The 116,159-nt window shown below is 37.0% G+C and overlaps 8 protein-coding genes and 1 long non-coding RNA gene across 14 annotated transcripts; 4 read left to right on the top strand and 5 right to left on the bottom strand.

Annotated features, from left to right (window-relative positions):
• Positions 1 to 31,880: 31,880 nt before the first annotated feature.
• Positions 31,881 to 53,291, bottom strand: rpap1 (RNA polymerase II associated protein 1). 2 transcript variants are annotated; one of them, XM_055171748.2, is made up of 25 exons: positions 53,274 to 53,291; positions 52,866 to 53,076; positions 52,186 to 52,340; positions 52,008 to 52,100; positions 51,716 to 51,899; positions 51,472 to 51,630; positions 51,018 to 51,221; positions 48,786 to 48,901; positions 48,508 to 48,606; positions 48,279 to 48,380; positions 46,407 to 46,574; positions 46,137 to 46,316; positions 45,848 to 45,982; positions 43,891 to 44,061; positions 42,463 to 42,620; positions 42,109 to 42,279; positions 41,665 to 41,860; positions 40,281 to 40,390; positions 39,472 to 39,667; positions 39,228 to 39,374; positions 36,716 to 36,858; positions 33,592 to 34,342; positions 33,299 to 33,475; positions 32,272 to 32,328; positions 31,881 to 32,156 (listed from the first exon to the last, which is right to left on the bottom strand). In XM_055171748.2, exons 2-25 carry the CDS (start codon positions 53,053 to 53,055, stop codon positions 32,013 to 32,015), a joined length of 4,206 nt encoding a protein of 1,401 aa, XP_055027723.2. In that variant the 5' UTR covers positions 53,056 to 53,076; positions 53,274 to 53,291; the 3' UTR covers positions 31,881 to 32,012. The 2 variants fall into 2 exon arrangements, with proteins under 2 accessions (XP_055027723.2, XP_055027722.2); XM_055171747.2 differs by having other exon boundaries at positions 53,269 to 53,285.
• A 763-nt stretch (positions 53,292 to 54,054) lies between these two features.
• LOC141365362 (uncharacterized) lies at positions 54,055 to 54,455 on the bottom strand. The gene is made up of 2 exons (XR_012370585.1): positions 54,324 to 54,455; positions 54,055 to 54,244 (listed from the first exon to the last, which is right to left on the bottom strand). It is a non-coding gene; the product is annotated as an uncharacterized lncRNA (long non-coding RNA).
• Positions 54,150 to 61,776, top strand: LOC129417220 (transmembrane protein 151B). The gene is made up of 2 exons (XM_055171753.2): positions 54,150 to 54,438; positions 58,119 to 61,776. Exons 1-2 carry the CDS (start codon positions 54,334 to 54,336, stop codon positions 59,664 to 59,666), a joined length of 1,653 nt encoding a protein of 550 aa, XP_055027728.1. The 5' UTR covers positions 54,150 to 54,333; the 3' UTR covers positions 59,667 to 61,776.
• Positions 61,777 to 62,088: 312 nt separating this feature from the next.
• Positions 62,089 to 73,642, top strand: heatr4 (HEAT repeat containing 4). Its single transcript, XM_073869169.1, has 13 exons — positions 62,089 to 62,288; positions 63,365 to 63,959; positions 65,309 to 65,493; positions 66,493 to 66,621; positions 66,798 to 66,974; positions 67,813 to 67,986; positions 68,254 to 68,423; positions 68,526 to 68,630; positions 71,199 to 71,492; positions 71,655 to 71,724; positions 72,583 to 72,772; positions 73,328 to 73,406; positions 73,501 to 73,642. The coding sequence occupies exons 2-13, from the start codon at positions 63,394 to 63,396 to the stop codon at positions 73,591 to 73,593; spliced, it is 2,232 nt and encodes a 743-aa protein (XP_073725270.1). The 5' UTR covers positions 62,089 to 62,288; positions 63,365 to 63,393; the 3' UTR covers positions 73,594 to 73,642.
• A 702-nt stretch (positions 73,643 to 74,344) lies between these two features.
• Positions 74,345 to 76,302, bottom strand: haus2 (HAUS augmin like complex subunit 2). 3 transcript variants are annotated; one of them, XM_055171759.2, is made up of 7 exons: positions 76,117 to 76,302; positions 75,760 to 75,877; positions 75,580 to 75,675; positions 75,421 to 75,490; positions 75,203 to 75,335; positions 74,999 to 75,107; positions 74,345 to 74,745 (listed from the first exon to the last, which is right to left on the bottom strand). In XM_055171759.2, the coding sequence occupies exons 2-7, from the start codon at positions 75,844 to 75,846 to the stop codon at positions 74,653 to 74,655; spliced, it is 588 nt and encodes a 195-aa protein (XP_055027734.2). In that variant the 5' UTR covers positions 75,847 to 75,877; positions 76,117 to 76,302; the 3' UTR covers positions 74,345 to 74,652. The 3 variants fall into 3 exon arrangements, with proteins under 3 accessions (XP_055027734.2, XP_073725768.1, XP_073725769.1); XM_073869667.1 differs by having other exon boundaries at positions 75,760 to 75,870; XM_073869668.1 differs by having other exon boundaries at positions 75,760 to 75,870; positions 76,149 to 76,284.
• Positions 76,303 to 76,739: 437 nt separating this feature from the next.
• adprs (ADP-ribosylserine hydrolase) lies at positions 76,740 to 81,085 on the top strand. 2 transcript variants are annotated; one of them, XM_055171756.2, is made up of 7 exons: positions 77,354 to 77,479; positions 77,754 to 77,821; positions 77,932 to 78,028; positions 78,118 to 78,325; positions 80,081 to 80,268; positions 80,381 to 80,481; positions 80,577 to 81,085. In XM_055171756.2, the coding sequence occupies exons 3-7, from the start codon at positions 77,961 to 77,963 to the stop codon at positions 80,945 to 80,947; spliced, it is 936 nt and encodes a 311-aa protein (XP_055027731.1). In that variant the 5' UTR covers positions 77,354 to 77,479; positions 77,754 to 77,821; positions 77,932 to 77,960; the 3' UTR covers positions 80,948 to 81,085. The 2 variants fall into 2 exon arrangements, with proteins under 2 accessions (XP_055027730.1, XP_055027731.1); XM_055171755.2 differs by lacking the exon at positions 77,754 to 77,821 and having other exon boundaries at positions 76,740 to 77,479.
• A 1,190-nt stretch (positions 81,086 to 82,275) lies between these two features.
• Positions 82,276 to 87,298, top strand: cinp (cyclin dependent kinase 2 interacting protein). The gene is made up of 4 exons (XM_055172904.2): positions 82,276 to 82,700; positions 82,797 to 82,932; positions 83,200 to 83,329; positions 86,261 to 87,298. The coding sequence occupies exons 1-4, from the start codon at positions 82,525 to 82,527 to the stop codon at positions 86,461 to 86,463; spliced, it is 645 nt and encodes a 214-aa protein (XP_055028879.2). The 5' UTR covers positions 82,276 to 82,524; the 3' UTR covers positions 86,464 to 87,298.
• Positions 87,299 to 87,388: 90 nt separating this feature from the next.
• Positions 87,389 to 96,744, bottom strand: znf839 (zinc finger protein 839). Its single transcript, XM_055172903.2, has 7 exons — positions 95,721 to 96,744; positions 93,962 to 95,254; positions 93,614 to 93,805; positions 90,629 to 90,721; positions 90,149 to 90,295; positions 89,927 to 90,061; positions 87,389 to 88,208 (listed from the first exon to the last, which is right to left on the bottom strand). The coding sequence occupies exons 1-7, from the start codon at positions 96,528 to 96,530 to the stop codon at positions 87,516 to 87,518; spliced, it is 3,363 nt and encodes a 1,120-aa protein (XP_055028878.2). The 5' UTR covers positions 96,531 to 96,744; the 3' UTR covers positions 87,389 to 87,515.
• A 2,463-nt stretch (positions 96,745 to 99,207) lies between these two features.
• Positions 99,208 to 109,262, bottom strand: vsx2 (visual system homeobox 2). 2 transcript variants are annotated; one of them, XM_055172900.2, is made up of 5 exons: positions 105,258 to 109,262; positions 104,822 to 104,906; positions 104,081 to 104,204; positions 101,184 to 101,364; positions 99,208 to 100,170 (listed from the first exon to the last, which is right to left on the bottom strand). In XM_055172900.2, exons 1-5 carry the CDS (start codon positions 105,793 to 105,795, stop codon positions 99,803 to 99,805), a joined length of 1,296 nt encoding a protein of 431 aa, XP_055028875.2. In that variant the 5' UTR covers positions 105,796 to 109,262; the 3' UTR covers positions 99,208 to 99,802. The 2 variants fall into 2 exon arrangements, with proteins under 2 accessions (XP_055028875.2, XP_055028876.2); XM_055172901.2 differs by having other exon boundaries at positions 99,208 to 100,107; positions 105,258 to 109,261.
• Between the last annotated feature and the right edge of the window lie 6,897 nt (positions 109,263 to 116,159).

Below are 116,159 nucleotides of genomic sequence, written 5' to 3'. Positions count from 1 at the left end.
CCACAGGCAGGATAAAAAAATACAATAAATAAAAAACAAATAAATAAAGTACAGATCAATAATTAAATAAAATTAAATAAACCACATCTTATATTCTATAATTTCACGCATCTAAATCTTCTTCAATATCTCATTTTTTAACAAAATCTAGGAATATCCTCCATATATCAAAAAATTCAGTTTCTTTCTTATAACATATGTAAGCTTTTCAAGAGCCAAACAAGTTATTAAGTTTTTCAGCCATAGTCCAAAATATCTCCATTTTTAACTAAATCTAGGATTGAAATTTCTATAAAAAAAAAAGAAAGAAAAATCAGAATTATCTTGTTTTGGAACCAAACTCTTTATATTTTCAAGACATTTTAAGAAACTAATATTAAGTGATGTTTTATCTTGGGTATAAAGTAGGACACGTAGGACCCATATCTAACTTGTCCACATGGCGAGTGATGTAAATGTTGATATCATTAGATACATTGCTCTGAAGTCACTGGGCTCTCATCAATCTTTCCTTTGCAAAACTGTGCACATTTTTCTCATAATGATAAACGTCACATATGCTATGGGCTACACTCCTGCTTATATTGCGATAACTAGATTTCTTTGTCTTGTGGATACAAGTAATATCTGGAATTATTTGGAATACACAAAACATAATAAAATCTTATTCATAACATGAGTCTTCCCATTTTTAGCACATAAGAAAAATGTATATTTGAATTTCAGTATGTGTCATCAACTCAACATCCAAATATGTACAAATTATATTATTATTGCTTTTGAGATGTTTAATGTTTATTCCAAGTGTTTTGACCAGAACTGGTGGTTGTTTTGCAGTGTCATGTGACACAGCGTGCGTCTGACATGAGTTTCTAATATAGAATTTCGATTCGCTTGTCATGTCTTGGAATAATGATAAGACATCTGCCATTTAACCTTTCAGTAAAAAGTTCACTTCCTGTCTTTGAAGTTATTCACAGAGCTGTCTTTTCATCAAACATCATAAAACATATTTGCTATTTTATTGCTATGGGGTGACAGTATTATTAATAGTATTAATAAGTGAATATGAAATGCACTATCCCAAAAAAAATTCATATTAATTCCTGCCAGGATCATTTGGTTTGACCTGTGCAAGATGAGGGGTCCCCAATGATGCACAGATAATGTGATCTCCACATGACCACATTTGTCTATCGGAGGATGGTCAGAAATTCAATCAACTAATCACATTAATAAACATCACTCTTTAAATCATACTCAAAATTCAATATGTTTTGGGCTTTATGACCCCCTAAACTCTTTTATATATCTTCTTTCTGCATAATACTGGCACATACTGTCACGTGTGAACTTCATAACAAACGTTGTAAGATTTGACATTTTACAAGCGTGCTTAACTTTAAATCGTTTTTTGCTGTTAAGAGGAAAAGTAAAAGTATGGCATAATGCCAAGAAACAAAAGGAACAGTTAAAACATGAAAGAGCCAATAAAAAACATTAGGCAATGCAGAAGATATCCATTTACTGCAAAAGTGTATGTACAGATCTTTTTTCAGCGTTGGGTCAAAAAGGGACGAACCCCTGCAGCCCGTTGGGTTGTAATTCAACCTATACTGGGTTGTTTCAACCCAAAATGCTGGTTGTTTTAACCCATTGTTTGGTCAAAATCAAATATAAACACTTTCGTAGTTAATTTAACCCAAGTGCTGGACTCAGTCTTTTTTTGTGTACTTAAAACTAAAATTAATTCCCAAAATGCAAAGAATGCAGGGTACTTCATACTTTAACTATAATGTATGCATATACATTGTGTCTGTGCACATTTTAGACATTGTTACCATACGTGGGTCAAACAGGGACAGACCCAACCTGTTAGGCTGTAATTTAACCTGTGTTGTTTGAACTATAGGGGGATCTGGTTCACTCATCCCACACACACAATCTAAAAACTTCATTACTCTATCTGTCAAAAAATTGTCAAAAATGGTGCCTTTTACTGTCATTGGAGCAGTACCCTTTTTAAAAGTACACATTCACAGCTAAAGAATTTGTATTAATGAAATGTACCAAATATACATTCCGCCATAACATTACCATCTGCCTAATATTGTGTAGGTCCTCCTTTTGCCACCAAATCAGCCTTTCTATCAGATCCAGCATTCAGCAATTTCAGCTACAGTCGCTCGTCCATTGAATCGGATCACACGGGCCAGCCTTCGTTCCCCACGTGCATCAATGGGTCGCCCATGACCCTGTCACCGGTTCACCGCTTTTCCTTTCTTGGACCACTTTTGATAGGTACTACTGACTACTGCAGACCGGGAACACCCCACAAGTGCTGCGGTTTTGGAGATGCTCGACCCAATCGTCTAGCCGTCACAATTTGGCCCTTGTAAAAGTCGCTCAGATCCTTATGCTTGCCCATTTTTCTAACACATCATCAAGTGTACTTAATGTGTTAGAAGCAGGAAAAATGGGCAAGTGTAAGGATCTGAAACACTTTGACAAGGGCCAAATTATGATGGCTAGACAACTGGGTCAGAGCATCTCCAAAACTACAGCTCTTGTGGGGTGTTCCCAAATCCAATAGACAAGCTACTGTAGCTGAAATTGCTAAAAATGTGAATGCTGGTTCTGATAGAAATTCTGAAGGAGTCCATACCTCAACGGGTCAGGGTTGTTTTGGTGACAAACAGGGGACCTACACAAGATTAGGCAGATGGTCATAATGTTATGGCTGATCTGTGTATCTACCTACATGGTACATTTTAGGACCTTTTTAGAGGGTACTGCCCCAGTGACAGCTTGGGACCATTTTTCCACAGTGTATAATGCAAATAATGAAAGAGAACATACATATTGTTTAACATTGCGAATACACAGGTGTAAAAGCTAAATATCAACCAAAATAAAAAGCCTAAACCCATCATAATCTGACAAATTTATCCTGACACGAAAATTCTGCGAATTTCTGTTTTCCAAACCATATGATTGATAGCGATGTGGTTTTGGCTGAGCCTACATGTGTAATTTGAATACACTCGACTCATATGAGAAGAGCAAAGTCTTTTTAAACTTTCATATTCAGCATTCAGCAGCATGCACAAGACGCTTCTTTCACCACATTAAACACCAGTGGTGTGCTTCAGAGATCTCCTTTATGTGCCGTATATACAGTACCATATGGGTGATTCTCACGAAACCATTGAAACACCATGGCACTAATGATTTTAGCTTTAAAATGTGTAATATAGTAACATTAAAAAGCATCAGAATTAACACAATACTGTGTTCTACCTTGCACAATGTGTGATTTCAACATAAGAATTTAGAATTGTAAATTTTATCTCATTTTCTGCTGAAATTCTCATTACCGCAATGTGTCCGGCTGTGTTTGAACATGCGTTATGTTGTAATTTAATCAAATTAACACAAAAATATTAAGAAAAAAAATAAATGGATGTTTTGCTAAACTACTTTAGATGACAGAAAAAATATTTACTGAATATTCATGTATAATAATAATGAAGAAAAATTAGGGAAATGATGTGTCCATGCCTGATGTTCTCATCCTCCGCAACACTTTTTGAGAACAGTTTAAGCACACATACAGAATTTTAATAAAGTTTGATTTTGAGTGACCAAGCACATGGACCGGTTACTTCAAGATGGCTACCAGGTAAGATCATTTTTTACAGTTAATTTGAAATATTGTCTTGTCAGAATGCTTACACGACATTTTGATTATCATTACCGCAACAGATGCTTATAAAATGTTAATTTAATTATTAGAAGCATAATACTTTGATTTTAAATGCATGTGCAGAATCTCCAAATTATGTTCTTTCAGGTTTGTCATGTCATTTTGAAAATATGTCAGTGTTGATGTTTTCTGACTGTTGCGGTAATGAGATTTTTTAGGACTAATTTTTTAAATTATGTTACAAAAAGTGTTAAATGATAAGTAAAAGTTTTTAAATTAATGTTCCCATTTACTCCAGACTTTGTTTTTCAATGTCTGGTGGCAAAAAAAAGTAAATTTAAGCAATTTTTACATTTTCATGCTTGACATTTTTAAAACCAAGTTTTTGTGAGAATCACCCATATGCTGAAAGCTCTCAATCGCTCGACCTTCTCACGCCATCAAGCAAGCTGTCATTTTCTCTTCAAGGATTTTCCGAAGAAAAACATAGGCATGCTGAATAATATCTTAATTTATAATATTAATTTATAAAAGCCTTGTTGTTATTTAAACTGCACTGTCAGAAAAGATGGTCAAAAAATGGTCCCTATAGCTGTCACTGGGGCAGTGCCCTTTCAAAAAGTACACCTTTGGACCTACAGAGTGCATAATATTAGTAGTACCTTAAATGTACATATTAATACCAAATGTATACATATGGTACATTTAGGGCGGTTTTTAAAGGGTACTGCCCCAGTGACAGTGACCATTTTCCAATTGGCCAATTCAGAGACCACATTTATGAGGTTAGTCAGTATGTTTGAACTAAAATGATGATGATAACTTTATTAATCCCCATTGGGGGAAATTTGGTGTTACAGCAGCTCAAAAGACGTGAAAAAGACAGCAACAATAATAATAATAATAATGATAATTAACATAATAATAATAAAGTGAAAAGTATATGAATAAAGAACACCATACACACTTAAATACATAATACAAAATAATGACCGGTGTAGAAAAAAAAAAGTTCTGTGAAGAGCTAACAGTGTTAAGTTAAGATGTTGCATTAAAAAGTCTAACTGCAGCTGGAATAAAGGACCTGCGGAAGCGCTCCTTCTTACAATAATTGGCTTTGAAGTACAAGTCGAGTTGTTTTTCCAATGAAACATTTATCAGATTACATAACTCTCGATCACAGACTAATCAAAGTTTAGGTCCATCTGTCTTTCAAGTTTTTTGGTAGACCAACGCATGTCCAAATGGCACATTCCACCAAAGGCCAATTATATTTTATATTCTTATTTGAACTCAATGATTTTCCAGTTATTTGATATATGGTTTGTTTTTAATAAGTCTGAGACATTCCTATCAATTCAAGTAATACATTTTATCCACTCTGAATGATTGTAATGCAGTGATGGCCAAATCGCAAAACTTTCCACGAAAAAACGTCATCAAAGAGGTAAGAAATGCAATCATTTTATATTCTATCATGGGCAGATGAAGTGTTTTCACACTTGAGAAAATAACCAAATGGCTAAAGTGTATTTTACATGGAGACGAATTGTGTTGATTGGCGTTTCATTTGACAGCATGTTGATGTTTATGTAACGTCTGCAATATGTCTGCTCTTATCAATCGCAACTTTATACTGAGCGTTTTTTGCTCCAAAGTTCCAAGAACACATTTTATCATCATTTATCTCAGAGTTTTTTTTCTAAAGCAACATAAAAAGTGTACAAATACCATCTGGCCGCAATAATATGTGGAATTTTATTTGACAGTGGTAAATTTGCAAATTGTACCTAACCAATAATGAGTATTAAAGCTATATGAGATGAATCAGGCAGACAGTGCCGTCACATGTTTCAGAAAGTGTCTTTATCAGTTTGGTTCTTTATGTATAATTAAATGTCGGTCTCATGGGGAGCTGTCTGTGCAAATATCCTTGGATGTACCTCTCTTCATCTCCACTTACCTCATACAGATGCTTCACTTACGCATTACAAAGTCAAGCACACACTAAGCATCTTCAAATGCATGACATGAATCTTTTTAGTATTTTTCTTGAGCAAATGCTATAAACGTAAAGTTGTTTTTTGTTCACTTCTCCTGTAAAATATTTGATTTAGCTCACTTGAAAGGTTTTATGACCATGGTGAAGTGCTTTCGTTTCAATCATACAGTTTGGAGAACATGCACAGTATGCTTGAGGATGAAAAACACCATCATAGTAGGGAAGGAATATGAAATTTGCATGAATGCAATTGAAGCACTCATGTACTCATACACTATAATTGCTATTACAGAACATTTTAAAAGCTTTCCAAAAATAAAGAGGAAGTGTATACAGTATTAGTAATCCAAAATATGATTTAAAAAAAGATCCCAATTTTCAGAAAACTTCATTTCTTTGAAATTATGTAAACAATCCTAGAAATGACGATGTGGGTTTTGGGCTACTCATTATTTTTTTAGTTAGTAGAGCATCAAGAGTGCATTAAAATAACTTAAAGCTGATTATTAATACTATAAAATTAAAAATGATTATTACAAAATATGCCATGTTCTTATTTATTTAATAAGTAAATAATAAAATAGACTTTTAATAGATTAAAAAGTAAAATGAAAAAAAGGCTATAGTAGGCTACTGTATGAATAAAATGTATTATAAGGCAAGTATTTGGGTGATTCTCACGAAACCATTGAAACACCACGGCACTAATGATTTTAGCTTTAAAATGTGTAATATAGTAACATTAAAAAGCATCAGAATTAACACAATACTGTGTTCTACCTTCCACAATGTGTGATTTCAACATAAGAATTTATTATTGGAAATTTTATCTCATTTTCTGCTGAAATTCTCATTACCGCAATGTGTCCGGCTGTGTTTGAACATGCATTATGTTGTAATTTAATCAAATTAACACAAAAATATTAAGAAAAAAAAAAAATGGATGTTTTGCTAGACTACTTTAGATGACAGAAAAAATATTTACTGAATATTCATGTATAATAATAATGAAGAAAAATTAGGAAAATGATGTGTCCATGCCTGATGTTCTCATCCTCCGCAACACTTTTTGAGAACAGTTTAAGCACACATACAGAATTTTAATAAAGTTTGATTTTGAGTGACCAAGCACATGGACCAGTTACATCAAGATGGCTACCAGGTAAGATCATTTTTTTACAGTTAATTTGAAATATTGTCTTGTCAGAATTTTTTCACAACATTTTGATTATCATTGCCGCAACAGATGCTTATTAAATGTTAATTTAATTAATAGAAGCATAATACTTTGATTTTAAATGCATGTGCAGAATCTCCAAATTATGTTCTTTCAGGTTTGTCATGTCATTTTGAAAATATGTCAGTGTTGATGTTTTCTGACTGTTGCGGTAATGAGATTTTTTAGGACTATTTTTTTTAATTATGTTACAAAAAGTGTTAAATGATAAGTAAAAGTTTTAAAATTAATGTTCCCATTTACTCCAGACTTTGTTTTTCAATGTCTGGTGGGAAAAAAAGTAAATTTAAGCAATTTTTACATTTTCATGCTTGACATTTTTAAAACCAAGTTTTCTTGAGAATCACCCATTTCTAGAAATTTGAACAACAATACAAAACCAGCATTTTATTCATTGCTTAGGCTAAAGGGGACATTTCACAAGACTTTTTTAAGATGTCAAATAAATCTTTGGTGTCCCCAGAGTACGTATGTAAAGTATGTACAGTTTTAGCTAAAATACCATATGGATAATTTATTATAACATGTTAAAATTGCCACTTTGTAGGTGCGCAAAAATGTGCGGTCCTCGTAAATGCAAATAAGCTGATCTTTGCACTAAATGACAGTGTCGTGGTTGGATAGTGCAGATTAAGGGGCGGTATTATCCCTTTCTGACATCACAAGGGGAGCCAAATTTTAATGACCTAATTTTTAATGTGCTTGAAGAAAATGGTTTACCAAAACTAAGTTACTGGGTTGTTATTTTTCACATTTTCTAGGTTGATAGAAGCACTGGGGACCCAATTACAGCACTTAAAAATGGAAAAAGTTAGATTTTTATGACTCCTTTAAATATTCAAGCACTCCTACTTTTCAAGAGAATGAGCATCAAAATGTATATTGTGCTTGCTTAGGCTCTACATTGCCACTCTTTAGATAATAACTAACTAATAAAGTAAATGTTGAGATAGACTTGTGACAACTTCCCCATGTGACAACTAGCCCCAGTCTTTCCATATTATATATAATATAAGTATTTAATGAATGTATATGTGCAGAAAGCATTCAGTTAATATCATTATATCATGATTACAAACCATAATCAAAAGTATTTGTTTTTGTTTATATTAAAGCTTTAATGTGTTTCCAATCAGCTTTTAATGGAGAAAGAGGTCAGTGGTTGACAGATATTTACCTCCTTTTAACTAAGTTAGACATTTACATCAATAATCACCAATTAGCGGTTAAACATGCCGATCAGTGCAGTGACCCATTAGAAATGAGTTTAATGCAAAGAAAACATCAACTGAATAATGTCCACGCTTCATGAATTCTGTCTGTGAATCATCAGCAGCTGACAGTTCAAGATTAAACATACATATGCAACAATATTAAGTAAATTAGCTTAAAGAAAAAAGAAAAAAAAACCTTCTAAAATTAAGCATTTGCTTTCCACCCTCTTTTGTTTTAGCTCTTTACTAGTATGCAAGTTGGTGCTCATATTGACCATGTGCATCATAAATGCAAATGTAGTAATTATGAAAATTAATGTAGAAAGTCACTTGACTGCCTTGCCTCAGAATCCACCAAGAGAGAAAATCATGTACCAGTACGTTGTGTGTTGAAATGTTTTTTGGCTTTGCAAGGGACCCATCACAAGAGCAGAGCCAAATCACATTCAAGTAATGAGTTTATTAAAGAGCACAGATTTATATACTGTACATGGCTGCATCAAATTCACATGCAGTAATACCGTAGCAATATTATACCCACTTACATCATTCTAAAATAATTGTGCTAAATAGCACTAAAAGGGGTTCACTGCAAAAAGTGTTACCCGTATGTACCTGTAGCACCTAATGTCAAATAGTGTCAACCTGAACATGGATTGCCAAGAGAAAAAAAAAACGTTTTAGGGCCCTATTTTAACGATCTAAGCGCATTGTCTAAAGCGCACAGCGCAACGTCTAAATGGGCGTGTCCGAATCCACTTTTGCTAATTTAACGACGGGAAAAATCGTTTTTGCGCCGAGCGCATGGTCGAAAAGGGTAGGTCCTATTGTAATGGGAGTATTTTGGGCGTAACGTGCAGTAAACCAATGAGAGTCACAGCTCTCATTCCCTTTAAAAGCAAGTTGCGCTGGCGCTATGTCTAATCCCTATTTAGATGACGGACTTTGTAAACTGAAAAACTAAGCGGAGGAAGAAGATCCCCAGTTTAAGATTAATGTTAAAAAATTGTGTTGTTTTTCACTTGTATTGAAATTGTTATTTTTTTATTAAAACCTTTAAAACCCGTTTTCTTTTAGAAGTAAAAAGCACGCTTTTAATTGCTTTAAATGTATGGCTATCCAATATCATCAAAAAATAATTTACAAGTATGTAAGATAAGGTTTGTACTCTAAAAATACTTTATTTGTAACAAACAGGAGATAAAGAAATTACAAACGGCTCTATGCGTGTTTCAGCACTTTGGACAGCGGTTTTTTTAGCAAAGAGTTTTTTTAAGCATTACTTACAAATGTTTCTCATCTCGCCATATCCACAGGTACAGAGTCATCATATACAATAAATCCGTGAGGTAGCATAAAAAAAAAACATTTAAAAACAGATGCATTTGTTTAAAGCAAAGCATTTATTTACTTATCAGGCTGCAGGTAAAGCAGCTCTTTGCGCCTTCTAACGTCTCATAATCAGTCCTCATTTATAAATATGTCCAAGAGACTCAATAATAATCTCTTAAATTCAATCCTTTAATCTTTCATATTTAAAAGCATTTTTGTGCTGCTGCGCATTTATGTACTTTGTGATAAGCAAACCCGCGTTGTCCTCCCGTTTATAGGCGCATATTATTACTAATGCGCTCTTTAAATAACATAAAACATATTGCGCCATTGACTTTAGACTTTAGACCAGGTTTTTGTTGGTCAATGGCGTAGTCTATTTTAGTTGCCTCAAAATAGCAACGCGCCAACAATGCGCCTGAACACACCTCGTTTTTCAGACCAGAACGCCCATGGGCGCAAAGGGGGCGCAAATGCATTTGCTATTTAAACAATGCGGCGCTGAACGTGAAAATTAGGGTGGAAACTAGCGAAAGACACTTGCGTCGCGCATTGCGCTGCATTGCGCCGGGTGTAAGATAGAGCCCTTAGTGTTTTGGCATTTCAGAAAAACTGTAATAACATGGCAAAATGTTTCCTTTTTGAAAAAGTTTTACATACTCTCAGAAATAAAGGTAGAAAAGTTGTCACTGAGATGGTACCTTTAAAAAAATAGTTATGTACTAAAATATGTACCATTTTGTTACAGATGTACTTTTGAAGTACCAGTATGTACCTTAAAAGTGTACCTTGTGTACCTTCTTGTACCTTTCATTTCTTAGATTGTATTTAACGCGTGGTCCTTGATCTCTGAAAGTCAATATTGACATTTGAAATCACCTAAACAAACACGCCCCTACCCCTTCATTTGATCCCACCCCACACATACGCAACCTAGGCAGCGTTGTCAGTTAGTAGACACGCCCCTTACCGCTGATTGGCTACAAGTGTGTTTTGGTAGTCGCCGACTTACTTTTTCAAAGTGTTTTTCAAAAATCACGCACCCCGCCTTATACTCTAGCCAAAATTGCCCCATGATGTACTCACCCTCAAACAATCCAAGATACATGTCCATCATCTTTCAGACGAATACTATCGGAGTTATTTTAGAAAATGTCCTTGCATTTCAACAGCCAAAAAAGCCCAAAGAAGTGCATTCATCCTTCAGAAAAGTAATCCACATGGCTCCACAGGGTTAAACAAAGTACCCCGCGGGCAATTAATGCATTACTGCAAGAAAAATATTCATATTTGAAACATTACAAGCTATAATAACTAGCTTCTGGTACCGACGCCATCTGACTCAACGTACCCATGACAACAAGTGCTCACTATGCTAAACTTTCACGTGAATCGTGTGAGATGGCGCAGTTAAGCTAGTTATTACAGTTTGTAAAGTTTAAAATCTGGATATTTTTCTTACAAAATCACATCGATTACCTGCAGAAGACCTTTATTAACCCATTGGAGCCATGGGGATTGAAGAAGAAATGCACTATTTTGGGGTTTAAAGTCAGAAGTTGTTCCCTGATTCCTGTCTTCTATCATTATAAAGCTTGGAAGAGCAAGCACATACTAAAACAACTCCAAATGTCTGAAAGATGATGGACATGTGTATACCGGATTGCTTAAGGGTGATTTTGATATTTGGCTGGAGTATCCCTTTAAGTAACAAAGGGAGAGTTCACCCAAAAATGAAAATTCTGTGATTACTTACCCTCATGTTGCATTAATAAGCATTAATAGATTATGCTATAAAACCTGAAAACCATTACGCATACCCTGGAATCACTTCAAGAAATAATTGTAGGACTTATGGAAATAATTATTGTTTTTTTAAAGATGTGTCAAACCTGCTTTTGTTTGATTTATTGTTGTTTTTGTAGGATGGCCTGACTTAAAAAATATATACAAAAATGTACAATGAACAATATTGTTGAGATCAGCTTTAGAATTACTTTTTCAGATGATAAAACATACTATATCATATATTTTTTTACCTGGTTGGGAATCACTATATTAGATAAAAGCACAGATCTTAGATACTACTGGTTTACGTAAGCTAAGGTCTACCCAGTCTCATGTAGATGCGTACAAATAGCACGAAGTGTAAAAATCGTGCAATACATAGCCAAATTCCATTTTGGCATGCATATGATACGCAAGTCCTTCCCATTCACTTAAATGGCACATCTTTTTTGTCATTTTATTTATTGGATTCTCAATTTTTTTCTGTTTTTTAAACCATTGTCGCTTGGGTTTAGGGTTAGATTTCAGATTTGCTTAAGGAGGATATTTAATATACAGGTTTCTCCGTGTTTTTGTCTATATTTAAGCCATGGTTGCTTGGAGTTGGGGTTAGAATTGGGGTTTGGGTTAGGATGTCATTTTTCTATAACAAAAAGTTGTTCTAACCCTAAACCCAAACGAAAACTGTAAAAATTGAGAAACCAATAAATAAAACAAAAAATTAGATGCGCCCTTTAAGTGAATGGGAAGGACTGGTGTATCATATGCACGCCAAAGTGGAATTTGGCTTACGTATTGCACGATTTTTACACTTAAATGAAACATCTTTTTTGTCGTTTTATTTATTGGTTTCTCATTTTTTTCTGTTTTTTAAACCATTTTCGCTTGGGTTTAGGGTTAGATTTCAGATTTGGTTAAGGAGGATATTTAATATACAGGTTTCTCCATGCTTTTGTCTATATTTAAGCCATGGTCACTTAGAGTTGGGGTTAGAATTGGGGTTTGGGTTAGGATGTCATTTTTATATAACAAAAGTTGTTCAAACCCCAAACCCAAGTTAAAATGGTAAAAATTGAGAAACCAATAAATAAAACAAAAAAAGATGCGCCATTGAAGTGAATGGGAAGAACTGGCATATCATATGCACGCAAAAGTGGAATTTGGTATACATATAGCACAATTTTTACACCGTTAAATGAAACATCTTTTTTTGTCGTTTTATTGGTTTCTCAATTTTTTTCTGTTTTTTAAACCATTTTCACTTGGGTTTAGGGTTAGATTTCAGATTTTCTTAAGGAGGATATTTAATATACAGGTTTCTTCATGTTTTTGTCTATATTTAAGCCATGGTTGCTTGGAGTTGAGGTTAGAATTGGGGTTTGGGTTAGGATGTCATTTTTATATAACAAAAAGTTATATATACCCTAAAGCCAAGTGAAAATGGTAAAAATTGAGAAACCAATAAATAAAACAAAAAAAGATGCGCCATTGAAGTGAATGGGAAGAACTGGCATATCATATGCACGCAAAAGTGGAATTTGGCATACGTATTGCACGATTTTTACACTTAAATGAAACATCTTTTTTGTCGTTTTATTTATTGGTTTCTCTATTTTTTCTGTTTTTTAAACCATTTTCGCTTGGGTTTAGGGTTAGATTTCAGATTTGCTTAAGGAGGATATTTAATATACAGGTTTCTACATGTTTTTGTCTATATTTAAGCCATGGTCGCTTGGAGTTGGGGTTAGAATTGGGGTTTGGGTTAGGATGTCATTTTTATATAACAAAAAGTTGTTCTAACCCTGTAAAAATTGAGAAACCAATAAATAAAACAAAAAATTAGATGCGCCGTTTAAGTGAATGAGAAGGACTGGCGTATCATATGCACGCCAAAGTGGAATTTGGTATACATATAGCACAATTTTTACACTTAAATGAAACATCTTTTTTGTCGTTTTATTGGTTTCTCAATTTTTTTCTGTTTTTTAAACCATTTTCGCTTGGGTTTAGGGTTAGATGTCAGATTTGCTTAAGGAGGATATTTAATATACAGGTTTCTCCATGTTTTTGTCTATATTTAAGCCATGGTTGCTTGGAGTTGGGGTTAGAATTGGGGTTTGGGTTAGGATGTCATTTTTATATAACAAAAAGTTGTTCTAACCCTGAACCCAAGTGAAAATGGTAAAAATTGAGAAACCAATAAAAAAAAGATGCGCCATTTCAGTGAATGGGAAGGACTGGCGTATCATATGCACGCCAAAGTGGAATTTGGCATACGTATTGCACGATTTTTACACTTAAATGAAACATCTTTTTTGTCGTTTTATTTATTGGTTTCTCAATTTTTTTCTGTTTTTTAAACCATTTTCGCTTGGGTTTAGGGTTAGATGTCAGATTTGGTTAAGGAGGATATTTAATATACAGGTTTCTCCATGCTTTTGTCTATATTTAAGCCATGGTCGCTTGGAGTTGGGGTTAGAATTGGGGTTTGGGTTAGGATGTCATTTTTATATAACAAAAAGTTGTTCTAACCCTAAACCGAAGCGAAAACGGTAAAAATCGAGAAACCAATAAATAAAACAAAAAATTAGATGCGCCCTTTAAGTGAATGGGAAGGACTGGCGTATCATATGCACGCCAAAGTGGAATTTGGCATACGTATTGCACGATTTTTACACTTAAATGAAACATCTTTTTTGTCGTTTTATTTATTGGTTTCTCATTTTTTTCTGTTTTTTAAACCATTTTCGCTTGAGTTTAGAGTTAGATTTCAGATTTGCTTAAGGAGGATATTTAATATACAGGTTTCTACATGTTTTTGTCTATATTTAAGTCATAGTCGCTTGGAGTTGGGGTTAGAATTGGGGTTTGGGTTAGGATGTCATTTTTATATAACAAAAAGTTGTTCTAACCCTAAACCCAAGTGAAAATGGTAAAAATTGAGAAACCAATAAAAAAAGATGCGCCATTTAAGTGAATGGGAAGGACTGGCGTATCATATGCACGCCAAAGTGGAAATTGGCATACATATTGCACGATTTTTACACTTAAATGAAACATATTTTTTTCATTTTATTTATTGGTTTCTCCATTTTTTTCTGTGTTTTAAACCATTTTCGCTTGGGTTTAGGGTTAGATATCAGATTTGCTTAAGGATGATATTTAATATACGGGTGATTCTCACGAAACCATTGAAACACCACAGCACTAATGATTTTAACTTTAAAATGTGTAATATAGTAACATTAAAAAGCATCAGAATTAACACAATACTGTGTTCTACCTTGCACAATGTGTAATTTCAACATAAGAATTTATAATTGGAAATTTTATCTCATTTTCTGCTGAAATTCTCATTACCGCAATGTGTCTGGCTGTGTTTGAACATGCGTTATGTTGTAATTTAATCAAATTAACACAAAAATATTAAGAAAGAAAATAAATGGATGTTTTGCTAGACTACTTTAGATGACAGAAAAAATATTTACTGAATATTCATGTATAATAATAATGAAGAAAAATTAGGAAAATGATGTGTCCATGCCTGATGTTCTCATCCTCCGCAACACTTTTTGAGAACAGTTTAAGCACACATACAGAATTTTAATAAAGTTTGATTTTGAGTGACCAAGCACATGGACCAGTTACTTCAAGATGGCTACCAGGTAAGATTTTTTTTACAGTTAATTTGAAATATTGTCTTGTCAGAATGCTTACACGACATTTTGATTATCATTACCGCAACAGATGCTTATTAAATGTTAATTTAATTAATAGAAGCATAATTCTTTGACTTTAAATGCATGTGCAGAATCTCCAAATTATGTTCTTTCAGGTTTGTCATGTCATTTTGAAAATATGTCATTGTTGATGTTTTCTGACTGTTGCGGTAATGAGATTTTTTAGGACTAATTTTTTAAATTATGTTACAAAAAGTGTTAAATGATAAGTAAAAGTTTTTAAATTAATGTTCCCATTTACTCCAGACTTTGTTTTTCAATGTCTGGTGGGAAAAAAAGTAAATTTAAGCAATTTTTACATTTTCATGCTTGACATTTTTAAAACCAAGTATTCGTGAGAATCCCCCATACAGGTTTCTCCATGTTTTGTCTATATTTAAGCCATGGTCGCTTGGAGTTGGGGTTAGAATTGGGGTTTGGGTTAGAATGTCATTTTTATATAACAAAAAGTTGTTCTAACCCTAAACCCAAGCGAAAACGGTAAAAATTGAGAAACCAATAAATAAAACAAAAAATTAGATGCGCCGTTAAGTAAATGGGAAGGACTGGCGTATCATATGCACGCCAAAGTGGAATTTGGCATACGTATTGCACGATTTTTACACTTCGTCCTATTTATACACAACTCTGTGAGACTGGGTTGGGTACGGTACTGGTACATTCAGTGATAAGGTCTAATTTGTTTATTAATAAGGGAACTATGTATCTATGCCTCATGTCAAACAAAAACTCAAGCCTTTTGCTTTCTTTTGACACTTATCCATAACAGTTCATCTGAGAAGTTGCTAGCCACTGAGCAAGGATACAATCCATCTTTTTTATGTCTTTGTCACAAGCTGAAAATATGTCCCCTAAGAAACCAAAATATAAGAGTCTTCAACAAGCTTGATGCAACATTATTCCAGGTATTGCAAGCAGCAAGGCTATTTTTAACCCATGCGTTGTGTCAATTCGGTTGTAATTTAACATACGCTGGGTTGTTTAACCCAAAATGCTGAGTTGTTTTAACCTATTGTTGAGTCAAATATATAAATTTTCTTGGTTAATTTAACCCTACAGCCCTAACCCTAAATAAATTGATAAATTATGTAATTTTCCTTTTCTTTTACTTGCAACACGTTTACTCACTGTGAAAGATCACATGAATTGTCCTTTGCCTTGATCGCATGACATATCTATTTCACAAAACGTATTGTTCCTCAAGGCTGACGTGATTTACTGCAGTACAAATTTTAAGGAATAATAAAGAAAAAATAATAATAAAAAGTCTGACAACATTGCCTGTGAAGGGTATTATCTGAAGAAATCTGAGAATTTGAGCCTGCCTCCCACATGAGCAAATATGGAGGTCACATTTTCACTCTGTGCATTAACATGTATTTTTGTTGGCTATAGGTTAAAACCGGGCCAGATGCATAAGAACATGGAGTGAATTGTGTTTATTAACATCAAGGACCTCAGGCTAATAACCCTGGCTCATTGAAAGCTTGCCATTATGTGCTTTTTTTACAGGGTGGGACTACAGTACTCATGGCAAGAAAAACAGGTGTGCCTCAAATATTAGGTGACTGCATTGTTTTAAACGTCCTGGAAAAGTATGATGGGTGTTAATGTCACCGAGTGAGTTATTTGTGGGTCTCAGATGCATTTCGTGCATTTAAAAGCTTTCGTCTGGTATGTGTAAGTGACTGAGTGCAATCTCAGCTGTGATCGCATAATATTCGTTTTTGACATGTTTCTTGCACAAAATCCTGGAATCCAAGCTGGGAACCATCACACAACTTTGATGAGGCTTAGCTGTGTTTTACATTATCCCTGTCAACCCATATATTTTTAGAATAAATGTGCAGCAATAAAAATGTGATATGAACAGAAAGTCTCTTTCTGAAATATCTCACACAAATAAAACTTTTGGGAAAACCAGATACAATTTACACACTTCTGTTTTGTAAGGTGAACTTTGCAATAGTCATAATAGGTTACAAAGCTCTGCCAAAAGCCAAAAGGGCATTTGCGATGCCACAGAAGAACCATAATTGGTTCTCCAAAGATCTGGAAGATATCCTTTTGTGCACAAGAAAGGTTCTGTGGATGCTAAAGGTTCATTAATGAACCATACAGCCTGACAAAAACATTGTAGAACCTTCTTTTTTAAGTGTACTGTGATACCGCTAACTTTTTATCCATTCAATTCATCATTTTTCCTTTGGCAGTGTGAAAAATCACACAACAGCAGCTTTTCTGATTGCCCGTGGACAGTTTCATGTACTCACAAAGAACTCAATCAGTCATGATGGAAAGAGAGTCCGGAAAGCACCGTGGGATGCTGCACAGCTGGAATGTCCTCGCAGCTGACATAAATAACAGGAACTAGAGACACCAGACAGAATCTGGGGGCGAGGGAGAGGACAATTGAGAAGACACAGAGAAAGAAAGGTCCTCTGACACTCTATGCCTTATTACTTGGCCCTGTCAAAATACACAATGCGCTGTCAGAACATTCAACTCGCGAGCCTTCGTGGAGTAAGATCAGCCACTACATCCATGATGAGAAAAGACAGGTTGAAAAATGGCTTTTGGACCCTTTAATTTCTTTCTCGGATTTACTGATGCATTGTGAAAGCTATCTTAGCTAAATTCCCTTTGTAAGGAAATGTCAACGTATTTTCATAACTATTTTATGACGTGGCTAAGCAAATCGTACAAAAAGGTATAATTGGTGGCGGACTGGCGTTGATGACTTCTTTTTCGAAGGCGCATGATGCGAAGCGCCCATCATGTGTGTTGCTCGTCTTATCAAAATATATGTTTGGCGCGTCATGTAAACTTACACTCACCTAAAGGATTATTAGGAACACCATACTAATACTGTGCTTGACCCCTTTTGCCTTAATTTACGTGGAATTGATTCAACAAGGTGCTGAAAGCAAGGAAAACATCCCCCACACCATTACACCACCACGACAGGCCTGCACAGTGGTAACAAGGCATGATGGATCCATGTTCTCATTCTGTTTACGCCAAATTCTGACTCTACCATTTGAATGTATCAATAGAAATCGAGACTAATTAGACCAGGCAACATTTTTCCAGTCTTCAACTGCCAATTATGGTGAGCTTGTGCAAATTGTAGCCACTTTTTCCTATTTGTAGTGGTGATGAGTGGTACCCGGTGGGGTCTTCTGCTGTTGTAGCCCATCCGCCTCAAGGTTGTGCGTGTTGTGGCTTCACAAATGCTTTGCTGCATACCTTGGTTGTAACGAGTGGTTATTTCAGTCAAAGTTGCTCTTCTATCAGCTTGAATCAGTCGGCTCATTCTCCTCTGACCTCTAGCATCAACAAGGCATTTTCGACCACAGGACTACTGCATACTGGATGTTTTTTCCTTTTTCACACCATTGTTTGTAAACCCTAGAAATGGTTATCTGTGAAATCCCAGTAACTGAGCAGATTGTGAAATACTCTGAACGGCCCGTCTGGCAACAACAGCCACGCTCAAAATTACTTAAATTACCTTTCTCTCCCATTCTGACATTTAGTTTGGAGTTCAGGAGATTGTCTTGACCAGGACCACACCCATAAATGCATTGAAGCTACTGCCATGTGATTGGTTGATTAGATAATTGCATTAATGAGAAATTGAAGAGGTGTTCCTAATCCTTTAGGTGAGTGTATGTGAAACTACATGTCTGGTATATGATAAAAGAGACGCTCACTTTGCCAGATATTCACTTAATCTCATGTGTAATCAGAGTTTAGTGTTAAGTGATTGTCTTGTGAGTATTTTGTGAAGGTGAGCATCTCTTTTATCATAAACCCGACGCGTGTGCAGCAGGCACGTATTTTGATAAGACGAATGATCCACAAGGTTCACATGACGCAACAAACACATATTTTGACATGACAAGCAACACACAACACATATTTTAAATTGGCGCCCCTTGCAGGAGAAGTCATCGGCCACCACCGGGTATTATTAGGAAAAAAGCAACCACCACCAACCTTGTAAAAGTTACGAATTTCCACGGGATGGTGTTGAATCATTGCACAATTACATATAATATTACAAAGCAAGCAAATATTGAAGATATAACTGCATAAAACAATTTTTGCATTGGAGCTTTAGTTCGTATTTTGTCAAGAAACAGTAAACACCATAAGTCCAGAAAAGCTCGAGATAATGAATGATACATAACAAGTTTCACGTATCATAAAGGCTTTAGACTCCTTGATCTTCATCCAGGGCTACTAACAGCCTCCAATATCTATCTTGTCCGTTTAGAGGCAATTTGCAGATAGAGAGGTCTCTTTTCTCTTAGTCACTTCTGATTAGCCCGGAATGGTAGGGGGTCCGGTGCGAGACAACCCAGGCGGAACCACTAATTGGAAACCTCAGTCCACTAATTCCAAAGGCATGATCTTCCCCTAAGCAAGCCTGATAAAAATAAGCTTGCGTGCAGGATCGATACCGGTTGCCTGGAGATGCATTGGCTGAGCGAGGGCCTTGATCGTTGCATCTACCCATTGCCATTTTTCCTTTTCATTAGCCTGCATTAGCTTCCCGCCTGGAGGCTCGATCTAACACACAAGTGCAGGATAACAAAGGGAAGTGGTGTTAAACAATTATCCAATTAAAAGGGTTTTGTCCTAAATAACGAAGCGTGGTATTGACTTGACTTACGACATTATGTGCATTGTTAGAGACAGTCAGCTTGTAGAAAGTTAGCTGAAGTTGTTGATATAAAGAAAAGTTTGAGTATTTCGCTTTTAGTTTTCATTTTTTTTAAATAGTTGATATTGTTACTGTCTGATTTGACCTAAACAAAAGCTGTTACATTGACTTTTTTTGCTCTAACAGCTGAAACCGTTCCAGCGTAAAAAGAGATAAAATCAGCCCCATCAGAGGTGTTTTTACCGGGCAGCAGAAATGAACCATAAGTGCTCACAATTGGTTTGCTCTAGAGCTATATTCTTTCAACAAAGTCCAAAGCGCTGTATTCTATAATAGGCAGTTTATTGTGCCATGGGATTCATTTTATAATAAAGCTCCGCTCTATCCAGTCATTTCTCTCTTGCTAAGAGCCATTTCATCCATTATCTTAATGTTCAGATCCATGCGCAGGTTTGCACTACGGTACAAAGTAACTGCACACATAAATGTTTGAAAATGGCTGTAAGAAAAAATAGTAAATGGAACAGATACTATATAAAGGTTGTTTTGTATAAACTCTTTGCTAATCGCCTAATGCACATTCTACAAAATACAAAGAAAAACTTCTTGTGATTGCTGACATTACGTGATTATTTTAAGTGCTATACTCAGAGTCGCACCATTAGTAAATTATTTATAATTATTATATATTATTTTCTGACATCACTGCAACTAAATGGCACGTAACACTATAAAAACAAACCGTGACTGCATGTAAGGGGCATTGTGCATGGTTATTCTTAGTTTTTGAAGGATGCTTTGCTTCTAACTGTTTGGAAAATTGTATTTTCTATTCCAGGGTGCAAGTTCATAACGATATGGTTGGATGAGTTTGGTGAGGAAAAGTTTGACTGACCCGCGAAGAACATTGAACTCAACCCCATCAAACACCTTTGGGATGAACTGGAACGGAAATTGTAAGCCAGGCCTTCTCGTCCAAAATCAGTCCCTGACCTCATAAATGCTGTACTGGACGAATTTGCAAAAATTCCAGCGTAACACTCCGAAATCTTGTGGAAAGCCTTTTTAGAAGAGTGGAAGCTGTTATAGCTCCATTGTATTTTGTTTACCCACTGTAAAAAAAGTCAGTTATTGCACAATTTTTTATTTAATCAACTCGAATTTACAATTTATTTTAACTTGAGGATTTGCTATAAATTATAAAGCCACATGTGGCGTAAGTTATTTCAACTTTATTTTTTATAATTTATAGCAACTCCTCACTAGTTTAAAAAGTTACAATTATTTGTAATTCATATTAATTGGTACGCCCATATTTTTACATTTTTGTACGATTTGCCTTGACCCCTGTGACGTTGGGGTTTTGTTTCGGTAGTGATTTTTTTTACAATAATCATGTTTTTGCACAATTAACTTTGTATAAATTAGCCAACTCGTACAATATGTACGAATTCTCATGAGATCAGGCTGGATTTGACAGAACATTACATTTAATTTTATTGAAAAATAATGTAAAATGTATGGTTATTGAAAGCATTAATTACCATACCGTATTTTCCAGACTATCATGTAAGTCGCATGTTTTTCATTTTTCATAGGCTGGTCCTGCGGCTTCTAGTCAGGTGCGACTTATATGTCTAAATTAACATCATATAAACCAAAAGAAACTATTACCGTCTACAGCCACGAGAGTTCGCTCTATGCTGCTGTTTTGTGTATTTATGTAATTCAATGGATTCAGTGATGTGGAATGACTTCGGGACCTTTTTGAACTTGATTTGGCTTGTCGTGTTAATTTACCCTATTCAGCCTCCCAGGTATGTTCTGTATGCTATTGTGTTGGGTGAATAAATAGTAATGTTACGTTAACATGTAAGGAAACCTATTCAGCCTGCTGTTCTGTGTGCCATTGTTTAGTTGAATAACTTCCCTTTCATCTTAAATGTCTGTTCTTGGGCTTATATTTTGTGAAATCATTTTCTAAATAAACGCGACGTATAGTCCAGTGCGACTTATATATGTTTTTTCCTCTTCAAAAGCATTTTTGATTGATGCGGCTTATACTCCGGAGCGACTTATAGTCTGGAAAATACATGGTGAAAATTTGTATAATGTTTAACAAGAGAATACATGTAACTTTACAGTAAAATATAGCTAAAATTATGTTTTTTTCCTTTTAAAACACAATTCACCATAAAATTTACAGTGAAAACAGTAAACAAACGTTCCCATAATTCACATAATATGTGACAATATTAAATTTAAATAACTATGTTTTTTCTTATATCCAGATAGTTTACTCACCACCATGTCATCCAAAATGTTGATGTCTTTCTTTGTTCAGTTGAGTAGAAATTATGTTTTTTGAGGAAAACATTACAGGATTTTTCTCATTTTAATGGACTTTAATGGACCCCAACACGTAACAGTTTTAATGCAGTTTAAAATTGCAGTTTCAAAGGACTCTGAACATTCCCAAACGATGCATAAGAGTCTTATCTAGCAAAACGATTGTCATTTTTGACAAGAATAATAAAAAATGTGCACTTTTAAACCACAACTTCTCGTCTATCCCCGGTTATGTGACGCGCCAGCGCGACCTCACGCAATAAAATGATCCGCAAATGTGCGTTTCATATATGTAACACGTGACCTTTCCACGTCTTTACGTGTTGGAGTCCATTAAAGTCCATTAAAATGAGAAAAATCCTGGAATGTTTTCCTCAAAAAACATAATTTCTTCTCGACTGAACAAAGAAAGGCATCAACATTTTGGATGACATGGTGGTGAGTCAATTATCTGGATATTTTTTTAAGAAAATGGACTAATCCTTTAAAGTACTACTTTTTCAGAGGATGCCGAGTGTTTCTCCAAAGGGTTCTGTATATGTGATGATCTGATTGAAACAGTATAGAAACTTGCTTGTCACAGTCATTTGTGATGTCTGATCGCTGTTTGTTTTGCAGTAGGCTACACTAATTTATAAGGAGATACTGCTTGAATTTGTATATTTGTGTTTTCTTCAGCTTCAGATCAACCACAGCTGAGAGTTTCTGTTTTGTGCTTCACTTACAATGTATTGATTTATGCTCTCTGTCAAAAGAGAATAATGTCTCTGTAAACCATAGTCTCCCTTCTTCCTCTGAGATCTGAGTTTTGCTCACTGCCTCCATAAATCTAACAGCAGGGTGTATTGAGATTTTGGCAATAGTTTATTGGTACTACATTTAGCAAGTTATAGCATGGACTTCAGCAAGCCACATGGATGTATTGCCACAAATGCTGATGCGAGATTGCGATTTCCCATAATTAAAAGGGCCCTTGAAAAGGCCATTTGTTATGTTAGAGTGGATCCATGACATTTGAGAGGGGAACTCTGAAAGCAAACGCCTGCCGAGAGCAGTTCATGAAATGACTGCTCTTAAACATCACTAGAGAGAGAAACCTGCAGATGCAAAGGTCTCCTATTGGCTTGTGCTGATTTGGAGTGACATTATTTTAAAACACTTGTCATGGCTGTGTTTTACTCTGTGTTTTCTTTGTAACCAATAAATCTCCATTTCACAGAGGCCACATTACAAGACTTGTTGAAAGTGCACCTATTTCATTGCCACAAAAAACGTTATTTTGTGTATTTGGTATAATACAATGTGTTTGCGTGGTTTATGGATCAAAAAACACATTATTTTCCGCAAACACTCTTGCAGGCTGTGAGTCCAGGTTGGAGGAATTATGATAATGTTGGTCTTCTCTACATCACCAATCCCAGGTAGTAAACTGTTGTCTACAATCTGTGTGTTTGTTGTAGAAAAAAAAGAGATTTACGTTGGAGATGATAGCTCGCGTCATTGTTCACTTTGGGGTTTGTACCTTTTGCATATCGGTAACATGTACTAATACACACTTACACACCAAAGGAAATTTAAAATCATAGTGGACCATAGGTGCTCTTTAATGCTTATATTTTTTTGAAATAGAATTTTTGTCTCCTAGCCATCTTACCACAATTTTTTGTCCGGGATTCCTTGCCTCGGGTTGGTTCTGCTTTACATGTCTCGTTTTTTTAATGAATCACATTTTAGCAAAATACATTCACAAAGAATGAGTGATGTCATAATGGACAAGTGATGTCATAATGAACGTGTGATGTCATAGTGGACGTGTTATGTCATAATGGACGAGTGATGTCATAATGGACGAGTGATGTCACAATGGACGAGTGATGTCATAATGGACAAACAATGTCATAATGGACGTGCGATGTCATGTGTCATAATGGACGAGAGATGTCATATGTCATAATAGAAGAGTGATGTCATGATGGACATGTGATGTCATGTGTCATAATGGACGAGTGATGTCATAATGGACGAGCGATGTCATAATGGACGTGCGATGTCATGTGTCATAATGAACGAGTGATGTCATAATGGACGTGCAATGTCAAAATGGACGAGTGATGTCATATGTCATAATGGATGAGCAATGTCATAATGGACAAGTGATGTCATATGTCATAATGGATGAGTGATGTCATAATGGACAGGCAATGTCATGTGTCATAAGGGACAAGTGATTTCATGCGTCATAATAGACAAGTGATGTCATAATTGACGAGGGATGTCATAATGGACGAGCAATGTCATTTTTCATAATGTACGAGTGATGTCATAATGGACGAGTGATGTCATAATGGACAGGCAATGTCATGTGTCATAAGGGACGAGTGATTTCATGTGTCATAATAGACAAGTGATGTCATAATTGACGAGCGATGTCATAATGGACGAGCAATGTCATATATCATAATGGACGAGCAACGTCATATTTCATAATGTACGAGTGATGTCATAATGGACAAGCAATGTCATAATGGACGTGCAATGTCATAATGGACGAGTGATGACATATTTCATAATGGACGAGCGATGTCATAATGGACAGGAGATGTCATGTGTCATAATGGGCAAGTGATTTCATGTGCCATAATGTACGAGTGATGTCATAATGGGCGAGTGATGTCACAATGGACGTGTGATGTCACAATGGACGTGTGATGTCATAATGGACGAGCGATGTCATAATGGACGAGCGATGTCATAATGGACGAGCGATGTCATAATGGACGAGCGATGTCATAATGGACGAGCAATGTCATAATGGACGAACAAAGTCATAATGGACGAGCATCAACCTTAGATGCCTCTGAGACCCCTGAAGCATTTTCCTTGAAGCTTATCAAGAAATGTTATATTTTAGTTTACTGTATTAATAAATATACTGAGCATATTATATAAAAATATATATTGTAAAAGCAGATTTGCTACTCGATGCTTTGATTCAGCTAGCTGCTGAAATGTAATAATCACCACAGAATTCTGGGACCCTGATCATATGTTTGCATGTAACTTAATTTTGACTTATTGAGGTTCTTGTACCATGTGACTCACTCTGTTAGTAAAGCTTCTGACCAGAGTGCGGCCTAAAAGTGCATAGCTGTGTGCGTCATTACGGTCTGAAACGATGCCAGTATTATTAACTTTATTGCTCACATCACTGGCAGCCCAGCGTGGAGCCGGACTAATCGATAGATCTTGCATAGTTAAATGAAGACCGCCTTAATCCCTTGATGCTAGTTGACGCACACCAGTGCCGTTTGAACATCACATGCGTATGTTCAATAATGAGCTGTGGAGACTTCGTAAAAGCAACGCTGCTCCCTAGAATCCAAATGTGCTGCAGCCTCCTTCTCCCCCTCTTCTTTTGTAGTTTGTGGTGTTTCTATTATTTATCACATAGATAAGGAGAATGATGAGGAAGCGTTGCCTACAAAGACAGCTCAGGAACTTAGCCCAGAAGATATCAGACTGTAAGATGAGATGCACAAGCGATAGAATAGCCATTCTTAAATTGTAACTCTAGTAAATGGAGCTCATCTTGACCTGGTAAGGTTTACATACAAAGCAGGTTTGACATGACACATCCGCCTCATTCAATTCAGAGCTTCACACTGCTAGAACTAGCTGGATTTTTTGCTGTGATAAAATTTTATTAATACACCATATGGACAGTATTGGGAGGCCAGTAGCGACATTGCATTAAATATGGAGTTGGCTTCTCTTTCAACACACAAAAAAAACTTTGTTTCTACAGTAAAAAAAAACTTCTGTAAAATACAGGAAACATGTAAACACACATTTTAAAACTGTAAAAAAATACAGCCCAGTCATACGAAATTACTTAGCCACGTAAGTTTTTGATTCTTTTTCATGATACTGCCACGAATTTCCGCGTTTTTTCATGATCGTATCACGAATTTCTGTTTGTGTGCCATTGTCACGTATTGGTTACTCAACTGTCATATTTTCTTACCATTGTTGTTCGTTTTTTTTACTCTAACCCTAACGCCAGGCGACAATGGTTTAAAAATCAGAAAATATAAAAAAATTAAATCAGAAAATTTTTTATAAACCAATACTTAAAGTGACATCCTAAGGGCCGATTCACACCGCCTGCATGACACGCACGTCTCAGGCGCGGCTCGAGCCGATACGAAAACGCGGGCATGCTAGGAATAGGACCGACGCCTATTTTTCACGCCACACGCAAGTGTCTTGGAAGCGTTTCCAGGCAAAATATATGTCACTTATAGCAACAGCAGCGCGTCAGGCACGCTTCTGGTATGTACAGACACAGAAAACGCGACGCAGCCGCCACGCAACTGACATGCAACATACGCCACGCACCCGGTGTGAATCGGCCCTAACACCAAATCTATCCCTAAACCGAAGCGACAATGGTTTGAAAATAGGAAAAGCAGTTGAGTAACCAGTACCTGGCAATGACACATTAACAGAAACACAAAAAAAACGCGGAAATTTGTGACAGAATCACAAAAAAGAATAAAAAAAATTACGTGACTAGTACATAAATTCGTGAAACTGGGTAGAAAAATATGGTAATGCACATGAATGAAAATGGTACAGCATAAGTGTTTTTAAAACGACATAAAATGTAACACCAACACATGAAAAGAACATAACTGGTGGTAATAAAAAGGACAAAATTGGAACTCATAAGTTTCATCAAGATCTTTAAAGACTTCCATGGTTCCACCTGTAACCCATGTGATATTTTTTTCTTGAATACAATTGTGTAGAATAGTTATGACACTTCCTAAATGAGTCTTAGAGGTTCTCCAAAAGGTCCTGCAGAACGATTTATACATTGATACAGGCAAACATTTCGGGAGTCTGTAATATATTATAAAAATCATTTTGCAGCCCAAATGCAAAATGTCATGTCATTAGAGAATAAGCGAACCTTGTAAATTTTCAGATCCGTATTAACAAATCAAAACAACTCCAGACTTTGGAAGTTTTCCATGAAACATAACTTTTGGCCGATTTGATGTTTTGGGTGTTTCGTCATTAACCAAAGCTCTCCAAATGATGACCCAAGAAGGAAACTAAGTGAAACATTAGCAGACAACAAGGCAATGACACATTTCTGGATAAATAAAAACGATTTTCAAGGATTTTTCATTTTTATGGTATTGCTTGACACTTCAGTCCACCAAAATCCCACTAAATCTCTGTACGTATGTGTGGTTCAACTCATACTCATTTTTTTGGCAGAAACATGGTGTCTCATTGCTCAATAAAAACATCTCTGCTCAAAAGGAAAAAACATCCCTGCCGAATTTATTTTTCTTTTGAGACTGTATAAAAGGGCCACATCTAAGAAACTTTTTAACATTTCATGAAAAATATGGATGATTGGAGCAACTTTGCCGCCAGCAAACTTTCAAACATCCGGTAAGTTTCTCCAAAGCTTGTTTTTAGCCCGAGGTCGACATGCTTCTAACTCAATGTGGGTATTGTCAGGGGCTTGAAAAATAGCCAGAGCACCATGTCCCCCATCTAATATAATCAGTCTCACTGGATTACTATCCCAGCTAATAACATTATGACCCGGTGACACCAATTTAGTCTTTTTAAGCTCGCCTTTTTCACTCCCTATATCCCTAGGCCTATATTTGCCTGCACTACTGTCAGTATGGACGTGTAAGGTGTCTTTATGTGCCTGCTGGCCAAGTGGTAAGTTGAGAGTAAAGAACATAATAGACGGTATTATGCCAAATGCATTTACGGTGGTTTTGGTTAAGTTTGGATTTGCATAGACATATAAGCCAATATGAAGTGCAAACTGTCAAATAATTTTTTTTAAGAGGAAAGAAAAACAGTAGGCCTGTGTATGCACAAGCAGGGGAAGGCCATTCAGAAGTGTTATGGATGCCTGTGGGCATAAGATGAATAGCATTAATATGGCATGAAGCCATAAGGCACTATTAAAATAAGGCAAAAACCTTTTTTCTTATTTTAGCACATTCAGTGTCAATTAAAGTGACACAAAAGAGGCTGCTGTGTCCGCTTTAATGCATGTCAGAAAAAAGTAATTATATTAATAAAGGAACAGAAATACTGAAAAAATTACAAAAAAAGAGCAAAAACAGAGCAGTGTGCTGAAAGTTTGTTTATATTTTGCTATAAAAAATGACATTTCCATTTATTTTGTCGTGTTATATGTATTAATGCTAAATTATGGTTTAACTTTGTAGTTTCCCAAATAATTGACTTAAGCGCTTATGTACTAATTTGAGTTTTGATAAATGGAAAATACTTAAAGGAACAGTATGTAGGATTGTGGCCGAAACTGATATTGCAATCACAAAACTTGTGGCTAAAACTGGTACTGCAACTGGTGACCAATACACAAAATGACAACATAAACATCAATTGAGGGCTGCAACTCCACTTTTTAAATGACAATATCCTGGCCAGACCACTGTTGTCAGTGATATAAGTATTTGAAATTAAAATGATTTCTTAATGTCTAGTGACATATCAGGGCCATTTTATGATTAATTGATATAAATTTCTTACATACTGTTCCTTTAAATCAATGCGTGGGATTTTTTTCAACTGTCAGCACTTTTGGATGCGAGGACTTTCTGTGGTCAAAGTGAATCGTAAACAAAAAAAAGTTTTTACACTTTCACTTAAAGTGCCCGAGGTCGAAGTGCTACAAACTAAGTGGTCTTCCGCCATACAATATAGTTTTCATTTTTTAAACGCTTAAAAAATCGTCACGTTTTATTTTGTGCCATCATACTTACGCATGTAACAGTCTTTAAATATGGAAAACATGAAAGTGTTTGGTGGCTTCTAAATTCCTTCCTGTTTGGATCCTAAGGAATGAATGGGGCTAGGCTAAATGCTAACACATTCAAGACACGCAGTACAAAGATTAAGTCTACACATTGAAAAAAGATAGGTATGTATTAATTAGTCTAAGCTGAGGTAAGAACATAGTAAAATATTGAAAAACAGTAGTGTTTTCCTTTAAGAAGCTGAAGAGTTAATGCCTAAAGTAGATGAAAAAGATTTTTTTAAATAAAGTGAAGTGAATGGTGCCCCAAGATCTGATTGGTTACAAACGTTTTTCAAAGTATCTTCCTTTGTGTTCAACGAAAAAAAGTAATTTATACAGGTTTGGAACCACTGTAAATTATGTTTACAATAAATCATGACAGAATTTTCATTTTTCGGTGAACTGTCCCTTTAAGCAAACACCTAAACACCTTATCTCTCGGTTTCGCAAGTGCATATATTTAAAAAAAATGCAGTTTGTAGAAGCATCAAGTTTAAAACGACAAATGAGTCTGGACAAAAACAAATTTGGACAAATAAAATTCACAGTGGGTGCAGGAGTAAAGCTGTTTTGTTGTCAACAGGAGCCGCGGTGTAACTCAGTGCCCCCTGCCTGTGATATATAATGCAAACCAGATGTCAGCCGAATCATGTGATCAGCGTTAGCAGAGCTCACAGGAGGCTTCATTGTCTTTCATTGGCAAGCAAAAATTAAGCATTCCTAAAGGAGCAAACAAGAGCAACCGGCGTTCCTTCCACTCTTTCTCATTTAACTTCTCAGTGTTATTGAATTCCTTAATGACATTTACAGACAACAAGGTAGTTTGCAACGGGAAAACACGAGAGCCTTATATACAGACATAGTCTAATTTTTCCTGTGCCCTGCTGACAATGAGTAAACTTGTGTTTAATCACACATTTTTATCTGTTCTATATTTTCCTTAATTTAACACTTTTTAAGTTTTTAATAGTCTAATCAAACATAGGCATGGACAAATATAGATGCGTTATGCAAAAATATGTTTATTATTAGTGAAAGAAGCGGCAAAAAAAAAAAATCAAAGATTTTTTTAAGGTTAAAAAAGACCATACCTTAAAATCAATGGTAAAACTAATAAATTTTACACACATACAGTCAAAAACAATATAAATATATGTAAAACTTTTTTCATTCTTTTATTGTTTTATTGACTTTTTAGATCCAAACAGTATAATATCTACTGTTATGCAAAGATCTAATATAATGTTACACACATTACACACATAAAAGATCGGTGACGCCGCTTCCTTTGATTGTAATGAACTAATGTGAAATGTACGCCGATCGGCGCTGACATGTTACGCAAAGATGTCAGTTTGGAGCCAGAGCATGCGCAAAAGAAATCGTCCGTGGAGCCCGGAGACGGAAAAGCAATATCAAACTTCCGCCCAAACGCTTGCACGCCCAATTCAACCACGCCCCTTGAACGTCTCATTTGACTGGCTTGCTAAAATAAGGTAAGTTAAAGGGGACATTTTACAAGACTTTTTAAAGATGTAAAATAAATCCTTGGTGTCTCCAGAGTGTGTATGTGAATTTTTAGCTTAAAAATATATATAATTTATTACAGCATTTTAAAATTGCCACTTTGTAGGTGTGTGCCGTTTTGGGTGTGTCCTTTTAAATGCAAATGAGCTGATCTCTGTACTAAATGGCAGTGTTGTGGTGGGATAGTGCAGATTAAGGGGTGGTATTATCCCCTTCTGACATCACACAGGGAGCCAAATTTCAATGACCTATTTTTTCACATGCTTGCAGAGAATGGTTTACCAAAACGAAATTACTGGGTTGTTATTTTTCATATATTATTTTCTAGGTTGATAGAAGCACTGGTTGATTATAGCACTTGAACATGGAAAAAGTCAGATTTTCATGATATGTCCCCTTTAAATACAACCCATTTTGTCAGTGTGAAATAACACAGAAATCAAAATTTTATAGTCCGCTCAGAGAAGCTGTCTATCACCAATGTCGATCATAACGACACGCGCGTTTTCTATAGCATCATATTACTAGCTAAAATGAAACTTATCAGAAAAATGAGCAATTGAACATATATCAGCGTGATAACAACTGTAAATACAAATGTAAATACATAAGGTGTTCCTTGTGGTTAAATTGAGCTTGTTTAACATCATCCAAAGTTAACAGTTCACTTGTATAAGCCTAAAGAATAACAGTGGACCAAACGTCGCTTAGTATTATATTTAACAAGTATTGAAAGTGGGTGGGATTGTGTACTGTATGTTAATATTTTCTATTCGACAGTGTTGTTGGACCATTTTTACAGGTGTGATTATTGCTTATGGTATCTTTAAAATAAATGGCGCTCAGTCTTGCATCTTTTATCTACTGCAATGATGCTCATGCATTTTTAAGTGTAGATTGATTAAGAGTTAAAATACTTCTGGGGGCCCCTGCAGGAAAGAAATATTGAGCCGTATGATTGAAAAATGACTGCTGCTTTATGATAGTTTCACAGATCCACATAGGTCAAGTCAAAATAAATGAGAAAGAACAGATATCCTTTTGTTTATATTAGCCTATGGGCTTTTTTCAAATTGGATTTTGGTCAAACCACTTTTGTGGTGCGTTTATTTAAATATACTGACGAGTGTATGGTGGTTGTATCTCAACATTTTTGGGCAGCAGATAGAAGGCTGTTAAACTCATCCTGCTACTAGTTGAAAGAAAAATAAACGACATTTAAACTGTCCTTTGACATTACCATGACAATCCAAGCCGAAAACCAATATTTGTGTTGCCAATGGGGATTGTGCTGCTTAACCACTCCAGTATTGTACATTTGTACATAAATGTACATTTCAGATGAAGTTAAGCCACCTTGGACAGTCTTGCTGGCAAGTAAGGATAAAAATGTGCCAAACTCTTGAGTCAAAAATCTTTTGTTCATGAGAAAAAACATATGGACGCAATCAAACACATACAAAGATTTATTTTATATAAATTTTCAAGTTTTATATTTGCCATAAATCACTGAGAATTGTGAGCCACAACTCAATCAGGAGAGAATTTTTTTATGTCTGCGACCAAAAGTTTTTTCTCCTTCACCTTTTTTCCATTTTCTCCGCTGTTCCCAAAATGCTTTCCAACCTGTGGGCACGAATAGGTGGCAGCTCTTCGTAGGTGCTGAAGCCCAACTCGGTTTCCTGCTCGGGTAGCCGGAAAAAAAGCAGGTGGTTCCTCAAAACCTGACACAAAGAAACCAGAGAAGGTGAGAACATCTAAAAGAGCAAGAGAGACATACAATGCAAAAAAGCAGATTGATTGTAATGGAAAGCTTTTTTAAAAATGCAGGTGTAATACCTCATCTTTCAGGTAGTGTGTTTTTCTTAGCAGGCTCCGACGTGTAGCCTCTACTTCCTGCAAAGATGAGTCAAACGATAAGGGTCATAAATCACAGCGCAATAACACAACATGGAAACTACGATACTATCAATCACATTAGCATCACTCTTACAACATACAACATTATGCAACCGGCCATTTGTCATTATCTATAAGAAATACTGAGAAAGCATATGTATATAAATAAATTACAATTTGCTAAAGATGTCAAGAGATCAATCATGTTGAGGGTTCCCACACCTTAGTCAACTTCAAATTCAAGGACCTTTCAAGGACTTTCCAGGTCCAATACCCTCAAATGCAATAACTAAATGTGGTGACACATTTCAAGTGAGAGCAAGGTTACAACGTGTTACCTTTTAAGATACATTGTAACAATCCCCTTTTGCGGGAACTCACGCTGCATCACTGTGGTGACAATTTGGGGATGCCTCCAGGGGTAAGTGCATCTGAATGTGTATATCAAATTCAACCAATGGTGAGGCTTAACAAAAAAGACAGGGTGACACGGAAGCCAGGAAGTATATCGCTATCTGAAATATTGCTAAAGACAGGGTTACAGGGACGCAGGGAGTATGGCAAGGGAGACGCAGTGTCTTGTTCCTTTCTCAAGGAACAACAGTTAGATATGTAACCCGAAACATTGTCATGTGTCAAACACAACTATGCAAAAAAGCATTTTGGTATGAATCAACATTCGCTTACAGAAGATATAAGAATTTAAAGCAGTTTAGCATGTGCTTAAAAATTCCAGACTTTTTATGATATTATCCTACACTACACAGGGAATAATATGGATTTTTTTCTAGAAAACTTCTTGCATAAAATAGATTAAAGCACTTTCAATGACCTGTATCTATGCATGTATATTTTCAAAAACTTCAAAGGGCCTTAAATTTTTCCCCCAAATTCACAAACTTTCAACCTGTAATGCTTTACTGCTCATAATTCAAATATTATTATTACAAAGTGTTATGCTAGTTACCTCTGCCACTGCATCCTGGGAGAAGATGAATGCATTAAGATGAGCAACAGCCACCACATAAAGCACAGGGCACCAGTTCCTCTTCAAAGCTCCGGTTACTAGCACCCGAAAATACAGCTTTAAAAGAGGCAGCGAGTCCTCCATAGGGGACGTGAACTTCTCCAGTGGAATAGGCAGCTGTGTAGGACAAATAATTGCAATGAGAAATCAAGATGCATGCATTACTTTGGCACTGTAAGTAGTCACCAACTAGTAAACATGTAAAAAATAGCACGTAAGAAAAACCCCTTTACCTGCTGCAGCGAGACCCCTAATGATCGCAACACCCCGACATGTTCGCCAAACACAGCCAGTCTCATAGTGACACTGTACCGCCTCTGCAGTGGAAGAAGCATGAAGCAGCCAAACAGCCGGTCACCAAATGACACGGCCTCATACTGAGCCAGCAAATCTGAGTACAGGTCATGAAAAGACGCCAAGCCCGGCGGAGGCGAGTTCAGATCCATCACCTCAAGGGTCAGTCCACGAAACAGCGCCCACGTCAGCTCCTGCACGGGCTTTTCCAGAAAGAGGTCACTGGAGCACAAAAAGACGCAGGCTAGCCGGGCTAACTTGGCCACTGGTGGCACCACGCTAAGCACTTGCCCTCTCCAGCTTTCAAGAACCAGCAGCCACTGAAGGCAGTGAGTGACTGATTCCACCGATCCCGCCGGGAGAGATTCAACCTGCTGTCCGCCTCCAGCAGACCATCCCATTCGTTCATACAGGCTGATGAGTGGTAAGAAGGGCCAATCAGAGGGCAAGGACGGGCCAGTAAGCTCAGGTAGGAGATAGGAGCTGAGCCAGGGTGTTCGGCCAAGGTACCGGTCACGAGAAGTAAGTACAGCTGGTTCCATATGGGCAAGGTGGGTGAGGTAGCAACCACGGATGGAGGGCAAATGAAGAAGAGCGTCACGCAGCAGTACACCAACGCCTGGTGAAGCTTTCTCCTTGAGTTGCAACTCGGCCAATGCGGCCAATTCTGGTTCACCCCGGCTGCCTTCCCTAACAAAAAAAAAGGTAATACTGTAATTATTTCCACTGGAACACTTTTTAGCCAAAACCTTGACCTAGATGCTGGTTAATACAATGTTTAATCTACGCTAAAACACACAATATAGTAACAGCTATGACACAAACATATGGATTTACGATATATTTATTTTACGGTAACAATACCGCAATTTAGTTCTATATAAAAGTACAAATCATGTCCTCCGAAAATCATTTGTTGATCCTCTTGATCTGTGTGTTTATCTTCATGTCTCAAATGCAGCACCTCATTCGATCTAACCTGCATGTAAGTTAACCATGCTTCCCTATTTACCTAAAGGATTAGTCAATTTTCTTAAAAAATAATCCAGATAATTTACTCACCACCATGTCATCCAAAATGTTGATGTCTGTCTTTGATCATTCGAGAAAAAATTGTTTTTTGAGGAAAACATTCCATGATTTTTCTCATTTTAATGGACTTTAATGGACCCCAATACTTAACCGTTTTAATGCAGTTTAAAATTGCAGTTTCAAAGGACTCTAAACGATCCCAAACGAGGCATAAGGGTCTTATCTAGTGAATCGATTGTCATTTTTGGCAAGAAAAATAAAAAATATGCACTTTTAAACCACAACTTCTCTTCTTACTCTGTCTGTGTGAAACGCCAGCGCGACCTCACGTAATTGCGTAATGACGTTGAAAGGTCACGTGTTACATATATGAAACGCACATTTGTGGACCATTTTAAACAATAAACTGACACAAACATTAATTAGTATCATTCGACATACAAAAACATCGAACAGTCCTCTTTCTCCACACTTTTAAACACTGGGGCATAGTTTCGAGACGTCATCTAAGACCTCAGCGCCAGCGGTGATGGTGTTTTCTTGCCAAAACTGACAATCGTTTTGCTAAATAAGACCCTTATGCCTCGTTTGAGATCGTTTAGAGTCCTTTGAAACTGCAAGTTTAAACTGCATTAAAATTGTTAAGTATTGGGGTCCATTAAAGTCCATTAAAATGAGAAAAATCCTGGAATGTTTTCCTCAAAAAAACATAATTTCTTCTCGACTGAATAAAGAAAGACATCAACATTTTGGATGACATGGTGGTATGAAAATGATCTGGGTTTTTTTTAAGAAAATGGAGTAATCCTTTAATGCGGTATGTAACCGTTTTTACAATGTTCAATGTACTTGAGGCTACGCTACATGGGAAGAAATGTATGGTTGTGCGTCAGTCACGTGACTCTATTCCCTATATAGTGTGATCTCTAGTATGACTATGCATGGTAGAATTTGTTAAGAGATAATAAGCTTAGTTAACTGTCCATGAAATAGACCCTAAATGCATCATTTGGTGCCCTCTTGTGAGCATGATGTGAAACTATGGTTGAACCTTAAACCTGGACTGCGATACATAAATAAGAGCATTCTTGAAAATCATAAAAGGTCCACATCTGAACATAAAGCCAATACCATATATCATTCAACCTCTTAACATGGAGACAGATCCTGAGCCGTTTTAAAAATGGAAAAAGGGCTAAGCTTTCATCTTGGTGTATTAGGTCTGTTTTTAGAGCGTGGCATTAATTGTCAAATTATATTAATTTTAACATCAAAGAAACAGACAAATCACAAAGCACTGGGGTCCATCAAAATCCAACTGTTTCTAATCAAACTGCACCATGTCTGATCTGTAGCCACTTCAAAGATATTTAATATTAACAAGATGCGCCACTGGTACCGATATGAATGGGGGAGATCGCAACGGTCAGAATGGCCGCTCTAGTCCCGCCTCCCAGTAAAAAGAGCCAATTGTCAATCTGAATTTTGCCACTTACACACATGTTACAAACACATACTGTAGCTTTAATAGAAAATTAGGATTGACACAGTGATATCCAAAGGGACTCAAGGTACAGATAGGTCAATATTTTACTCTAATCACACTATAGAAGAAGCAAAAACGATTTAATCATGTAATCTTTAAAGGAACAGTATGTAGGATTGTGGCCAAAACTGGTACTGCAATCACAAAACTTGTGGCTAAAACTGGTACTGCAATCACACAAATGGTGGCCAATACACAAAATGACAACATAAACATCAGTTGAGGGCTGCAACTCCACTTTTTAAATGACAATATCCTGGCCAAACCACTGTTGTCAGTGATATAAGTATTTAAAATGACAATTATTTCTTAATGTCTAGTGACATATAAGGGCCATTTTATGATTAATTGATAAAAATTTCTTACATACTGTTCCTTTAAGAAAACAAAAAGGACATAGGTCATGAAACATCACAAATGAGACTCGACAGGCTGAAACCTTTCCAGCAATCACACTACAGTATATGATTTCACTACAGACTTACGGAAGGAGATTGTGGCTGAAGATCATGATGGACATGAGTTCATGTGCCAGGTGTTCACTGCCAGGAAGCAGCCAGGACAACAGAGCCAAAGACACTTGGTGAAATAAAGATGCATGTTTGGCCACCTCAGGGTCAACTGGGACCTAAATATGTTTCAAGTTTAAAAAATTTATACTGATAGCAAAGCTGTCAAAAGCTGCAAACGCTTGTCAAGTCTAATTATTAGCAATACATTTAAATAAACGACTTTATTTAAAAGGGAAATAATAATGCATGCGAGAGTTCAGATGCAAAACCGTCTAAGGCTGGATTTACACTGCAGATCTTGATGCACAATTCCGATTTGTTATATCTGATTTATTCAACGACCTGTTAACATCATCTTTTAAAAGCGACTCGTATCCGATTATCAGCATTTACCCTAAACACTTCGTGGCGGTTTCGCGGACAGGGATTAGACTAGTCCTAGACTAAAATAAATGTAAGAGCTGTCCAAACTGAAAACAACTTGCACGGAAATTGTTTTGCTTCAAAATGCACACAAATACTGTTTTTAGTAAGGCACGTTTGTTAAAACTAGTTATATTTCCTAATTACACTAAGGTCTAGTCCTGGCTTAAGCTAATCCCTGAAACAATTCAAAGTAGGCATACTGACCCGGAACAGCTTGCGCCAAAAATGCGCTGCTAAGAAGAGTCATGTGATCAACGATGGTGTCCGCCTGAATTGACGTCATGTGCCAGCGTCAAAACTTCTTGACATAGAGACAGAGAGCAGTTATGCAAATTTGAAAACCACGCCAACGGGGGGGAACAATCCAACCGTCTCCATTGACTTTGTATTGCGAGAGGCCGCCTTGTCATTTCTGGCTTATAACAAATAACAGAATAATGCCTTAAAGGTGCTGTGTGACAATATGTACAGCTAACAAGCAAAAAAAAACAGAAATAAGTTTTTATAAGCTGTCGAGCCCAAAAAACGAGCGTTTAAAGACACAAAAGCGGAGACAGGCAACTTTTCAAAAACGTATTTCTGGGTTTTTTTGGCTTGTTAGCTGTACACCTTGTCACACAGCAGCTTTTTAGGCATTATTCTGTTTTTAAGTTTTATCTGTAAATAAGTTTTTATAAGCTGTCGAGCCCAAAAAACGAGCGTTTAAAGACACAAAAGTGGAAACAGACAACTTTTCAAAAACGTATTTCTGGGTTTTTTGGCTTGTTAGCTGTACACCTTGTCACACAGCAGCTTTTAGGCATTATTCTGTTTTTAAGTTTTATCTGTTAATAAGTTTTTATAAGTTGTCGACCCCCAAAAAAGCGAGCGTTTAAAGACGCAAAAGTGGAAACATGCAACTTTTCATAGTACTCCTATTAGTAGAACAGCGCCCACTAGGGGGAAACGTAGTCGGCGATCCACTTTTTTCTCCTTAAAGACTGGGTTTTACGGCTCGAAAGCTTATAAAAACATATTTCTGTTTTTTTTGGCTTGTTACCTGTACATCCTGTCACACAGCAGCTTATAGGCATTATTCTGTTTTTGTTATAAGCCAGAAATGACAAGGAGGCAGCCTCTCGCAATACAAAGTCAATGGAGACGTTTGGATTATTTTCCCCCCGGTGGGCGTGATTTTCAGATTATGACGCGCTGCGCTCTGTCTCTATGGGAATATCAAATCTGTCCGCTTACATTGCGGACGCGAAGGCATGTATCCGATTCATATCAGATTGATTTCCACATATGAATCAGGCCTGAAACTGATCGGAGAATATCGGAATCTATGCGCTTTTTCCTGCTTACATGTCCTTCGGTCATATCCCATCCCATATCATATCTTCCACTTGAGGGGAAAAAATCAGAATTGAGTAACTTCAAACGGGCAGTGTAAATTTAACAAGTTTTCTTGTAAATTAGCATTTTTATCAGGCTCTTATGTTTGGGTACAGTACTTCACTTTATTGGTAACGAAAAGGCTATTAGTCAGTAATTGAAATGCCTTATGTTTCACAAATGTCACTTTAGTTATTAAATTTGTAATAAATTAATTTGACTGTCGCTGTAAAACCCTGTAAGTGCATGCAAAAATCTTCCAAAAAAAATACACTTCTATGGACAAGATATAATTCATAAGCAACTAGAAACATTGCAAATGATAAAAGTTAGATTTTAAAATGTAAAAATAAATAAACTGAACCACACATTAAGGTTTCGCTGTAATGCATGTGGCTGCCACATTAAAGTTCAACTACTCGCAAGTATCCAAATTGATCCCCGGTCATTTCATATTCACCTTCCGTGCACTTTGAGGACACATTTGCGTTACATTTAACGGATTCCAGCAACAAACTGGTATTTCTGAATGCCCATAGGCCAGGATTAAGTGGATTTGGAGCAAAAGTATTTGATGGATTCTCGTTTTTAGATGGAGGTGAAGTTTAGCTGCTTGCATCTGAGCTCTTCATGTACAGTTAAATGCATGCAAAATAATGCTGCTCTGTGTAAAAGGCAATGTTACCAGCTTGTGTGCAAGTCTAAGAAGCAAATACAGCAGGTGGTGCTCATGACGTAAAATCCAGGCACTCATGGGAGAAACAGAGGGCGTGACTCCAATACAAGAACGCAGATAACTCAGAAAAGAGTCTGACAGGAGGAAAGAGCCGAACTGATGAGAGAAAAAGTGTCATATAAAAGTTACAGAGAAACAAGCAGCATCCCACTTTCAAGTCGTTTTTTTAACTTTGTATGGTAAACAAAGATACCTTTTTAGTAAGGCCTTTGTGGATGGAGGTGATGGTGTTCAGCAGGTGGAGGAGAGCTGTAGGAAGAGGCAGAGGAGAGTTGGGTGCTGCCAGATTGCTGGTGGTCTTAAGTTTAGAGCAGCACAGTCCAGGCAGACTGGGAACGACCTCCCAACCCGCAGCGCTTAGACCGGGATTACAAATCATAGAGTTGGATCTGTATCAACAGGAAAAGGTAATGAAATCACTCATTTAAGACAATATTATATCATTCCAACAGCCATATAATTTTATAATGAAAGTAGCATCTTGAAGAATATTTGTGTTATTTTTACATTATGTTATATTATGTCTTGTGATACTACATTATATTATATGCTATTTATTTGTGTTCCTGTGGCTCAGTTAGTAGAGCACTGCATTAGCTGCACTAAAGTTCATGGGTTTAAAGGCGGGGTGCATGATTTTTAAAAAACACTTTGGAAAAGGGAGTCGGGCCGAGTATCAAAACACAGTTGTAGCCAGTCAGCAGTAAGGGGTGTGTCTACTAACCGACAGCGTTGCCTGGGTTACATATGTGTGGGGCGGGTCTATCAAAAGAAGGTCCAGATTCTATTGAGGTAGGGGCGTGTTTGTTTAGGTGATTTCAAATGTCAACATTAGCTTTCAGAGATCATGCACCCTGCCTTTAACCCCACAAATACTGATAAAACATATACAATGTAATGCACTGGAAGTCACTTTGGGAAAAAGTAAAAATGCAAAATGTAAACGTGTGCGATCTATTGTAACAGATTTAGCCCATCTCAGAACACAATACAATACCCTACCTGATGTTGCTGGTCATATTTTGTATGGCATGATGGGTTATCAGTGGCATCAACACATCTGAAGTTAGTGATTCTAGTTCCTGTAGACACTGAACTGGCTGGAAAGAGCTCTGTCAGATAAAACAAAATACTGTTACTAAATACATGCTGCAATTTGCATTAACACCTGTTACCTATTTTACTGTACATATTAATGCAAAGTAAAAAATAAATCAGCAAGAAGTAAACTTTTATGAAAAACACACTTTCAATGAAAACCAATGACAACCAAGAACAAACAGCAATGTAAGAAACATCATGAGCAGTTGTTTTGTGTAGAATGCAATAATTTGTTTTAATGCAGTGTTTCTCAACCACTAGGGGGCAACAATATGACTTAAAATTATTCAAAATAAGACAAAACAAGCATTAAAATAAGCAAAAACAACTAAAAGGAAAATGTCATGGTGTTATTTTGTAACAAATATACATTTGTCTAGTAAAGTTATGCCAAGCTCTAGTATATTTTACATGGTAGAAATTATGAGTGGGGGGGCTTTCAAATTTTGTTGTGGAAAACAGAGGGGGCCTTGAAGTGAAAACGATTGAGAACTCCTGCTTTAAAGGAAAACAGCACCGTTTTTCAATATTTTACTATGTTCTTACCTTAACTTAGACAAATTAATACATACTTATATTTATTCAATGCATACACTTAATCTTTGTACAGCGTGTCGTGAATGTGTTAGCATTTAGCCTAGCCCCATTCATTCCTTAGGATCCAAACAGGGATGAAATTAGAAGCCACTAAACACTTCCATGTTTTTCCTATTTAAAGACTGTTACATGAGTAGTTACACGAGTAAGTATTGGTGGCACAAAAAAAACTTGCCGATTTTTTTAAGTGAATAAAAAATTAGAACTATATTGTATGGTGTAAGAGCACTTAGTTTGCAGCACTTCAACCTTGGCGCGCAGTAACATCATCACTCCTGACTACTTCCCTTCTTGCTCAAACTCGCCACGTTTTATTTTGTGCCACCATACTTACTCCTGTAACTACTCATGTAAAAGTCTTTAAATAGAAAATGGAAGTGTTTGGTGGCTTCTAATTTCATCCTTGTTTGGATCCTAAGGAATGAATGGGGCTAGGCTAAATGCTAACACATTCACGACGCGCTATACAAAGATTAAGTGTACGCATTGAAAAAAAGATAGGTATGTATTGAAAAACGGCGGTGTTTTCCTTTAGGGGACGTGACTTGCTAATATGCTAAGCACATATATTTTTGTATTTTTTGTGATTTAATGTTAAATCATCCTACATAATGTAAAGAACATTCTGTGACAGGGTCACTTTACTGCCTTTAATCATTTTACTTCTTTCTTTCTTATGGATAAGTACCTGCTCACTGAGCTGTGAATAATACGCCTCCATGTACAGCAGGTAGGAGGGAATCAAGATCAGTGCGCTTGACATTTGCCCTGGGATGCTGAGCGCTCTCACACAGCCCTTGAGTAAACCAATGACTGTGGGCTGCAGACCGGTCACATGACTCCACGAAACAGGAGGGGGTGGAGGACAATCTGTACCTTGAGAACTGTCAAGACACAACTGTATGAATACGGCATTTTGATACTAATAAACAAGACAGACATTTTACAGAGGCAAAAAGGGTTCTTTTATATCCTTACATAAATATAATATCACGTATTTTTATGTTCTTTTCCATCGATGTTGTGCTAATGCTTTGATTTTATTTATTTATTTATTTTTGCCCAGAAACCTACAGTATGCACACATAAAGTATGTACCTAGAATTGTTTATGAACAAAGATCCAGTCTCACCTGACCAGACCTCTCTGCAGCTCCTCACAACAGCCTGCCGTCTGAGTAACCCGAGTCAACAGCACTAGCAGAGCTCTGACTCTGTCCAGCTCCACAGGTAGCACAACCTCGGATGATGTACAAGTCCGGTTTGCAGCCTGCAACCTCCTCACCAGAACAGGATAGAGTTCTCTAAAATAAAGATGATGTGTTGTTCATATAGCTCAATTGGTAAAGCATTGCATTAGCAGTGCAAAGACCATGGGTTCAACTTTCAGACAAACTTTATATAATGTAATGCTTCGGGGTTATCCACATATATAAATGTTAATGTTAAGTAACTGGAAAAGGAATTGGATCACAAATAGCTCTCACATGTACAGATTGCAGGCTTGTCCATAGCCAGCAGCCACTGCGAACATCTTCAGTGCTTCTGTACTGCAGCGAAGAGCTTCACCAGGTTCAAGCAACATCTCTGATGGTTCCTCAACAACAAAACGTGACAGAAGCTCTTTCCCTCCTAAAGAGTTCAGCTGAAACACAGACACTAGTTGGGGCCATACCGATACAATGGATTTCATGGCAAAAATGTACAAAGTGTACAACCAAAAGTGTATCATAACTTCCCTTAAAGGAATAGTCTACTCATTTTCAATATTAAAATATGTTATTACCTTAACTAAGAATTGTTGATACATCCCTCTATCATCTGTGTGCGTTCACGTAAGCGCTGGAGCGCGCTGCAACGCTTCGATAGCATTTAGCTTAGCCCCATTCATTCAATGGTACCATTTAGAGATAAAGTTAGAAGTGACCAAACACATCAACGTTTTTCCTATTTAAGACGAGTAGTTATACGAGCAAGTTTGGTGGTACAAAATAAAACGTAGCGCTTTTCTAAGCGGATTTAAAAGAGGAACTATATTTTATGGCGTAATAGCACTTTTGGGAGTACTTCGACTCGCCTGAAAAGTTCGCTCCCCTTCTCCATCTCATAATGGGAGAGGGAGGGTGTTACTGCGCCGAGTCGAAGTACTCCCAAAAGTGCTATTACGCCATAAAACACAGTTCCTCTTTTAAATCCGCCTAGAAAAGCGCTACGTTTTATTTTGTACCACCAAACTTGCTCGTACAACTACTCGTCTTAAATAGGAAAAACGTTGATGTGTTTGGTCACTTCTAACTTCATCCCCAAATGGCACCATTGAATGAATGGGCCAAGCCAAATGCCATCGAAGCGTCGCAGCGCGCTCCAGCGCCCACGCGCACACACACAGACGACAGAGGGATGCACCAACAATTCCCAGTCAAGGCAACAACACAGTTCAATATTGAAAATGAGTAGACTATTCCTTTAAAGAGAGGCACAAAAAATTACCAAACTTTAGCAGCATCATTTGAACCCACAGAAAGACCATATATCGGTCTTATATATATATATATATATATATATATATATATATATATATATTAAGACTTAAAGGCGGGGTCCATGATCTCTGAAAGCCAATGTTGACATTTGAAATGACTTAAACAAACACGCCCCTATCACAATAGAATCTGGACCTTATGTTGATAGAACCGCCCCACAAATACGCAACCCCGGCAACAATGTCGCTTAGTAGACACGCCCCTTACTGCTGATTGGCTACAAGTGTGTTTTGGTAGTCGGCCCAACTCTCTTTTCCAAAGCGTTTTTCATATATCGTGCACTCCGCCTTTAAGCAGGAGTAAGAGACATATCAATCTCGTTTATAATTAATAGGTGCTTGATACCGTATTTTACCCATTAAAAAAACGTACTATTCTGGCACAAGCATGCCGCCCGGCACTTGCTAAAACGCGAAGCAGTTTCATCGCCAAGGCAACAGGCAGTCCATATAAAGAGGAGGGAGCCTGTGAAGTCGGAGGAGTCCATGAGACTGGAAGAAACTCAGAAATCACAGTGTCCATCAGCCGTGGGCAGTCCAAGATCTAAGGGAAAAAGGTTGCCATATAATGAAAATTCAAACGAAGGAAAATTGTAAATGTAAAATGACATTTAGCAGATACTTTTGTCTAAAGACCTTACAGTGCATTAAAGCTATACATTTTAATTTTAGATGTAAAGTTTTAAATAAGAACTGTCATATTTTAACTAAGGATGCATAACGATTAATCGCGATTAATCTATAGCAGAATAAACGTTTTTGTTTACATCATATATGTGTGTGAACTGTGTATAATAATTATGTATATATAAATATGCACACATGCATGTATCATTTTAAGAAAAAAATATATTTATATATTAAGTATTTATTTTTATGTATAAATAATACAAATTATACATAAATATACAAATGTATATACACATGTAAACATTGCTTAAATATATACATGCATGTGTGTGCTTTTATCTAAACAAAGTTATTATACACAGTACATAAACATATATGATGTAAACAAAAACTTTTATTCTGCTATAGATTAATCGCGATTAATTGATATGCATCCCTAATTTTAACACAAATTTGCTAAGGTCCTATTTAAAGGTGCACTGTGTAAATTTTAGCGGCATCTAGTGGTGAGGTTGCGAATTGCAACTAATGGCTCAGTCCACTGCTCTTTCCTCGCTTTTGAAACACAGAGAAGCTACAGTAGCCACCACAAAAAAAAGTCATAGACAGAGACAACTTAGTAAAAAAGTTTGTCTGTTAAGGGTTTCTATAGAAACATGGTGGCACAAAATGGCGACTTCCATGTAAGGGGACCCTTTGTGTATGTAGATAAAAACGTCTCATTCTTAGGTTATAAAAACATAACGATTCATTATAAAAAGGTCTTTATACACCCCTCATAATATAGTTTGTATATTATTTTGCATTTCTGTCAAGACATCCTTTTAAAAATTACACACTGCACCTTTAAAGGGATAGGTCACTGTCATCATTTTTTCCCACCTTCAAGTTTTTCCAAACCTGTATTAATTTATTTGTAATGCTTAACACAAATGAAGATATTTTGAAAAATGTTAATAACCACGTAGATCTGGGGCACCATTAACTTCCATAGTATTATTGTTTTCTTACTATGGAAGTCAATGATGCCCCAGATCTTAATTTACAAGTATGGTACAACTTGAGGGTTAGTAAATGATGACAGAATTTTCATTTCCAGTGAACTCTCTTTAACATTTTTTACAATTTAGAAACAGTCCAAGGATCCTTTATGTTTTCTATGTGTATTTTTATATTATTATAGTAATACATGATGTTAATGTTTAACAAATAATAAACAAATTCACATTCAAATATTTACATGCCTGGTAGGTTTATGTATTGACATGCCATCTTGATATATATTTTTAAAAAGTTGTACATTATAGATACCATTTACATTCCAATATTTGCAATACCATGCATCTCATAATTTTCCTATATTCTATGATTTCTTTTTTTTGTATACGGATGTTCTTAGGTCCAACATGTATTTTGTGTAAAGTTGCTTTTTTGCAGAAAATCAATTTGAATAAAAAGATTTAACTGTGTACTTGTACTTATAATAGTACATGTATTTACTGGGAATCAAACCATTACATTGGTGTTGCTAGCACCTTGCTTTACAAAAGCTACAGAAACATTATTAAGCTACAGTGAAACTTAACCAGGCTACAGTTTTGTTAATAAAAATGAAATAACTGTACAATAGCTTTAAATCTTAAATTCAGGGCTTCACAATCGTAAAATATCACATTACATGTAGATCATATCATGTTTACCTCTGCAGCTGCTGCAGTCGAGTGGCGAGCGATTCGGATCAAAATCTCCAGGATATCAAGGACAACTCGAGGAGGCGGTCGAACAACCTCCAAAATATATCGCAGACGAGGAAGACCCTGCATCTTCAGAAAACCCTGAGAGAAATGCAGTTTCATTAGAAATATCTCACAAGCCCAATTGAAAGGGTTTTTAGTGAGAAATTGTAGCATTTTTATAACTTTATAAACCAGGCAAGGATTGTGTCAGCTACAACTTCCTTTTTAAAGGTCAATGTCAGAGCCCAGTTACCTTGACGACATCCTGCCTGGCAACATCATGATCTGCCTTCATTTCCTCTTTCTCCTTAGCAGAAAGTTTCATGGACTCATCCATGTTTTCATCATCCTCATCTTCATCCTCCTGAGCTGTGGGCAGCAGAGGAAAGGTGGCCATCCCCAGCATCCATGAAAAAGCGTTGTCTAAGCACTCCTAGTGTGAGACAAACAAAAACTAAATGTAAACATTTTTGCGCACGTGATCAACACAGAAATTTAATTAAATAAAATGACTGCCATTTACTTCATCATCAGATGAAACCAGCAGAGCTCGCAAGGCATGCACAGCTGCAGACATCACACCTTCCACGCCGTCGTCCAATGAAAAGCGCAGAAGAAAGAGCAGCCCTGCATCCAGTAAAGAAGACAAGACACTGCCCTTCAGAAAAGCTGTGTATTCACCTGCGCGAGCCTGGATGGAAAACAACCCAGAACAGTCTATAAAGTCAAATCTTAAGCAGAAACATACATTTTAGGATTTATGAGCCACATAAGATGCAGCAAAATTTCTATCCCGCCATGAGCATCATTGTGGAAAAAAAGTATAACGCAGGAATAGTAGATCGTATTTTAGTCCCTCCAGAAAAACGCGATGCATAATCAGCCAAATCAGTCAATGCATAATCAGCCAAAGTCCGCATATTTATGCGGGGACGCATATTTTAAATACCCTGCACTTTCGCTGCATAAATTGCAGATTTCTGCAAATATATATATATTAGCAGAAAGTTGAAAAATTTTGCATTTACTTCACACATGCGCAGCCATGTCCCCTGTTGTCATGGGAATGTTAGGAAGTGATGTAATTACGTGAGGTGAACATCAATGAAAAGCTGCAAAAACTGTTTGCGCAATTTTGCCAAGTTCACACAATTTCATCGCATAAAATTACATAAATATCCCGCATATTCCATCAAATTTTTTAAGAAAACGTGCTGCAAGATCAAATATTTTTGCCCGCAACAATCACAAAAAAAAAATTCTGGAAGGACTGGTATTTATATTTTTTTGCATTTGTGTGATCAAGTTTAACTGGAATGTGCAAAGCTAATCGGATTGCTACCCAATTCATAAAAACGCATTAAAAGGTGCAATGTGGAACCTTTATGGTGCATTCACACCTAACACAAATAAAGCGTTAAGCGCGAGTGATTTACATGTTAAAGCAAAGCAAAGACGCGATAGACATCCTGTGGCATGAATTCAGCGTTTTGGGCATTTGACGCAAGTAGAGTTGAAAAATCTAATCTTTGGTGGATATTCGCGTAACGTTAACCTATCAGGAGCTTGCTCTAATAGTGACGTGATTACAATGTAGCGGGCGAAGGCAAAAATACGGTACAACAATGGAGGACAAAATCACTGCTGCTGTATGTGGACACCCGGAGCTGTACGACACATCTTTTATAGAAACAGGAACAAAAAGGACCTTGCTTGTAAGAAAGTCAGTGATGAGGTCGGACAATCGCTCAAAAAACGCTCTTTACTCAAATTTGAGGTGTATGTATGTGTGTGTGTGTAATATATATATATTTAAATATTTATTTATTTATTTATTTTTTATTAATATATAATTTTTTTTATATATATATATAAATTGAGCATATTCGCTTCTTTCACGTGTGGTGTAGATGCACCATTAGAGGGATCTTTTGACAGAAATGCAATATAATATACATAACTATATTATCAAGACCTTAAAAAAATGAACTGTATTTTCTTTAACTTTTTATTACCTTAGAATGAGTTGTTTTTATCTACATACACCACTGGTCCCTTTACATGGAAGTTGCCATTTCGCGCTGCCATATTTCTACAGTAGCCCTAAATGGAGCATGTTTTGTTACTACGTTATCTCAGATGAAGACAAGTTTGTCTTGTGGAAGCTACCGTAGCTTCATTATATGATTTGAAAAGGAGGGGTGAGCTGTGGTTGCAATTCAGTCTTACCACTAGATGCCGTTAAAAGTCCAACATTGCACCTTTAAGTGACTAAGTATACAGGCACCTATCAGGATCCAACATTCAAAATACTCTACTAATAAAAATACAAAATTGACCAATTTCATACACAATATAATTCAAATGGACTTGTGTTTGCTCATTGTTTGTTTACTTTCGTCAGGATATTAGCGAGAGTGCTGACTGCCAGACTGCGTTGTTGGTTTAGCTGACTGCGAGAGAGAATGAAAAGCTCCTGCAGTGAGTAGCCAGCCAGCTGGAACAAGGAAAAAGAGAAAATTATAGTTAGTATTACACATATACAATCCTCTGCATTTGACTAAATGTGTTTTTCAATTCGTGACATCAGCTCTATTTCACTGCCAGTAGCTGAACTCACTAACCTCTGGCTCCTCTCCATGGTGATGCAGACCCAAATGGGTGGGCAAGTCTTTAGTGGGTGGGATGAGAGTACCGGCGAAGTCAAATCGTGCTTGCATAGCCTAAAAATAAAATGAAGTGTTTAGACAGCAAAGCACAACCTTATTTTACATTACTATTGAATTGTGAGTATATTATTGAATGCTATAGCAAAGCAATAGAAGCTTCTTATCTACAACAAAATGAGAGTTGTGCCACAGTGGTTGCAAAAGTGTGGCTATTCAGATTTCCAGGTTTGTACCTTTTTGGTGCTCTGCTTCTTGGGAGGAGGAAGGTCTCTTGTCCATTCCAGTTTTTCTGGCTCCAACTTGTCCATGTGAAGCCACTCCTTCTGTGGTTTGATTGGAAGCTCATCCTCTGATAAAAGCATCAATAATAATTTAAATTAAAGTATTAATAATAATAATAAAAATTTGACTCATGGGCGTCCGAAACATTATATGTGGGTGGGATAAGACTTTCAATGAGAGTCTGTAAGATTTGTTTGTCTATTTTATTGTCTTCTAAGCAACAATTTGATGACCCACAAAACACCACATGCTGACTGCAGTGTAACTACAAAAGCAGTGCTCTCTGAAAAGTAACCCCAAGTGTTCCCATCCGTAAATGTCAGTGAGTCCTTCTTATCTCCATTACACAAAAACGTATTGGTGCTTGCTCTAGCTAGCTCTGCGCTAATCAGACTAATTGAAATTGATGCATGTGCCTTTGCATGCTGGACAACTCAGCTTAGCTGGACAGATCTGCCAAGTGGACAGTTCTGGATATCTGCGGCTAGCTCCAAGTGCAGGGTGAATAAAAGACTGGAAACTATCCAGATGCACTTGAGCTGACGAGATTGTAAAGACCACATCCGGTACATTAGTTTTACTTTCCAATGCTGCATGCATACAGATCAGTCTAAAAACCCTATAAGCCTATTCATGGGGAAATGCTGCAATACAGTGATTTAAATATGTGTTAAATGAAAATAAAAGTATGTAAGATTTCCTCCTTAAAGCAACACTATGTAGTTTCCATGTAAAAATGACTTACAGCTCCCCATGTGGTTGAAAAGCGCAACAGTGCCTGGTATCAGACACTCTTCTGCAGGCAGGGGGAGGAGCAGGGCTACCCTCCACCTCCACTTTCAGAGTGTGCTTGTAGCAGCTAGGAGGCTGCTCAGGTTGCAGCAACAGTACAATTTGTCCAGTTAAAAGTTGTTCTATCACTGAAATAATTTTAGAGACATTATTTAAAGGTAAAAAAACTACATAGTGTTGCTTTAAATTGCATTGTTACAATATTTAATCCCAATACAAGTCCATATGTTTTGATTTAAACTACGGTTATCTTTTTTTTTTTATTTGAGGTAAAATACGATAGGGCTAAACGGTATTGAAGAAAACCCAAATAACTTGCTAAATAATGCAACATATGATATGTGATACATTAATGTTTAACACTGGTGTGATGATACATCAGTTTAAATTGTATTAATTTTTAAATTATATTACCATCATACTTTGCCTATATATAACTTTTGGAAATATTTAATTTCACTCCGTTAATGCAAACCACTGTCATATGCATATTGCAATATGCACCTCTGCAATATTTCGATCAGTGGCAGCTGGTCAATAGGCCACAGATACAAAATAATACAATTCATTAACCCTTAAACTGCCTGGGTTTCATATTCATAGCTGTGAATGATCAGAAATGTATATTTCTAAGCAAATAGTATTCTGACTACAGACATGGATGACCTGAAAACATTAGCTTTGCTTTTTTACTTTTACCATAAAGGGACAAATAGTGACGTTTGGTTGAGCACGTTTTTGAAAAATTATTAAACATAATAAAGTTTTTTCATGGCACCAAGTAACATAATTTTGTTAGGACTCTTGCAGTGTAATATGTAAAAAAAAGCTTTCCTTGCAAAATTTTACCAAGAACAGTTCACATGGCAGGAGTCATTTCTTTGTCTCTGATATCCGTCTAAGAATAAATGTTGTGACAAGTGCTGTTGATTGACACTGTGACATCTAGTCCATTTTTTGACATAACAAAACTTATTTTTGGTTAATTTTAATGGAAGTGTATGCAACTTTGTTTACCTCTATTGAATTTTCCACAACTCATATCATTTTAAATTAATATTCAAATACAAAATTACTACATTATGGGGTATATATAATTTTAGAACCTGCCTGTCAAACTCAGAGCACCACTCTCAGGCTGCTTTGCATAAGGACACTAAACATCTGGCAAAGATATGTTCAGTTATCTAAATGTAAAACGTATACTTTGTGGCACCCCCCCAAAAAACAATTTAGCACCAGCCGCCAGCCCGCCACTGATTTTCTATATGTCTTGAAGCCCAAATTTGGAATCAGGAAACCCAAAATTGTCACAGTATGCGATTTCAAATGGAAAGATTTTGTCTGGCAAGTTTCAGTTCTGAATCCAAGTCCAAGTATAAATAGCTCACCTATAACTGGAGGTTGAACTACAGGCTGGTTTCCATCCTCCTCCTTATCATCTTCCATGGCAACACCTGGAAAATCCTCATCTTGTGTTGTACAATCGAACAATGGAGCGGTGCTATTAGATGGAGGTTTATTTACGGAGACCTCTTGCGCAGGTGCTGAAGCGGTTGCTTTCCGAGATCTGACAAAGTCCACTAATCTTGAGTCTGAAAATACAAACATGCCAGACCACAGTAGCAGTAAGAATTGATTAAGAAGAATATGTTAAAAGTTACTTTTTGGCAAGCAACTGCTAATTTGCCCAACATCTCCTTATGTTTTTCACAGAAGTTATCAATAAAAAGGGGTTCGGATAGAATTTAATAAAGGCTTATAAAACCATTTTTAAATTGGGTTGAATTATTACTTTAAGTGATTTCATCTTTGGCATCAGAAATATCATGATATCCAGCTCACCAAGTTGGGCCAGCAGCTTCATCTGTTCCTCAAGTATCTCACTCTGGGACATGGCCTGCAGCTTTGCTTGGTTCTCCTGATGGATTTTTATTGTCTCCATGGCACTGTTAGCAATCCCAAGTCCTTGACCTGACACTAGCAAAGGGCCTCCAACAGCATCTAAAGCAGAAACAAAAATGAGAATAAGTTTTGGCTTATCACAAACCAAAACATGATGAATTTTGATAAACAAGCACTGGCGTACCCAGAACATCTGATGTAGATTTCTCAGTGTGCATGCTCTCCGGTGGTAGAGAGACAACATTTGTGTCTTTGCATGACTGATCTCTAGTCTTATAACCACTTGAACACTGTGTAACGTCCTTGTTAGCTTGCTGTGATGCAATCTGACGTGCAAAAATACTTTTTCTGCCTCTAGACTCTTGCCCCTAAGTGCACAGAGAAATGTTTAAGACTTTATCAGGCAAAAAACCAATAAAACAGATTCAGATGGGAATGAGTTTGCAGTTTATATCATATTGTAAACGTCTTCTCACCTCACTCTTTACCACAGATCGATGTAGGACTTTAGGGAAAGCCGTGCTTGTGAAAGATGGTAGGGACACGGGTATAGCACTAGTGTCTCTCTCCTACAGACAGACATAAGCAATAAATCTTGAATCAATTTGAAAAGTGTAACATAGCCTTTAAGAAAAAAATAAGAAGGGTACTCACAATGATCCTGGACAGGACAGCACTGATGTGAGTATCATGCCTGTCCAGTCGCTCTTCTGGGTCCTCATCTTCAAAACGCACTCGATTTTGTTCCTGTTTAAAACGTGACTTCTTTGGAGGTGCAGGCGTCAGGGTGGGAATCTGATCAGGGAGGTCTGAGTATATGTAGATATAAAAAATACAAATCGCAAATTTAGACAGAGATTGTTTACATTTATTACAGGAATTTCTGGAATACTTGATTTTGTTTGGTCCCATTTTGTCACCAAATTGTACCCTTCTTTTCATATTGGGTTTCTGATCACCCTGTCAGGGTATATTCTGCAATTACATATCCTATACAAAGAAGTGGAAATTGGTAAAGATCAAAGAGATTTTACTAAGTGGTGCAAGAATCTGAGGAGTCTAAACTGGGAATATAGGATTTAAAATTATTGTTGTGTTAAATAAACAAAAATTATACTGAGATAAATTAAACTTGGGAATTATTATAACTTATAATAAAATTATGCACCCTTCCTTTCATAAGGTGTTGCACACACATGTCGTATCTTTGTCATCTCGAGTGCATACTGTCAGTAAAGCAAAAACAGGGACATTTATCAAAATGTTTAGACATGCCAAAAAAGATGTTTCAATAACAAAATCAGGCTAAATCACACGACTTATTTGTAACCCACCTTCTATAGTCACGACATCTCTCTGGTTGACCTGCTCCTCGTGTCCAACATCAGCACCGGCTGTGTCTCCTCTGCGTTTATCAGGACGCTTGACTACAGTGACTGTAGGGCGGCCACCCGTTGCCAGAAACTCACGCTGCTGTTGGAGCAGATCCGCCTCACTGTCCGCCGACGTGGGACGTCGCAACATCCCGAAATAACACAGATGCCACTAATGTTTCACAGATATAACGAAAATAATAATTTAACATAAACTGTCACAACATCTTGCACTGGGACTTGCAATCTAAAAAGTTTTCTGACAGACTTGGTAAATAACTGGAGCAGCACCAATCTAACGCGTTAACTAGTGTTAGTCAGTGGTCAGCAAAAACCCAGATATAAGCAAAAACATTTCTTTAACTTTACAGCTTTATTTCTGCAGGTCTTCTGTCCCAATGTAAACCAAACACATGCCGTTTACAGACACGAGTCAACGTCCGGGTCAAGTGTAACACATTACAAAATAAAAGCCCACTGGTTTAAATTTTTATATATAAAATTGATTGCTAATAAAAAATACGCGTTATATTTTTTACATTTGGCTATGTATTTTCTATACAGTATGATGCATTAAAAACGAATACAAATGTTTACAAAATTATGCAAATAAAATTATGTCTATAATAATTCTATTAAAATATATGCATTATGTTATAATGTTTCTGTTATGTTATGTTATGTTATGTTATGTTATGTTATGTTATGTTATGTTATGTTATGTTATGTTATGTTATGTTATGTTATGTTATGTTATGTTATGTTATATTATATATTATATTATATTATATTATATTATATTAGTGATTTTGCTTGGGCAATAATCTTGGTGAAGATGAGCAAACATAATAGTTTGAATCTTGAATCTTTTGGCAATAATCAGAGACATACAGGTGTTGTTTTTAGGCAGCTGATAAATGTGCTGACAAATTGTATTGTATCTTCAAAAATTTTCCTCAGTAAAACGTCAAACTTTTAACCACCACCATAACACCTATATGAATAAAGGAACGAGTAAACGAATAAATAAGTTCAATGTTCAGTTATATATGATTCTAGTTACTAGTTACTCAATGTAGTGAATTTTTGGATGATGCGCACTGTTTGTTTAGATATTTGTGTTTAACATTCCAACATGTGCAGTTTAGTATTTTATTGTTCACAATGATTTTATTATTTATTTATTTAATCTGCTTCTCGCTACTTTGGAGAGCAGTTGTCAGGTTTTTTTCTGTCCTCCGCAGTCTCCCCGCGGTCTCCGCCCCCAGTCTGCCTGAATGGGAACACCCAGAGCGGGATCCCCGGCGCTTCTGGCATCCATCCCAAACACAGCACAGCCCCTAAAAGCAACGTCCTCCAGTGATTTTTATTAGCAAAAGCGGCGTATTGCAGATAATATATTTGAGTGCAATGTCATACCTGTCACAGGATGCTGACTCTAGATCTGGAAACTGATACGACTTCGGAGGACACAGCGCCAAGCTCCCCGGATGGTGGTGCGGAGACACCGGTCAGTCTCGATGTACTGGAAGAGGTATGAGATCAGCCTTATGAATCAGCCATAAAGAGGATTTCTTTGACCTGTTTTCCTGTAGACTTACAGTACAGTGGGTTAGCCTACTCCAGGATTAGTCACTGTAAAGGTATGTCTGAGATAAAAATAGTTTTCTTGTAAATTGACTTATTCAACAGAAACTATACACAAGCAAAAGCTTCTCTGCTTACAATTGATGCATAACCTTAATTTTGCAAAAGCTCTAAGTTATTGAAAGTCATGCATAATGAAATTTGTGTAGTCCTTTGCAGTGGTCAGAGATCACTGACTGTACATAGTAAAGCCTGTGCAATAGTTGGAAAATAAATAAAACTACATATTCCATGAAACACCTGGTTAATTTTGTGGTGCTATTAAAATTAACACCACTGCTGTTGGATGCACCTTTTCATAGTGACATAATTTAAGTGCATTCTGGATGCATGTCATAAAAATGCATTTGGCAACATTAATATTAATATTGGGTATTCACCTGCCTCATATGTGTTGCTCTTAATGTATTTTCATTAATTGCAGTTGCATAGTCTTAGCTTGTGTTTTGTCTGTTGATCAGCATCTCTATAATAGACAGCTGTAATGAATGAACTGCCATTGAGGAAGAAATGATATACCTGTCACAGTCACAGAGATTGAGGGAGTTAGAGCTGTGCTTTTAAACACACTTTATTATCCTTATACATTGTTGTCCCATTTTTCAACTATTTGCTATGTGTGACCCCTCAAAGCTTTTGACTTTCTCTTTTGTATCTAATACATTTGATATTAAAGGTCGACCGATACTGGATTTTACCAATACCGATAACTAAGTTGGTCCCTGCTTGGCGATAACCGATTAATTGACCAATTAGTTTTAAATTGGATACTGGATAAAAAAACAAACATAACACTCAGAGTGAAACAGTGCTGAAATGTATTACAAAAGTAAAAAAAAAAAAAAAGTACTGAACAATTTTTTTTCTTTTTTTACAGTCTATGTACTGAACCATAAAAATGTGCTAAATTAAATAAATGTATAAATAAAGATATATAAGTATTGTATTGAAGTAAATTATTCTGTGAAATACACAATAATGTAAATGTCCTTTCTAAATCTCTTTAATTTAATAAAACCAAATAAAGTCATGGTGAGAGATGATCTCTTGTTATGTGAAGGCTTATCCTATGTAATTGTTTTTGCATTCACGAATGGCATTCATTCATAAAATCATTATCAGGCCAGCTGTAATCTGCTTAAGCATCTTAGATCATGTCAAATGTTTAATTTATCCCAGAGCAGAGAGGATAAGAGCAGTTTTTTTTACAGTATTCTTTTGAATTGCTGACTGTAATGCCGGTCACAGTATTCTCTTTCATGTGGGATTTCCATTATTGATGTTGCATCTCACTCCCCCCTAAAAGCCTTTTAACTCTTATAAATATCAAAAGTGCTGGTATTAGCTGTGGAAATATACAGACCTTCACTGGACAATACTGTACATTCTAATTTCAGATAAAGAGACACCGTATGAGAAACAATGTAAATTTTATATGGTTTACATAAAAATAGCAGGTTTTTTAGTGCTGCCTCACTATTAGCCACGACTAATTGTTTGCAGAATAAAAGTTTTTGTTTACATAATATATGTGGGTGTACTGTGTATAATAATTATGTATATAATTAAGAAACATTTGCATGTGTATATACATGTTTATATTTATATATAATATATATTATATATAAATATTTATTATATAAATATATTTTTTTCTTAAAATTATACATTTATGTGTGTGTATTTATATAAACATAATTATTATACACAGTACACACACACATATTATGTAAGCAAAAACTTATTCTGCAAACGATTAGTCGCGACTAATCGTGAGGCAGCACTAGTTTTTTCCCCTTATTTATAATAAATCATTTTATAATATCAATTTATAATAAAGTGCTCAAACATTTGTTTCCAGAATTTTCAGTGACCAGTTGCCAATCTTATAGTCTTATATTGCATTTTTGTAATATCTTTAGTTGTCAACCATATAGAAAGTTGTTGCACTTGAGTAAATGAGTGCTTGTCACAGAGTTCATTAGACATTAGACAGAGACTTTGTGCCAGCATGTAAGTAATTAAACCTGAACTGAGAGACAGGATTTCTACAAATCCTCAGTCTTGTCAGGCCTCACTTTCTCACATAGATCTATTTTCATCCGGTTTACTGTCAGGGCGTCATCTACACTTTATTTTAATTAGATTCAAATGGAACCATGTCCAATGTGCACTTTATTCACTAGTTATTAGGAGGTTAAAGATATAATCAAATGCTTAAGAGGAGAATAAGGCATACTGGACATGAGGACATATGATCCTTTGACCAATAATGATTCATATCAGTGGCACTGAGATCAGTGGAGTCTAATCTCTCATCTTTTGTTGACTACTATTTATTCTATTTTCTCTTTGTTTCCTATATTCACAACATATAGAAGCCTAAGTGCTTTAAATAGAGTTATATCTTTTTTTTAATGTTTAGTTTTAAGTCATTTTTTTCTTTTCTTTCAGAACTAACTTCCTTTAAAGGTGCAGTGTGTAAATTTTAGTGGCATCTAGTGGTAAGGTTGCGAATTGTAACCAATGGCTCAGTCCACTGCTCACCTCTTGATTTTGAAACACATAGAGAAGCTACGGTAGCCGCCACCGGACAAACATGTCATCGTTAGAGGCAACTTAGTAAAAAAGTTTGTCCGTAAAGGGCTTCTGTAGAAACATGGCTGCACAAAATGGCAGCTTCCATGCAAGGGGACCCTCTGTGTATGTAGATAAAATGTCTCATTCTAAGGCAATAAACACATAACGGTTTATTATGAAAGGTCTTTATACACCCCTGACAATTTAGTTTTGTATATTATTTTGCATTTCTTTCAAGAGATCCTTCTAAAAATTACACACTGCACCTTTAATTCTCTTTCAGTTAATTTTTATGCTAAGCCAGTTTGTTGTTTGTTTCTTTTTCTATAGATTTTTTATAGTATTTTTTATAAAATAGTTTATGCCAGTTTTTTACATCGTTTTACATTTATTTTAGGGCTTCCAAGTTAATGAGGTAAAAATGTTTCAAGTATAATATACTGTGTCAAAAACTAAAATTATTTTACATTTACGCATTTGTCAGATGCTTTAATTCAAAGTGGTTTATGGTGCATTATACAGCCTATACAATTATCTGTGTTCCCTGGGTTTCTAACCCATGACTTTTTGCGCTGCTATCGCATTGTTCTGCCAGTTGAGCTGCAGGACCAAAATTCATTTATCATCATTATTCATTTTAGCTTCAAAGTCATCAAACTGGTTTAAATTCATGTTAAGCCAAGTGCAAACTGTGCAATTTTAGCCCTAATTTAGCTGTCAAAATCCCAGATTCCTGGAGCTAAATAGGTGTATGTAGATAGAAACAGCTCATTCTAAGGTAATAAAAACAATACAGTTCATTATGACTTTATACACCACTGATAATATAGTTATGTATATTATATTGCATTTCTGTCAAGAGATCCTTCTAAAAGTCCCACATTGCACTTTTAATTTAATTTTCGTTAAAGTTTATGATGATATGTGGCTTACAATTTGCTAATTGTTATTTCTCTATTTCTGTCTCTTTCTCGTTGTTCTATATAGCAGCTTCCAGTAAAGCAATCTTTGGGTGCCTCTATGTGCCGTGAGACGCACTGGCGTTGTCTCCTGCTTTCCTTGCTCATGTACAGCTGTCTGGGTGCCGTTGCCTGGTGTCAACTCACTGAAGTCACCAAGCTGAGCTTTGATTCCTCCAGTATGTTCCATGCTGCTTCAATGAACTCTCTTAGGGGTCACTCCATGAAATACAATGCCAGCCCATGCTCTGACGGCTACGTGTACATCCCTTTGGCTTTTCTGCTAATGCTCTACGCTGTTTACCTAATGGAATGTTGGCATTGCCGTGCCCGCAGTGAGCTGCAGTGCAAGGCCAACGTGGAGAGTGTGTACGAGAGGGTTCTTCGTATGCGTCAGGCTCGACCGTGCGTTTGGTGGAAAGCCATCAGTTATCACTTCGTACGCAGGACTCGACAAGTGACGCGTTACAGGAACGGAGACACCTACACTACAACGCAGGTTTACCACGAGCGTGTAAACACACATGTGGCAGAGGGAGAATTCAACTACGGCCGATGTGGCATGAAAGACGTGTCTCGCAACTTACGTGGACTGGAGGGTCACGCAGCGACGCGGTTGCATTTCAGCAAGTGTTTCAGTTTTGCAGGAGCCGGACCTGAGAACGCTTACCTCAACCAGCGGGCCAGATTCTTCTCTGAAATCGAGGGTCTGGATGACTACATGGAAGCCCGTGAAGGCTTGCTCCTGAAGAACGTTGACTTCAAAGAGCACCTGATAGCCTACGTAGATCCTGATCGACTTCCGTGGTACACCTCACGGGTCGCATTCTGGATGGCTGCTCTCCTCATGCTCTCCTGGCCACTTCGGGTGCTAACCGAGTACAGGACGGCTTTCGTGCACTATCAAGTCGAAAAACTCTTCGGGCTGGAGTACGCCAACAACAGCCCATCTCCAGAGGATGGGACTACTCTGAGGAACAGTCACTACGGACTACCGAGAGCAGAAACGGTAGACAGCACAGAACTAGAATGGCACATTCGCTCGAACCGTCAGCTCATACCGAGCTACTCGGAGGCCATGCTGATGAACATGGGTACCTCGGGGTCAGGCCGCAGAGGCAGCATTGCTTCCAACCGCATCCCGTTGGACAGCTACCCAGCGCACAGCTATGGGACGCTGGTGCAGAACTGCGAGCATTGTCGCCAACACGAGAACGGACAGAGACGGCCCACCATTAGCTCCAGCTGTTCCTCCATCTTCTCTCGACACACCTTCCACTCCCACTTGTCTCTGGACACTTCCCATTTCTCCTTGTGTCGCATGTACGGTTCCAGGCGCACTGTGGGACTGTGGAGGAGCCGAAGCAGCTCGCTTACAGAACGCTGCTGTGTGGACGAGCAATGCTGCAGGTCTAACACCAGTCAGCTTGCCTTGAACAACAGCCCACCCAACTACCAGGACGCTCGTTTTTTTCCGGTCCTCATAGTACATCGGCCCGAGGGTTGCGGGGACTCTTCAGAGGTGAGAAGGTATTGTGTTCGCAGAGGTTCCTGTTGTGTGGAGACTTCACTTTGATATGAATTGATTGGTCGAATTCAAGAAATACTTGCACTATGGAGACGTTTGACGCAAGAAGTCTACGACTGACGATTAACTGAAAAATGAAACGTGGTTTCGTCCGTGCACCACTGAACTATTTTTTATATCAAAGGGCTGAATTTATTAGCAGATACGAGCCCTCTATACTTTTAATTTAATAACAGTTGGCAAGAACTGTAATGCATTACAAATCTGCTGGCTTTAATAAACAATAAAGAAAATCCTACCATATTTAACAGCCAAAATCATGCATCGCTTGTTGGAAATGTTTGTGCTATCAATGTCACTGAACAAAAAAGGTTCTGACTGCAGACTTCTTCAGAGGACACAATTAGTTGTGGAAGAATTAATCATTAACTTGCTGCCATTTTGCCTTTGTATCTCAAATATAGGTGAAACCGGGGCTTATTGTCATGCTTTTTATGCCAATTCTTCTCAGGGTTAGTTTTTTTTTAAAGTCAACTTCTGTGAAGGTACATACATTAAAGGTGCCGTGAATCAGGTGTTTTTATTGTTTTATACTGTTGTTTGAGGTCTATGACGTTTGCATGGTTTTTACATTCAAAAACATCAGAAGCAATAAGTGATAGGCTATATTGTACTCTAGTTTTGAGGCTGGCTCAAAGAAATGTCCAAAGAATTTCAATATTTTTCCTATTTAAAACTCTAATAATCAAGGACTTTGCTCCCGTACCCTGGCTTTAGCAGGTGCAATGATATTACGCAGTACCTGAAAATAGTCCCCTGCTATTGATAGTTACCAAGGGGACTATTTTCGGATGCTACGTAATATCATAGCACCTGCTGAAAATATCAAAATTCTTTGGACATTTTTGAGCGCGATGCTAATGGTCTAATAAGATTCAATGGATTATGCTAAGCTAAGCTAAAAGTGGTACCGCCCGACCCGGAGATTGGAAAATGAGCATATTTTCAGAAAAGTGGAGTGTCAATTTAATTCACTGCACCTTTAAATATTTGGCTACAGAACAGATTAGGGAATGTTAAAGGGATGAACCCCTTTTTGGGATGGGTTTGTAATTTAACCTATGCTAAGTTGTTTCAACCCAAAATGCTGGGTTATTTTAACCCATTGTTGAGTCAAATATGAACATTTTTGGGTTAATTTAACCCAACAACTAGGTTTGTCCCTTTTTGACCCAATTTTAGAGAATGTATTATTTAAAGCACGTGTTGGCACTTGTCCAGCCTTAATTGCATAGTTGACTCTTGCCTTAATGTAGTCTACCGTAGTTGTATTGTTTTTACCTGTTTACTGAACAGCGATAGAAAAAAAACATAATGATGATGCTGGTATTTTAGTTTGGACAACTAGCCCTGGTCTTCATTATTCGAATGTCATACGGTTGTTGTACTTGTTTTGATTGTAAAAACTTTGACTAAGACATTTTGTGATTGTACGATTGTTAAGCAATCAATTTCTTATTTATTATTTAACAGAACATGTAATTGATTTTCCAATGAATGTGAGGGGAAAAAACTAAATGAGAGGTATGACAAATATTGCAAATCTTTTTTTGTTAATGCTAATTTATTTCATTACTGTATAGCATCAAAGAAGTGTCTGTAATGTCTGATGTAAAAAGCAAAAAGTTGCATGGCAATTCATTTACACCCAGACAATGTGTAATGTGGATGTTTGTAGCTTTTTGGAAACCAATGAAGAAGTTCCCAAAAACAGCAATACGGTGATTTACACCTTAATATATCATAAAATGTGTGTGTCTGTTATAAGTGATCATAATAACACTGACTCATTAAATGAGCTTAAACAATTCCCCTGTAAACTAAATGTCATAACCTTAACATTATGGTTTATTGGAAACAGACGCAGACAAGAAATGCAGTTCTAATGGCAGTGACTGTTAAAAAATAGTGCAGAATAAAATTGTGCAGATGCTAAAATGCTTCCTAGCTGATTTATTCATTCCAAATTATTCATTCTTTTCATATGTAAATATGCTCATGGTGGCTTTTATTTGCTCTGTTGTATAGTAATCATCAGCTACTTAAACAAATGTTTTCCTTACTTTTACACAGCTGTACAGTACTGTATGTTTAGATATGTTTGCAGAATTATATTTGATAAATAGTCAATACAGAATGCTTGAACTACATCGTAAACCTAATATGCTATACACTTTAAACAAGGTTGTATTTACTTTGTCAAGTTTTTCACAGTTGGTTGTCTGTCCCTAAAAATGCAACCAACGATAACTCGCGACTATTTAACGACCACTTCTGCTGCAGGCTATACATAAAACTAATATGAAACCCTACCGTGCAAAGAAACAATATTTTTAAACTGTACTATGTGAGAGCGCCAAGGTGGGCGGGGCACTTGGCAAGCCAAGCGCGTCTGGTTGCTATGCAACGTCTAGCATGTACGTTCTACGCGCGCTTTGATTTTGCCTTCGTGCAGGTAGTCAGCAAAATGCTTACGTTTTTCTATTAAAAATGTGATTTTGTCCTTCTTGCGAGACTCGGTACTTCGATATATAAACTGTTTATACATTTTAAGCCTATTATAAACGCGATGAAGTGTTGCAAGGACGAGAGAAAGTGATTTGTGGAGCGGTAGCTAGGTGTGTTTTGAGGGGCTTTTCTGTGGAAGCCCATTTCCGCCGCGTTTAACATTTTTAGATTATACAAATCATAGAAATTTGACCTAACTCATAATAATAAGACACTTTCTCGTAATAAAGACATTTTTCTCATTATTATGAGTTACTAAATCCTTATAAGGTTCCTCGTTATTATGAGAAATACTAACCCACTATTATGATAAAGTTTCTTATTATATCGAATGACTAAATTATAATATTGAGCGATGTTTCGTTTTATAGTAACGTAATTTTTTTATTATTTTTTCGTGATATTATCACGAATTCCTGTTTTCGTGTGATTATCACGTATTGGTTACTCAACTACTTTTTCCTATTTTTAAACCATTGTCGCTTAGGTTTAGGGTTAGATTTGGTGCTTGCATTAGAATGTCACTTTATATATTGGTTTATACTATTTTTTCTGATTTATTTTTCGCCTGGCGTTAGGGTTAGAGTTGGGTTTGGGTAGGGATGTCATTTTATGTAAATCAAACCCTAAATCGAAGCGACAATGGTAAGAAAATAGGATAAAACAGTTGAGTAACCAATACGTGATAATCACACGAAAACAGGAATTCGTTATACGATCACGAAAAACGCAGAACTTTGTGATAATATCACGATAAAAGAATCAAAAAATTACGTGACTATATGACGAAATTTCGTGAGACTGGGCTGGATTATTAAGATTAAGTAAATCATACCAATGAGAAACTTTCTTATAATAATGACCTAGTATCTCATAATAAAGAGAAACTTTCTCATAATAATGACTTTCAACTTTAGAAATTTCGACTTATCTCATAACAATATTTTAATTAACAAAATGATTAATAGTTTTAAGTGTCGCAAAGGTTCAAGTCTTGTGCGGTGATATAAAAAGCTGATTATCGGATTGCTATGAATAGCTAATAGGGCTATTTTTGCAGTCAGCATGCTTAAAAATAGATTCTAATTGACATACTGTTACATAAAAAATGGTTTAACAAAGCAATAAGTCAATGATCTTAAAATAGTCTTATAACTCTAAATGTGTTCCCTTTTTAGATCATTCCCCTAAGGCCTCATCAAGCATCATGGATTTACAGCATGCAATATGCAGACCCGAAAACCATAGCAAGTTTAGAGAGAAACGACTTTACAAAAGGTTTTTGAATAATGCAAGCCAGGGCCTTTCCTTTTCTGAAGAGGTCGTGTGTGAGATGGGGCCCATTTCGTACAGAAAACATGCAGACTTTAGTTGGCTTTTCCATCCTATGGGCCCTTTAGCATCAGGCACCACATTAAAGAAAATTAGGAAGAATAGGCACAATGTACATTGGAACATTAATTCTCTTACTCAAGAAGCAGGCAGTGCTTCTGTACAGACTCTTACAATGAACACGAAGGCATCTTTTAAAATGTATAGTGATCAAAGTAAATATTGCAATGCCATTGGAAGGACAGGGCAAATCAATGTGCACACCAGTCTGCAGGAATTATCTACACAGGATTGGGAATCCCAGAGCAGGAACAGCAAGTGGCAGGAGTTTGTACAGAAGAAGCTTGACAAAACTACAGAACAGTGTTTCAACCAACAGATCACCAGAGATAAGTGTGAAAATAAGTCTGGTGCACTGTTACCATTGAGGAAACAACACAGGTGGGTTACTGTTATAAACATTATAAATCAAAGGTTTCTAAAAACAATTCAATTCATACATCCAAGCATGCACTTATATGTTATTTATACATTCAGATAAAGTTTCCTTGCAATTGCATTCTATTTGGTGTTTGTCCTTAAAGGAATAGTCCCTTTCTTCAAATGAACACAAATGAATATTTTTATCAAAAATCATTTATATACTATTAAAATGTATTAAATATATTTTATTAAATATATAATTTCTTATTATTTAAGATTTATTTTGTTTGTGTTCAACTAAAGAAACATAGTCATATACACTCACCTAAAGGATTATTAGGAACACCATACTAATACTGTGTTTGACCCCCTTTCGCCTTCAGAACTCCCTTAATTCTATAGGGCATTGATTCAACAAGGTACTGAAAGCATTCTTTAGAAATGTTGGCACATATTGATAGGATAGCATATTGCAGTTGATGGAGATTTGTGGGATGCACATACAGGGCACGAAGCTCCCGTTCCATCACATCCCAAAGATGCTCTATTGGATCTGGTGAATGTGGGGGCCATTTTAGTACAGTAAACTCATTGTCATGTTCAAGAAGCCAATTTGAAATTACTCGAGCTTTGTGACATGGTGCATTATCCTGCTGGAAGTAGCCATCAGAGGATGGGTACATGGTGGTCATAAAGGGATGGACATGGTCAGAAACAATGCTCAGGTAGGCCGTGGCATTTAAACGATGCCCAATTGGCACTAAGGCGCCTAAAGTGTGCCAAGAAACCATCCCCCACACCATTACACCACCAGCCTGCACAGTGGTAACAAGGCATGATGGATCCATGTTCTCACTCTAACGAGTGGTTATTTCAGTCAAAGTTGCTCTTCTATCAGTTTGAATCAGTCGGCTCATTCTCCTCTGACCTTTTAGCATCAACAAGGCATTTTTGCCCACAGGACTGATGCATACTGGTTGTTTTTCCCTTTTCACACCATTCTTTGTAAACCCTAGGAATGGTTGTGCGTGAAAATCCTCGTAACTGAGCAGATTGTAAAATACTCAGACAGGCCCGTCTGGCACCAACAACCATGCCACGCTCAAAATTGCTTAAATCACCTTTCTTTCCCATTCTTCTGACATCCAGTTTGGAGTTCAGGAGATTGTCTTGACCAGGACCACACCCCTAAATGCATTAAAGCTACTGCCATATGATTGGTTGATTAGATAATTGCATTCATGAGAAATTTAACAGGTGTTCCTAATAATCCTTTAGTTGAATGTACATCTGGGATGTCATGAGGGTGAGTAAATTATTAGAGAAGTTTCATATTGCTGACCTATTCCCTTAATAAACTTGCATAGGGTACTGGATTACGTGTCATCTCCGGGCGTGAATGTGCAGAATTGCTTAAATAAAACAGCAAGTGCAGCGGGTGTCAAGAGCATTGAGATTCCACAGTCCCTACACCTGCAGGACATCCAAGATCTAGACGACGGCAGCCATGTTTATCACACAAACAACATCTTTAAACAGGGAATCTTCACAGGTAGAAATAAATATGCATAAGTTAAAGTACACTATCTTTCAAGCTCCAAATTGGTCTAGTACAGTGGTTTTCAAACTTTTTCAGCGTGCGGCCCCCATTGAATGCGGTGCATCGTTTCGTGGCCCCCAAAGAATATTTATGACATAAAACATTGTAAAGCTTTTTCAGTGTAGTGCTGTTGGTTAGCTCCATTATTTTTCTGAGATTTAAGTACACAGAGTTTATGATAAATTCCGGGGCACCCCTGGCACCATCTCAGGGCCCCCAGTTTGAAAACCACTGGTCTAGTAAACATTATAAACAATTTTTTACCATAAAAGTAAGGGAATTGTATGCATCACAACATATGGCTATTATTCAATGTCTCTAACCAAATAAATATTATATTTGGTGCAAAATGGATTTGAAACAATATGACAGGGAACGCCTTAAAGGGCACCTATTATGCCCATTTACAAGATGTAATAAAGGTCTCAGGTGTGCCCAGAATATGTCTGTTACGTATGAGCTTAAAATACCCCACAGATAATTTATTATAGCATGTCCAAAATACCCCTTTTGGGTGGGAGCAAAAGCATGCTGTTTTTGTGTCTGTGCCTTTAAATGCAAATGAGCTACTGCTCCTTGCTCCCTTACCACAAGAGACATTGAGCACTTTCAGACTTTAAACAGTGATTAGAGTTTGAGACAATAGTATCTCACTATTGAGATATGGTGGACAGTGTACAACTTGCTGAGGGCAGAAACTATGGAAACGCAGAATTGTCAGTCAGTGGCCATGGGTGGAGCTTTATCAGTGTGATGTCACATTAACAAAAGAAACCAAATTGCATGTCTAATGAGACTGCTTTGGTTTAATGGGGATTAAAAAGGAGTGTGAGGACTCCTTTTTATTGTAGGGTGCTTATGTCCAAACACCTTGTAAGTGGATTTTGCATAGGTGCCCTTTAAAGGTTTATATTTGTGGCTAAAACTGCAGGCTATTGTACTGTCTTACAGGAAAAGATAGCACTGTGAAGGAAGTAAATCTGGCAAAGTGTCCTTCACAGGAGTGCACAGGACATCTGCATTGCAAACCTGTGGCAGAGCTCTCCTCTCTTCGCTACGCATTGAACAATTGGAGATTTAGTAAGTACATCCTTCTTTTTAAAAAAGCTGTTCAAGATTTGGTGTGTTGACATTGTGTATTAATTGCACATAATAAAAACATAATTAAAAACACATGTGAACAGATCGAATGTAGATGGTAAAAACAACAAAATAGCGATGCATTTGATGAAAACACAATGTTGTTTTTTATCCAGAGTTGCCCTGGCAGAAGGTTACCCTTGAGGGCCTAAAAAGAGCTCTTATTGATCCTAATTATCTCATCCGCCTAGAAGCCCTCATAACCTGTGCATCAGGAGCAGTTAATGGACTACAGCAGAATCTTGATCCAGGCAAAGGAGCTCAATGTGTGGAATATAATGTAATATGTGTGTGACCCCTGTCTGTGAAATCCAGGCTCAAGTCTCATAATCTAATATTGAGATGAGGAGCATCAACGTTTGATTTCAATCCTTGATTTTAATTTCATTTCAAACTTTAACATTTTCACCTCACATCTTTAAGTTATGTAGGATGTTTTTATGTAGAAAACAGTAAATCACAAACAGTGGCGGCTTGTGACTGCTCTTCCGAGGGGCGCAAATTCAAAATATGTGTTTTGAGTGTCATGGGTGTTTTCAATATACGTGTTTATTGCGCCATGTGAACCATGCGCATCACATGGTTTGTCAAAATAAGTGCCTGCTGCACACGCGTCAAAACCGTTTATGATTTGAGATGCTCACGTTCACAAAATACACGCAAGACACTCACTTAACACTAAACTTTATTTATGTGAGTGTCTGGCAAACGCGAGCGTCTCTTTTATCATGGACCCTTTGGACGCGTCTGCAGCAGGCACTTGTTTTGACAAGACACGTGATGCACATAGGATCACTCAACGTGCCGAACACATATTTTGAAATTACGAACCACACACATGACGGGCTACATCATGCATGTTGTGACGAACTTCGCATATCGCGCCCCCTCGAAAAAAGAAGTCACCGGTCGCAACAAGTAAATGACTTTAACTGGGTCTTCACAACCAAGGTCACGTAATGCAATGTAATTTAATTTATAATGTTATTGGTAATTGATTCTGCCAAATTTATTTATGTGCTACTACAGTTTTGGCATCAAAAATGCTTGTTTAAGTTTTATGTTTAAAACATTAAAGTAAATTAAGTGACAGCTAATAACATTTTGCATAATAACATTAATAACATTCAGCTCAATGTGAGGGACTGAAAGTACAGACAGTACCTCAGGAACTGCAGGATCTCATTGTCTCGGCTCTTAATGACCCGGTCAGGAGAGTTCAGATGGCTGCTGCAGTGTGCCAGTATGTCATGAGGACACCTAACTCACGAGCCAAAGACATACTGAAGTGCACATTAAAACAAGGTGTGTAAAAACAATTCTATGGAAGGTGTCAATCAAGAATAAGGTAAAAACGTTGTCACTGGGGCGCTACCTTTTCAAAAAGTACACTTTTGTATCTAAAAGGTGCATATTGGTATCTCAAAGGTATGCTAAATGGTACATATAGGACCTTTTTACCGCTCCAGTGACAACTTGTGAGAGTGTATATATCATTTATATTATATTTAGATAACACACTGATCTTGATTTACACAACGTTGACAATGACCATAATTTGTTGTGACTCAGACCTTACAGGCACAGGTGCCGACAGCTGGATGGCGGCACAATGCCTGGCAATTGATGGTGATACAAGTCAAAGTGTCATACAGAGACTTTTGTCCCAACACTTCCTCTGCGATTCTCCTTCGGATCAGAAGCAGTCCTTGGTTTTGCTTTCAAGCATTAGCAGGAAAACTGTGAGCGAGTCTGTTTGGTTTTTGTTATTAAGAAAACAATAACTATTGTGTTTACTATCTATGTGAAAAATTTATTTTTTTATTTATAATATCTTTATTTAGACATTAGTGCGTTCTCTTCTGGCTGAAGAATTAAGCAACGCTAATTGGAGAATTCGATTTCAGGCCTGTAATAGCATTGCACTGCTCAGAGGTCCAATCAATAAGGTATTATGACATCATCCTTTAAAGAGATCAACAAAAATTGAAAATTCTGTCATCACCCTCATCTTTGTTTCTTGTAACACATTAGAAGAATTTATGTCCAGACCCAGCAAGCAATAGCCGTCTTTTCACTGATATAGTCCGGCTATGAGTAACCCACTTCTAGCCACAATTTTAAATTTGATTCCAAATTGTCAATAACGACCGGTGCTCCCACAAAGCAAAATATGTGTTTAATGTGTGTGGCTCATCATGTCAAAATATGTGTTCGGTGCGTTATGGGAACTTATGCGCATCGCGTGTCATGTAAAAAAAAAACATGCCTGCTGCATACGCATCAAAAGGGTTAATGATTAAAGAGACACGTCTCGCAAGACACTCAACTTTTTTGAAAATAGGTACATCTTTCAGCTCCCCTAGAGTTAAACATTTGATTTTTACCGTTAACATCTCCGGGTGTGGCGGTACCACTTTTAGACCATATTTTTCCTATTTAAAACTCGACTATTCTGTAGTTACTGTGTACTGTATTGTGTACTAAGACCAACGGAAAATTAAAAGTTGTGATTTTCAAGGCAGATATGGCTAGGAACTATACTCTCATTCTGGCGTAATAATCAAGGACTTTGCTGTCGTACCATGGCTGCAGCAGGTGCAATGATATTACGCAGTGCCTGAAAGTAGTCCCCTTGGTAACTTTCAATAGCAGGGGAATATTTTCGGGCACTGCGCAATATCATTGAGTGTGCGATGCTAATGGTCTAATCAGATTCAATGGATTATGCTAAGCTATGCTAAAAGTGATACCACCAGACCTGGAGATCGAGCGTCTCTTTTATCATAAACCCTTATAAGGTGTCTGTAGCAGGCACCTATTTTGACATGAACGCGATGGACATAGATTCAAATGCTGCACCAAACATATATTTTGACATGACGATCCACACACATGACAATGTTTTGACGATTTTCACATTCGTGCCTCCTCGGAAAAAAGTCACGAGCCACCACTGAAAATAGTTAGTGAGATGTATGCAATTAACAGTGATTACAAGGGGATTGGTTTTGTTTGTTTATTTATTTTATTTCATTTATTTTTGGGCTATGGTTAGATGTCTATTACATTTCAGTAGCTGCATTTCCATTAGCTTTCAAATGGCGCAAATTAAAATTGCAAAATTGAAAATGCGCTCAATGGAAACACGTCAATTTCACAAAAACTTAAATTTATCGCAAAATGTTTTACCTTTTGAGTGAGGTGGTTTTTCAGGTAATTCGGTAAAAATCAAATTTCAATTCAATTCAACTTTATTTATATAGCGCTTTTCACAATGGTTAATTGTTTCAAAGCAGCTTTACATTAATAGAAGCAGTAAAAGCACAGAAAAACGACAGATAGCACAACATAATACACGATAGCATAAGCAGTCAAATTTGCTGAAGCTATGACTCGACATTATAAGCGAGCGTATTACTAATGTAACGTCTAGAAGAGGAAGCTAAGTTAAGCCCAAGAAGGCTGCCTCCCTGGGGTAAAAAAAAACCCTAGGGGAAAAACCCCGGGCTGTTTGGCCGAGGAAATAAAAAAAAGTCCTAGGAGGGAAAAACCCTTGGGAGATATATATGTATATACACACATTTCTGGGTTCTGCCGGTGATCATTGGTCAGGCATCAGCTGGGCATCACGTTGAATGAAGACCAGTAGATCAGAGGTGTGCCGACTTTCACATCTACCGGCAAATGTGAAGAGAAGACAAAAGAGATGTGTTCACCTTCATTTTATTTGTTTATTTATTTTATTTCATTTATTTTTGGGCTATGATTAGACGTCTATTATATTTTCAGTAGCGTTTCCATTACACTTCAAATTTCACAAATTGAAATTGCGTATTGAAATTGCGGCCAATGGAAACGCCAGTTTGGCAGAAACTCCAATTTATTGCAAAAAAGTTTTTGCGCTCGGGTGAGGCAGTTTTCAGGCAATTCGAAAACAGGAATATATCGCAAAACTGCAATGTTTTTTCACATTTACAAGGTCACCTGGTATGCGTAAAAGTCATATGATCATTCTTTATATTGTGCGCTGTGTTCGGTTAAAGGACAAGACAGTAGAGATGTTTTTAACGTTATGCGGCAAGAAACGACAAGCACACCCATTGATATTTTGGAATGACTTATCGTGAGAGAACAAAATTTGTCGCATTTAGTGAGTCGCATAACATCGGTTAATGGAAATGGAAAAATGTTTCTGTCATTTCGCAATATTTTTAATTGACATTTTAAAAAATTGCCCAAATCTTTAATAGAAACCAGGCTAATGGCAGCCCAAATTCTGCCATGTTTTAGCCTAGATGTCTAGGCTGTGTTTGGATGGCTATAAGATGCCTTATAAATGCAAAATTGCTTGCTGGGGAATGTATAAGCTACTCTTTCCATACAGTGAAAGTGAATGGGTACCAGAAACAGCTATAGACAATGTTATATTTATTTATTCCCTAATAATATAGCATTTGTAGCCATTATTCTTTCATCTAGCATGCATAAGTATTATTAGAAATGATTTCATGCAGGACCTTTGCAACAAACTGATTCACATGATGTGGAATGACTGGAGCTGTGATGTTCGTAAGGCTGCAGCTCAGGCTTTGAGTAAACTGGACAGAGATCTGCACATTGAGCTGAGTGTGAAGCTCAAAGGGGGTCCAACTGCTAAGCGATTGGAAGCACTGATGTTCATTGGTCAGCTTAACATAATGACACCCAAGCTACTGCCCACCTTCCTGCAGTGCTTTAATGATGACTTTGTGGCTGTGCGCAAACAGGCCTGCTTGACTGCGGCATCTCTGATAATTAAAGACCAGACGGTGAGGAATTAAAGGAGCTATGCAGAGGACAATTTGTAGGCTTGCAGTTGAAATTGAGATGTATGATAAAATCAAATATTGCAAATAAATGAAATTGCACATTCCCAAGGGGTTCGCTTGAATGAGCACATTCATTTCATGGCTAATAAAATGTTTTCACAGGTCCTGGATCAGTTAATTAACTTGATGCAGAATGACCCATTATGGGAAGTGAAAGTGGAGGCGATTAATGGTAAGGACAATGAAAGTAATATCTGTTAAAGGAAAACCACACCACCGTTTTTCAATATTTTACTATGTTCTTACCTCAACTTAGACAAATTAATACAGATTAACATTCTCCTGACACCCAATGATAGCTTTTTGAGAGTAAAAATAATGTTATTTACTGAAATACTACCAGTTTTGACATCAATGAATGCACATTATTTTAGGGTAAGTGAGATTTGATAGAGACAGCAGAGCAGAGAAATATTCATTTTTGACATGCATTGATTCGGTCTAACAATAAATGTTACTGATGTCATTAAAGGGGCCATGGCATGAAAATCTGACTTTTTCCATGTTTAAGTGCTATAATTGGGTCCCCAGTGCTTTTATCATCCTAGAAAATGTCAAAAAGATCAACCCAGTAACTTTTAATTTAAACCATTCTCTGCAAGCACGTGAAAAATTAGGTCTTTGTAATTTGGCTCTTCTTATGATGTCATAAGATCTTATTATAATAATACCGCCCCTCAATATCCACTACCCAACCCGGGCACTGCCATTTAGCGCAGAAAGAAAGAGAGAGAGAGAGAGAAAATAATTCAAAGCACAATTCAGTTTCAATTGCAACAAACCACCATCATTGTGATCAATGTTTAAATTACATCAGCTAATTTGCATATTAAAGGACACACCCAAAACGGCACATTTTTGCTCACACCGACAAAGTGTCCATTTTAACATGTTATAATAAATTATCTATATGGTATTTTGAGCTAAAACTTCACATACGTACTCTGGGGACACCAGATTTATTTGACATCTTAAAAAATGATTGTGACTTGTCCCCTTTAATGCCTGTGGAATTATTATACACATACAGCTTTAGGAAGAATAGGTTGCATAACCCCAGGTCTACAGGAGTTGCTGATGTGGGCTCTGCATCTTGAGGAGGAGCCCAGTGTACGCATAGCTGCCTGTGAAGCCCTGAGTTCTTTAGAAGCAAAGGGCCCAGAATTACAACGTTTTCTACAAGAGCGATATGCACTGGAATCCAACATTGAGGTTCAAAGGTATGTGCTAAGATCAGATTTTAAAGGTGACATATTGTAAAAAAAAATGTCCATTTATGTGCTATAATTGGGTCCCCAGTGCTTTTATCAACCTAGAAGACGTGAAAAAGAACCCAGTAACTTCATTTTGGTAAACCATTCTCTGCAAGCATGTGAAAAAATATATAATTGAAATTTGGTTCACCTTGTGATGTCAGAAGGGGATCTTATTATAATAATACCGCCCCTTAATCTGCACTATCCAACTACAGCACTGCCATTTAGTGCAAAAAAATAATTGACAGCACAATTGAGTTTCAATTTCAACAAACCACAATTATGGCGATCAATCTTTGAATTTCATCAGCTCATTTGCATTTAAAAGGACACACCCAAAAACGGCACATTTTTGCTCATACCTACAAAGTGGAAATATTAACATGCTATATTAAATTAATGATACGGTATTTTGAGCTAAAACTTTAGATACATGCTCTGGGGACACCACAAAGATTTATACTTTATCTTAAAATCTTGTGAAATGTAGATGCTTTAATCATATTTTTCACCTCCAAGGCACATTGAAGGACTACTAGAAAAATTTGGATACAGTCTGGAAGGAGACGAAAGCACGATTCAAGAGATCAAGCAACAGGTGAGTGTTAGAGTATCATTAGACACAAACTAGTCTTGAATACAATTACACTAACTACTACTAGACTAAGTTCTTTTTACGTGTTGTACTGTAGGTGGAGCTGTTGTGTTCAAAACACACCATTTCAATGAAAGTGCTTGTAGTGGAAGAGATGGAAAAGCAGCGACAGCAGATATCATTGTGCTGAATTTACCATTACAGAAAACGTAAGGCCATTAAAGGAACGTTGAACCGAATGTTTTGAGTTGTCTTACTCAAAAACATCCAGTCACTCATTTTCATTTAGTTTACAGTTGTCAGGCAGGCTAATAATGTTAAAAAAAATAAAACAAGGATCAAACCACTTTGCTTTTTAAGAGTATGGTTTAATTTGGATAGTAATGTCTGTTCTTTTTGTCAAAATGATATAGAAATTGTTGTTAGTTGTTAGGCACTTTTAGGATAGATTATATGATTGGTTAACCGAGATAAACATTATGCCTGCATTTGATTATGAAATTGTTAAATTTGGGGTCTTTACGGAAAACAAAGATGTTGAATTTCTGTTTAATAATGTGTTGATTGTAGCCAAAATTGATCTACATAAAAATGTCGATTTTTCAAAGTTCTCCTTGTTTTGCGCCCTTTGATTTTAACATTTTATTTTAAAACCTTAAGCATTTAAAAAGCAAAAGTGCCTTACTATGTGAATTATTGGCTGGATCTATGGATTAATCCCCTGTAATATGATTTATTTATTTTGTCATTTACCTATATATTATATATTTATTTTATTTTATTTTATTCTTTTTCAATTATTTTGATGCTGCTTGGATTATGATTTTTGACAAGATATAAACAAGATTTTTTTGTTCTTAAGCTGCTGATAGATATAATAGTACAGTAAATTTAGCACATAGGAAGATGCTGTTAACCAACAGCTCTTAAAAACACAAGACTTGTTTTAAACATAGTACATTTACGTTTAATCAACAAATACTTACACAAAGTAAACTAATAAATGTAGAGATAACAGTTTTAAATATTTACATGTTTTTACTGTGCAGAATGCATACATGAATCCACAGTCACTGTAGGATGTCACAGATTCGTAATGGTAATTTCAAAGCAGCCATGAAAGAAACAATATGAATTAAATCCGATAAAAGTTCATAAAAAAAAGCAAAAACAATTATTAAATGTATGCAGTGACTTTTTTGACTACGAGTAAATGGATAAAGTGGGTGGCAGTTTATTTAATACTTCTTTACTGCGGTGGTTGACCCCGTCTCTTAAGAACTTGTTTGTACAGATTCTCGACCTCAGTGACCTGAGATAGGACTTGAGTCATGGCATTGTTCTGATGAAAAGTGATGGAAAGATGGTTAGCATTTACATTTACAAATTAATACGTACAGTAAACGTAACAGTATTGCTTAACATAATTATGTATAACTGTATTAAATATGCGAGCCATTGTATTTTACATTAAATGCATAAGGGACCATATTTTAAAGATAACACCCATCACATGCTCTATGATACCAACATTCATTGACAGAAAGGCAAAGCTTATATAGTATTGCATAAATAAATACAACTATTGCCCTTACCAGATTACTCAGAGAATCCTCAGTGGTTGGAATTGTTTGTACCATTTTTATTTTCACATCCAAGTCCTGAATAAACTCCACCACCATCCCCATGAGCTCTACCACATATCTGTAGACATAACAGTTGTATAAATATATAAATCTCAAACTGTTGCCAAACATAAAAAAGTGCAATAATAAAAAGTCGTTTTAAATGATTCCGACCTGTGAAGATCAGCCTGAATGGGCAGATTCTGCTGACACAGTGGTTTTGTGAGCCTTTCTCGCAGGACGGTTTGTTCTCGCAATACTTCCTGAAGGTGAGATGTGAACTGTTGCAAAGATGCAAACCTTTGACCTCACAAAAAAAGTTAAAATAAAAGTCATCCAGCATACAGAAGACATAAATCTATTTTAATGTCAAGTCCTTTTGCAGTACTTACTAAGATAATGGCTGTGAGTTACATCTGCTCCATCTTTTTGCAACTTCAGCAACTCTAAATCCAAATTAGTCTAAAGCAATAAGAAAAATGACAAAATTCATGTTCAAATTTGGAAAATAATAGAGATAAATGTTATGGCGCATTCAGTTTGCTGTCAACCTGATCAAGATCGTGTTTAATTCTGTTGCGCTGCTCAGCTTCAAGTAAAGAAGAAGAAAAGACTTCAGATTCTTGTGGAGCAGCATCAAGCTCCTCCTATAAAATGCATAACACAATAACATTAGGCATTATTCACAGCCACTAAAAAAAGTAAAATTTAAATCAAAATCAGTTGTTAACCTGTGTCATGGTTCCTGTGGCTACACATCTGGCCAAAATCTTAGCAGCAGGTGTTACTGTGTAAATATTAGGGTCCCAGGGATTCATAACACACGAGACGTGTTTCCAAACCTGATGGCTGGCTGTCATACAAACAACAAAGAAACATACCAAAGAATGCTAAAGTGTATAAAAAAATTGAACATAGGATATAGTTATGTTGCCCAATATAGAAGGTCAAGAGTACAACAAATGTATATTTAATGTCCATTTGAACAAATGCCGTATAAGAAATCAAACAAACATGTACGTTATGCGAAGCATCGTTGAATGATTTTGTTAGCATTGTCAAATAAACAGCTGCCTTGTTGCTCTTACCTGCTAACGTATACTAAGGCGTCCAAAATTACCTATCGTTCCTGTAATCCAGGTCTTCTGTCAAAATCTTGTTCATCAAAATAATTTTCAATCTACCCGCCTCAACAAACTCCCCAAAATAAACTACTACGTAACTACTACGAGATGCGCAGTTAGCGTCCAATATGCATGGCCGCCTTCGTGAAGTTTGCTATATATTCTCATTCGCAGATTCACACATCCCACAAGGAAGAATTATCCGGCACTTTTATAAGTAATATAAACAACTTGTACACAACAACAAACTTACCTCGATATATTTTAAAAATCTGCTCTGTAACGGTCATTTTCTCGTGAAATAAATATTTTCAGATTTTAGATAGTGTCGAATCGTGACCTTCTGTAACCAAGATTACTTAACAGCTTGTCAGGCCAAAGACGCTATTCACAAAACAGTGCGGTACTATTACAATGAATAGGGAAAAGTGCAACGCTCTAGTCCCGCCTTCCGGTAAAAAGACCCAATCGATGATCGTTAGAGAACAATTCTCTATGGGAGGGGCTTTGTTGCCAGGCTTTGCGCGTAAGCAGTAGCTGGAGCACCCTGGATAAAGGTGTTTTAAGACGTTCTGCTAAATTTTAAGCACAACTTATGGCGCAGTTGATTTTAGATTTAATTGCTGATCGGAAATATGTTGCTTTATTTTGATTTTAGCGAGTGATTTTATCTGGTTTCCCCCATTCAAGTAGATGGGCTGGTTTCTCCGCTGCCTGGAGTCCTTGCAAATTTGTCTGCAAAGTGGAGGGACTTGTCTTAAAGAGACTTTTGTATCAGGGCTCTGGGCGATATGCCAGCTATATTTTCATAATCGTTCGGCGACTTTAGCACAACGTTTAAGAGTTACTGCGGAGTTATGCAATGTCTAAAATATTTTAAATCAATCAATCAAAGTGAAAACCAAAATAATGTTCACACAATGTTTAATAAAACACTCAAGAATCGTGTTGCGTGTATATTTGGCACGGTGTGGTAAAGAGCGGGTCATACAATGACAACACTCCAAAAAACAGACGACGAAACGAAACAAAAAATAGAAACAACGCAGATAACTGACACGATTTATTTTAAGTGTGATACATTTACAAGGCAGTCTGGTTTGATTTATAGAGGACAGTTTTAGACTATTGAGTGTTACAGCAAGAGAAATGTCAGCTGCAGCGCGTTTAGCCGCAGGGCCAATGATGCTTTCCCGTTTTCGCGGCGCTATGGTCGGTGCGGTTTTGGGAGATTGTGTAGGCGGTGAGTTTGAAGGTGCTGTGGATGTCCCTATGGATCGAGTTCTTCAGCATCTCAATATGCTGGAAGATGAAACACGGGGTGATGGTGAGCAAACGGTTAACTTACTAGTGACAGCGAATATGATCCACATAATCATCTTATATCTGATATGCGGTATTACAGCAGGCCACATCATATCGGTTATACGCATAATCGAGCAATAAATATTTAACATTTAAAATAAATATATAACGAATATTTTGCATGTCTTAAAGGGGACATGAAATTGATATTTACGCATACAGTACGTCACTGTAATAAAACGTACTACAAGTGTCATAAAAAAGTGTAAAATATGAAATTTATTTATATTTACCAGAAGCACCTTATAAGGAATTTTAAGAACACGCCCCTTAACATGCGTCATCATCGTACGCAATCAATGAGGTGTGTTTTGAATCTGAACAAATTCTATCTCTCCAATCAATGGCCTGTTAGTATAACACTTCAAATGGTTCTTCATCCTGGCCTTCTTTAACAAACATGTTTTTTTCCAGGAATTCTTCAGTACAGTGACGACACAGCCATGATGCGATGCGTTGCAGAATCACTGCTTACCAGGGCAGAGTTTGATGAACAAGACATGGCTCGAAAGCAAGTTTCCTTTAGATATTAAAATAGGTTAAAGCACCCATGTAAGCATATATTTTCTCGACATTGACATTTTCTGGACCTTTTTTTAGATTCGCGAAAGAGTATAACCTTGCCCCAGGACGAGGTTACGGCGCAGGTGTCATAAATGTGTTGCGAAAGCTTGCATCACCCCATCTGAAGGATGTCTTTCAGCCAGCGAGAGCTCAGTTTGGTGGGCGTGGCTCTTTTGGGAATGGGGGTGCAATGAGAGCTGCACCCTTTGCCCTGGCCTTTAGAAATCCAGCCGATGTGTGCGAGGTAAAAAACTGCATGTTGTGACATAAACAAAATAATTAATCCAACAACACAAACCTTTCAGAGCTTCTCTTTGTGGTTTTAAAGGTGCCGTAGAATGTAAAACCGTATTTACCTAGGCATAGATAAAGAGTTCTGTACATGGTATTGACATATCGTGACATACCTTTACTGTGGGTTCACACCAGATGCGTTTGAGGCGTCAAATTCGTGTCTACCGCGCGTAGTTGGACGCTTGAACATTTTGAGTGTACTTGCTTCATTCTCGCATGAAATTCTAGTCATCGAGACATTCACATGGAAATCATGAGAGGGGCTTCTGCTTCCTGTCATCATGTCACTACTAGAGCAAGCTCCTGATTGGTTCCGCAGCGCCAAAGTAAAAAAAATTTAAACTCTCGCGTTTCCCACGGCAACGCTCATTTCGCGGCATTAGTGCGAACTAGACGCGTCTGGAGTTCTCGCATCGCGAATGCGTCAACGCGTCTTTACATTGACCTACCATTGAAATCACTCGTGTTTGACGCCTCTACCGCGGCTGGTCTGAACGCAGCATTAAAGATACAATTTGTAGAATCCGCCGCTAGAGGGTGCACGATCAAAACAATAACAATGATGTAGATTTCTCTTAAAGGTATTGCGGAGGATTTTATTTTTATGGGTGGATCATCAAGACTATTGGTCCTCCTTGTTGTCAATCAGGAGTGTTGCGCAATTGCATTTTTTTAAAACGTGGAGAAGGCAGTTATTTTCTAAAATTCGAGAAAATCCTCCCCTACACCTTTAAGAAGCATGTCATTAGTGGTTTTTGGATATTTTACTGCAGATATCTTACAAATTGTACCTTTAAATGTCAGTGTCAATTCTGTAATTGACACATAACTACTTTGGGCAACAGGAAATCATGATTTTTAGCAGAAAATATTAACAATTTTTTTTTTATTTATTAAAGTGGTCATAATATGACATTTTTATTTAAGATGTAAAATAAGTCTTTGGTGTCCCCAGAGTGCGTATGTTAAGTCAAAATACCCCACAGATAATTTATTATAGCATGTTAAATTTGCCACTTTGTAGGTGTGAGCAAAAATGTGCCATTTTTGGTTGTGTCCTCTAAAATACAAATGAGCTGATGAAATGCAAACACTGATCGCCATAATGGTGGTTTGTTGAAATTGAAACCCAATTGTGCTATCAATTATTATCTCTCTCTCTCTCTCTCTCTCTCTCTCTCTCTCTCTCTCTCTCTCTCTCTCTCTCTCTCTCTCTCTCTCTCTCTCTCTCTCTCTCTCTCTCTCTCTCTCTGCGCTTAATGGTCCAGATTAAGAAGTGGTATTATTGTAATTAGACTCACCACCTACGTCACCAAAAAGGCGAAATCTGAATGTTACTGGGTTTTTTTTATCACGTTTTATTTTTAGGTTGATAGAAGCACTGAACCCCAATTATAGCACTTAAACATGGAAAAGCCAGATTTTCACAATATGACCCCTTTAAAATAATTAAAAATATAACCATTTCAAGAAAGCAGAACAAAATTACTTTGGCCACCAAATGTACCTGCAATTAAATAATCACCCATATACAACATTATAGTATTTAAAAACCTATTGGCTATCTAAAATGACTACACTCCAAAATCTGAAAGACTGTATGTGTATATTAAAAATAAGTATATTAATAAATGCTTAATTTGATTCATTTGGAAAGTCCAAGGCTAACATTCTGGCATATCTTTCTTTCTTTTTTTGGTGGCAGTTTTCACGGGTTGGTGCAATGCTAACACACTCCTGCTCTTTGGGTTACAATGGGGCGATGTTGCAGGCCCTTGCTGTCCATCTCTCTCTTCAGGGGGCTTTGGCTGTGCCAAGTGATTTCATCGACAGACTGATCTCAGAAATGGAACAAGTGGAAAAGGATAAAACAGCACAGCTTGATGCTAAAGCGTAAGCATGCCAACCAATCGAACAGATGATGGATTACACCTAAAAGGAGAACACCTAGAATTTGCAGAGACACAGATATGATAATGACACAGTGCGTTGCTTTACTCCACAGGCTAAAGTTATCAGAGTTTCCGTACTGCACGCGTTTGCAAAAAGTGAAAGAACTTATGAAAAGAAACAGTGTGAGCATTGAAGAGGTCATATCCGAACTAGGTTAGTATAGATAAATTGTTTGTATCTCTTTTATAATCACAATCTAGCCCAATTGAGCATGTGTTACTTGTCTTTTATTTGCTTTGTCTTTTTAGGGAATGGCATTGCTGCTTTACAGTCTGTGCCCACTGCTATCTTCTGCGTTCTGCATTGTTTGGAGCCAAGGGATGGGCTACCGGAGCGATTCGGAGGCCTGGAGAGGACAATAGCCTACAGCTTGGCTCTTGGTGGTGACACGGACACCATCGCTTGCATGGCAGGGGCAATTGCTGGGGCGCATTACGGCATCGAGTCCATTTCTCAGACCTGGCAGAACAGCTGTGAAGGGGTGGATGAAGCCGATGTTTTAGCAAAGCGATTATACAGTCTGTACACAGCTACACAGTTTGATGAGGACAGCGGGAGCACGAGCTACACGAATACTGAATCGTACACACGTGATCGGCACACTACAAAAACTGACTGATCCAGCATACGGCCATACACAACATGCAGTCACACAATCAAAACTGGCACACAGTGTTGTATGCACCTGTTAATGTTTATAATAATGTGAAGAGTCTTCTTGTGCAAAAATGTTTACAATAAAATGAACAAAATGGTACTGGGTTCACTGCCATTCATTTTTTATACATGGTTATCAACAATATATATTGTTGAGTTTTAGTGTAACGTATGGACCCACTTAGGAATGGGAGGAACATATTGCAGATTACTGCTGTAAAATAAAGTAAAATCAGCTGTTTATCATTAAAAACATCTTTATGTAGTTTGTTTAGGGCCTTATTTCAGTAATGCTTTCAACAAGTGGTCTTGTTAAGGGAGACTGAAAGCTACTACTGGTTCTTATCTGCCAGATAACACACAACCAGAAGATATGTGAACAGCATAAAGGTATAAAAAAGCAAAGATATAAATGGGAAATAGAAATACAATAGGAGCCTATAGCAGAGAGCAACAAAGATCATTATAGTTTCCATTTTTATAACCAATAAAAACCAAAAAGATTCTCAGTAGAGTCAATTGTTTATGACCCGTTAAAGGGATAGTTCACCCAAAAAATTCTGTCATCATTTCTCACCCTCATGTTGTTACAAACCTGTATAAATTTATTTGTTCTGATAAACACAAAGGAAGATATTTTGAGAATTGTTTTTAACCACACCATTCTAGACCCCATTTACTTTTATTGTTTTCTTTTTTCCTACTATAAAAAGTGAATGGGGTCCACAAACAGTTTGGTAACAAACATTTCTCAAAATATCATCCTTTGTGTTCATAAACAACGACATTTATACAGGTTTTTAACCACATGAGAGTGAGTAAATGATGACAGAATGTTTAGGTAAACTATCCTTTTAACCTAGGTTTTATAAGTGCTTTACCAAAACAATTAAATCTTAGTGATTTAAAGGTTCTGTATCACTTTATATATAGTGTCCATGTTTGAATTGCACATTGTAAAAAATTATACTCTATAACAACAATGTTAAGTACATTTTCAATTAATTTCTTGAAGTAACGCAATAATTTTGTATAACTGTTCTGGCTTGATGGGATACAGTTACGGCCAAATCTCGCGAGATGTTGGGTGTATGTTTAGATTTGGGGGGGGGTTAAGATGAAAAACAGCAATTTTGGCTAAATATTATACAAGTACGGCCTCAAATTCATAAAGTGTTGGGATTAGGTTTAGGGGATATGAAAACTGCGCTCATCCTGTGAGATTTCACGAGCTGTATCCCTTCTAGTCACAACCGCAGACAGTCAAATGTAATGATATATGTATTCCAATAGGCGGCGATAGCACGCTTTGCAATTGTCTTGCCACACGTAGAGGGAGTCGATCAAACGTGTTGATGTTTTTCAATTGATATGAACTAAAGTATTTTGTTAAATACGTAAAATAAGTTACAGCCGTAGACATAAAGGTAAACATTTTAAGAAAATTATGCGTTTAAAAATTAACACGTTAAAACAGTCGGCGTAAGAACAAAGATACATACGGTTAACATAGGATCGGGCATCTGATATGTCTTTATAATGTCTGAGGCCACCACTAACGTTACTCCAGGAAGAAAGGGCAATTTGACAGGCAGTGCCCGAAAGTTAAAGGACAACGCTGCTGACTTGCACAATCTCATTCAGAAATGGGAGCGTTTAAATGACGAGGGATCCACGACTGCTGTTAAAATTGTGAATTTAGTACTGAACAAAAAGTAAGTGTCTTGTGTCATGTTCGTGGTGTTGTTTTGTTTATGTGCGGTTACAAGTTTTTACTCGGTAGAACAATTATCCATAATCTCTGATCCTAGATCAGTCAGTGAAGCTGACATCGTGATGGAAGGAGACAGCTCAGTTGATGTGGACCGTCCAGAAAACAGTCTGAAACAGAGCCATAAAGAGCTGGAGGAAGAATGTAACAAATTAAAGGAGATTGTAGACAAAATGGCAATTTTTTATATTTGATCAACCTACCCTGTTGAAAAAAACAATAAAACCATTACAGAAATTTCTAATGGTTTCCATTAAAATACCAATAGGAACCATTAGCTTTTACCATTAAAACCACTACACTGTAGTGTGTTTTGGGCCATATTCCATTAGAACCAATAAAATTCCCAATAAAACCAATATAATTTCTAATTTTTTAGCAGGGTATAGTGTTGCTCGATACAATGATATTTTTATATACGTTTTTATATTGTCTTTCCAAAGGCAAATATAGTTTTAAAGATGGAGAAGATGGTCCATGCTGAGCAAGGGATTTGTGAACTGGAAGCATTTCAGTATGGAGAGAAAGGAACACCGGCACCTCTGTTTCACACTTGGTCAACAAAACAGTTTGGTAAGAAAGACAACGATTGTGTGTTTAATTTATAAATAGTTCACATTTAAAATTAAGTTAAATTAATATTCAGGTAATGTTTTAGTTTTGTAAATACATTTCAGTACTAAAATTAGTCAGTTTCTTATTAGAACCATTTAAAGGGATAGTTCACGCAAAAATTAAAATTTTGTCATCATTCACTCACTTTTATGTTGTTCTACACATGTATGAGTAAACCTTTATAACTTTCATAGTAGGAAAAACAAATACTATGTGTGCTTACCATTAGGGCTATCACGATTATGAAATTCGGTTAATTGACTAATAAATCATGACGATAAATTGCCTTTTTAGGGATTTGACAAATATGACGATTAATTGTCTGTTTTATTGTTTTGACATTTATTTCTCCTTTTTTTAATTCATTAAATAATTTTTACACATTATTGTGATTATTTAAATTAAATCTTTTGGCAGTAAATATTAATACACAAAACACACATTTAAAAGAAATTATTTAAAGGGGCCATGGTATGAAAATCTGACTTTTTCCATGTTTAAGTGCTATGATTGGGTCCCCAGTGCTTCTATCAACCTAGAAAATGTGAAAATGATTAACCCAGTAACTTAGTTTTGCTAAACCATTCTCTACAAGCATGAAAAAATAGGTTGTTGAAATTTGGCTCTCCTTATGATGTCATAAGGAGCTCTTATTATAATAATACCACCCCTTAATCTGCACTATCCAATCACAGCACTGCCATTTAGTGCAGAGAAAAGCACATTTGAGTTTTAATTGCAACAAACCAACATCATTGTGATCAGTGTTTGAATTTCATCAGCTCATTTGCATTTTAAAGGACACACCCAAAACGGCACATTTTGTACACACCTACAAAGTGGCAATTTTAACATGTTATTATAAATTATCTATGGGGTATTTTGAGCTACAACTTCACATATGTGTTCTGGGGACACCAAAGATTTATTTGACATCTTAAAAAAGTCTTGTGCCATAGCCCCTTTAATGAATATATCTTTGAAAAACTGAAAACTCGCGTTACACTGTCAGTTAAGGAGCACCATCTGATACAATCTCATTTATACACGTGCTGCAGCTCCCCCTTGTGTTTTTTGAAGAGATGTGCAATCATTGCGGTGATCTGAAATCATTGCGCAGGTTTATAAAAACATGAGAGTAAGTAAATCACTTTAAAAGTTTAAAATGAGACTCGCAACAAACCCTAATTTCACTTCAGTTTCACAAAATGACAAATTTTGTGGGGAAAAAAAACATATTCCGACATCCCACCTTACAAAAACTCATTTCAGAGACTTCCCAAAAAACCCAACTATAATAATTCATACATTAATATAATTTATTTTTATATTATGTTGTATTGGGACTTTAATAGGGTAGCTATTTTAACAGCAAATGACACCTAAAAACTAATATGTTAAAAGCAGTGGTACACTTTAATGTACTTATTATGTAATTAATGTAGTATATTTCCTGTTTTTTTGGACAATGTCATTTACACTGTGTAAAATGAACTACTGAACTGAAGAGGGAGAAAGAAAGAGATTGATTGTAACCCCAAAAACTGATTATCAGAGAGGATATCCTATCCGGATATGCTCTTTGGCACTATCTCGCTTCATCTCGTCGTTTGCCATGTTGGTGTCTTCAGACAGAGACCTTGTAAAAAAATAATTTGACCTTTCTAAGCCACACTCAAATAATAGATTTCGGGTATATTTCAAATCATTTGTGGGCATCAGGGAGCCACCATTAATATGCGGGAAGCTCTTATGGGATGTCTGCATGTTTTTATATTAGGTTTATAGTGTTTTCAATCAATACTGAATATAGACCACTCCATGGAAAGCAACAGCTATGATAAAAATAATGTTTTATGTAATTTAAAGGGATACTCCAGCCAAATATCAAAATTACCCCATGATTTCCTCACCCTCAAGCAATCCAAGACACATGTAAATCAATTGGAGTTATTTTAGTAAACGTCCCTGCTCCCCCAAGCTTTATAATGGTAGAAAACAGGGATCAACTTTTGACTTTGAACCCCCCGAAGATTGCATTCGTCCTTAAAGGAAAACACCACAGTTTTTTTATATTTTACTATGTTCTCACCTCAGTTTAGACAAATTAATACATACCTACCTTTTATCAATGCATGCACTTAATCTTTGTACAGCGCATTGTGAATGTGTTAGCATTTAGCCTAGCCCCATTCATTCCTTAGGATCCAAACAGGGATGAATTTATAAGCCACCAATTCTAAGCTGAGGTAAAAACATAGCAAAACATCAGAAAAATCATGCTGTTCTCCCTTAACAGAGGTAATCCACGCGGCTCCAAGGGGTCAGCAAAGGTCTTCCGCAGGCAATCCATTCTATTTTGCAAGAAAAATATCTATATTTTTAACCTTATAAACTGTAATAACCAGCTTCCGGCAACAATGTCCTCCCGGACACGATTCACGCAAGCGTTTTAGTGAGCATTGGTTGCCATAGGTACGTTGCGCAGTGACTTGTGAATTGCGTGAGTCCCAGATGGCATCGTTACCGGAAGCTAGTTATTATATTTTCTTACAAAATCGCATTGTTTACCTGCAAAAGACCTTTATATTAACCCCTTAGAGCCATGTGGATTACTTCTGTAAAGGATGGATGCACTTTATTTGGGCTTCAAAGTCAATTGTTGTTCCCTGATCCCTGTTTTCTACCTAAAAAGCAAGGCCATTTACTAAAATAACTTGTAAAGTGTACATCTGAAAGATGATTGACATGTGTATCTCGGATTGCTTGAGGGTGAGTAAATCATTGGGTACTTTGATATTTAGCTGGAGTATCCTAAGTTCATGTGCCTACTCTGAATTGTATAGAAGTGATCAAACCATTTTCTTTTTTTTGTCTTTTCCGTGGCAGCTGAAGTATCTTCAAAGCTTTACGAGTCGTACAAGCAGGAGCTGGCCCTAAAGCAGACTATACTACAGGAGTTAGCTCACACTCCAAATGCTGACCTATCCATGGTTTATCTCTCATCGTGGCTGTATCAACCCTACATCGAGGACAGTGGAAAACTGTTAATGGAGAGTTTGCTGTTGGAAACGGGTCACAGACCTGTGTAACTACAGGAACAAACTGGAAGCGTATTAATTGTGTATAGCATTGATATAATCTTGGGTTACTCTTTATAATGCAAAGTATTGATTCCAAGAGCTCACTCACAAAAGTTTTAATGTCATTTTTGAACATGTCCCTTTGTATTAAAAATGCCGAGATGTTTCAAAAAACACAGTAAACCAGAGATTATAAAAAAGTAATAAAATAGTGCAACAACTTTCAAATGACTTTTGCACTAGACAAACTACTAAGTAACATAAACAAAAAAAAAACATAGTTGAGGCTGCAGTCTAATACTATAAGCGCCTATGGTCTTCTCCATTTGTTTTACAAATCTAGAGCTACGTGTCTCAGTTTGGAGTGGCATGTTATTAAAAATAGCAACCCTACGATGTTAAAACAACTCTAAACCCTTTTTTGGGCCACAACTCCAGAAAGTTTGCATTATTAGGGTAACTTGTGACATGGTGTCCAAAAATCCCTCGAGCGTTTGAATAAATAAGCTCTTATCGTGGGATATCAATTTAAATTGTATTATACTACAGCCTGGGTCTCCAACACGCACTATTATTTACATTTCACTGAAAACCACAGATATTTTAGACACTTTTATGTGTTTTCATTACTGAGTCCAAAATTTTGGCAGAATGTCCTCAAAGTGTAGCATCTGTGCACATTGTTCAAGAATAAACAATGAAGCACTACGGCATTGACGCAACCTCCAAATGAAAACATCAGGAAACCCTCAAGAAATTTAGTGTGTCAGACGCAATTTTTTGCCAGTCACTTTCCTCTTAAAAAAAAACGTTACACTGTTGCAACAGCTACATAGTTAAAGACTCCAAAAACTGATATGCCAACATAAGTGAACGTAGTCTAAAATTCCAAATCAACGTTGACGTTTTCGTATAAACAGAAAAAACACTCATATAGTAATACTGTTTTTTTATACAAATTTACAATGCAATAAAAGTTCATTGAAAAACACCATTACACAAAGAACGTTTGCTATAGGTGCCAAGAATGGACATGAACAAGAAGTGATCGTGCGACTATGTCAAGTCTTTCTTTCCGTGTCAATGCCGAGCAGGGCGTGAACAGTTTCTAACGGGACTCCTTCAGGTGCCTCGATGTGCATCATGGTGCCATCCGGCCCGTTGACAATGACAATGCCTTTGGCGGCTAACTCTTCTGCGCTCTGCATAACAAGACCCTCTGCCGTCTGAATAATAACCGGAGATTCTTGCTGGACTACATGCTGGATCTCCTGACCGGCTACAGGATCTTCAAGAGCATCCACCTGGGGATCTTGAATCTCTTCTTGGGCAGGTTCTTGGGAGTCCTTACATTCTACGTCTGTGCTCAAAGCTTGTTCCAGTTGTTTCATCTGATCTGCGATATCAACCACTGCATCGCTGTTTAAAACCTTGGAAATATCCGCATCGGGGTCTTCAATGGTTTTCGTAGGGTCGGGATCAGAAGGTGGGCTTTCGGTCTCCATTGGCTCTTCATCTGTACTCGTCGTCAGAGCAGCATTTTCGACGCTCTGTGTACCATCATCAGCACTTGGATCTGCTGCTGAAGTCAAGCTCTCCAGTCTGGTCAACACCACCTGTGGCTTTCGGAGAACAGAGGAGACATCGGCAGTCTCATCCTTCTGGATGCCATTCTGATTAACTTGATAGCCGTTTGTTTCCTCATTGGAATTTTCGATCTTGAACCTTTTTGCCGGAGGCAACATTTTGGCATTCTGTGGGTTCCAGCAGAAGGAAAAATATAATTATTACACAGTAAATGGTGTTTTGTTAACATACGTGAAAGGACCATGGTGTCGCTAGTCATTTTTATTCAAGAAACAGTGTTTCCGCTAGCATTTTGTGGAACTGTGGCGCTGGATCACATTGTTTCTGAATTGCAACTTATACTCTAAACATTCTGATTTATTGCCCAAAATTCAGTGTATTGCCCAATAAGCCATTCTCATTCTACATATTTTTGTTGTCAGTTTAGATTTATAACCATGATCGTTTCAATCACCCCTTCCCCTACATACACACCTTAAAGAGTGGCGTTTTGGCTATATTCTTTCACAAAGGCCACAGCCTTTGCCTGGAAAACCATGTGCTCATTTACAGACAAACTGTATTATGTATAAAGGGACATTCCACTTTTTTGAAAATATGCTCATTTTCCAGCTCCCCTAGGGTTAAACATTTGACTCTTACCATTTTGGAATCCATTCAGCTGATCTCCAGGTCTGTCGCTAGCACTTTTAGCATAGCTTAGCATAATCCATTGGATCTGATTAGACCATTAGCATTGCGCTAAAAAATAACCAAAGAGATTCAATATTTTTCCCTTGGTTACTTTCAATAGCAGGGGACTATTTTCGGTCAGTGCGTAATATCAGCAAAGTCCTTGATTATTACGCCAGTTTGAGGGTATAGTCGTAGCCTAGAAAATCGCAACTTAAAATTTTTCGTCAGTCTTAGTACACAATGTAACTACAGAGTCAAGTTTTAAATATCGAAAGTCTTTGGTTATTTTTTTTAACACGATGCTAATGGTCTAATCAGATTCAATGGATTGTGCTAAGCTATGCTAAAAGTGCTAGCGCCAGACACGGAGATCAGCTGAATGGATTCCTAAACGGTAAGAATCAAATGTTTAACCCTAGGGGAGCTGGAAAATGGGCATATTTTCAAAAAAAGTGGAATGTATATGCCCAATATATACCCAAACAATCAATAACAGTGGTGGGTTTCAGAAACGCTGTTTTGTACTCTTTCGTGCACGAGTCGGCCACCGTACTGGTGAATGGAATGCGCTGCTTCTCACTGCCGCTCACTACACGGAGTAGACGACGACCCCTGTGGGAAAGCGAGAACTCGCCTCAAGGTTTTTCCAAAAAGATGTTTGTCAGTATGTGCCTGTACTGAACAAAACTCGTTAAAAAGAGTTGCTAACACTGGTGATACAAATTAGAAATGAATGTGTGTGTAATCTGACACCAGCAGCGCAGCATAGTTTACGACTTTTGGCTATCACGTGCACATCAAACAAATGTTGGCCATGTGATGACATCATTCAGGGAAGCAAAATGATAAGCAGCAGGTTCTAATTTGTTATATTAACACAAAAGTATCAGTAACAGCATTGTTTGTCCTAAAGCTTATCGATAGTCCGGTACCGACCCAATTACTTACCGGTCCAAAAATATATATAAAATACCGGCTCTTGATACCCATCTCTACTAATAACAAAATGATTAACAAAGAAAATGCAATGTGAACATGAAATAACCCAGCTGATCATGGGTAATATTTTGAAATTAAAGAGGGCGCATCATGGTATATACTGTATGTTGAGACAAGCATACCTCTTGAATGCATTGTGCACTTCGAAAACCTCCTAAAAAAAAGAGACTTTCATATGAAAGCTGTTCATACAAAACCTTACATGGTTTACCTCAATGTTTCGCAGACTCTTGGTGGCCTGATTCCCTCTAATCCCTGGCTGATTGATCTTTTGACTCTGTTGTCCTTCTAAAGAATTCAGGAGTTTCAGCGCATTAGGATCTGTTATACCTAGAGATTGTAAAACCTGCAATAACAGGAAATTTGTAAGAAACAGAGGTCTGATCTCTTGATAACAGGGTCCTAAAATGGCTGTGTTGACTACAGGTCTTACCCCCATGTTGTTGACCTCTATAGCTGGGCGACTGGCTGGTGAAGTATGCCAATATTCCAATGCCATATTCTTCACCTGGCTGTGCAGTTGCTCAAATTCCCGATACACACATGGAAATTGTTGCTTTGATGGATAACCTTTTTCCACCTTTAGAGGGAGGGACACTTTAAGCTTGCACCAAATGCACAATTGACAAACAAAACCAGCAGTTGCATTGCTAGGAGTGAATTATGGGGTTGACTACCACAGATTCCATTTATGCATATTGCTGAGGCATTACTAGGTATACATTTAATAAGTATGTGTGTTCCCTGGGATCGAACCCATGACCTTTTGGTCTACCAATTAATTGAGCTACAGAAACAAAATTCCTAATTTCGGTTACATTTTGATAGCTGAAATAGCCTCAATAATCTTAATGCGTTTCTGTGAATATGCCTGGAAAAGATTCTCTACATACTCAAAATGTGTACAGCATACCTTCATCATCACAAACTCCCATACAGTCATGACTCTGGCTAGACGTGGAAGAACAATTTCCATGAGGTCTTCATCGTCATATTGTTTAATAAACTGGAAAGACGAATATTCAAGTATTAATATGAGCAATTAAACATTAAACAGCAGTTTTATAGATTTTTTTACTGCAGACCTGGGAATATCCATAGGCACTTTACAAAAAAATATTGTAAAAACATACAGTTTCATTATGTTTGCATAAACTAACATAGTATAAAATGGAATTTAGCCAAATAGATTGAATCCACATAATGCACATATTAGGGATGCTTTGATACCACTTTATCCATTACTGATCCGATTTCAATACCAGAACCCTGGGTATCAGCCGATACCGATTTGATACCACTATGTTTTTCTTCAACAATAAAAAAAATGTAGTGCATAAAACATTTATACTGCTTTTATACTACTTTTTTCTGGTTCCATACACCGCATTTCAAATTATTATGCACATCATGCCATTTTTGTTTATTTTTCAGTTCTTCCAGAAAAACACCGTTTTTTTGTGATTGTTGCGGGCAAAAATCCTCGATTTTGTGGCACGTTTTCTTTAAAAATGCGATGGAATATGCGGGATATTTATGCAATTTATGCGATGAAATTGCAGGAATTTGTGAAAATTGCGGAACTTGCAAAAACTGCGGAAACTTGCAAAAGCTGCAATGATGTTCACGTCACATAATCACGTCACTTCATAACGTTCCCATGGCAACAGAGGACACGGCTGCGCTTGTGTGAAGTAAATGCAACATTTTTCAACTTTTTTCTGCTAATATATATGTGACTTTTTGCTACGAAAATGCGGGGATTATGAAATCATGCAAGCCCCGCATATTTTGTGCGCGGAAATCTGTAATTAATGCGGCGAAAGTGCATCGTATTTGGAAAAAATGCAGCCCCGCATAAATATGCGGACTGCGATCGCGTTTTTCTGGAGGGACTGATTTTTCCAGTACAGTCAGTAAGTTTACACATTTCATTTTACCCTCAACACTTATATGGCAGTTTGGATGTTATTGAAATAAAAATGTTAAAAGATACTTTAATACTCTGAAAAATATGCTGTTACAAATTATTATGCAGAATGCACTTTAACCAAATTTATAATGATATAATGGATTATAATAATCCAAAAACAGATATCTGTCAGATGTGCTGCATGGACAAAAAAACAAACATGGTCCAAAAACCAAACACAATGTAAAATAAATAAAGTTACATATATGAGCATATGTTTGACATGACTTTAAAGGAATATTCCATTTTCTTAAAAGAAAAATCCAGATAATTTACTCACCACCATGTCATCCAAAATGTTGATGTCTTTCTTTGTTCAGTCGAGAAGAAATTATGTTTTTTGAGGAAAACATTGCAGGATTTTTCTCATTTTAATGGACTTTAATAGACACCAACAATCAACACCTAACTCAACACCCAACAGCCCTTTTCAACGGAGTTTCAAAGGACCACAAACGATCCCAAACGAGGCATAAGGGTCTTATCTAGCGAAACGATTGTCATTTTTGACAAGAAAAACAAAAAATACGCACCTCTAAACCACAACTCCCCGTCTATGTCCGGTCCAGCGCAACCTTACGCAAATGCGTAGTGACGTAGAAAGGTCACGTGTTACATATATAAAACGCACATTTGCGGACCATTGTAAACAATAAACTGACACAAAGACATTAATTAGTATCAGTTAACATACAACAACGTAGGAACGGTCCTCTTTCAACACACTTGTAAACACTGGGGCGGAGTTTCGCGTTTGTCTTCTGTGACCTCTTGACGTCATGACGTTTTGCGTGGGCTCAGCTGGCGCATCACGACCAGATCTAGACGAGAAGTTGTGCTTTAAAAGTGCATACTTGTCGCTTTTCCTGTCAAAAATGACAATCGTTTTGCTAGATAAGACACTTATACATCGTTTGGGATTGTTTATAGTCCTTTGAAACTCCGTTGAAAAAAACTGTTACGTGTTGAGTAAAGTGTTAATTGTTGGTGTCTATTAAAGTCCATTAAAATGAGAAAAATCCTGGAATGTTTTCCCTTAAAAAACATAATTTCTTCTCGACTGAACAAAGAAAGACATCAACATTTTGGATGACATGGTGGTGAGTAAATTATCTGGATTTTTCTTTTAAGAAAATGGAATATTCCTTTAACTCTCGCATTCATTAAACTTGTAAGTATAGAAGTATAGGTTTTGCATCTCTAAATTGATGTTTGGAATTATAGTCCTGTCCACCTCACCGATCTTTCATATAATGATGCTTCACAGGCTCTTAAATAGGACTGAGGTCAGAGGATGATGGTGGTCATACCTTGATTTCTTTCTTATTTTATACCCATATGAATTAAAATAGTCAGTGATGCTTTTAACTACAACTTGCTTAATAATTTGGAACAGCATATTTTGTACATTTTTCAAATTATTGAAGCATCTTTTTAATTTCATTTAAATAGAATAGCATCCACATTGTCATATAAGTGTTAAGGGTAAAATAAACATGTACATTACTACAATGTACTGAGTCTGTATTGGGAAAAAAATGGCATGTGCATAATAATTTGGAACGCGATGTAGTAACAACCATAGGTAACGCACAGCATTGGATTTGGATCGGTCCCGTTAGTCCGATACCCTATGCAGCAAATAAGGTCCGGATCGGCCCCGATGATGTATTTTAAGATATGTCAGTGCAAGTTGTTTTCAGTTTGGACAGCTCTGGCATTTATTTTAACCTAGGACTAGTTTAATCCCTGTCCGGGAAACGGCCCCATCGACTCATATATTGGTATGTGTTAAATGTCTAACTTTTGTTGAGATCATTCACCCCTAGTTTCAAAAAGTGCGTATTGAAAATGTGTATCTTGCGCTAGAGATAATTGTATAGAAAATGCATACGAATAATGTGTGAAGACCAATCTAAAACGTACTTCTTTCAGTCGATTTCTCTGTCTCTGTGCTTGCTGCTCCAAGCTCATTGCTCCAAGGTATTTGGGTGGCCGTCCTGGGCGTCCTTTCTTAGGTGGCCGCCCAGGCCTCCCGGGACGACCGGGACGACCGCGTCGCCCTGGTCCTCTGGGCCGCCCAGGTCTTCTGACTTCAACCTTCACAGATTCTTGAACCTGTGTGAAGAGTGTAATAAACATTTTTAGCACAAGTACTCTGACTGCCATTATGTTCAATTTACATTTAGTAAATTTAGAAGTAAACCAATGCAAAACTCTTGTAGATGAAATAGTATGAGCGTAACATTAGAAGTTAATCAAAACATCTTGAACTTTTTGTAAATCGGGTGCTTCTGCATGACTAGTATCAGGGATTTCAGTTCCTGTACACTGTTCCTCTATAATTTTGGAGTCGTCGTCGTCTTCTCGGGATGTCGGGTTCTTGTCATGTGCGGGGTATAGCTTATAGTGTCTGTTCAAACCAGCAACTCCAATGTAGGCTTTCTCACAGGTATCACATTTAAAAGATTTATCACGGAGGTTAAGGGTCACATCCGAGGACTTCTTTCTGCGCTCCTCTCCCTCCTCATCTTCCACGCTTATCTCGGAGTAGTCATCCGAGTCCGACTGGTGACTATCTGCCAAGTCCTCATTCTTAATAAACTTGTAATCCTTTACCTTGTGCTTAGGTGGCCTGGACACCCGACCCGAGCGCGTCTGGATTTTTTGAGGCTTTTTCTGACGATTCTTTACTTTCTGTGTTTCCTTTTCACTGGTTGGAGTTGACGTCTTTGCAGTGGCGGTATCCACAGTTATGACTTTGGTAGGTGTTGTAATCTTGGCTGGAGGGGATAAAATCTTCGTTGGCGGCGCAAGGGTCTTTGTGGGTGTAGCTGGGGCCATAGCAGGTTTGGCTGATGGCACAAGGATTTTTGTGGGTGTACTAGCTGACACCATAGCAGGTTTGGCTGATGGCACAAGGATCTTTGTGGGTGTAGCAGCTGAGACCATAGCAGGCTTAGCTGAAGGCGTAAGGACTTTTGCTGGGGGTGAAGCTGTGACAAGAGCAGGTTTGGCAGCTGGTGCAGCGATTTTTGTGGGTGAAGCTGCTACAACCACAGGTTTGGCTGGTGGTGTGAGGATCTTTGTGGGTGGAGCTTGTCCAACAGCAGGTTTGGCTGATGGTGTGAGGATCTTTGTGGGCTGGGCTTGTCCAACAGCAGGTTTGGCTGATGGTGTGAGGATCTTTGTGGGCTGGGCTGAAACAACAGCAGGTTTGGCTGGTGGGCTCTTGGCCACGGCAGGTGGGCTCTTGACCACGGCAGGTGAAGTAACAACCTTATGTCCGATGGGGACCGAAATGGTGCTAACCACAGGAGCAGGTTTCTGGAGTAGAAGCTGAATCGGAGGATCGTTCGGGTTTTGTAAGAAATATTGCTGTTGTCCGGGTACAGGCGTGATGTGGATGACCTGCGGGCTGCTCAGTGTCCCTACGGTTGAAACTTTAACGAGTGGCTGACTGGTGGAGAGATTTTGTGGCTGTAAGATTGTAATCGGAGTTGTCTGGGGCTGTTTGTTGTCTTGCTTAGGTGATGCCTGCACTTGAATTTGGATGGGCTCAGCTGCCTGAATAATTCAAAGTGTAAAAAACAACATTCAGTGTTGAAATAATGGCTATAACATCAAATTTGTAGCACACAATGCAGAGAAAATAAAATGTGGGTTTGACATACGATACTATATGCCATGTAAATGTTATTTTAATATGATGAATTGAGCCTGCATTTACTGTAAATTACCAACACTTACAATATATTACTATATTTTTAAAGCCATAATAAAAGAGAATTTAAACAATGTAAGAATATTTTATAAGTTTTTTTTTTCAAATGACAGTGTTGGCTAATACCAGATTAAGGTTACCACATTTTTATATTAGCACTGTGGCAGCTATGATATTTTAGCTATTATTTTAACATGGTTACCTCAGATTATAGTAGTTTATTCAAAAATTGTAGTATAAAAATATATATTTCAGATTGTTCTCAACATTAATGCATTTTTTAACTTTTAAAAGCCACCATCGTCTTACCTTTTGACTGGTCGCGTGCGCTCCGTTCTGCGGCTGTTGCAGCACGAGCGGTTTAGCGACGTTCACCGACTGCTGCGACGCGTTTTGCGCTACGCTCGCGGGCTGCTGCTGGATCGCCGGCGCTAACTGCAAATTACTAGCTTCCAACGCAATGTAGGACGTCGGTTGCGGCGTGACAGCTTTCTGCAGAGTCGCTGAATGAGTAGCAACCGGCTCGGCCTGAGCGATCACCTGCGCTTTACTTACTATAACCTGCTGCACGTCCACGATAGGAGCCGTGGACACTTTTTCGCTCCCCGCCACATGGACTAACTGTTGTTTCGTTAACTGCTCGATTAACTGTTGCTGCTCCTCGGCCGATAAACCCGAGCTCTCCACAAAGCTGCCGTCAGGCTGCACGTAAATGATGGTGGTCGTCGGCGAGAGCGCACTCAGGACGTCGCCGCTCACGGTGGTGCATTCAGCGGTCACACCGGCCTCCGCAGCGGACTGAACGTAAGACGCTATAATACTCGGATCGGTTATAACCTCGCCGCTCAGGATCTGCCCGATCACCTCTTGAGTACCCTCCACAAGTTTGACATCCACCCCCGACTCGGTATGCATTAGCTCGACGAGGCCTTGATCAACGCCCCCTTCTTCACTTGAGCTCACGGTACAGGGTTTATCACTCTCCCCTTCAGTATTATTTCCCCCCTCGGCTGCGGTTTGCGCAGCTTCTGGCTGCAGAGATCCGCTAGCGTCCGGATTTTCCATTTTGGCTGCTGCAGAGCTGGACGCAGAATTATTCTCGTCTTCATTGTCCGCCATTTTGCTTGCGGGAGCAAACCTTGCTAGCTGCGTAAGAAACGTAACGAGAGAAAAGCCGCTTACTTGATGATTATTATTATTCACGGTTTTGCTAATATGTGAAATATTCAAAGCCCAGTCCTAAACATTATAAATTTGGAAAGCAGTTATAATCCAGGGACGCTCGCGAAGGTAACGGTAGTCATCCAATCGCTTTTCCCATCCATGCCACTGATGACGACGGCGCGGAGGATGGGTAACAACAAAGCACGTCATTTCCGCTTTAGGAAATAAAATTTGCGCGCCGTTATTTATTTACGTTATTTATCTTAAATTCTGGTTTATACAATTTCATTAAACTAGATGCTGAATTCAATTTCCTCAACAAAAAAAAAAAATGCGTGTGTGTAAAAACTTAACAACAAAAATAATCTGCTTTATGTTTTCAGACTATACATCCTGGTAGTTCAAGTATGGAAAAGCTTGTTTACGAAAATCATATATAATTTGAATAAAGCGTGTTTATGAAACAAATGTAGACGAAATATAATAGAAAGATATGCGTGTATTACAGTAAAATTCCAGCAGGTGGCAGTATGGGAACGCTTTCACATTTACACATCAATCCACATGTTGTATAGTAAGTCCATAGCCAATTCATACTATGTGCAGAAGACCAAAGATTGTCCAATTCGAAATAACCTTTTAAAAAGTATATTTTGGGTGCATTAACTAATGCACACAGTCTGGTGGGAGAATTTTCTTACTTATTTGGAACTTAGTTGAAATACCCTCAAGTCCAAAACTCCCTGTATAAAACAGTGATTCATATTCTAAAGCATAAAGATTTTTATCTCAAAATTATGTCAGCAAAATTATGTTCCAGCAAATGGAAGCAAACAATAATATTGGGTTTGTTTAAAATAATACTAATAAAAGGAATTCAAAATATATGTATTATTCCTAATAATGATCATAGCAGCCGGGTCTGCCCTTACGAAAATAAAAGTTTTCAAAAACATTGCTGATAGTAATCAATACACCAAAAAACCATGGTTACTACACTTTTACCACAATAAAACCATTAATTTTTTAAGGGTACTTACAAAACATGTTCATGCTTTATATATATTTTGCAACAAGTAAAAATGGTCATAAAATCAGCCACAATTAAATTAATATAACTACAGAAATCAATTAATAATTCAAATTAATTTTTGCATTAATTTGCATTTTCACAGTCTGAAAAAGTGGAAAACCTTTTTAAAAACTTATTTTAATTACCCATGTAGGCAGCTTGGTGTTTATCACAATCTGATTTGGACATGACTCAAAACACAGCACAGATTTTCCACTCTTTGCAGCTTTGATAATCTTAAAATCACATATTAATCCAGTCCACCCCTTAGCCATGCCCCTAATGGCCACCATTAGTAAAAGTGTGGGATTAGCCTGAGACGCTTTACAGTAACTCCTGATTCCTTTTAGTGAGAGTGGTGGAATCACAAGGAAACAGCAATGAGACCAAATAAAGAAACTGGAAATTGTCACAAACACTTTAACCAACTATAAATTGATACATCTCTGAATAACTGTTACTACTAACATGAATAACATGCTTTTTGGCTCAAATAGGCTGAGTTAGTGTCCTCTGGATTCAAGCGAAACGCAAAAAACATAATTTATTAAAGGGATAGTTCAACAAAAAATTGAACCCTTATTTTGTTACAAACCTGTATAAATGTCTTTGTTTCCGATAAATACAAAGGAAGATATTTTGAGGAATATTTGTAGCCCCATTGACTTACATAGTAGGAAAAATAATTTTATTTTAACTATTCCTTAAAACAATGTCTACTGCAATGTAGGAACATTTTTTAAAAGACTATATGCCTGGCAGGATCACTGGGTGAGATGTCAGAAAAGTGGATAGAGATACAGTATATTTTGTGTCCACAGAAGCCTAGCCTTATCACCCCAGATGTCAACTAATTAATTACGCAGACACCAAGTTAATTAAATTAGGATTGAATTAACACTGTTAATCAATAATCTGTTGACAGGTCTTAATAATAAGGGCATGGAGAGGATCAACGATCAAGACGAAAGGTAAGGAAGACAGTGCAACATCAAATCCTAATTGATCTCACAAATTTATGGATTACTTCACAAGAGAGACATCATTTTTATTTATTGGGTTTAATCGTGATTTTTTTATCGCTATATACAGTTGTGAAATAAATATTGCTCTTCTCTATCCTGTTATATGAGGATTTTCAATTTGCAAGACTTCCAAGTCTACACATATGGGGGAAATGGTGATTGAGTAATAGAATATAGTTAGTACCTCAAAATATGATAGATAGATAGATAGATATTGAGGAATCTCAGTGAGGCCATCTGCTTTCAGGCGCTCTCCCATATGCCTGTTTTGCAGTGACCCTGCTATTTAATCTGCCCAGATTGAGGCCTATAAACTATGTCGGATTACACCCATTGACACAGAAATGTTTATAGGCTACAAAAGATTGTTATTGTAGGTTCAATAAACCAACAAAAAAAAAGATTTTAGCACTGATTTATGATTTTCTTAATTTACACAGTAAAATCAACATGGTCTAAAATACATAGGAAATAATATTAAGTGTAAAACATTTTTTGTTTTCTTTTTCATTCATTGATGTAGACCATCGCAGCATTTCTCATACTTTTTTAATAATTTGTATGGCATTTTACATATTACGAAAAAAGCACATAATAAGACTACAGTACATTCATGTATAGTTCAAACAATACTGTAGCGAGCTATCTTAATTTACAATATATACAGCAAAAGACTCTATTACAACTTTAAAACACTTGAGTTTTAGGACACTGTACAAAATCAACAATGAAAAGCACTGAATTCTGTTATTAAAAGCTCATTGGGAGTTCTTGAGCAATTATTTTCTAATAATTACTGAAAATTAATACTGAAATTGGATCAGTATAGAGTTAACATAAACACGCAAACATTTGCCCTGGACATTGCAACCTTCCATCATGACAAAAGGGCACAAGCATGCTCCATCATTATGAAATGCTGGTATGGCTGGAATGTTCTGTATCTTTAAGAGAAATGTGATATTATTATCATTTTCAAAACACCATGTTTTAATCATTTTGACCTTGCTTAAGTAAAACCAAACGTAGAAGAACTCTTAGGAAAAAAAGAAATGAATCCAGATATGTTTACTCCAAGACTACGCATTATGGCATTACAGAGGTATGGATGAATAATTACTCTGGATAACCTACGAATTTTTATCTTCTTCTTTCGCATCTAACTGTTCGTTGGACTTCTCTGTCGCCGATATCTCCATCTTGTGCTCCAGTCTCTCTGATGAAACCGTTCCCAGCACTTTGGCACTGTGTTCCTGTGCTTTTGCCCTGAGAACAGCAATGCTGTTCTCCCTCAGTTCCTCTTTGGACATAGGTGACTCCGTCCTCCTTTCCTCACCCTCGCCCTCATCCGTCATGGCATTGGTCGCTTTCTGAGTGACATCTGACTTCTCATTTGATTGAACTGCGGCGGTCTCCAAGGACTTCTTGTGCATCCCTGCAAAGAATGGTGGGCATTCGTATTTAGAAAAGCAGCTGGTGGTAGGAAAACCATCTTGAACTGAAAACAGCAAGAGACAGATTTTAGATTAAGTAAAAGGATGACTAATTACGAGTCACAAATCGGAGTGAAAAAATTAATGTTATGCTTTATGTATGTTTTTGTCATTTTGTTGTAATAGTAGCAGTTTCTAGTGGAAGCGTATTACCTAATTAACTAACAGGACTAAAAATATTTTACTTTACAATAATGCTGTTTTATTGGGTGTATTATTGTTTTCCTTATAATATAAAACAGTAACATTTTCCTAAAAAATTCCTAAGCTATCGGCTTTGATAATTTAATTATACATTAACGCAGTGGTTCTCAAACTTTTTGGATTGTGCCCCCCTTTGTGTAGGGTGCATCCCTTCGCACCCCCCAAAGAAAATTGATGACATTAAATATAAAAAACGTATTAATTTGAATGTAACAAAAAATATGGCTGTTTAATTACACATAATATATGATAAAGTAAATTATAAAATTTCATAAACCTCCCCCAGCACCATCTGACCACCCTTCCCAGTTTGGGACCCACTGCATTAACATATGATATTCTCTATCATTTTAATCTTAAAAAGATTATATCTGCTTTGATTAATATAGTGTTCATGCATTTAATTTTAAAATTCAGTGTTAAGTGACAAACGCATTATTTAAAGTTAATACGCTGTAAAAAATGTCTGTAGAAATTACAGTATTACTGGGTATTAGTACTGGGTAGTTGCCAGTAACTTACTGTAGATTTTACATTAATGTTATCTACTGGCAACAGTTTGTTCAAAGTTAAATAAACATGAAACATTTTCAGTCATTATCTTTTACAGTAAGTTACTGGAAACCAGCTGCATAATTACAGTTAATTTTTTACAGTGTAACAGAGTAGACTTGATCCCAGGTTTTTTACTGTAATTGTATTAATATAATTACAGTGTATAACGTAATGTATAATAATCTATTATGATTGATAATAAAAACATTTATATTAATAAATCATTATAATAAAAAAGCCTTGAGATTCTCTGGCATACCTAGAAGCCAAGGAGCACAGGAATCCATGACGCCATCTTTAGCAGACTTCAGTATGGACTCAGGCAGAGGGATTGAATGACGCACCATAGCACCGTACAGTCCGTACTCGGCCATCACACTACTGCGACCCCAACACTTTTCACGTTTTCTCCACTTGGCTCGCCGATTTTGAAACCAGACCTGTCCACAAAAATATGATTTGTATATTAACATTTTTTCAATACAAAAATCTATTTTTAAAAGCAGGTAAGCATAACATCTAATTAAACAAATAGCTTACATGTGTTATTGAATACATTTCATATGCAATTTACACAATTTCTTTCCAACAAAACCACATACTGTAGTATCTTTTAGTGTTTACTATAGTAAACTGTACTAAAAATCCTACACTTCCAATTCTTTCTTTCTTTGTTCTTCAGGCCATTCCAGCATCTATGGATTCATATTCATGGAAGAACTGGTTAATCAGTTGATTCACACAAATTAATCCATACACAGATTAGGAGAGGGGCAATTTGGTAATTCCAATTCAACTAACTTGCATGTTTTTGGCCTCATACCGGGGGACCTCTTTGAAGCAATATACGCCACTGTGCCGCCCTACACTTCCAATTCCTACACTTTATATATGCAGCTGTACTTTTAACTATAAGGAACTGGTAAATATTGTAGTATACTTTGATATTATTTACTATGGTAAAATAGTATCTTCACTCTAAAAGGATGGGTTGTTTCATCTCATAGTGGTAAAATATGGACAAAGTGTTGTGTTAAAATGAACCATACAGTGTGGCTACAGATTGTTCCATGGTTATGTTAAATATGGACATTTACAAAATGTAAAAAACTTTAAAACTGGGTTTGTTTATATTTTACTCAACCATAAATCGAAACAATCTAGCATCTTTTACAATAGGTAGGCCTATGGTTATTAATTTTAACATAGTAAATATTGAAATATACTACAGTATTTACCAATTCACTACAAAATAGGATACAGAATAACATTTCTAGTATTTATTGTAACATTCTCCAGTATAGCCAATTTCAATTTTACATTTACTATAGTAAACACTAAATATAGCATAGGCCACTGCAGTGTTTTTTACCTAACAGCTAATATTTGTTTAGTAATATCTGTATCTATTTAAGGTGACCAGGCACACATAGTATCTCTATCAGACCAACTATACACCGACTTCTCATTCAGGGTGAGTTCAGATTGATCTCAGCAGCACTACACGCACTGCTTAACCACCACTTGGCCTTCTCTAATGATAGCTGGTGGCAAATCTGACGGAGGAGGAGGAGGAGAAGAGGAGGGAGGGGCTCTCGGGTCCGGAGAGGCCAGACATTGGATAAGAAATTATCAAAACCATTTTCCAATCTTTTCAGGTAATGCCGATGATAGCCCTCATTTCATGCACGCTACTTTTTAGCGGAGAAATTGGTTATGGGGCGCTCAAAAGAAAGCGGGTGGAGACAGCGATGAGAGACGACCCCAAGGGCACGCGGGAGCTGATTGAAAAATAAGTTAATTTCGAGCCCAATCGATGGTGGACAGGCGGGCAAATATCACGGGAAATTAAACGAGCAGACCCTGGAGAGCACCGCCATTGACCCGTGCTAATAAATTCAATGTAGTTATTTCATTTGAACTCCCGCATCTCTTCCCCGGGAACACGCCGAGCTTTTCTGATTTAACTAATTACACTCGATGAGAAAATTAGATGTTAATTTTTACTTTGGATTGAAATGGAATTATTTATTTATTTCCTTATTATTTATTCACCATGAGGCACCGTAATGAGAAGGAAATTAAAAGGAGGGCCAGTAGATGGATTGTTCGGGTCACACAGTAATCTCCATCCGCCTTGATTGCTTGATTAGGTCGTTAGCGCGTCTCTCTCTCTCTCTCTCTCTCTCTCTCTCTCTCTCTCTCTCGTTGAGAACAAATTGTTTCACATCCAACTGAAGCTGAAAAGATATTATCTGTCCGATCAAGATGCTGGACTCAGGAGCTGTTTATAGCCCCAAAACACCAAAATGTCTTTGTCTGTGAAAACCCAGCTGAAGTCATTTTTGTCATTTACTGTTTTCTACATAAAATCATCCCACATAATGTAAAGAACATTATGAAAATATAGCTTAAAAATGATATGTTTAAATTGACTAAGTAAGGTCATGTCAAATATTGTAATTAAAATGAATTGACTGAAATTAAACTTTGATTTTCACAGGTAGGGTCAGTCTCACCTGCTGAGACTTATGTCAAGAAATTGTCAAGAGCCTATAGCTACATGCGAAATAAAAAATATACAACAGATAAGATAAAATGAGGTGATCAGATTTGGTCTGTTCATTTCGTTAAAAAGGTAGTGCAGAGGTGTAGCCACATGGTCTACAAGTATTTAAAATCAGTATTTGTTTTTCCTCACAGATTTTATTCTCAATTTCTTTCAGGTATATCTCGATTTTAATTAAAAATATTTACATTCTTATTTATTTAGTAATTTAAAAAATATAAACAGCAATTTAGAATAAGGCTAAATAGGAGAGAATTTGATACTAAAAAATAATTATATTATTTTGATGATACATTTGTAATTTTGAAAACTGCACTGTGTGAAAACATTTGTGTGACAGGTGTATAGGTCAAATATACAGGCACATATTATTAAAACAAATTATGGAAAAAATATATTGCAAAATTGCACAACTGACTCTTACAGGTATTTGTTATTTTGTGTTATAGCAGAATTCAATTCATACGGGCGTAAGCCTCTGACTTTTTAACGTTTTTGTATTTTCCATAAAAAATTCGATTCAGCGTTAAATTATTATTCTTTTTTAATTCATAGCGAGTGTATACACAAGTGTGCGTATATCCTACCTGTATTCTGTCCTCGGGCAGCTCGGTTTTCATGGCCAGCATTTCTCTGGCGTATACATCAGGGTAATGAGCGTCGTTAAAAGCCTTCTCTAGTTCCTCCAGCTGGTAAGATGTAAATATTGTTCTATAAAAGAATAAAACCCAATCATTATTATAACTAAATCATGAATTGTTTTAAATGTCCTATTTTACTTAAAATTAAAAACAAATCAAGTGGATCAACCGCAAATGCAAAATATATTCGTTGGAAACTAACAATTATACTGTATATTTTAAATTGATAATTTTGATGCTGTGAAATAATTATAGACATGAACGCATTAAATATAGTTTAATTAATTTTGTCCCTAGAAAAGAAGCAAACGCTTTCAAATATAATATATTGAAATATGCAAATATTGAAAGATTCAAATTACAACGACAATTATTATTATTAATAATTATACAGTTATTACATTTAAAATGGCTCTTTATTTTTACTATTATTTATATAATTCTATATATAATACAATCAGCTACCAAAAAAAGAAAGAGACCTTTCGCTATTTCTTTCTTCCTCAAAATACTTTTAAATTAATTTTTAACTTTATTCCAGTTTTTCCAAATTGGCCATAACTGCCAAATGTTTTAAAAAAAGATGAATTTTACACTTTCCTCGGTGTTTATTATGTCTGTTTTTTAGCTAACGGGCATAAAAATAACACCAAAGCTAATACGCTTTAAGAATGCTGTTTAGCCCACCTGTGTCGTCTCTTTTTTCGCTTCTTGCTCTGGCTCAGAGAAGATTTTGAAATTTTCCGTTCACTTGAAGAGACGTCTTCTGAATCTGCAATATCGGGCACAAAATTCTTCATATTTTGATATGTAAAATGTGATGCATGTAAAATATGTGTGTTGCGACAATTGTCCTTTACTTACAAAAACATTTTTAAATTTCTGTAATGATAATCACACAGGACATATTTATGGTAAATAAAACAAATAACATGTTGCACTTTTAAAATTCCATCTTATATAAATGTTTTATAATTAGACTAAAATAAAAGCATCATAACATTAGTATTATTATGAATAAGTCAACAAACCCAATTCAGCCTTGAAACGAATAACTGCCCATTATTTTTTGGAACATCATTAAATCTTATGAGGGCCTTGAACATGAATTTTGCAGGCCTACCAGAGCTAGCAGATTGGTTAGCTTCCAGCGGACCCACTGTCCTGTTGAGAGGCTGAAGGTGGACGTTTTGCGAGTCTGACAGCACCTCCAGAAACGCAGGCTGGCTGTAGAACGACGGAATACCTCCAGGGCCAATTAATCCCATCCCGACCCCAAGACCAGCTGGACCGAGCATCGACCTCGTGGCTAACAGGTGAGCTCCAGCTGGAAAAGAGTCCAGTGTGTTCCGTGGAGCCGAAGACGGCTCTTTATTTAGTCCCAAAATCTCCTGAATGCCAAAACCCGTGCATTTGGGCGTGTGAGTAGTGGCAGTCTTTGATAGATGTGGATTGTTAGTTCCACCGTTCTCAACGGCGCACGGTGATTTTGATTTGTTCAAACTTTCCGACAACACAGACCCATCCTTTCCTGTCATGGTGCCTTTGAGACTATTCCCTTCTTCAGATACAAGTCGGTCCCTAGTGCACAGGAATCCACGGCGCAATACGCATGATCCCTCTAGAAATTCTCCTTTTATCCAACAGGTCCATCCCAACATGGGTCAAAACTCACCAGCCAATCAGCTGAGAGCACGCGATTTAGAATTCCAGAGGATAAAGGATGCTGCTCCACGGGTTTATTATGCATTATATCATTGAATTCACATCAGATGAAACTATCCCAAAGGTGTGTTAATCAGTCATTTCACCCAAATTAGCGCATACATTCACAATGAAAATAGAAATCTAATTATTTTCGCACTTATTCAAATTACTTTCGAATTTTTATTGTATTTTTACAATAATAGTAATATTGAAAGCCGTAAATAGAAATATAGTAAATGCAATGAAATGCTCCCTTTTGTGTTTTTAGGCTTAAACATTTTAAAATAGCCTATATTTCTAATACTGGGTTCATTAGAAATCAAAACATTTAAAAAAAAATTTGCCGTAAGATGGTCAAATTACTGAAGAAAATGGCACCTGTGCACTTAGGTTATGATGTGGCCCAGATTACTCGGAACCCCAGCACACATGATAGCCTAATGTCGTCAGCAATGACAAAATATGCAATGCACTATATAGGCTTTCGTATAGGCATTGAACGAATTATGCTGAAGCACAAACGATACCTATCCAACAAAATAGAAAGTATTAACAATAGGTCGCCTTGTCATCGTTTTTAATAATTCATATTTACCATTATTTAAAACAGGCGATTTCTATAATATTTTTAATATTAATAACTAAAGAAAGGCATGTGATCGAAAACGTCCAATTAAAAAAGATTGGTGATTTTAAATCAACACATTTGTAACTTAACAAATATTTTGGCCACCACAGAAACCCTATGAGGATTTAAAACTGAAGTCGCTCCGGATTTCGTTTTTCTTGGGAGGGGTGGGTCTTTTTTAGGCTTTAAAAAAATCGGTTTTCACAACTTGGACTCTATAATGATACATGCACGTAAAGCTATAACCAGTGTCATGATCACATATAAATCGCACAGAAATGTAAAGTTCTCGTGATCAAACAATTTGCCACTAAATTGCTTATACAAATAAATAAATCTCGATAAAAATACATTTATATAAATACATTTACAATATCGAATTTAGAGAATTTAAATATTAAACTGATAGTGAAGTAACATTGGTGAGCAGGACGCAGAGGACTAATAGCCTATTATAAATTGGTGCCCAATGATTTATTGCTTGAAATAACAAATAATAATAAATACATTCCAGGTAATTAAAAATAGGTATTTTTCTACACTTTTACAATTTCCTATCTGTCCTACAAAATGGCCTGATCGAAAACAGATGCACGTTCTGAACAGAGAATTAAACTGTTGCATATAAAACATAGCTGTGCTACGCATTTGAACAGACTGCGAAATATGGCTTCTTCTAATTACATCCAGTTTTTTTAATACATAGAGGTCTAATCAGCTATTACTAAATTACATTGGGATTTGATTCGTTTGCAGATAATTTGTGGCACAATTTGGACATCTGGACCGAGAATTACTGGGAGATAATTTATGGAAATGAGCAGTGAGCCGTTGATGGTGACAGAGATAACACCAATCTTATCAAAGTGCCATGTGTTGATGCATAAATAAACGTCGTGATTCATGTGACACAAGCAGAACGTCGGACGCGTGGCTACGCCTGCAGAAGACGACGCACGCGCAGGCGAATTCGATCTGTCTCCCACGAGAGCGCGCCTGATGTGTTACTTTTCTGGCTAATTAATAATAGCCATCGAACATTGGGCGAACACAAGTTTTGAGGCCAAAATGAAAGATTGGGGGGCAGTGCACTGCTGAAGTGGCCTGATAATAATAACCAATTTTACTAATAAAGGTGTACTGTAATCCTGCTCGAAATCAGATTAAAATAAACAAAAAAGCCATGTGATTTCTGGCCTTATGGGACATTATTCAATTACCACCCTGTGCTAATTCTCTGTTGGCTTGGCTCCATGGCAATTACATGAGATGATCATTATAACCGGCAGCCATTCAAAACTAAGGTTTAATCACATATACACTAAAAAAAAAGGCTTGATTCGATCCATGGTTGGGTAAAATGTGGACAAACCCAACCGCTGGGTTAAACTAAGCCCTTGGTTTAAACAATCCAACTTTTTAGAGTGCAGATCAGAAATTCAACATAAAAAGTACAAGACAATAAAACTTCACCCAAGTTTCCGTATAGTCACACATTGCATTAAACTCTGCGCCACTGATTAAGAGAGACCAAAATATTACAGCTGCAATTATATGGGCACCAGTTGAAACTAATTAGAAGCCATTAAGTGGAAATTTCATTAAGGGTAATGAAGAAATCAATGTTATCAAGATATGCAAATGACACATCACCCAGTCTAGATAAACCCATCTATTCACAAGACGCTCCCTCTGTCAAAGCAGTCTGTCAATTACAAACTGCTTCCTGCCCTCTCTCAGCCTCCACTTCTGCTGTAATCTGTGGTGGGCTTTGTTGTTTATTGTGAGTGGGAAAAAAACCCACTCTCCCTCTACGGCTTTTAATAATCCATCTCCATATGAAAATGACTGCATCCTGATTTACATGCATAAGAGGACAAACTAATAAGGCTCTAGATTAAGGAAAGATTTAGTTCAGTCATTCGTGTAGATCGGGGGCCTATCAAAGACTGCGAGATCTGATGCTTGCAGATTAAAAGGCAAACAGCTGTTGCAAAAAAAATCTCTCTTTTTCTCATCAGGGCTGACAATGAGAACTATACGTATTTATTTTAAAGTGAAACCTGCCATTGTGTACGCACAAACCAAAAGTGTTAAAATAGAACCCCACATGGTAATTCATACAATTCATGAGGTGGCTAAATTGTATTAAAGGGCAATTTATTCTTCTGCGTAGGACCTACACCGTAGCTAGGCCGTAAGCTGTGCGTTAGTGATGCGTGGGATGTCTCATAACTTGCGGGCCGGGTTGGAGGGGTAAAAAATTGTCACTTCATTTGCGGGGCGGTCATTAAAACAAAATAAAAACCCATGTATGTTATATTTTTTGGCGATTTTACCTTTATTTAAAGGTCACGTTCTTCCTGATCCAATTTTTTAACCCAATTTAGTGTGTAATGTTGCTATAATAGCATAAATAATACCTGTAAAATGATAAAGCTCAAAGTTCACTGCCAGGCGATATATTTTCTTATAAAGAATTCCTCTTTCAAAGCCTACAGTGAACGCCGGTTTGGACTACAGCCCTCTACTTCCTGCTTTAATGACGTCACTAAAACGGTTCGTTGACTAAACTCCGCCCACAGGAATACATCAGTCACCAGCTTTGGCTCAAACGGCTCTGCTAAGCTAAGCTGCTATCGAATCAAAACACACCAAACAAACTACACAATCAGAACTCAATACGTATTTCTGAAGGAGGGACTTCATAGAACAAGCCCGTTTTGAGGACAGTGAAAACAGATAAGTAAATTGTGTGAAAAATACAGCGTTTTTTTACACGTGAAACATGAACACATGCCAATCAAAGCTTCAAATACATCAGAAGGAACGGGAGCTTTAAACAGTAATAGAGGAGAAAACAGGAACGTACAGGGAAGAGAGAGGGGTATGGAAATGGCAAATGTCCACAAACCGGGAATCGAACCTGGGTCGCCGAAAGTGCGAAAGCACCACGTCGGAGCGCTGCCCTCTACACCATCGGCTCAGACAAATCCCTTCTATGTTGTGTGGAATTCCCTATTAAATATTTGGGAAAAATATTTTCATATTTTATCCTAGAAAACGCAACTTTTAATTTTCTGTCTGGCTTAGTACCCAATGTAACTAAAGAAGAGTCAAGCCCCAAACAGAAAAAACATCAACACTCTTTGGTCACTCTTGAGCGCGACGCCAATGGTCCAATCATTGTGCCAAGCTATGCCAAAAGTGGCACCGCGCCACACCCGAAGATCGACTGAATGGACTCCCAAACAGCAAGAATCAAATCTTCAACTCCAGGGAGCTGGAAAATGAGCCTATTAGAGTGAGAGTGTCCCTTTAAGGTCGGGAATTTATGAATTGATAATACAAACGCTGCTTTGTAAATGTAGAAAATGTTTATCATTATCCTGGCTTGTTATTAATATGACCATGTTGGTTTCTATGGTTCATAAGCGTATGTTGTTGCCAGTTTACATGGCAATGTAATCTAATAGGTATTTCCAATCACTTTTATGTAAGGAATAATTGACGACGGGCCGTTGAATTATCCATGGCGGGTGTGTATTATTTTTTTAAATAATTCAGAGGACCAGAGTCAATTATTCCTTTTATACCACGGTTACCAAAAACATTGCTCTGGTGCCCATTTTTAAGACATTTAAAAGGTAAGGTGTGCGGTTTACAAAAAATAATCAACACCCATGGAACATTTCTCAGCCAATCAGAATAAAGCATTCAACAGGCCCGTGGTATAAGCTAAAAATATGATGTATATACAATATAAACATATAAAAATAAAAAATAATATAATATAATATTTTTATTTACGTTACAATGTAGTTTGTCTATGTAATAGTTGCGGGGCAGGTTGTAAAATAGATACAGTGGTGCGGGGTTAGCTGGGGCGGGCCAAATAATTTAATAAAAGCGGGTTGAAAATAAAACCCTGACCAGCACATCACTATTGTGCAGAGTAGCCTGAGGTGCACCCTCTCCAAAAATGTAACAACATGTCAGTTCTACATGGACCACACATGCTGTGATTGGTCTGCTAGAACCCCTCCCATCAGGTCAAAAAATCTGCATTGCATGGACCAAGTTGAGGAGCTATATTTACCAACTCAGGTTGCAACAAAAGTTGCTGTCTATTTGGGTGATTCTCACGAAACTATTGAAACACCACAGCACTAATGTTTTAAGCTTTAAAATGTGTTATATAGTAACATTAAACAGCATTAGAATTAACACAATACTGTGTTCTACCTTGCACAATGTGTGATTTCAACATAAGAATTTATAATTGGAAATTTTATCTCATTTTCTGCTAAAATTCTCATTACCGCAATGTGTCCGGCTGTGTTTGAACATGCGTTATGTTGTAATTTAATCAAATTAACACAAAACTATTAGGAAAAAAATAAATGGATGTTTTGCTAGACTACTTTAGATGACAGAAAAAATATTTACTGAATATTCATGTATAATAATAATGAAGAAAAATTAGGAAAATGATGTGTCCATGCCTGATGTTCTCATCCTCCGCAACACTTTTTGAGAACAGTTTAAGCACACATACAGAATTTTAATAAAGGTTGATTTTGAGTGACCAAGCACATGGACCAGTTACTTCAAGATGGCTACCAGGTAAGATCATTTTTTACAGTTAATTTGAAATATTGTCTTGTCAGAATGCTTACACGACATTTTGATTATCATTACCGCAACAGATGCTTATTAAATGTTAATTTAATTAATAGAAGCATAATACTTTGATTTTAAATGTATGTGCAGAATCTCCAAATTATGTTCTTTCAGGTTTGTCATGTCATTTTGAAAATATGTCAGTGTTGATGTTTTCTGACTGTTGCGGTAATGAGATTTTTTAGGACTAATTTTTTAAATTATGTTACAAAAAGTGTTAAATGATAAGTAAAAGTTTTTAAATTAATGTTCCCATTTACTCCAGACTTTGTTTTTTAATGTCTGGTGGGAAAAAAAGTACATTTAAGCAATTTTTAAATTTTCATGCTTGACATTTTTAAAACCAAGTTTTCGTGAGAATCACCCATTTACCTCTATCACTGCTGATGATTCTCCAACAATGTACACAAGGAGCTGCTACTTTTTTGGCTTTGCCTTGATACTGTAGCATGCCTGTGGACATTGCCTACAAGCGATCTGCATGTATAATTGCACGTCAACGCGAACAACGACGCAGAAGTATAAATGAAAACTGACGTGCAGAGGCTACGCCGTAGGTTGTTCGCAAAACTATAAATTACGCTTTATTTGTACAACCACATTTGTACATTTTTGTACAATTTGCTTTCGCCCCGTGACGTTGGGTTTATGAGTGGGGTTTCATTATTATTTCCTTCTAATAATCGTACGTGTTTCACTCCGTAAGAATTCAACTTGTAAAATACGCACAAATTTCCATAAGAGTAGGCTGGAAAAAAATCATTGGATTACATTGGCAGTAAATTAGATGGAATGTGTGACACGATAATCAAATCTGCTAAAATGAGAGTTTCACCAAAGTTTAGCAATTACAGTATAATGTGATGCATACAAATAAACATGTCTCTTACATCTAAATGTCTGACAGCTATTTGTCTTTGTGAGCAGATAAAGAACTTTCATTCTGGAAGGTCACTGCAAGGTAATGAGCTTTGGGATGTGGCTGTATTATAAGGACATTGTATTACATTAGCCCAGCCCCTACACAGATTGCAGGTGCTTGATCTTTCCATGCCAAGCAATCTAAATGAAGAATCACTTGTGCTCACTTGGTCATAATTCTGTATTTGCAATGTACTGGAAGTGATAAATCATTTTTAGTGCTGCATTTTGTTTTTGTACACTCGCAAGCATAGTATTGAGTGAATTATATGAATGGAAATAAAAACAAAGACAATGCATTTTAAACTGAAATATGTGTATCTGTGCCACTAACATCACTATTACTATAGCTCAGTTGGTAAGGCATTGTATTAGCAGTGCAAGAGTCACAGACTGTAAATCACCAGAATTGCAAAAATATGAGTTATCTTAAAGAGCACCAATGGTCTGATTCACGATATTACATTTCCTCATGTGCTCACGCGAAACATTCATGTGCAGAATTTTTTTAAAGTTTAGTTTCATGTGCTCACGCGATAGTTTTTAGCGAAACTATTGCCTGTGCACGTGAAACTATTGCCTGCGCACATGAAACCAAACTCAAAAAAAATTCTGCACATGAAGGTTTCGCGTGAGCACATGAGGAAATGTAAAATTGTGAATCAGACCTAAACTAAACGCGATAGTTTCACGTGCGCACGCAATAGTTTCACTATCTACGGAATACTACAGAGCCCTTAAGGGGACATGGAACAAAAATTAAATAAAGTTTAGTTTCGCGTGCGCACGCATAACATCGCGTTTAGTTTCGCGTGCGCACGCACAACCATCGCGTTTAGTTTCGCGTGCGCACGTGAAACCATCGCGTGCTCACACGATAGTTTCACGTGAGCAAACGAAACCAAACGCTATAATTTCACGTGCGCACGCAATAGTTTCACTATCTACGGAATACTACGGAGCCCCTAAGGGGACATGGAACAAAAATTAAATAAAGCCCAGTTTCGCGTGCGCACGCACAACCATCGCGTTTAGTTTCGCGTGCGCACGCACAACTATCGCGGTTAGTTTCGCGTGTGCACATGAAACTATCGCGTGCTCACACGATAGTTTCACGTGAGCAAACGAAACCAAACGCTACAGTTTCACGTGCGCACGCGAAAGTTTCACGTGACCACGCCAAGCTAAACTTTATTTAATTTTTGCTCCATGTCCCCTTAGGGGCTCCGTAGTATTCAGAACTATTACAACATACAGATTAGCTGACCAATCAGGGACACAGAGCTTTTCAAATACGTGCGTTTCAGGAAGAGAGTGAAATCTGGAGCTACAAAAATATACGGTATGTGAAAAATAATGTGTTTTTTAACCATAAACCACAAACACATCATATTATACCAAATACACAAAATAACGTTGTTTTTTAGCATTGATATAGGTGCTCTGTAAAACTCATTCCCTGTCTGCCACTGGTTAGCCAAACAGATCTTCCCGGCCAAAACTCATGCCAGTAGTGAAATAACCTAAAATGCCCGAGGGCATTTTCAAGTTTAGGCCACTGATTAACTCCCGTTTTTAGGCTAATAAGCATTTTCAGATATACTGAGGACTGCAGTCTGATACAGCAAAACACCTTTTGCTGAGTAAGTGGGAAAAATCGAAACAGTAGCAAGTTCTTTGCCCTCATGAACCGCATAGGGCGTCATGACTCTCTTGATGTAGAGCGAGTTTGCTAGTTCCAGTTTTCTCATGAAACTCCCACAATAGCGTGTTTAGAAGCTGCCTGCCGGCATTGCTTAATTAGGCGAGGAGTTGATTAATTTGCACTAATTGACAGCTAATTAAAGGCCTGAGGGCACATCGGATTGACGTTTGTTAGGGCGGCAAGGCCCGTCGAGGTCAGGGCAACGGGTTGTTTACGGCTGTGCTGGTGTTTCTCTGTTCTTCCCCCAACCTTGGAGACAGCCCCTCTGTGGGGAATGACCCTCATCTTAAAGAGGATGTCTGGACAGGAACCTATTTGACAGTCAGCGACGGGTGTCATTATGTGAACTGCAACTTGCCACGATGTCAGTTTACTGACTGGTCCGTTCACAGCAGTTATTGCAAATTGCTACTGTCACAATGTATGAGTGCAACAAAGTGTAACAGACACCATTGTACAGAAGCAACAAGTACAAAGTTATTTAAGGGGTACCGTGCTTTAATACTTTGCCTTCTACTACTAAAGTCCATTGATAGAAACATTAAATAAAAAAATCCTAACATGTAATAGTCATTTGAACCTGTTGAAGCTGCCATTATGTTTTGCGCATATAGTGCATTATGGGTCGATAATGTGTAGAGGTTGTTGCGAAATATTCAACGCTCTCTCATGGAAATTCGTACGTATTTTACGAGGTGGCTAATTCGTATTAATTTGTACGATCACATTCTTACATTTTGTAACGATTTGCCCTGACCCCTTTGACATTGGGGTTAGGGGCAGGGTTTCGTTATTGTTTATTTATGATAATCGTATGTTTTTACATGATTTACTTCGAACTAATTCCTACGAATTAGCCAACCCGCAAAGTACGTACGAATTCTCGTGAGATCACGCTGGAAAATTACTAAATGTTTACTATATTTTATATAGTATGTTTTACTCGTCCACTTTCACCTTGTTAGATCTCAGATTGTCTTAATTTTCATCATCTTTTATTTGTATGTTTTCTGAATTGTATCATTTTGATTTTCTTCGGTTTATATTAAAAAGGCTGAACAACAGATGTTGCTGTTCTTGTTTTTTTTACAAGATAATAGAGTGGCGCAGGGATGACGTATTTTTCTAGGCCAACCCCAAAGTTAGTGGGACAGTGGTACCTTCGCAAAAAAGCCCATTTATCGCTCTGTGTGTAACAGTTCAAGACACACGTTTTGTCCAAGTTAATCTTCACATGCAGATCAGATGAATACAAATTTAATGAATGTTGAAGTCTAAATGCATTTACTAGAAATATAAAAAGCCAAATTTGGACAGTGAAGATTACCTTGGATAAAACATGTGAGAAATGAATGGGCTCTTCTGTAAGGGAACCAGTGTCCCCCGTACTTCCAGGTTAGCCTTATAAACCCAGTTAACATATTTAGGTTTAAACTATATTTTATAAGTTATAATAAACTCATCTCTAGTCAAGATAAATAATAGTTTTGAGTTGAAATCTGAGTTGATAAAACAATTTTTTTCACAATGTATAAACGGTTTCAGCAGTAACAACATAAACAAGCGGCTTTCGTGGAAAACACGTAACTTCCGGTAAACTCCGCTAAGAATAAATAACAGCAAAGTCCTTTTAAAGTAGTTTATTTATAAAACAAGCAAAATAAAAAACACGTAGATTACCTAGGAAATCAAAACATTTGTTATTTTCAACGAGGTATTTGTTCAAGAGTTCAGTTTAGCAAGTTCCGACCAGACGCATAATCGCGTCACCGCACGTGCGTCCGATGAAACTGTCTATGTGTGTCTATCAGTGATGCGCGGGTCAATTTATAAACAACTCGCAGCCGACCGACGTTTTCAACTAACTCGCCCGCAACTTGGACCGCAAAAAAATGTAAAATAAATATTGTACCCGACCCGCTCCCTGGCCCACATTTTTTAAAAAGTAGGTATTGTTTAAAATTGTTAATTGGCATCTTTATTTCAAACGACCCGACCGGCCGCAACCCGAATATCATTTAAAATATTTATGGATGACTCGTAACCGCGGGTGGCCGCAGGCACCCGCTCATTTCGGATCAACCGGCGCATCACTGGTGTCTATTGATCATTTATTGACTCCTCATGGTACAATTAAAGAATTGAGATGTCCAACATGATGGAGCTCAATCGGTTTCTGAGTCGTAGGATATAGGAGGCAAGGAAGCAAATTGAGAAGCACTCCAGGTTTTGATTGCCCCTTTTGACATCATGTATTGTGATGTAAACAAAACAGCAGCCTCCAAGTGAAAAGATTTTTATATTTAAGTTTATTAAAACTATGATATTTGCACTGTTTTTAATTCAACAGTCATATAGCCAATCCCAGTGTTAATCTATTA

The sequence above is a fragment of the Misgurnus anguillicaudatus genome, chromosome 7 (genome assembly GCF_027580225.2).
Source record: "Misgurnus anguillicaudatus chromosome 7, ASM2758022v2, whole genome shotgun sequence".
Lineage (NCBI taxonomy): Eukaryota > Metazoa > Chordata > Actinopteri > Cypriniformes > Cobitidae > Misgurnus > Misgurnus anguillicaudatus.
This window is presented reverse-complemented; position numbering and strand designations above follow the sequence as displayed.

Bases quoted from the DNA above. Each gene is read 5' to 3' on its own strand.
- znf839 (XM_055172903.2), bottom strand. From the start codon at position 96,530: ATGGCGGACAATGAAGACGAGAATAATTCTGCGTCCAGCTCTGCAGCA. The intron at 93,806-93,961 runs GTTCAAGATGTT...CTCTTCACACAG, and splicing joins AAGCACCCGATTTACAAAAA to GTTCAAGAATCTGTGAAGGT. The intron at 88,209-89,926 runs GTAAACCATGTA...TGGAACCCACAG, and splicing joins AGAGTCTGCGAAACATTGAG to AATGCCAAAATGTTGCCTCC.
- heatr4 (XM_073869169.1), top strand. From the start codon at position 63,394: ATGGATTTACAGCATGCAATATGCAGACCCGAAAACCATAGCAAGTTT. The intron at 65,494-66,492 runs GTAGAAATAAAT...ACTGTCTTACAG, and splicing joins TAAACAGGGAATCTTCACAG to GAAAAGATAGCACTGTGAAG. The intron at 68,424-68,525 runs GTGAGCGAGTCT...ATCTTTATTTAG, and splicing joins CAAGCATTAGCAGGAAAACT to ACATTAGTGCGTTCTCTTCT.
- LOC129417220 (XM_055171753.2), top strand. From the start codon at position 54,334: ATGCTGACTCTAGATCTGGAAACTGATACGACTTCGGAGGACACAGCG. The intron at 54,439-58,118 runs GTATGAGATCAG...TGTTCTATATAG, and splicing joins GTCTCGATGTACTGGAAGAG to CAGCTTCCAGTAAAGCAATC.
- rpap1 (XM_055171748.2), bottom strand. From the start codon at position 53,055: ATGTTGCGACGTCCCACGTCGGCGGACAGTGAGGCGGATCTGCTCCAA. The intron at 40,391-41,664 runs GTACTTATCCAT...TTTATCTGACAG, and splicing joins ATTCACAGCTCAGTGAGCAG to AGCTCTTTCCAGCCAGTTCA. The intron at 39,375-39,471 runs GTATCTTTGTTT...TTCTCTCATCAG, and splicing joins ACAAAGGCCTTACTAAAAAG to TTCGGCTCTTTCCTCCTGTC.
- haus2 (XM_055171759.2), bottom strand. From the start codon at position 75,846: ATGAATCCCTGGGACCCTAATATTTACACAGTAACACCTGCTGCTAAG. The intron at 75,676-75,759 runs GTTAACAACTGA...TGCATTTTATAG, and splicing joins CCACAGGAACCATGACACAG to GAGGAGCTTGATGCTGCTCC. The intron at 74,746-74,998 runs GTAAGGGCAATA...ACTTTTCATCAG, and splicing joins AGGATTCTCTGAGTAATCTG to AACAATGCCATGACTCAAGT.
- vsx2 (XM_055172900.2), bottom strand. From the start codon at position 105,795: ATGTTGGGATGGACCTGTTGGATAAAAGGAGAATTTCTAGAGGGATCA. The intron at 104,205-104,821 runs GTGGGCTAAACA...ATTCTTTTATAG, and splicing joins CGAAAAAAGAGACGACACAG to AACAATATTTACATCTTACC. The intron at 101,365-104,080 runs GTAGGATATACG...TTTTGTGGACAG, and splicing joins TGCCCGAGGACAGAATACAG to GTCTGGTTTCAAAATCGGCG.
- cinp (XM_055172904.2), top strand. From the start codon at position 82,525: ATGTCTGAGGCCACCACTAACGTTACTCCAGGAAGAAAGGGCAATTTG. The intron at 82,933-83,199 runs GCAATTTTTTAT...GTCTTTCCAAAG, and splicing joins AGGAGATTGTAGACAAAATG to GCAAATATAGTTTTAAAGAT. The intron at 83,330-86,260 runs GTAAGAAAGACA...TTTCCGTGGCAG, and splicing joins TTGGTCAACAAAACAGTTTG to CTGAAGTATCTTCAAAGCTT.
- adprs (XM_055171755.2), top strand. From the start codon at position 77,302: ATGTCAGCTGCAGCGCGTTTAGCCGCAGGGCCAATGATGCTTTCCCGT. The intron at 78,029-78,117 runs GCAAGTTTCCTT...ACCTTTTTTTAG, and splicing joins GAACAAGACATGGCTCGAAA to ATTCGCGAAAGAGTATAACC. The intron at 80,482-80,576 runs GTTAGTATAGAT...TTGTCTTTTTAG, and splicing joins AGAGGTCATATCCGAACTAG to GGAATGGCATTGCTGCTTTA.